Genomic DNA, 144,179 nt, shown 5'->3' with positions numbered 1-144,179 from the left:
AGTACAGTGTTGAATTAAATAATAATCTAGAGCACTAATCCTGAGTGATAAGAGAGGGCTGAACCCCATCTATGGCATAGATTCTATGCCAATTGTGCCACCCTACTACCTTTCAAAGTAGCTACTATGCTGCACTGTGTTATATTGTCTGACTATGTTTGTTAAATTTCTATCCCACTTTTCCTCCTAAAGGAACCCAGGGTAGCAAACATCATAAAATTAAAATGATACAACTTTGAATAAAATGAAAGCATATTTAAATCATTTTTTTAAAACTAAAAATCACCTAAAACATCTACCACATCTGAAAACATTTAAAAGCAATCACATACCCTCATGGACTGGGTGGATGCAGAAGAGCGGTGGGAGACACTGGCTGCGCAACCCCCTAGGGAACCCCCTAGAAGCATCTCACTTCATCTCAGCAACATCTAGTACCCAACCTGGTCAAGAGTGCTAGGCAGCACATGTGTGCTTACAACATTAATGTATCAACCACCCAACACATCCAAACACCTAGGGTACAAAGGGATACATGCAAGAAATATGGTACTCTGTGTTCCTGTTGCATGGCTGGCCTGTTATTGGACAGTATGAGGTGGTCCACTTCACCCAACAGATTTTGGCGGTCCATGAATGAGCAACATATTTATTAGTACATTTTATCACCACAGACATAAAGCACGATTTGGGTTTTTTTCCCCTTATGTCCAAAATGCCTTGGGACATTTCTGTCCCATTGTGTACATGGATATCTGCTTCAACAGGGGAATGTTTGAAAAGCTGATCTAATACTTGAAAGTGTGAAGTGCATAAGGTTGTACAGGGCAAGCTACAGCCAAGAGGAATGCTCACCACCAACAAGTAAATCATCAGCAGGCACCATTTCCTTCATATTTTACTATAAGGATCAATGGTCTTTTGAAATGAGCCCTCTCTGTTATTGATGTGAATGAAAGCTGTTGTCCTAGTGCACATTTTCCTCATGAGTAGTCTTTTAACAGCCAAAGTTTTCCTCAGTGTGACCTTGACAGAGCATAGTATTCATGCTCAGTCCGTCTACAACTCTGCACAAATTGCCCACAAAAATTGCCAATTAGCAATAGCTGTTGCAGTCATTTTAATGCATGCTTTTGTGCACCAGCTACTGAAATGAGCCTCCCCAAATGCATTTCGTGTTGACCACAAACAACAACCATTGCATACTAACACCCCTTAAATATGCAGAGCTGGGGGGATTGAAGAGGAGGGCAACAGATAACTCTGTTGCATTAGCCATGGAAAATCTACCAGACATTCTAGTCTGAAGCAAAACAACAAACAAATAAACAACACATGGAGTCCTTATACCTAGATTAACAACTGTGTTTCATATGACTATGCAACACATTTCATATTAAACTAGCGTCAAACAAAAAGTATCTTTTTCCATTGAAGAAATGTTGGCGTGAGGGGTGGGAATGGAATCAGCTGAGTCAGTATGCCATACTTTGGGTGTTCGTGCAGAGGCAGATTTAGGAGAGCACAACCAGTACAGTTGCTCTGGGTGTGGAGCCTCAGGGTGTCACAGGAGATGCTGCAACAATGCCCATGAGAGGTGGGGGATGTGTTGGCATAGGGCAGGTATGCTTGCTTGCCCTTACAATTGAGGCATCAAGTGCTGTGTGGCATGCTCATATCACATGTGTGACATGTCACTCACATGCCACACAATGTGCTGACTTGTCGTGTGCACGCTGTGCTGCTTGCGCACATGACATGAGCAAGTCTTATTATGTGCCCGAATCACATGAGCATGTTGTGCAGCATTCTTGCACAGTGTGCACACATTGCCATGGGACATTGAGGGGGCCCGGCCTCCTCCTTGAAAATTTCAGAGGGGTCTAAGGACCATTGAACCTCCCCCCCCCCCTGCACCAGATAGTGCCCCTAGCATGTGGCATAGAGGCAGAAGGACTTGAACATCCAGCATTTTCCAAGCAAGCACCACAAGTAGAATTAGCAAAGAGCACAGAACAGACAAGAACAAGGAGATACATTACTTCAACATCCCTCTCCCAAAGCCCTGTGGCTGGAGAACTTGGGTAAAGGCATCCCAACTGATTAGAAGCTAGTTCTGTTAGTCACAAACAAGCTGTCCTTCACCCCTTTCTTCATCTTGGCATTTTCCTTATATGATAAACTTGGGGCAAAATGTTTCCACAAAAAAAAATTCAGACACTCTGTCTGCAGTATTATTATTTGTTTGCCTAGTATCCAAATCTCCATAGCATCTTGAATTGCTTCAGAGGCTTTAGTTCTGGGCCGTTTGGAAAGATCCCACTTTGGCTCAGAGATGCTCCAAAATGTTCCACTTCAATTCAGGCTTCATCTGAATCTATTGTACACCCCTAGTATATTAATATGATATTGTAACTCAATCAAACACATGCTTTTTAATTTTCTGGTTTGTCAACCCTCTGTTGATTGCATATTATACAGTTGTGCATTTCAAGTTTCACAGAATAGCAACAGCATGTATCCATCACGATCGCAGTGTCAGGCATGGCAAAGCACCTGGCGCTAAAGCAAAGCAGTTGCAAATCTAGTTAATCCTTTGGATGGAATACCACAAAAAGTAACATGCAAGATGCAGATGGGTTTATTTTTCAAAAGGGATGGGGGGCATTGAATGCCAAATACTTCTTACTGGAGAGAGCCAAGGACTATGCAGTACCTAAGGACAACAACGGAGAGTGCAACTGTACAAACTTAAAATTGTGGAAGTCTCATGGACTTACTCAGTGTGACTCATAAGGAAATGGTAGGGGTGTCTGTCTCACTGAAATCAACAATCCCAATTGTCCATTGGATTATGGTTATTGTTGTGAAGTAACAAGGAATGTACATGAAGAGTAAGCAATTATGTGTCTCTGCCGACCAGCCACCATGCACGTAAGCCTGCCAACCATACACCATTGGCTGTCTTCAAAAATCTCACACAACTAGGGCTTTTTTCAGCTGAAATTCACGGCATCATTACCGTGATAAGAGAGCAAGGGAGGTGTTCATGGTGAGTTCCAGCACCTCTTTTTCTAGAAAAATAGCACTGCACACAACCCCCTTTTAAAGTAGAGTACAAAACTATAGTCACTACCATATTAAACCCTTCTTGGCCATAAATACTATTACATATTGTTCCAAATCAACTAGATTGGCTAGACATTTTTATTACACCTGAAGGACAGAGTAAGTGGTCTTTGGTACCAGAAAAGACCCCCGGAACACATCTGTAACTATTTTAAAGTTTGGTGGGAGTAGAAACAGTACCAACTGCTACTTGTTTGTGACTAACAGAACTAGCTCCTAGGTGCCATTAGATTAGAATTTGACCCCAGCGTCTGATGAGTTGCATTACTTCATTAATACCATAATCAGGTAACTGCTTTGTCTTATTTTCAATCTGGTTCGTGTTTCAGTGCTATAACTGGTGAAGGCTATAACGTGATGCTGATATTTTGTAAGATAGATTTCTTTGAACAGAGAGATAAAAAAAAGAAGCAGGTTAACACAAAATACACTTCTAAATTCTGCTTGGATCAAAGTACATAAAGGTCATTCACCAAATGTGCCTGAGTTCTACGGCAGTCTTACCCCCACTGCTTAGGTGTCTGCAAGCTGAAGAGAACAATCTTTGAATAGGGCAAGCACAACATCATCTCATGCAGTACTTCTTCGTAGTGTCACAAGAGGCAGCCAGGCAGGCAGCTTGAGAGAACAAACACTCAAGAAGATCTCATATTTGGCAAGAAGACAATAACTGGAAAACAGTTGCAGTAACGTGTGTAGGAAGTGAGCCAAGGAGAAAGCTTGCAAATAAGAAGAGAAGGTTCCCAGGACAGTAAATACACACACACACACACACACACACACACACACACACACACACTGTGAATTTGGAGGTGAGGAGACTGCTTTAGAAATCTTTCTTCTTGAGCTGGTGCAAAGCTGTTTTCTTTTGTGTGGTTAAACTATGAAATTTGCTACCATAAGATGCAATGATGCCACCACTTGCATGGTTTTAAAAGGGATTAGACTAATATTGTCACGGTCTGGGCTGTTAGTGAACAAAGTCCCAGCAAGGCATGTCAGGACCAGGGGCAAGATGGCAGGAACAAGAGTCCGAAGAGCAGGGGTCCGAGGGTCGAGAAGCCAGCGGTATGAAGTTACAGTCTGTGGGTCAAAGAACAAGAAGCACAAAGTCGCAGCCCGAGGGTCAAGAAACAAGTAACATGAAGTCGCAGTCCGAGGGTCGAGACACAAGAAGCACGAGGTCACAGTCAAGAAGCAAGGCAGGGAATGCATTGCTGTGGCAAAGAGCCGAGGGGGGAAGCTGGCCTTATATCCCCTGCCGGCTCTTGCCACCAGGTGCAGTGAGTTATCAAGCAGCCTCACCTGTGTGGCTGTGCCCTGCCTCTCCAGAACAAGCCAAAGAGGGCCCCAGCCCTGCGAAGCCCTGATGTTCCCAGGGTCTGGCTTCTGCATGCACTCCTGACAAATATGTGGAGGATAAAGCTGCCAATGGCTACTAGTCATGATGGCTATGTAAAAGGCAGTATATTTCAGAATATCAGTTGCTAGGAGTCAGAAGTGGAAGAAGTACCACTGCACCCAGGTCTTGCTTGTGGGCCTCTCATTGCTTTTTTTTTTTTTATAAGAATTTATTGACATTTTTACTTATAACAACATACAACCTTAACCACACCTACATTTATACACATACAAAACAAATACAATTACACATCTAATACAAAAATTGCCATGATTTTTCTTCTTAATTAGACATCTCAAAAAAAAAAAAATTTCTTTTTCCAATCTTGACAGTTGACTTCCCCTGCCTTTTCACCTTCGAGTTTATATCCACAATCTACTTTTTAACCTCTTCATTTAAAAAATTAATCTTAATTATATATATAAAGTAAAACATTCATCTTAATCTTCATCTTAATCTTAATCGTCTTAATCTATAAACTTTAACCACTTAAATTGACTTTATTTATACTACATCCTCATAAATCCTCACAAATCATCCTCATCAAATCTATCTCTTCTATCCTTTAAACTGCTGCTTATAACATAAAAACTTGAAATATCTCCTTTCATGTTCAAACAAATAATAAAACAAACTATTGTTGACAGTGTTCACCCTCCGATTTCAAAATACCATAACAGATTGCTTTAGATTTTACTTAATGCTTCACCCCACACCCCCTCTGTCCATTATTCTTCTCCTGATGGCATCAGCACTGAACTTCCTTGCAGCTTCCCTCTCCAAACGTCCACAGATCCGGGCACAGTCCAAAACTCTCCTTGCCACGAGCTCCGAGGTATCCATCTCTTCCTCTCTCAGCTTCTCCGGTTCTTTGTAACATTCCTTTTCTTCTTGTAAATACCTTAATTCTCTGTCCCTGGCCCCCGAGCTCACACCTCGGGGACTGGATATAACAAATCTTGACATCGCCTTGGGGCTGCCACCCCCAAAGAGCGAATTTCTTCTCCGAAGTAGCTCACTCATTTCTTTCCATCTTTCCATCCACCCTCTCAGCTCTTTGGCAAGACTTTCTTCCAAAGTGTCAAAAGTTTTGTAAGCCTCCTCTGTGGGCAGTTGGTTCCATTTCAGACCCCAAACAAGACTTTGACTTTTCTATAAAGTAATTCCACATTCAGGGCAGTGAGCCTTTGTTCATCTGTTAGTCCAGAGTTCAATACCAGTTCAAGGACGAAACCCAACATACTGGCAGAGGAGGAGGAAATGGGTATCATATTTCTTCCCCTGTCTCTTTGTTCGTCGCCATTTTCCTAAGCTGGAGCGCAAACACTGCAACTTTATATGGAGATATTTTCCGCTAGTTAGCTTCCCAAGAAAAAAGTTTGCCAGTCTCATGTATCGATTTTAAATACTTTGTAACCAGTTCTGTGGCAGCAATCCCTCAAATTGGTTAATTTCTTAGGCTCGAAGGGAGGGAGGCAGGCTGCCTTTCTCCTTCCCCCCGGATCGTTCCAAAAACACGATTTCTGCCAAGATTATTTACTCACGACCACCGGGTTCCTTTAGCTCCATTCTTCACAGGTAGAACTTAGACGCTCACCGCGGGCTTTGCCGCCGCATTTACATCCCGGTTGGGGCATGTCCCCGTAAGCCCGGCTCCGTTGTCCCTTCACCCCCACTCCCCCTTTACAGGGGGGGCAAGGGAAGGGTTCGGAGCCTCCGCGGGCGCAGCCGGGGAGCCCAGGGTGCGGGACGCTCTTCCCGCACCCCAACCGGAGCCGCGCGCTGCGGTAGCGCGGCTCCTAACCCCCGGGATGGACCGGGCGCTTCGGACCCGAAGCAGCCCTCGACCACCCGGCGATTGCGTCGCCGCCGGAAGTCGTGGGCCTCTCATTGCTATCTGGTTGGTCACTGTAAGAACAGAGTCTTGGACTAGACAGACCTTTGCTCTGATCCAGCACGTGTAGAGTAGGTAAAGATGTAGCTGGGATAAAAGAGGGTTTACAGGCACACCACTATTCAGTGATTAATGTCACTTGCAAAGTCCTGTGCTAGGCAAGCATAGAAGACAATATGATCAATAATTCACACATTATAATTGCAGCTGGTGCATCAACAGCACCATACCCTGGACAGGGATAATTTGACCACTTTGATTTATATGTTGGTAACCTGTGTGGAACCCATGGTCTACCGGCAGCAAGTCAGTATGTCAAGTCCCCAGTCCAGGGTCAAGCCACAAGGCCAAAGTCCAAACCGAAGCACAGGCCTGCTGAGATCCTGGAGAATCCAAGCTAAGATCCATCAACATGGACTGTTGAGCAGTCACGACACAGCAGCTATGCTTCCCTTTTGTACTTTGCATACTGATTGCAGCATCTGGATTGCAGCATGTAACCCTCACCTGTCACTCCAGCTGAGGAATCACACCCCTCCTCCCAGAGCTACCAAGCCCCAGCTGGCCAGCTAAGGAGCTGGAGTGTGGGCCATTGCCAGCCTCAGTCTCCTGGAGTACCCTGCTTGCTGTTCCCTATGTTTTGAAGCTGACCGTGTTTGTGGAGACAGCGTCCCTCTGGCTCTGGTGATGGGCTCTGCCACTCTGGTTCCTGTGCACCAACCCTCATCCCCTTGTCAAACTGTGAGTACTTCCTATACCAACCTCTCCTTACCCATCCCCATCTTGCCCTGGTGTGTCACCTCACTGGCATCCTCTTTCTCCTTCCCATTGTCCTGCCAGTTCATGACATAACCTGACGTCTGGACTATTGTAATGTGCTCTGTGTGGGGCCTCCCTTGCAGCTGGTACAGCTTGTTACAGCCCAAGTGGTGTTCCTTATCAAGCACATATCACACCAGTGCTGAGGGATCTGTACTAGCCACTGTGCCAGTTTTAAGGTGTTGCTAAGTTCTAAGTAACTCTGGACCAAACTACTTGAAAGGCTGTCTTCCCCTCCAGTGCCCAGAAGGGGATTATGATCAGCAGGTGAAACCCATTCACTTTGCCACAGCCCAATCAGCTTCTGGTGACATAGATGTGGCCTTTTCACTGGTGGCACCAGTGTTGTGGAACAACCTCCCTGCTAATATATGAGAGGCCCATTAGTACTGGCATACCGCTGGCTCCTGAAAGAACACTTGTCAAGTTTCCTTGAACAACTTCTGATCTTATTGTTTTAAATGTTTCCCAATTGTTTTAATTGCCATGCTTTTTAACTGGCTTGTTTTAGTGTATATTTTAATTAAGGATGTTTTCTACTCTGGTGGAATTTTTTATTGTGTATTTTAATTATGTGTCAATTTTATGATGGATTTTATAGTTGTAAACTGCTTAGAAGCCACTTTGGCATGTAAGCATTACATGAATTAAATAATAACACTTTAAGCCCATCCCCAGCAAAAGGTGGAGCAATGGTCCCTGTCTGAGCATAATCCAGTACAAATGAATTATTTCTAAACTAGTCTCTAGAAGTCAGGCTTCCCCATATGCATCTGGTTGGTCTCTGTGAGAATAGGATACTGGATTACATGGACCCCTGGCTGATCCAGCAGACTCTTCTTAAGGGGATTCATCCAGTCTTTCTTTCTCTTCCCTGAAATACTCTGCTAATCAGGGCTAATCTCTCACCCAGGAGTGACAGTGCCTGGGTTAGACTTTCAGGCCAGCACATTACTGGGGCTGTCAGAGATGTTTGCAACATCTTTCCTAAACTGCAAAGAGAAGGGTGGTAAATAGGATTTAAAACAGATGTAGCATAAACAAAAAGGTAAGAACAATTGTATCTGGCATTTTCCTATGGAGATGCAAAATTCACAATCCCTAAGCCATCAGTGTTTAGACACAAAGGTGTTTACATCAAAATAGCCACCAGGCAGATTCTCACTACAACTACATAAGCCACACTTAGTTTATTTTAAAGAGCTGCTCAATGAGATAACATCATAAGAGATAAACATCTACAGGAGTTTTTTTTTGTGAAGATCCCAGGAGGGACAGCAGTCATACAATGTTAATGTAGTACTCTTTATTACAAAACATGCAGTGCAGAACAGGACATACCTTCTTAAGTGGCAGACACTGAAAAAAATCTTTCCAACTTTCACTTGTTTATTTGCTTGGTATATAAATGGCACCTTTAAATTCTGCAAAATGTTAAATGATGGTGTAACATGTGGCAGGGAAAGAGTCTGAGGAGGCGTATAAATGCTGTTCACGCTGTTTTTCTCCCTACAAAGTTTGTTCTAAGGGATGAAATGAAGTACAGTTGAAATGCAGTGCCATTTAGATATGTATGGTAAAGCCAAGTACTTTGGTGGAGGGGAGGAAATAACAAAAAAAAAATGTAGACAAAGAAATGTGGATGGTTATAGCAGCTTCAGACCACATGATATATAACAACCTTAAAGTCCAGGAGGGGATATTTGAATTTAACATTGGAAGAAGCTTCTTGATGGTAAGAACAGTTCAAGAATGGAACCAATTATCTGAAGGTGTGCTAACAGTCTTTGTTGGCTATCTCCATCAGTGGTGGAACTTGGGGCCTCCAATTTCAGCGGCATCCTGCGCAATGCCAAAATTCAGCACCCATCCCTGCCTCTCATGCTCCATTCTAAATCACAGTTGTGCTGTTCCGTGCAGCACCAGCGAGGCTCCACACCCAGTGCAATCAAAACAGCCATGCACTCCAAAATCTGCCTCTACCTTCATGCAGAAGTAGATCGGCCGTCTCTTGGAGATGCTGTAGCTCTGGATTGCCTCTACCAAGTGGACACTAGGATTCGATGAGCTGCAAGTCCCTGTCCACTTCCATGTTTCTATGATGCTACGATTTCTTTGCAGCTGAGTTAGCAGAGAGAGGGTTCTCGTCCCCAAGGCAGCATCTTTGATTAGCTGGATCATGCTATTCTGGTGTGAACAATGTCTACATAATGAGCTATTGTTTCATCCTAATCAGTGCTGGCACTAAATTTTGGCGTGCTTTGGAAAAAGATGTCCTCAATTGGCTCCTCCTTGAGCCAGATGAGCAGCCCTAAGGGAAAGGACAATGTGCTGCCACTCGCTGTCTTTCATCCTGACACTACTCACTTGCTTACAGAGAATAGGTAGGCAGATAACAATAGCAAATGTGAAGCTCAGCAAGGCCAGGGAGGTCAGTAGTGAGCCCCTTGTTGGTGGCTAGGCCTAGGCTGATGTCCAAGGAAACTGAGTCTTCTATACCCGTTACTTGACTTACTTGGCTAGAGAACTGCTGTGTGAGATTCAAGTGAGAATTTCAAAGGATACCAAGAACAAACTTAGTTGGTCTCTAAGGTGCTACTGGAAGGAATTTTTTTTATTTTTTTATTTTGTTTAAAGGATGGCTATGTTTCAGTTCCCAGATTGTTTCAGAAGGTACAAACTTGGGAAGTTCACTTTTTTTTTTTTTTTTAACAGAATTTATTGGCATTTTCACAAAACAACATAAACCCAACCCCCACACCTACAAATATCAAAACAAATACAAATACACATACACATAATGTCAGGATTCTTCTTCTTATCTGTATATCTTGCTATAGAAAAAAAAAAAATTCTAGTTCCGAATCTTGACACTTGACTTCCCCCGCCTATGCACCTTCGGTTTTAATACAATACACTTTCTCCTTAACATCTTTTCTCTATAAAAGTTTAACTTAACTTGATATAGAAAGAAAAAACACCTTTGTCTTATCTTTTGCATTATAGCCTAAAACTTAACCAAATATTCTTAGAGCTAAACTTATTTCTTCTATCATTTAGCATGCTGCTTTTAACTTAAATTCAATATCTCCTTACTTATTTAAAATAAACTTATTTAACAAACTTCACACTCCGATTTCGGATACCATGGCAGACCATCTATGTTATACAATGATTAATTCAACCCACTCCCCTTTTGTCCATTGTCTTCTCCTGTCTTTCACCAGAACCGAATCCCCTATTGTATGCTTCTGAATGTCCACAGATCCAGGTTACAACCCCAACAAACCCTGCATCGAGCTCCAAGATGTTCATCCTCTGCATTCTGAGCTTCTCCGTAGCTTTGTACCAAAATTCTTCTTCTTGTAGAAATCTTAATTCTCTGTCCCTCGACCCCGAGCTGCCACCTCGGAATCTAGATATTAAAAAACTTTCCGTTTCAGGGTTTCTGCCACCCCCTGAAAACAGTCCCTGTTCCAATCGGATTTGCTCTGCCATCTCAGACCATCCTTCCAGCACATCTTCCAGCTCTTTGCAAAAGTCTGTTTCCATTGAGTAGATTTTTTGGAAAGCCTCCTCTGTGGAATGCAGATTATTTCCATTTATAATCCCACACAAGACTCTTAATTTTCGATTAGTCAGCTCCAATTGAAAGACAGTGAGCTTTTCCTCTACCTCCCAGTCCTTCTGTGCCAGCATAAGCGCAAAGTCCAACATCTTCGGGGAAGGGAGGTGGGTATCAAATTACATTTCCTGTCTTTTTCCTCCTTTGTCTCAATTTTTTCCTGCGCAATTCCAAATCGCCGCCATTTCTTCCGAAGCCAGAGTATAAAGACCAAAACTTCAAATGGAGATATTTTTCCTCAATTAACCCCTGAGAGGGAATCTCTACAGAGTCAGTTTTCAAATTCCAAGTACTTTCAAATGATTAGTGTAGCAGCAGTCACTTAAAGAGTTAAGTCCTTCCACCACCCGAAGGGAGAGAGGCGGGCTGCCTTTTCTTTTGATCCCAGAGCTTTTCCCGAAGTACAAAGAGTCAGTCAATTACTCACAGCTTCTGGTTTCTTAGCAACTCCTTAATGACAGGTAGAACAGAGACGCTCCTCACGGACTTTGCCGCCGCATGTAAACATCCCGGTTGGGGCATGTCCCCCTAGAGCCCGACTCCGTGGTCCCTTCACCCCCACTCCCCCCTTACAGGGGGCGCGGGGGAAGGGTTCGGAGCACAGCGGGCATAGCCGGGGAGCCCAGGGCGCGGGACGCTCTTCCCGCGCCCCAACCAGAGCCCTGCATGCGGCTGCAGGGCTCCTAACCCCCGGGATGAACTGGGTGCCTCGCCACCGAAGCAGCCCAGGACCATCCGTGATGGCGCCAGCCGCCGGAAGTCGGGGAAGTTCACTTTTTAATGAAAACGGAATTTAATTTCTCTCCCGCTCCCCACCCCACCCCGCCCCCAGCAACACCCGCTAACTTCACAAGCCACTAAACTAAGGAAGTATCCATTCTACATGAAATTATCTGCTAAAATCCCTGTAACTGCTTATTTGTCTAGAAGGTAGAAGACCTTATGATGTATTATAAGGTCTTTTACCACATTTGAGATGGAAACACATTTTATAGGGTGAATCCTTCACACCTTCTGACTCCATTAGACCCTGCATTTGTTGGTCAAATGCAAGCAGATTTGTTCGTTTCCTACTGTGTGTTTGTGCATGGATTTGCTATTAACTCCTTCCTTTTAGTCAGTGCTATTTTTCTAGAAAAAGGGGTGCTGGAACTCACTATGAATGCATCCCTTGTTCTCTTTTAATGGCAACATCATTTACCTGAGAGGTCCTGGAACTCAGTTCCGGCTGGAAAAAAAGCCCTGCCTTTAGTGAATATCATGCCACATTTCCAGCACATGACACAAAATTCACAGCGCTAGGGGGTTGTTCCATTTTTGACATGAGAGTCCACACACAAAGAATTTACTTCATTTCTATCTGGAAATCTGCTGGAGTGAAACAGCGTCCGCCTGAAAAAGATTCTACAGCAGAAGGAGCACTTGAAATCATGTGTTAAAAGGAGAAAATAAGTTATCTTCCACCAAACATAAACAGGCTGTTTGACCCTGTGGGAGAGCCGTGGAGATAGGAAATGCTATCTGAAAGAGGCCCATTTCAAGCCTACTTCCCACGACATGAATCTCCCTCCCACTCAGGATGTCCAGTGTCAGAAGTGACTTGTGCTGTCCTGCTCTGTGGGAAATATGTGGGAAGAGAATTTGCTTCCATGTACCTATATTTAGTATCAAGCTATAGATTCCATTCATGTCGGTTGGGCATAGGGATGCTTAACTTTCTGTTGATTAAATTCCAAGAAAATAATCTGCTGGAATGAAATAGTATGGGTTTAATAGCTGCAGTGGCAAAAAGAAAACAAAGGAGGCAAAATCATCTCATGCTATTTCTGATAACTTGCTTTGTTGCTGCTGCAACTGGTGGGGCACACTGTGTGCTTAGGTGCCACAAGAAGGGCAGAAATTGAGGCACCATTTGAATGCATTCACTATGCTCCTTTGAATGTAGATGCTGCAAACAACATTCATCCCACCTGCCTCTTCCAGTTGTGACATCACTGCAAGGAAAGAAGGGGTTTGCTTACATAGTCTGTGCTACAGTTGACAGACATTGTTGAATCCCATAGATAGAAACATAGATAGATAGATGATAGATGGATAGATAACAATTTCTCAAAAACACTGTATAAAGAATAGGGTCAAACTTAGAAGGTAAGTCATCAAGCAATATTTAAAACAATTTTAATCCAGAAAAGAAACAAGTATCAAATGCCAGGAAAATCATTGGGTTATGAACTTTGTCTGTCCAGTTTGGGTCAATGACAAACATTCCCAGCACCTGAAATAGAACCTGCCTTTACACTATATAGTGTTGGGTGAGGCAGGTCAGTCCACAAAATGTTAGCAACAAAATAACTAGTTTCACCGGGGGGGGGGGGGGAGCAGGAATATTTTTTAAGCCGAGAACATCCAGCAGTTAATTGCTCATATAAGAAGAATAAACTGGTGGTGCTGTAATTGAATTTTTATGGAAATAAACAGGTGGCAGATTTACTGTGGTTGTGGGACAGCAGGGAGTGAAATGCTGCAGTCATATTAACCTGTTTAATTTAATAGTTTTTTATACTCCTCTCTCTCTCTCTCTCTCTCTCTCTCTCACACACACACACACACACACACACACACACACATACTGTGTCACTAGCTTGGTGAACTGTGTGCCAAATCTAAATCACTACAATTGTATGCCAATGTGCTGGATGGGAATAAGGCCTTGTGCCAGGTCCTATCTAGTTGCCATGTTTATTAATTAAGCAGCAGGAAGTTTGAGAAACAAAGTTTCTCTCCAGCAAGAGAGGCACAGAGCATCATGTTAGATGCAGGAGGGAACTGGCATCCTTCCTTGCAAAGGCAGATTCTGTTCATGGAGCAGGACTCAAAATCTCACAGCCCTGCTACTTATCAAGTAGTTTTGCATTATGCTCCCCCATAGTGGAGAAGCATTGCCACTGCAGTGAAAATAGTTTGGATTGCTCTCTTCAATAGCCTGTCAGAGGTTTTAAAAGGTAGGTGGCCTTCTAGCCATCAGACAATAAGAATTTTACCTTATGTATGTGGTTCATTTGCCTCCAGCCACTGGGGGGGGAGTATAATGTGAGATAGGGTGGCCAATTTAGCTGTTTTCATGCATTATTAGAGTGAAGTAGAAGGGGCTGCAGGCTCATGCTTCTGGCCTCAGTGCCTATTTTGCTTTTCTCCTCCCATCTCCTCCTTCAACTACTGAATGAATCCCGCCCAGGACAAACTTCTTAAAACACAAACTTAGGGTTCATAGGATACAACAATAGTCTCCAACAGTTGCCAATATTTCAGGGACTACATTGCAAGGCATTGCTTGTCTTTAATGCCAGCATAATGTCACTGTGTACAGCTGTGAGTTGGCGCAGCAGTTCATTCTACATCATTACTTGTGGCCCATTCTATTCTAGCCATTTCTATGCTAGAACTTCTGAGCCATTTCCTTCTGAGCTATGCATTTCAACCAAAAGCAAAAACCAGAAAGTCAGGCCTCCTCAGAGACACCATTGCCAGCTGTGCCCCACTCGTTTCCTCTAGCAACACAATTGCTGGTCATTTATCTAAAACGGCGTGCAATGGTTTTGCTGCTTCCTTCTTCCAACTCTGTGGCCCTTCTCTCTTAATGACCCATTTTTCACATTTGTCTTTTGGTATGTTTAGGACCTTGGATCCTAAGTCAAACAGGAAGGAGTGATGAAAATCTGAAGGCAGCACTAGTTTGCGACTCTCCTTTCGATTTTAAGAAAGGACTTTCCTGTAAAAATGAGGCTGCAGTTTAGATTTAATTTTAAATTGTATTTTAATCTGTATTTTAATGAATTGTTTTATGTTTTTGTTGTGATTTTATTGGTGTTAGCCGCCCTGAGTCCGGTTTGGCGGGGAAGGGTGGGGTATAAATAAAATTATTATTATTATTATTATTATTATTATTATTATTATTATTATTATTAGTTCTTGTTCACCTGTGTCATATTGAGGAATATATATAATCTTTGTAATTTCAGTATGGTCTTCACATTTGTTATTTGTTGTATACAGCAGTGCCACTCAACTGATGTTAAGGCTTCTGAAAGCAGAACAGAGAGGAAAGAATTTTTTGGCGCACACATGAATCTCATCCCCACACCCTGAATCTGCTCCAGAAGGTTGAGAGACACCTCATAGCTGATTTAAGGGGAGTGGAGACTGCAGAGGAAGGGAAAACTTCTGTAAATGGCTTCCCTTACCATTCTACTGATAGAAGCAGGATACAAACCTTAATTTCTGCTGTTTTCTTCTCAATGTCAACTCTCATTAACTGGAATCCCCATAATATATGTCATCCTATCAAGAATGAGTAGAGATGTGGTGTCTTGGTGCAATGTTGGCATTACAACAGGAATGAATTATTTAATCTCATTAGAACAAGCGTGCACAGACTTTATTATACAAAACCTAGAAAGTCCACCATCCATTTATTGCATTCCAACGAGGCAGGAAAACAGAAGGCTAACTGAGCCTCTCATGTCAACGCAGAAATAACTGGTTGGGTGCATTTGGTTTGGTCATGACTGCATGTGTGTATGCAAGTATTTAAAGAATTTATAAACCCACACACATTAGCCAAAAAGATTTCCAGATTGGCTTACACAGGATGTATATTAAGATAGTCCTTGCCCTTGGGATATCTCATATGAAATAACTATCTCGTGCAATAGCTTTTTAAGCAGGAGAGGTACTTTGTAAAGTCTATTAAGGTCGATGCCCTCTCAACTTTCTTGGCAAAGAACCTCGGGTGAGATTGTAGAAATATTTAAGGTTACAGCTGTACCAATGATGCCACCTTGTGGTCAACAGTATCATAAAAAAGTGGAACAGAGGAGACCAAAATGTCAGTATCTTTCATTTTAGAGAGAGAGAAAAAATATGTGCAGATTTTGAACCAGACTTTAACAGAAGAAAAAGAAACATACAAAAATAAAAGGCAAACCATAAATATGTGGAAAACTTTAATATATTTGAGATGGTCTTTCCGGAAACACATTCTAACTGGCAATACTTTTCTTCTGAGAGTATGCAAAAATGTCAATTTTAAATGAGCTTGTGATTAGTCAAGATGCCGTATTTATACTACTGATTGAAATAAAATTATCGTTCCTCTCATTACAACAATAAAGTATTAAATATTTTTTAAAGTTTTGTCTAAATAAATTGTCCACAGTCAGTGTGGGACACAATCTCCTGGTGGACTTCAATTCCAGAAATAAATAAACAAATGGAAATGCTTAGAAAAACTATTTGGGAAGGGGGAACACAAAAAGGTGCTGCTGCGACCAACTGTGTGTGTGAACAAAAATAAAAACCCTGTAATACTCAACCTGATACTAAATATGCTTACTTTGGAATTAAACCCAACTAAGTTCAGTGGGGCAGATGCCTGTGTTGCTGTGTATAAGGGGGCAGTTTCCATCTAACAAAATAATAAGCCAACTGCAAATACAAACACACCCTTAAGTAACACATTACAATGAGGCAAATTTGTATAAATCAACATTCAAATTATATTTGCTCTTTGTAAAATCACTGGGCCTAGCTGTCTGATAGTCCCATCCTTTTTTTCTCTTTTTCTTTCTTTTACACCATCACAGCTGGGCACTGTTTATTTTTGGCTATTCAATGACCTGTGCTTTTATGCCAAAGGCAACTTTTCCATAACCAAAACAAGATTAATCCAAACTATCTCAGGGTGTTGCTTCATTTTCAGTGCCTCCTCCAAATCCTAACTGACACTATACATACTAACAGGGAAAACCGGTGCTATTTTTCTAGAAAAGGAGATGCTGGAACTCACCATGAACACCTCCCTTGTTCTCTTATAATGGCAATGGCATCCACCTGAGAGGTTCCGGAACTGAGTTCTGGTGAGTTCTGCCGGGGGGGGGAGCCATGGGGGAAACAATTGTACAGATGACCTCACTCCATCCCTCCCCCAATTGTACAAATTACCTCCCCCTCCACCCCCAAAAAAAATGTAATTCAAGAACAAATCCACCAAATATGGAGCAGTCAGCTTTGGGTTGTGAATATTTCTAATATTTATCGCAAACATTGTCACACAATTAAAAAAAAAAACCAATCAGGAGTCACATGTAAACAAAGCAGCATTTTAGAGTTGTTTTCTATTTTCTTTTTCTTTTTTCTTTTTTTTCCAGAAAGACAGTCTGGGACTTTTGCAGATACTTGCAAGTTTCCTATAGAGGTCTGCTTGATAACTCTGGGGGAAAAGATGTTGGACCAGCAAGGCCTTGGGTCTGATCCAGCAGTGCTCTTATATATTTTTGTTCTTACGATTTGGAACTTTTAAGAGAGAGAGAGAACGTTTAGACTTCTTCGTTCTCTTTTCTTTATTACATTTATATACCACCTTTTCTCCAAGGAGCTGAGTTTAGGCATTACGGGTGAGGTGGCCCCAGTAATCACTTGCGCCACTGCCATATTCCCATGACATTGGCAAAGCCTGTCTGAAGTTTAACAGCACAACACCAATTCCAAGTTGAAAGTGCATCTCATTCATTCACGAGGCAGTCATTCATCTTGTCCTTCGCCTATCCCTCTTCTGATCTTGTGTTGTTCTAGACATAACCCGGTGGAAGTAGATTGGACTATATTTCATGCACATATATGACTGGCACTAAGGGACATTCCATCTGTTTTTTGCTCTCTCCTTTGCTTACTGATAAAAGAGGAAGGACAGATTGTTGATGAGCTCTTTGAAGCAAAGGCCTCTTTCCTACAATTAAAGTCTATAAATTATTTCTTTGGACAATATGCATGTATCTCTTGCATCAGTTCACAAGTATTTCTAGTAAGCTAGAATTAGTGATATACTATGCAACGTTAAAACATGGTTTAAAACACAAGAGTTATAGCTGGATGCCTTTAAGAAAACAAAAACAACCTAAATGCATTGAATGAGAGCCTCTCAACGATTATATGCCCTTCCATTATATGGGTTTTATATCTGTGTATACATCCCTTGTTGTGTCATTCAGATATATTTACCATATAAACTGTGTATGAGGAATGCTAAAGGTTAAATTGTTGCTGACAGAGCGATAAAGGAATAATGGAATGTGATCGATGTGCACAAGTCATAATGCTATAATGGAGGCCAGGGGCACAAGACGAGCACTGATACATCCACAGACACATAGATCACAAATATGTTTCTACTTATTTCCTGTAGTGCTTAATACCAGTGGCATTCTGCTAGTCTTAGGCAAATGGCACAGAAGAGGACACATTTCTGGGGCATTGCCTGTAAATCTGAAATGAATGCAAAACTAGGATAACGCTCAAAGTTGGCATTATGTATTTCTAGGTCATTGTGAAGGGGAGGTTCAGCACATGAACTTCAGATCCATCATTGTGACCCTTAGCATTGCTTGCTGCATCATAAAACATTTAAATTGTACTTTCCCACTCCAATTCTTGTGTTGGTGTAGCTGTCAGCAGAGGCAAAAACACAGAGGCAGCAGTCCTGAGAAAGAGTCCACAATGAAAGATAAGTCTCCAAATTCCTAGCACCTTGAATTTAAATATATTTTAGCAGCCTTCATGCGTGAATCTTATAAAAGAGGGATTATTATATTATATTATATTATATTATATTATATTATATTATATTAATTGAATTTATAAATTGCCCTATACCTGGAGGTCTCAGGGCAGTTCACAAAAAAGATCACAATATATAAAATTAAAATAAAAGCAATAACCGAATAGTATCCTCCAAAAAAGAGCCACATTTTAAAAGGGTATAGTATGTTGATCAGATCAACCAAAGGCCTGGTTAAAAAGGAACGTTTTAGCCTGGTGCCTAAAGGTGTATAATGAAGGCACCAGGCGAACTTCCCTGGGGAGAACATTCCACAGATGGGGAGCCACTGCAGAGAAGGCCCTTTCTCATGTTGCCACCCTCTGAACCTCTCAAGGAGGGAGCACATGAAGGAGGGCCTCAGAAGATGATCTCAGGGTCTGAGATATTGTGGTTCTGAGCCATTTAAGGCTTTATAGGTCAAAACCAGCACTTTGAATTGGGCCTGGAAACTAATTGGTAGCCAGTGCAGTTGGATCAAGATTAATGTAATATGCTCAAACCGCCTTGCTCTGGTGAGCAACCTGGCCGCTGAATTCTGAACCACCTCAAGTTTCCCAACTGTCCTCAGAGGCAGCGCTACTTATAATGCATTGCAGTAACCTAACCTTGAGGTTACCAGTGCATAGACAATATTACTAGGAGTGGGGGCAACAGGCATCCATGCATTGGCATGAACCAGGAACCACATAGACGTCTATGAGCAGAGTCAGAAGTGTGCCTAAAACCTGACGGAAGGATAGCAGTGTCTCCCTCGGCCCAGTAAAGTCTCTTTCACACTGATAATGAGATTCACATAATTGTGTTTGTCAATCACTGTTCCATTTTTGCTCTTGGTGCTGCTTTGCTTTTTTTCCTCTTTGGTATTCTGTGCCCATCTTCCTCGCTACCTTTAGGACATGCAGTACGGTGCTGGAATCAATAGGGACTACTTAGCAAGTAGTAGCACTGCAAGCCAGCTTTTGTGCTGTAGCTCTACATATGCCGCATTCCTTCTTTCTTCTCATTTAAGCTGCTACAGAACAAACAGCACACATCTCTAGTCAATCTACCACTGGGGAATTATGAGACAGTCTGATCAGCCTTCTGTTATTTCCCTTTTGCAGAGAGACATTTTATCATATGTTTCTCTTCTTTAAGAAACAGCCACATTCAAAAGGCGAAGGGATATAGCATAATGGCTTGTGGTGTGTGAGCTGGCAGGTACTTTGTTCAAACTCCATGTAAGCTACACTTCATTTGGTCACTTCTAGATGACCTGTTTATTGACCATGGTAATGGAAATTGCTGCATCCCAGAGGACTCCTGAATGAATACCTGTAAACAATCAGGGGAAGGGGGGTTAATAGAGGAGTGTTCAGTCCTGATGCCCTCCCTAGACTTGTTCAATAGGGGATGCTTTTAAAAAAAAATGGTCCTCCATCCCCTAGAAACCAAGGTGGAACCTACTTAACACACAGTGGTTTGCATGTGGATGTTTGCAGCTGGTGGGAAATAGGAGACAGATACTGAGACTGGATCCCAGAGAGATTGAGTGAGTGATCTGATTATTTGGGCTGGGGGATAGAGAGCAGGGGCTCTGGTCCTGCAGGGGGTTGTGGGAGAGTACAGTCCCATTTGCTCAAGATGAAAAGACATCCATGCCTTTGAGTCAGTATATGCAATATTGCATTTCATGTTTTTGCTGCAACAGATCAATTAACATATGTAGCTAAAATTTAGATCACTACCTAATCTTATGGATGCCTACTACTGCAATATGTAGACCAGGGTAGCCAACATGGCACCCTTCAGATGCAGTGGTGGCCAATGCCGCTTGGGAATGGTAAGGTAGAAAGTTGGGAGGACAACAGTAGGTGGAGTCAGAGGTGATGTCAGGCAGAGCCAGCAAATTCTAGCTTTGTCCCCATCCTCCACCCAGCTGAGTTCTACAAAGGCAAAGAAGAGACTAAGGAGGAAGAAACAGATGGCTAAGGCCAACCTCTGAACTAGTTGTAATTAAGGAGAAAGGTGGAAGCGGGGTTGGCTGAGCACAGACTGAGGTTAGTTGGATAGTTCTCCATTTGCCTGACTAGAGCAGCCTCCATTGTCATCAATAATTCTGAATGACAACTCCTATCATTCTGGCTGAGGCAGATGAGAGTTCTAGTCCCAAATGCCTGGAGGGCATTATGTTGGAGATGGATAGAAATAACCACACTGACCTATTTTATAGGTCCATTATAAATATTTCTAAAATTATTATATTATATTTTATACACATACACACACCCCTGGAACTTTTGAAGTGTTCTATACAAACAATGGTCATTATTAGTGTGGCTTTCAGGAACCTGGTAAAGTAGTCTTTACTCATTGAGGGAGCACCTAATTAATTAAAGACCTTCAAAAGGCTGTGCTCTCAGTGTGTCATCTTCTGAACTGTACGGCCTGGTGGCAGTAACTCATTCTTGCTACCAGTATCCCGGTGATGTTAGATTGCCAGCCAGCCCTCAATGAGCAATGAATCATCCTTTCCTGTGAGCCCTCTGTCTCAAGTCATGTACCCCATGACAGACAGGTTGCCTGCAGGGGTGAGAAACATGAAACCAAGTTTGTAAGCCATCACTTTTGCAACCTTTGCAGGTGTACAGGAAAAAGGCATGAAGGCATGAAGAATCTAGATAAGGCTAGTCTTGTACTTTAGGAGCATCTGACAGGTAGAAAGTTAAATCTTTTAAGTTTCTGTTTACTGCACCTGTCGTTGAGACAACAGAAAGGTAAACGGCTAAGAGGATGTTTAAGGTCAGGTTATTAAGGCAGCTTGTGTGTTATCACCAAAGCTTTACTAGCATTTCCAAAGTGAAACAAGGGGCTAATTTTTGTTGCAGTTGATAATGTACAAAGCAACAGTTATGCTAATATTTGCCTTTAAAAAACAAAAGCTTTATTGGGACTCTTTATTGAGAAAGCATTGATTATAGTGTGATGCTGATAACACCAAGGTTAATGGTTCGATCCCAGTATGGGACAGCTGCACATTCCTGCATTGCAGGGGGATGAGCTAGACGATCCTCAGGATCCCTTCCAACTCTACAATTCTATGATTCTGTCTGGGAGGTGCACTTATGGTGTTCTCAGGAACCATCGACTGACAACATATCCAGGGTGGAGGAATGTGCACGATCAGTTGAATGTCTCTGTAGAGAATCAGAAAACCTTGAGGTAAAAGTTTGACAGAATATTATGTAAATATATAAATGTGCTTTCTGTCATTTAATTATAATTAAAATATGGAGGCAGTTTGTATCTATACTTGAGGATAGTTACATTGCGTGTTGTGGTATTCAGTTGGCGGTGTGTCGAGAAATGGCAGAACTGAGAGATATAGTTGCTCTCACCTGAGAGGGTTGCAATTGTGTTCTGCTGACTAGAAGGCCTCTGTTTTGTATTAGATCTGGGCATCAACAAGGGGCCAAAGGATTGGAAGGTCCCACTGAATTTTCCATTATCATTCACTGGTTGTTGGGAGCTCCGTCCCATTATGCATCAGACAGGCACCATCTTGGTTGTCCTTTTAGTGCCTATTGAAAACCTTTTTCAACAAGCCTTTTAAGATGAGATCTTTATCCCAGCCTGTATCAGTGCTGAGTGTGAACTTGTTTTTATGTATGAACTTGTTTTTATTTGTTTTTATTGATGCTTTCACTCTGAAAGCTATTATTATAAATTTCATTTCTATACCGCTTTATATTTTTTAGGGGGGGGGGGCTCAAAGCAGTTTACATTATATTAAATATCAAATAAAACAACACAGAATAAAACATTTCTGGGGACAGTCAAATATTAAGTATACACTCAAGGCAACATAATTAACAGGAGCCTAAAATATTATCTTAAAGATTTCAAAACAAAACATTACAAAAGGAGGTCAACTAAAAAATGCACACTTGACACAGCATATATCACTTGAGAGAGAAAATTACTAGAAGAAATCATATATAAAATGCACATTTAAAACAGCAAAATTAACAAGGGAATAAAATATTATCCTAAGCATAGAACATTGCTGTTGTTGCTGCCAGTCCTGCCAATGGTGGTTGATGGCAGGCAGCAGTTGTGGAAGCTCAGGTTCGATGATCTGAATCTGTGCTAAGAGACAGCCAAAATGATTGCTGCTCTCTTCAGCAGCCTCAGCTTTTGTAGTTGGAGTCAATCAGGACAATGCCCTGCCAGGCCAAGTGGGGAAAAGCCTGCAAGGCAGGGAGCAGGTCTTCTGGGACTCACAGCCAATATTTTTGGGTAAGTGATTCTCATAAATGAAATAAGCACAATAAAATAAGTATACACCAATGAGTTAACCGTCTGTCAGAGTTTAACTTTAAAATTGTTGCAGGGGTCTAGCTGGAGGAAACAAAAGGCTAGGCATAACACTGTCTGAGTCAGTTATTGGTTGGGGTCAAGGAGCCTTGGGAAGAGAGTGTGGAGGAAGACCCAGGGGAGAAGACATACATAAGGAAGAAGAGAAGAGTCAGAGGAGGCAACAGACAGGCAGGAAGCAGTGGCTATCCAGAGGGAAAGAAGGCGGCAGAAGAAACACAGGAGAGCTGAAATTACCATGGCAGAATCTGAGAATGCAAGTTCCAGGGAGAGAGAAAATTCTGAAGCAAGCATCCAGCAAAGCAAAAGCTGTGCCCATCAGCCTTGAGCAGCTGAGCTCAAGAAGCGCTGGTGTCTCCAGGGATCTGCAACTGATGAAGCCTCTTCTGTGCTGCATCTTCACCAGTGTGACCCTGACCAGAAGGAAAGCTTCAGGCTTAAACATCTGAACAAGTTAGGATAAGGGAAACTGGCTAATAGTATAGGTTACAAAATTGACATATATCAGGGTAACAGACATTTCCTTAAGGTTTCAGCAACATCTCGGGCATATAGGAAGCAAGCACTGAACAAAACCTACTTTTAATATACAACCTGCTAAGTAATATGAATCTTATGTTGTACATAAATTTCAAATGATTAAATAATATTAGATTTGGTTCACTTTAAATAAATCTTCTGCTCTTTCTCGTGCCTGAAACCTCACAAGGGTACCTGTATTTAAAAAATAAATAAAACCAGAAATGGTAGCAGTGGAAGTTAAGGAATAATCTAAGCCAGTGCATTCATCACATAGGTAAAAAAGAGTAAAGGGACCCCTAGATGGTTAAGTCCAGTCAAAGGCAAAAGGAATCCTACACAAAAGGGTGATGGGAGAAGTAGGAATCTTCCACAGTCCTAGGGTTGGCCCTCAACTGTCTGTGTGCAGCCTTTGCATATAAAAATGTAGACATTCATGGTTCTCTTCCCATCATTGGGAGCCTTGCTTTTCCCACATTCTCCATTGTGTACAATGCACAGACAGCCCTATGTGTATAGTTATACACAGGCACCACACACACATTCAGCCTGCTCCCATTTCCATGCACATGTATTAAACGTGGACATGTCATGAGTGGAGCACTGGGCTAAGAGTGACCAAACAGGGCATCCTAAACTGAACTGGACAGAACAGAATGTGTTGCTTTATTGACCAGGCAAAGGTAGAAAAACAGATTGCTAGTATTTATACAAGGTCTACACAATCCAGAGGCTTTTTAACTTCCTGTCAAGTCATATGGGTGGCTGCTGAATACTCTCATTGCATTCTGCTCACCAAGTGTGCTCTGAGGTCTTAGCACACATAGCCCAGAGTAGATCATTAAGCCAGGTATATGGTTGATACTCCAGACCCCTTTTGTCATGGAGCAATCTTACATCGAAATGAATGAGATTGGTAGTATTATTCCTCACAAATGGTGTGCGCCATTTTACATTATAGTATTTGAAGTCACAATTCTGATTTTCAGTGCATAATTTTCTGGCTGAAAAAACAGCAGAACAACTAAATAGGACATCTGTGTTACAGACAGAATTTTAAACCTTTGGGATACTTTACTGTCCTCAAAGTACAGGTTTGAAGAACACATCAGAGAGAACATGCCGTTATAAAACTAGACAGAGAGATAAGCCACATGTAGTGACAGTAGGAGAGGTGATCTCTTACTGGAACGTCTAATAAAAAGGGAAAAATCAATTGAAACAGGTGTACCAGACACATATTCCCAACATAGGAAGAAATTATAGATTTAAAGTGATTATCTCCATCAGCCTGTGCTCTGTGAGAGAGGTACAATTTTAAGGCACGGGGGCCTTCATGCTTCACTCTTCTCATTATTCCTTGAAGCAATGCATTTGGTGGAGCAAGGCAATATACCTTCATCATAGCTTTTAACCCCGAGAGCTCACCCTCAGCCTATGACAAAGTAGCAGACAGGTTAGCTTTTGCACTGTGACAAGTTTCCTCAGAAATGTAGCACATATAATTGTTGGAGGTGGAGAGAAATACACTATGCCAAAGGCCGACATAGCACTGGAAGACCAAACTAGAGTCGAGGCAGGAGATAATCATTGCTCAGGGTTTACTTGACTTCTTACTCCAAAGGAGCCAGCTGGGCCTGCTAATTTTTTATGCCATTCCCACGTACACCCACACCCATACCCACACAAACACACATTGAAGCTGATATTTGGGTATCATACCCTTGTTCCAATATGCCAACCTATAAGATTCTATATGGAGCTTGTGTCTCTTCCCCCACCCCACCCCCGACAAATAGGAACTATTCAGATATGGGAAATTATGCTGTTGGAAATTATGCAGTTGGAAAGTTTATTCGTCTCCAGGCACTGTTTCTCCAGTCCCATAACCAACCCTACATGCTGCTTTGAAGTAGGAAAAAACAAGTATGGGTGAGGGTGTTCACATTATCTCCCAGATCATGTTTAATTGAGCCTTAAGAATATGAGGCAGAAGATCCTCTGCCTCAAATCTAACTTCAGCTCTGAACAGTGGCAGGCAAGCCTCTATTCTTAGCCTCAGGGTGTTAATTGCAAGATTTGTTTTAACCCACATAATGGCAGCTGTTATTGCAGTTCCAGGCATGGAGAGCTATCTTCCAATACAAACAGCAGTTTCAGGGGTGGGGAGAAATTGCACCATCTGCAGTGCAGGATTATTGTGAGGACTGTTTGGATAATGTGTGTGAAACTCTTTGAACGCACACAATTCTGCTTTTGAGCAAAACAGCAGCTTCACAGGAAGTAGGGTATTTTCATTAGAAATATGGTGGGGATTAGCATTCCCCCCCATTAATTCCCCCCCATTCAACCAATAAATTAAACAACCATCACTACTGCTCAGCACAATCACCAACTCATCCTCCTCCCCAAGTTCAGCAGCGGTAACACTGGTAGGGGGGAATAGGGACATTCTGGGATCAAATCAGAAGCTGGGATGGCTTTCATAATTCTGGGACTATCCCTGGAAAATTGGGACAATTTGAAGCTGTGTCACTTTGGGCAGGAATCAGCTGGGCTATGGAGTTCATGACTGGGCACTCCATAGCACAACCAATCCTAGTGAGGCTTGCTATCACCACTGATCAGCTGATTGGCACTGACAGCAAGCCTTATTTGTTAAGGAACAATCAGGAGTTCCATTTAGAGCTCCCCATTGTTCTTTTATAGCTGCAAGTCTACCTGCTCCACACCTGATCTCACATATGATGTGTGGAGTAGGTGGGCATAGTTTGGGAAGACAGCCTAATGTGCGGCCTGATTTGGTCCATGGGCCAGAACTTCCCACCACTGTTTTAAAGCATCTTCCACACTTCTAGGTTGAGGCGTTTTTTCCTAGCCTGTGCATTACTTTTAGTTTGCTAGAAAACTCGTCCTTAATTGAAATAGCATGATACATGAGCAATTAATGCTCTTAACCCCCAACATCCACCAAAAGGTCAATACAACATGACAACATAACTCCTGGTTTTAAAAACCAACATTAACCTTGACCCTGTGTGTGTTACTGCCTGCTGCTTAAAATTTATGGCAGCGAAATGAAGAGCCGTTCTTCTGCTGAATCAGCAAGATGTACTTGCAGTGTGGGCAGAAGAGTGCCTTGGCTATTTCTGAAGGAAGAGCGTGTCATCTAAATTAATATAGTCGAATTGCCTCATAAGTCATCTCTACAGCTTCGTTGTGCAGTACTAGAGGGAAGACCAGAGTTCAATACAGTGCTCATTTTGCAGATGTAGTACCTATTCATCTAGCTTGGAGCTTCATATCATTTCATGCAGTCGAGCTATAATGAGAGTCAGATTAAGAGCCCTGCTTGAAGAGCACCCGAGGTAGGCCATTAAACCAGCCATAAAACTTGTGCAAACCCTTCCAGGAGCCTGTTTAATGCAGGTAGCGCCTTAGGCTGTACAGAACCATGACAAACAAGCCCCAACCAGCCTTCCTAGGGAGGACGTCCAGAGTCCTGAACCTTTTACTAAAAGAAACATATTGGGCAATAAAATGAGTCATCTCCTCAATAAACATCATTGAGCTCCTAATTGGCATGGAAATCATTGTTCCAACCTTTGTGCTTCAACTCTACCCAAAAAAAAAAGAGAAAGAAAAAAGGCAGCATTGGCCCCCAAAAAGATGCTATCCAAGTCCACATTCTTGTCTGCAACAAAAGAAACTAATCCCATACTTTTGGACCAGATGGTCCCCGGGACATCTCTTTTCATCCTGTCTCCACAGTGACATCCATCTCACAGCAAATGCTAGCAACTTTGCCTTCGAAGTACGTTCTAAAACTAACACAGCCAGTCTTGGAAAGCTCAGCTGAACCTGAGTTGGACTGGACCACAGCAGCCCCTTCTCTATCTTTAAAGGCTCAGCAAGACAACTAGACTAATGGAAAAAATATGAGAGAGAGAGACATTGCACATACTTTTGTAAATCAAGAAAATCTTTAATAAAAAACAATAAAAACTTGACTATAATGGCCTAGAAATCACTCTGGGGACAAGAAGCAAAGAATATTTTGGCTCTATGCTCATTTCAATTGAGAAACAATGGCTTGGATCCGAAAATGTTAACTTAAGGAAGTTCACAGAAGGGAAGTTTCCTCTCCCCTCCTCTCCCTCTGCAGCTACGTGTGCCTCACCTCCTACAGTAAATCCTATTTAAGGTCTACAGTTGTCCTGAACAGTGGCATACAGGGGATGGATGAATGCATCACATTTGGTTTCTCCCTGTTTCTCATTTTTTCAGTCTTAGATTCATTTCTCCACATTTCTGCTTCATTGTAGTTTAAAGGCTGAAAAATTGTCAGCCTTTTGGTGCAAATTTCTCTTGATACAGCATAAACATTTTTCTATGCAATTTAGTTTGGTGTACACACATTTTTGCAAGCAATTTCCCCCAATAAGGTTCACTTTCAATAATATATGTATTTTAATCCACCCTTTCCCATAACATGTCGGTAAAAATTATTTGGCTGGAAAACCATGTCACAAAAATCTGGAGACAAACGGATTTTGAAGATTAGCTTTTTCTGGTTTTCATATTGTATTGCAAAGTGCAAATCAGGTCATTAAAATTAGACTTGAACAGAATTCCTCCCCTATCCCTTTTTTTTTATTTATTTATTTTTTATTTTTTTTTAAATAATCTCTTTATTGTTTAAAATCATAACTGATAACGCATCATCAAACATTAACACACACAGTTACATACCTTACAATCGTACATAAACACATACCCATATACAAACCTTACATTCATATCTTCAGACATCCTATAGAAACCCACCCATTCTAACTTGTCTTGCATACTTATGTCTTACACTACTTCATTCGATCTCTATACTTCCAATTATCCTTCTTGTATTTCTTGTCTACTTTATTACCTTACGTACAGTTTTTATTCTTTTTCTTTCCTCTTGCTATTTACACATATTCTCCATTTAGTTTTGAGGTTCAATCTTGGTCTGCCTTTAGGATTTCGGTTAAACCACTCTCTACTAAATACTCTTTGAATATCCTCCATTCCCTCCAGACTACCTGTTTCGACTGTCCTCTTAATTTACCCGTTATTTTGGCTAGTTGTAAATATTCAATCATTAGGTTTTGCCAATCGGCTATGGATGGTATTTCCTTACTTTTCCAATTTCTAGCTACCAATATTCTCGCGGCTGTGGTGCCATACATACACAATGTTCTCTTCTCTTTTTTAATCTCCTCTGGCAAAATACTTATCAGGAATATTTCTGGTCTTTTTTTGAAATTAATTTTTATCAATTTTTTCAATTCTTCATAAATCAGATTCCAGTAATTGTTTATTTTTGGACATGCCCACCAGATGTGTTTATAAGACCCGATTTCATTTTCGCACCTCCAGCACAATGGGGATCCATTCTTATACATTTTCGATATTTTTTCTGGGGTGAGATGCCACCTGTACATCATTTTCAGTGTATGCTCTTTTAAATTATAGCAGGCTGTAAACTTTAGGTCCTCCCTCCACAGTCTTTCCCATTGTTCCATCATTATATTATAACCAAAGTCTTGCGCCCACCTCACCATTACAGATTTTACCTCCTCTTCTTTCAAATCCCATTCTAACAGTATATTATAAATCAACGCAATATGCTTCCCCTTGCTTTGGAGCACTTCTTTCTCAAATCTAGATTTTTCTTTTGCCAAACCAGTTCTTTTATCTATTGTGAGTCTTTGGTAAATTTGAAAATATTGCAGCCAATCATTTAGATGTTCCTTTATTTCTTCATATTTTTTCAGATGGAACTCATTCTCTTTTTCTTCTAATAACATCCGATAGGTGGCCCTTCCTCCCTCCATATTTGTTTTTTTGATTGTTATTACCTCTAAAGGTGATGTCCAGAGCGGGATTTTTGGCTCTAGAATCCCTTTATACTTTGTCCAGACTAAATATAATGATTTCCGGATCAAATGGTTCAGGAAACCTTTGTGGACCTTCACCTTTTCGTATAGAAGGTAGGAGTGCCAACCATATCTGTTTTCAACACCTTCCAAGTCCAATAACTCATAATCTTTTAATAATATCCATTCTCTAATCCAATTTAGAGCTGCTGCCGCATGGTATAGTTCTAAATTGGGCATGGAGAATCCTCCCCTCTCTTTCCTGTCAGTCAATAGCTCAAATTTTATTCTTGGTCTTTTTCCGTTCCAGACAAATTTCGCTAAATCTTTCTTCCATTCCTTAAAGATTTTCATACCCCCCAATACCGGTATTGCCTGAAATAAAAATAACATTTTGGGGAGGATATTCATCTTTACCGCCGATATTCTTCCCCATAGTGAAAGATTTAGTTTATTCCAGACCTCCATATTTGACTTTATTTCTCTCCATGCCTTTTTGTAATTATCGTCCACGAGATTGATACTTTTAGGTGTTATATTTATTCCTAGGTATTTGGCTTTATTTTTAATTTCCAGTCCCGTTAATTGATGTAGTTCTTCTCTCTCATATTTATCCAGATTTTTGGTCATCAGGGTGGTTTTTTGGTAATTTATTTTTAGCCCCGCCACTTTACCATATTCCTTAATTAAATCTAATGCTATCGGTATATTCTCCTTTGGGTCTTGCGTCGTAATTATTAAATCATCGGCGAAAGCCCTTACTTTATATGTGTTCTTTCCCACTACTATTCCTTTTAGTTTTCTTTCTTTCCTGATGTTGTTCAAAAGGACCTCTAGTACTATTACAAAAAGCAAGGGTGAAAGGGGACACCCTTGCCTAGTTCCTTTTGTTATTTTGAAGCTATCCGTTACATTCCCATTTATTATTAACCTCGCTCTCTGTTGGTTGTAGATTGCCTCTATAGCCCTCCTCATATTTTCCTTTAGTCCAATTTTTTCTATTTGTCTTATCATAAATTCCCAGGAGACATTGTCAAATGCCTTTTCGGCATCCAGTAGCAGCAATGCTGCTTTTTTATCTATTTTAAACTCTAAATATTCCAATATGTCTATTATATTCCTTGTATTATTTGAAATTTGTCTACCTGGTATAAATCCTGATTGGTCGGGATGTATTATCTCCTTAATCACCTTGCTTAATCTGTTTGCGATCACCCCTGCAAACAGTTTATAATCACTATTTAGGAGGGAAATTGGCCTATAGTTTTTCATTAAGTCGAGGTCAGCATCCTGCTTGGGAAGAAGCGTAACGTATGCTTCTTTCCAGGAATCCGGTATGCTTCCTTTAATTAGTATTTGATTCATTAGGTCCTTTAATGGTTCAATTACGATTTCCTCCATTTTTCTATAATATTCTGTCGGCAGTCCGTCAGGTCCTGGTGATTTCCCGGGTTTACTTTTTCTCATTACATTTCTGATCTCCTGTGCTGTAATTGGGGTATCTATTTCTTTTGCTTTTTCCTCTATGTTAATCTCTAATTTATATTTCTCTAAATATTTGTTTATTTCATTACTATCTTCCTCTTTTTTTCTGTATAATTCCTCATAGTACTTCAAAAAGTTTTCTGCTATCGTCTGTGGTTTATTTATATATTTGTCCCCAATCTTTATTCTATTTATCATTTTTTCATTTTTCCTTCTCTTCAATTGCCAAGCAAGAAATTTGCTTGGCTTATTTGCAAATTCGAATTTATTTTGTTTCCAAGTTTTTAAGTTCCAATCCATCTCCTGTTCTATCTTTGTTTTATATTCTGTTTTTAACATCTTAATCTCTTTTATTAACTTTTCGTTATTTGGGTTCTTATACAGCTCTTTTTCTTTTTTATTCAATTCTTCTATTATTCTCTTTTTTTCTTTTTCTTTTTCTTTTTTCTTCCTAATATTCTGTTTTATGAAGTAACCTCTGATGTATGCTTTCCCTGTATCCCAAATTATTCCTTGCTCTATTTGTTTATCCTTATTCATTTTAAAGAATTCCACTAATTCTTTTTTTGCACCTTCCAAAATTTTTTCATCGTATAGTAAGTCATTGTTTAACCTCCATCTTCTTATACCTGTTACCCATTCTGATCTTATTTGGAGTAGGATTGCATTGTGGTCCGAGATTGTTCTTGGTTCTATTTTTATTTCCTTTATTCTATTCAATAACTCTATTGATAACCAGATTGCATTGAATTCCTCCCCTATCCCTAATTGGGAGAGTAATCACCCAAAATCAAGTGGAGGAATACCATCCACAACACAGATCCAGACAATGTCTCTGCACATCCAGAGTATCAAGGGAGAGCAGTCCATTAGGGTAAAAGGGGTGCTACCCCAGCCATCTCGGTCTCCTCTCAGCCAGCCCCCACCTGCTTGCCTTCTTACTTATAACTAGTCCAGAAAGTGACATTGGCTGTCAGCTTCCTTCTCCTTAGTCTCAGTGTGGCCCTTGCAGAACTCGGCAGGGAGGACAGTGGGGACAAAATTAGAATTAGTTGGCTCTGCCTGTCATTGGCTGTGGTTGCACAAGTCATTAGATCTGGCTCCGCCTACTTTGGTCTCTCTGCCTTATACCCCGCTAGCCTTTACTGCAGAGCAGAAAGCTGCCTTACACTGATCCATCTAGCTCAGTACTGTCTACACTGACTGGCAGTGGCAGCTCTCGAGAGCTCTCTCCAACCCTTCCTGGAGGTGCCAGGGATTGAATCTGGCACCTTCTGTGTCCAAAGCAGATGCTCTAACCACTGAGCTGTGGACCTTCCCCAGCAAAACTTATTTATTTGGTGGCACCCAGAATGGACTAATAATTTCATAATGTGTGACTTACTATTTATTCGGAAGAAAAATGGTTAAGTTTCATTAGTCTGTCTATACGAAATCTAGAAATAAGGAGCCTAAGGTGCTATTCTTTGTGAATGAATATTTCTGCCACTAAGCTAAAAGTCTGTCTTAAAAAAAAAAAGACTTATGGCAGAGAACAGGAAAAGAAGCTATTTAACAAGCAAATTAAAATGATACTGAGATTATCTGACATTAAAGGACGAAAACAACAACAACAAACAAACCCTGGAACCCATTCTCAGGATTTTTAAACATTATCAGCTAGTAAACATGGGTATTTTGAAGCCTAAGAGGGAAATGAAGAAATATTACTAGGTTTCCTGACCCATATCAGGTGAACATGAATTGTTTGGAAAACATATTAAATGTGGCACATAGTTATTTATAGCAAAACCAGCTCAAACAGAGTTGCAGTAATCAATTCTTACAATAACAGACTCATAAATCAAAAGAGCAGCAATGCCATGAAACAAATCAGGGCTGTGTTTTGTTAATGAAGAGAATGGGGTTTCTACAAAATAGGATGTTAATGCAAAATCCATAATCGGGCTTTCCTCACACACCAATGCTACTGGGATGGGATCTGTATGTCTCCTTAAAATGCAGCTCCCAAATGTGAAGCAATTAAAATCGTCTCCACACACAGATTTATTATTTTGAAAGCATTGTCCATTGTTGCAGTGTGTTAGTCCTTGCATTCCCAAAGAGATTGTGTGGGGTGTGGACACAACCATCACTGCATGGATTCTGGTAAAATAAGCAAACATGGAATCTATCCTGGTTGCTTTTATAACCTGGGTAATTAGGTTTGCATTAGTGATCAGGATCAGCAAGTTACACAAATGAGCCAGCTCTGTCCCCAGATAAGAAAATCAAAAAATCCATCCAGTAGCACCTTAGAGACCAACTAAGTTTGTTCTTGGTATGAGCTTTCATGTGCATGCACACTTCTTCAGATACATGCACATGAAAGTTCATACCAAGAACAAACTTAGTTGGTCTCTAAGGTGCTACTGGATGGATTTTTTGATTTTATATTTTGTTTTGACTATGTCAGACCAACACGGCTACCTACCTGTACCCAGGTAAGAAATCAGACAAATCTATGCATGATGAATTGTGTGGATAATAAAGGATGGTAACCTTTTTGGTCTCCTTAACAATTGCAATTAACAGTCATAATTAACAATTTCTGGGGAAGATTTTGCTCAGGAATCAGAAAGCCTCTGCCAGCTATCTTTTAAAATCAATAATCTAGCAAGAGAAACTTTTTTAGGGCAGTTTTAGAATTAAGTGCATTTTAAATTCATTTGGGTTGAAACATTTTCCATCTCTGCGTGGCATTTTCATCCTACACCCTTCTCCATAGTGATAAATGGACAAGAAGCATGCAAAAAAAATGTTACATGTCAAGCCTACGTCATATGAGCATACAGATGACGTGACCAGTATACAAGAGATGTCATTGCAAGGTGCATAAAGGAATCCAAAATGGGCATTATTGTTGGCAGTGGATGAGAACACAGATAAAATTCAACCTCACTTACATAAGAAAATACAAGTACGCTCCATGGCAAATTTTACATGTGGAAAACAATGTAAACTTCCTTAGTCATTGGAAACAGTTAATGGTTTCTGTGTAGCATAAGCATGTGTAGTAAACTGGGATAATAAGTAGCGTGAAGGTCTACAAGATTTCACATAGCGATGCTGGCCCATTAGAAGTAGGATAACATTGACCAGAACCAACTAGGTCTGCATAAAACCTCCACCATTCTGTCTTAAAAGCATTTCAACCTGAAAAGCATTTCTCCATCTTGCTCAGAAACAGTTCCCCCCCCCCTCTCTTTCCCTTTCTTTTTATGTATATCATCTGCTCCGGTGAAGAGTTTTGATGAACTCAAAAGCTTGCTAACTTCTTTGTGACCTTTTCCTTGGTACTGCAGGTTTAGTTTCACCCCAAGAGTTCAGGAACTCAAGTTCTACTAATTTTACCATGGGGTAGAATATCAGGCTACAGTCGCGGCATCTCAGAAACCACAGAAGGCGCTTAGGAGCAAATTCATTGATATTGGAGCTTTCACGTGAAAGTTAGATGGTGCTGTTCACTGGCTGCCCTGCCATTATTCATTCCCTGCAGAGAGCAGCCTTCAGCCCAGAATTAGTGTACACAATGTTGTTTGCTGTACATTTACTTCACCAGAAAACCATTTTCTCTCTTCTACATAGTCTGCTCTCCTGGAGAAAGAAGGTTTATAGTACATTGGAGGATTTTGTTTTATTTTTGAACGTGGGCAGTCCTGTTTCCAAAATATCCATATAATCTAGGAAAAGAGACACTTTAATGCAAAAACATATTTCAGCTTCCCTAATAACATTTCTCCTTTCCCTGAAGAAATTGTTTTTATTGATTCTGAATCTTTGTGAGCTTAGCATTCATAAAAGAGGCCAAACAGGTAGTCGACAGGTACACAACTTAGGTACATAACATATTTAGTGCAGGTTGTACAAGGTAATAATAATTCCCAGGGTTGTCCCCCCACAGTGTGCCATAAGCCCTTTCTCATTCAATAGGTATATTGATCCAGTGATAGAGAATCTGAAATCATCCAAAGGCTGTTATGACAATGGCTCCCAGGCTGTCCTGAAGGTCCCTTCCCCCTTCCCCAATTGAAATAATGGCAGGGGGGAACCATTCATAATTAAAAGGGCCTCTATTTTGTTTTATTAATTTTTTATTCTTCCCTTCCTCACAAAGGAGCCCAGGGCAGCAAACACATCAGTAATAAAGCAATAATTAAAAATAATCATATCCAGAACAAAATAAAAAACATACTGAAACCCTTTAAAACAATTAAAAGCAGCTAAATTTTAAAACATCTCCATCAAAGCACTGTGTGTGATATGATATGTAAGCCCCATTCAGATCTTCAGATGCAATTCACATACATAGGCAGAAAACCATACATTCACATACATAGCAGAGTCCATCTGGAGCCTTATTTGCCCCTACAGGTTCCCACGGTTGCGCCCGGTGAGAAAACATGGAAGCAGAAAAGACACCTGAGGCTGCTGGCTTCAGAGAGAGAAAGATTTATTTCTGCATGCAGAGGCACTTGCGGTGTTCAGACACCCAATCAAGTACAAAAAAGTCAATTTTCAGACAGTTCTTATAGACAGTTCCCTGGCTCATCTTCCCACCCCAGGAATCTTCCTCTTGTCCATATAAGGAACATTTCCTGTTGTACATTTCCTGTTGTACATATAAGGCAAAAGGACATTTAGCCCTGAGTTGGTTCATGCACACTTCAGCAAGGCCATCCTATCTCTGACCTAGAAAGTTCCTCTCTCTTCTACTGTTATCTCCAGACTCTTAGTCATAGCTTGCCAGAAAGAAGTGCAATGCAGATCAAAGTTCACAGCTTAACAGAGAGGTTTCATAAAGAAAAGCTTAAAGAGTTCTTTTATACTTCTGGACTAACAATACATTCAGGTAAATATATACAGGTTAGCTAATTAACCCCTTCACATCCTTCACACTACTTGTATTGGTTGAACATCTGAACAGAGCCACCACACATACAGTTACATGCATGTAGGATTCTGCCCATTAAACATGTGAGATATTTTGAGCATGGCTCTGTCCAACACATCAACATTTCTATCAGCGACTGAGATGGGTAAGAGAAGCTTGACAATGAAACTAACTACCTAAAGGGGTGATGAGCTCCCCCTCCTTAGACAGCCATCTGTTGGTGATGCTCTAGCTCTGGTTTTTCTGCAACAAGCAGGGGAGGGGACTAGGCAGCCTGTCCAAATTTACGATTCTATGGCAGAGTGATAATCACCAAAAAGGTGGTGCCAGAATGCACACAGTGCTGTCCTGAGAACCAGGTAAAGGTAGCACTGAGCACAATTTTGCCCTGTGAAAAAGGAAAGGATTTCCCCTATTTCATATGTAGGGTGGGCGAAATTTTGCTAACCTCCTTCTCCAGGCAAACAGCAGCTCTGAAGGATTTCCAACAGGACTCCTGCAGTGGAGGAAAGCGTGACACTCCTACTCCAGCAGTCTCCATAATTGTTGGCCTTCCCCAGCAGCTATCATCTGCATTTTTAAAACTGTAGATGTGGAATACAAATATGCATTTAACGTCACATCTACTTGGGCTCACAGACGACAGGAAAGAGGGTGACTTTTTGCTCTTGGGCAACTACCCTTACAAGGGGTTAGACCTGCCAAATTTTCAACAGAAGGTTCCTGTTTTGTAGGCAACTTAGAAAGCCATACAGCTAGACTCACAAAGAAATGGTGGCTCTATTGGACAAGTCATGGTGTTGTCGAATGAAGTAGTTCCATTAGCACAGTGACTGCCATTTGCACAATAGAACTTCCTTTGCTCCTCTCTCTGTGCACCCCTGCACCTTCCCCACATCTTCTCCAGAAGGTTGGAGAAACCCTCAGGACAGGAAAAGTTCCAGCCAGAGGTCCTTGCAGAATGTTGGATATTTTTGCTAAAATATATTTGAGTTGAAGGTTGCGCAGTTTGTAGTATCACTCCCCCTTTCCCTCCTCCATTCATGGAACCACCATCTGAACTCTGAATGAGTATGAATGAGCAACAAATGGATACATGACATTCAGAATGCAGGGCTCCACCAGGTGCCCTATTTACTAACCATTCATCCTGTTTTGCTTGCACGATGTTTATGGGGAGGTTAGATGATATCCAGTCTTCATTGAATAGCCTGTCATATTTGTTTGGTGAGGAGCTACACCACAATGAGTGCTCATCCTTATTTTCTTCCGAGTCAAGGCCCCGAGCCCTCCCCCATTTTTATGAATAATGAAACACATGGACACTAGTATTTTAGGTTAATGAGTTAAAAAGGCCACAACTTTATTGGTTGCAGTATGTGAGTGGTATTGGCTTAGGCACTGGAATTGAACCGACTATATCTGACTCCTTCTGCGCCATGCAGGTAGTCTAGTAAGGGTCAACCACCAGTAGGGGGAGCCCTGTTGATGTACATCAGGGGTCAGCAACCTGCGGGCCATGGGCTGCAAGCAGCCCACAGGGGCAGTTTAACCGGCCCACGAGCCACCCCCTAACCAAGCCACCCCCTTGGCGAGTCCCTGCACGCTGCGCTAAACCGGTGCGGTGCAGGGACTCGCTTCTGCGGCGCTGGAAATCATGCATGTGCAGACACTGGAAATCATGTGCACGCGATCTGGCCTACGGAGAAATCTGTGCAGGACTTGACTGGCCCAGGCAGGTAAAACCTTGCCGACCCCTGATGTACATCAACTGAGAGCTCCTCCAGGTTCCCCAATGGGGCCGTGGCATGGCCCTAGCCCATACCCGGGCTTTGGACGAGATACCCTTAAAGAGGAGGGGCAGGTCATGGCCACAACCTCCCATCACTTTCCCAACTGCAAAAAGTCTGCTTTTTAAAAGTGGATTCATTATACTTGGGAAACAGAATACTTTGATTGCAAAAACTTAAATATCCCAATATGCATTAGAAACCCTTCTGCAAAATATTGGCAAAGTCACTTATTAAATATGGCATTCATTTCTGTACAAGAAAAGGAAGAGAAGAGTCTGTGTTGTGCTTATGGGGACAGTGCACATTAATTCACTATGCCTAAATACCACATAACAGTTCCTGGTGGCAACTGAATTTTAAAATATGAAGACTTTTTAATGGGCATTTTTATTTTTAGCAAAAATGCATTTCTGTATAACTTGTTTTAACTGTATACACATATAAACATATTTAACACATCAACAGTACAAGAGGAGCTCAATTAAAAGCTTTACAATTCTCTTCTGTACAATTAGAAGTAACAGCATCACCTTCAGCACTATCTCCAAATTCATACAAAAATCAAACAAACCACCCAAAAAAGACCGATTTCTGCTCCCATAACTCTTATTCCAGCCACTTTGTCAGGTGTGTGGGCGTTTGAATAGCTGCTGAATGTTTTGAGCAGGCATCACTGCTAGCCATCAAACAGCAATACGGTAAAACTTAATTGCATATTTATTGCAGTTATATGTCCAGGAAATGGGTCTAATAAGGGTCAAAAAGAGTGCTTCATCCATCTGTTGATTGAAGGAATGATGCTATTCCACCCTTAGTTCAGGACAATTCCATGGCTATTTCATTACACTATTTATATATTTACTTTAGAGTGAAATTCATTTTGTTCCTGGTTTCCTATACCACATCAGAGCTGTCCCTGAGGGTTCCAGTCTTGCTTACCTTTTAAAAGAGATCCCTGTACATGGTCCTGCTTAAATTAAGATTCAAAGTGGGGGAAGGAATGGGCTGGCATGGATTTCTCCAACACTACAGGTATACATCACCCATTTTCAACAGCAAACAGATCCAGGAGCACATTAAAGAAACTACAGAGCTGTCGGAATACGTTTCACGGATCCGCCATGGATTCATATTTATTTGGTTATTTTATAAGTTTTTCGAGGTCTACTTTTGGTATAATTGCGCGTAAAAGCGAAAGTGAAAGCATGAATGAATAGTGTGGTTCACTTATGAGATTAATCCGCCTTTATTTTGTAGATCCGGTCATGTTCAAAGTTGTTAATGAGCGTTAAACTTGCTTCCCGCCTTTTTGGAGGGCAGCAACAGTGATTTTATTGGTTAAAGTACTAATGATGATGTCACGTTTGTTCCCTAATAAAAGGCAGAGGCACCCCGCTTAGGCAGGAGAAGTTCGTTTATGTTCTTTTAGTTGGGTTTTAGTTGAAGTCAAGTTTAGTTTAAGGGACTAGGAGCGGGCTGGACGGGTTGGATGGGTTTTCTTTAGTTAGAGTTAGATCGCGGAAGATTATTCGGTTTTAGTTTTAGTTAGGTTCTCTTTTAGGTTAGCCTAGGGTTAGGCCCGCGGAAGATATTTCGGTTTTAGTTTATTTAGTTAGCCTCGCGGAAGATTGGGCGCGCAGGGTCTTTAAGCTTAGGAGAACTTAGCTTAGGGGACGAGCCTACGCGGGTTCTGCCGAAGCCACTAAAGATACAACCGGTGTCTGTCTTCCTTTGGGGTTAACGGGGGGAGTAAAGTAAAATTTTAATTTTCTGTAAATTGGTCCATCTATTCAGAGTCAGGGTATATATTTTATTTCACGAGGCAACTTTTCTTTAAAGAAGGCAATTAGGAACTCACACACCACTAGAGTCTTCAATTGGCTTACTCATCATCCTTCAGACTGTGAGGCTTGGCAGGCGACCGTGCCCAAAAGCACGCGGAACGCTGGCCGCTTTCCCCGCAACTGGTACCTCGTGCATAACCAGTCCAAGGCCGTGCACGAGGAGCTCCAGCACCCATACCCCGACACAGAGCATCATGCTTGTAGGCCCTGTATGTGTCGCACACATTAGCCATGCACTCCTCTTTGACAATGATTGCAGACCAACATGTTTCTGCTCGTAATGCAAAGTCCTTAATACCAAGACTACAACAGTTTAAAGATCTCCAAGTCACTCTTATTTAGCAGAGACCACTCAAAAGCAGCCTTCATGTGACAATTTAACCCATTGCTGTTATCATACAGCATCAGCCTCCACTTTCCAGTTCCTCTCGACATGCATCTTCTCCAATCCAGAACTGCTACACCAGCAATGTAGCTAATCTGCTTGGAGATTCTCTGCATGATGAGGAAATGGGAACAGGAACCCCACAGGATTTATCCAGTAATGAAAAGGCTTGTCAAGATTTCAAAGGAGAAATTGAAAAAGCGCAAACAAGGACAAGTCATCCGAACAGAAGCTCTCCATTGTTAGAAAATATCTCTAGTGCTTGAAGTACTATAGTGCCATTTTAAATTAGTGGATTAATCCTAGTTTGCTTTATTTCTCATAGGCACCAGCCCTATTCATATTTACTCCAGAGGGAGCTCATGCTTTGAAGCAAGAACTAGAATATGTCTCCACACTGAGTGTGGTTCACTCCAAAGTTTGTCTGTGTGTTGAGTATGGCTGCATAAGTCTTTTGTTCATGTGAAGCTTCTGTGCATTAACAGCTGCTTTTCATTACAAATGTGATGTGTGGATATCAAAGGATGGTTAATGCAGGAACCTTACATTGTGGGTAGCAGCACCACTCCTGCTGTAAATGCTATGAGTAACATGTGAATAGGGGCAATATGTCTGCAAAACTTACATTCTCCTTACAGCATGTTTTCCAGCTACTGGACCAACCAGGAAATTTAGTCACTGCACTTCATTTTAGAAACACCATATTTCATTGCGTTCAGTTTGCAACATTTATAAGCAGTTCTATTTTCACTACAGACTTTTTAGATTTGTTTGCTTGGTGTATTGAAAAGAGAATGTTGAGTACTTTTCACTTATCTGCCTTTGCCTGAGAAGTTACCAATCAATAAGCATCCACTGTTTTTATTTGAAATCATAATTAAGCTAAGCAAAATGTGCTGTTGCCAATAATCTACAGTGTATTTTGGATCTCATTATATAATATAAATGAATGACAGAAGATAGTTTATTACCTGCTAAAATTTCATGTCTTTCCCCACTCCCGTCCAACATCTCTCACTGGCTGAGGCAGTGACAGTGGGAAATTAAGTTTTTTTAAAAACAACAACCTAAACTTCCCACTCCCAATGTAATAATTTTTAACTCAGAAATGAAAAGATGAAACTCATGCAAACATTTAATAGAGAACATTAACAGACTGTCAAGGAAATTCTTGACCACTGCCCAACTACTTCTTTAAAATTGAGGAGCCTATCTCAAATTCTCAATATTAAACAAAATGCAGTCTCCAGCAACATGTCTGTTTTTCTTCAGATGCATTGGATATAAATCTAAATGGCAAGATATTGATTAATTAAGATATTTAAGTTCCTCTCTAGAGATCAAGCATAATTTCTTCAAAGAAAATTAGTTCCAAACTGGCTATTGTTTACAAAACTGGTCAGTTTTCCCCATCAGACAGTGAATAAGTCTTGTTGAATTCAGTAGGATTTGCTTTTGAGTGCATGTGCCTAGAGTTGCACTACAAATGTCTATTAATAATGGAATGCATATGTAGTCATTAATAATTCTGGCCAAAGTTTATCATTTCCTTCTTACGTTTATGTAATCTTAATCAGCCTTTTTATATTAGCAGCAATGCTTTGCACAGCTTTTCGTAAATAAATAAAAAAAGATTCAGTTGCTGAATTCTTACCAATTCTCATTGGATTACACCTGTATAAACAAAGTCAGCGTATGTTCTATTACTCACTGTTAGTGAAACACAAATGGAGTAATAGCAGATATTTCTAGCTTTGCTCCTGACCAACACCTGCTCACTGTATAAAGCAGCATAAAATCGATAGGCAGATGGTAAATGGAGATGGATAGAAATTTACAGCATTCGTCGTTCCCGCACTTATTCATGTAAGCAGGTCTAGCAGATTGAGCTCTAAGGTATTGTTATGAATCCCTCTTGCTGTAGTGCTGCATGCAGGCATTTAATTAGGTCCATACACATACTTGGGCTTTAACTAGATGTGGCTCTCCCACAGGAGTGATGTAAAGCAGATGAATGTCAAGTGGGTGAGGGGTACCGAATCCTTGCCCTGCCTGCCACTTTAATCCCTACAACCCTACCAACTAGCCACATTTCTCCAGGCAAGGCCCTTGAGGCTGATAATAAGCTCAGCTGAAAGAAGCTAGGCAGAGGCAACAGGAGTTAAATCTAGCAGTGGGTGGAGGAACTTCTCTGACCCACAGTGCTTCCCCTTTAGATTACCTCTTCCACACCCTGTGTTATGGCTGTGGCACATCCCATATTGTAAGGTAGCCTTTGCAAGCCCTCCAGGTGTTTCAGACTGCCAAATCCCATCAGCCCCATCCTTCATGGCTGTGCCAGACAGTGCTGATGGGAACTGCAGTAAGCCATCTGAATGGCACTGGGTGGTTGTTGTGTGTGATGCCAATCTCCAGGACCCCAAATGTGAGGATTTGTTTTATGTGCAACGTTGTTTACTCTCTGGGCTTTGTACAACTATACATTTCTTTGCAACATACTCCTCTTGTTTTATCACACAGAGGGTACCTCATTAATATAGCTCCGTATTATTATGATTGTAAATATTCATGCAATGGAATTATTAATTAGAATAATAAGTCTCCTGTGTGCCTTTCTAAAAGTCACACTATTACTTTACAAATTATTCACTCTGTACAGAATGTGCAATTGCACAATTAATGAAGAAGGCAATTTCTCTAAGGACACAGAGCTTGTGAGGGTGCCACTAATCCTATTAAAAAGTGATGTCTATAACAGTTTTTCTTAATGTTATGCTTCCAAATGCAAAAAAAACCCCAAGAAACTTTGGAATAGAAGAACTCAACTGAATACTGACAGCATAAGTAACATCAGTTTGTATAAATATGGCTTTCAAGTTAACCCTTGAGATTACTTATATGTGAAATAAATTGGACAGGGAGGTTGTTTTCTCCTAAACTAATGGCAAAGAAAGCATATTCTGTACTAGCTGGTCATTATAGGAACAACTGCTTAGAAATTGGTGCCTGTTTTTCTATTTTGATTTTCCTATTCCCTTCCTTTCATTTTCCTTGTATGTCATAATTTTTGCCCAGACAGGAGCATTATGTGACCCATGAGAGCAGCAAAATAAAATGGTGATGGGAAAAAATCAGACCAAATCTTTATTGACAGCAGCAGGCAGGGCAAGGGTTGGCATGGCACTGGACACCAGGATCAGTTCAGCATTGCCCATTGAAGGCTCTAACCTGAGGGTGGGCAGCTCTCAAAGCAAACTGTCCCTGAGCTCCAGGGGAAGCAGCCTTATATCAACTTTCCCCTCCCCTCTTCGGCAAGGGCTCATGAGACAGCTTTTTTCCCTTGAGCCCATCACACATAGAGGATACTGGGCAAAACCTTCCCCAGTAAGCACACAGACATTCTAAATAAATAATATTTAAATAGGAAAAACTACTATGACACAAATAAACTGGAATGATTTCCTAACTACCTGTATAGGGGCTTGAGGAGCAGCAGGAGTTTGAGAAATGGTGTCCTTTAAATATACACACAAGCCAACTATTTAACTATAGTTCAAGTTAGGAATTATGTTAACATAAGCAAGATTGTTTTTAATATCAGCACAGTGGCTAATCAGATGCCAGTGGGAAGCCTACAAGCAGTGCATGATTACAACAGCACTCTCAATTTGTGTTTCACAGCAACTGGCATTAAGAAATATATTGTCTGCAATACTGCAATATACAGACATATTGACTAGCAGTTATTGACAGCCTGATATTCCATGACTTTGTATAATCCTATTTTAAAGCCCTCCATGTTAGTCACCCTCACATCACTACAACTTTGGATTCCATATATGCTGTGTGAATAACTACTTCCTTCTTTCTCCTGTTGCCAGAAACCTATGACTATAAACAAGATTACCAATGCAGAATAGCAGCTTACTTTGCAACAGAGGTTTTAGTGCGACATTAACCTCTACTTCAAACCAAAGGCAAACAACATATGATGTTCAATATGAGTATTTACATATTAATACTTTTGCAATAGGAAGTTAGGCAATGTTTGAGTTTGGAGGAAGAATTTCCTTTGATTTCAGTTGATAACTTGGGACTAAAGTTTACAAGATATGGGGTGGGACCAAAGCTACACAAGAAAACACTAAGACTTGTGTGTCCACAGTGAGTGGTGGGTTTGTGTGTGTGCTTCTTGTTCAAAGAAAAGTAAAACCATACAGCATGTCACCAGCTACTCCTTAATTCTGTGCTGAGTTTCAAAAACAGTTGGCCATTAGGCTTTTGTCCATAGCAAACAAAATTCCAAAGCTGTCTGAGGCGTACACCATTCATTTCTTAAGCTTCTGGGCATAATTCCCAAATTTCCAGACTGAAAATAACCAAAGTTTTGGTAGCTGTCATTTTTAAAAGAAACTGTTAAGACGGGGAAATAATCCATATGCCTACTAAAAGCATTTGTTCTTAAGATGCTTTATCACAAACACAGGAAAGATGCTAACCTCCCTTATGGTCCAACCCTATAAGCTTCTGCGCTTTTATGTATTAGGCAGAAGGACAGCTCCATTGAAGCAACACAGGTTTTGCTGCTGGGCTAGTGGCATGAGATAGGGCATGGTAGGACTGAGGCTAGGATTGGAGGCAATAAGCTCCATCTTCTTAAAGGCTTTCCAGTCATCAATAAAATGTTGCCAATAATTCAGCTGAATCAGCACAATCCAGTGTATCCAATATAATGTGTTTGTGCTAATTTGCAGCTGATAAACAGTACAGCACCCTGCCCAAGTGACCTCACGCAGGATGCTGCTGTGGCTGTGTCGGCACCGTTCATTCAGAGAGTGCTTTTCTGTAAATACATTCCTAGGTTCATCTAAAGTAGGAGTAAGGAAAGTGGTGCCCTTCCAACATGGTTGAACTCCAATTCCCAACCCACCAAACCAAACATGTTCAAGAGTCAGGGATTATGAGAGATGTAGTTCAACAACATATGGGAGGCAACACATTAGCTACCCCTGATGTAAAAGAACAGGATGCCCATCCATATCACCAAGAACTAAAAAGGTAAATAGAGTGTACATAGTTTTGAACTTGGTAGTGTTCTCAATGAAACAAAAACAGATATTAAAAAGGTTTATTCTTTTCTAAATAGTAATCCATCTCTTCTTCCTTCTCTTGTTCTTTCTGATAAAGCTTTTTGTAAAATTCCTGAAATATATTTTTAATTTCTTTTGGGTTCTCAATTATTTCCTCATTCCTTTTGATTTTATTTATTATACTCTGTTCTTGTCTTTTTTTCAATTGCCACGCCAATACTTTCCCCGTTTTGTTGGCATGCTCAAAATTCTTTTGTCTTAACCATTTTAATTTCCACTCAATTTCCTGATTGATTAATATTTCAAATTGGTTTTTCAGCCCCTTAATATTTTGCTTCAGATCTTGATTTCCTGGTTTTAGAATTAATTGCCTTTCTTTATCTTCCAATTCTTTTAAGATTTCTTCTTTCTTCTTCTCTCTTTCTTTCCTTTTACCAATGTCTTGGGAGATCATGAAGCCTCTTATCACCGCCTTGCTGGCATCCCACACCATGTTCAGGTCTGTTCCTTTATTCATATTCAATTCAAAATAATCATTTAATACCTTCTTTGCTTTTGGTTTGAATAAACCAAAAAAAATATCAAAAGAGGATCAAGAACAATTAAATGCATTGATAACAGAAGAAGAACTCAAATGCGCAATACAAAAATTGAAAGGAGGGAAAGCCCCAGGCCCCGATGGCTTATCGACGAGATATTATAAGGAATTGGCATTTCAGTTAGTACCAAGGTTGTTGGAGGTGATGAATGGGATCTTGACCAATGGGAAAGTCCCAAACTCATGGAAAGAGGCCTTTATTTCGTTAATCCCTAAACAAGGCACAGACCCATTAAATGTCAAAAATTATCGGCCGATTTCATTATTGAATTTAGATTATAAATTGTTTACAAATATATTGGCGGACAGATTGAAAAAAGTTTTAAATAAAATAATTCATAAAGACCAAGCAGGGTTCCTTCCAGGTAGGCAGATGAAAAACAATATCAGAACAATTGTAGATCTAATTGAGTATTTGGATTTGAAAATACAGAAAAAAGCAGCCTTAATCTTTATAGATGCCGAAAAGGCTTTCGACAATGTATCGTGGCAATTCATGATGAAGGTTCTAGAAAAGTTGGAGGTGGGAACAAAATTCTTAAATGGGATTATGGCTATTTACAAGGAACAAGTGGCAAAACTAGTGGTCAATACTACATTAACAGATGAATTTACAATTACAAAAGGAACAAGGCAGGGATGCCCAATATCGCCGCTTCTTTTTATTGTTGTGCTAGAAGTCTTAGCAAATAAACTAAGAGACACAAAAGACATTAAAGGAATTAAGATTGGCAAAAAAGAATTCAAAATAAAGGCCTTCGCGGATGATTTAGTTATGACGTTGGAGGAACCGATGCAGAGTCTGGGAGAAATGTTGAAAGTAATAGAGGAGTTTGGGAAACTAGCAGGTTTTAGGCTAAATAAAGAAAAAACAAAAATACTGGTCAAAAATTTAAATAAGAACGAAATTGAGGAATTACAGGAAAAGTATGGCATTATGGTGGTAAAAAAGGTTAAATATTTAGGAATTTGGCTGTCACCTAAAAATATTAATCTGTTTAGTGATAATTATGATCCGACATGGAAAGAAATCAAAAAAGATTTAGAAATTTGGAATAAACTAAATTTATCTCTGTGGGGAAGGATTGCAAGTGTGAAAATGAGTGTCCTGCCGAAAGTCCTATTTCTTTTTCAAATGTTACCTGTGATAAAAGGTACAAGTCAGCTAAAGGAATGGCAGAGAAATCTGTCAAAATTCATCTGGCAAGGCAAACGTCCAAGAATCAAACATAAATTATTAATAGACAAAAAAGAGAGAGGAGGATTTGGATTGCCAGATTTAAAAATTTATTACGAAGCAGCATGTATGACCTGGTTGAAAGAGTGGATAACTTTAAAGGATAGAGAGATATTGGACTTGGAAGGCTTTAACAACAGGTACGGATGGCATGCATACCTTTGGCAGGACAAGGTGAAAGTACATAGGGAATTTTTGACACATGTATTTAGAAAGCCCCTGTACGAGGTGTGGCAAAGACATAAAGAACTGGTAGAAAGAAGGACACCTAGGTGGTTATCACCCACGGAGATATTAACAATAAAGAAAATTAATACAGAGGAAGAAAATTGGCTAACATATGAGGATTTGTTGATTGAATCAGAGAAAGATTGGAAAATTAAAACTTATGATCAGGTGGCAGATAAATTGACTGGGTGGATCCAATATCACCAGGTGTGTGGTCTATTTAATGAAGACAAAAGAAAACGTAATTTTGATAATAAGAAATCGAAATTTCAAGTGGAAATTTTAGAAAGTGATGAGAAAATATTATCCAAGATGTATAATTATTTATTAGAATGGCATACGAAAGACGAAGAGATTAAAGATGTTATGATAAAATGGGCGATAGATGTCGGGCACAATATCCAAATCGAAATGTGGGAAAAACTATGGAAAGATCATATGAAATTTACTGCCTGTATAATCTTAAAGGAAAACATTATGAAAATGATGTACCGATGGTACTTAACCCCAGTAAAATTAGCAAAAATATATAAGAAATATGATAAGAAATGTTGGAGATGCGAAGTGAAAGATGGTGAGTTTTTCCATATGTGGTGGACATGTGAAAAAATAAAACCTTATTGGGAAGCAATTTATAATGAATTAAAAAAAATTTTTAAATATACGTTTACGAAAAAACCAGAAGCCTTCCTGATTGGTTTAGTTGGAGAAGAAATCGAAAAAAAAGATCAAAGATTCTTCTTATATGCCACCACAGCAGCGAGGATATTAATAGCGCAAAATTGGAAATTAAAAGAGGTACCAACGGTAAATGAATGGAAAAGGAAATTAATGGAATATTCTGAATTGGCAAAATTGACGGGGAAAATAAGAGAGCAAAGTGACCAAAGGTTTCAATGGGAATGGGGTAAATTTCTGGATTATGTAAAAGATTGTAAAGATATGTAAACACTTACAGGATTGACGAACTTCTTGTAACAGGACAGAAATGTATAACAAAAAATGACAACAATATGACAACAAAACATGTGGGAATGAAGAGAAAGCGAGGGAATAGCTATAACAATAAAAAAACCAGAGAAGAGAAGGAGGGAAGTCAGGAAAGCTCGGCGGAGTTTGTGTAACAATTGTGAAACTTTATTTGATGAATGTATATGTATTTTGTTGGCTGATGGAAAATAAAAAAAATACTTGCAAAAAAAAAAAAAAAAACAGATATTAAAAAGGGTTGGGGTAATTTTGCACTCACATTTTTTACTCCTTTCTTTCTTTAGGCCCAATACACATAATACAGACATTATCTCTCTTGGTTTTTTTTAGCTGTCTCTTGAACATTTTTAAACAAATGTTCATTTACGCTACAGTACAAATCATCAATGTTAAAAACTGATCCCTTCCCTTGTATGATAAAGGGAATTTCAGATTACATTGACTCTATTCTCATAGAAGGAGAGCATACACTTTGTTCCACAAAGGTTCCATAGCTTCTCCTTTCAAGAATGTGGCCTGAGTCCACAGTACCAGATAACCACACATAAAAATATTGACACTATAAAACCATTCCCTCCACAGTTCATTATTTCTCCATGTTGCCTAGGAAGGTGAACACACACACATTTCCTTGACTGATGAAGAAGCTGGTTGCTTGGCCTCTCTGCTACTTTCAGCTGCAGAAGATCACGATGTAGCACTCCGCTCTGATGGAACAACTTCCAAGATGATTTGCAATGTTAACGTTGTCTTATCTATAGACGACAAAAATAGAGGAGACTTTTTGAAAGGTTCTATGAAATGCCATTTGTAAGATTAATCTTGAATGCAACAGAGGGTTGGATATCTGGACTAACAGTGCAATCTTAACCATGTCTACTCAGAAATTGAATCCTACTGAATTCAATGGGGTTTATTTGCAAAGAAATTGAGGTTAGGATTGCAGCCTAAATTAGATGAACTTAGGCTCCCATTGATTTCAATGGCACATTAGGATTTACTTGCTCCGTTGATTTCAATGGGACCTAAAGTAAACTAACTTAAGTCCAGTTCTCACAGAATGCTAAGCCAAACCTTAGCTTAGCATGAACATAAAAATTTGTAAGCTCCTGGAGAGCAGACTTAGGCCACTTTATTCATCCTCCAGTAATACTGCAGCTGCACTAGTAAAGGTAAAGGGTAAAGGGACCCCTGACCGTTAGGTCCAGTCGCGGACAACTCTGGGGTTGCAGTGCTCATCTTGCTTTACTGGCCATGGGAGCCAGCGTACAGCTTCCGGGTCATGTGGCCAGCATGACTAAGCCACTTCTGGTGAACCAGAGCAGCACACGGAAATGCCGTTTACCTTCCTGCTGGAGCGGTACCTATTTATCTACTTGCACTTTTATGTGCTTTTGAACTGCTAGGTTGGCAGGAGCAACGGGAGCTCACCCCATCGAAGGGATTCGAACCGCAAGTCTGATTCTGATCAGCAAGTCCAAGAGGCTCAGTGGTTTAACCCACAGCACCACTACTATGAGCTAAACTATAGCTCACATGTCATCCAAACCCAGGTTCACCCAGGTCTTTGGATGCAACTCAGCGTAACATTATATTAGCTTGCTAGAACACTGTTAAAGTGCAGTCAATCCTCCAGTCACTGAGATAGAAAAGCATACAATTCATGTACAGTAGCTTAGACCCTCAAGGACACGAAGTCTAGAGACACAAACTGAGCATCCAACCTGACATCCTTTGATAGTCTCATCCAGTACCAAACTACATTTAACAAAGCATTGCATATTTAAGTAAACAATAACCACTATATTTCAATTAAAAATGATTACATAGTTCAACAAACTACAGTTCTCCAGGCATTAATCATATACGGTGAAATACACTAATATCTGTAAATATTATCTTAGCCAGGTTTGCAATGCATGTCTGTATCATTTACAGGTATTTGTATTTTCTTGTGCCAGAGAAAACAACAGAATCAGCTGCACTGCCACAGCAAGCAGAAATCAAGTCTCTCCAGTAACTGCCTTGAAGGGAATGTTTTCTTTTTGCTCGCATAAAATGGTTCAATACTGGCATCCTGTGGCCACACTGATTCATAAAAACATGATCCAAAAGCTTTGGAAATGTTGACTATCGAGTGAAAGATATTGCTTCCATTGCCTTATTCTCAGACAGAGAAAAATAAACTGCTATAGACATCAGTTTTAATAGCAGGAAAGATTCCTACAGAATGTCACATGCATTTTTATTTTATATTCCTTTTATTCATGGCACTGTTTTTAAGAAAGCAAGTGATCTAATTTTATCATGGTTAAGGAGACAGATCATTATTCTCAAATCTGCTCTGTAGAGTCAAATTATTTCACAAATTCTAATGCTGATTTCACTGATAACTATTTTGCTGTGTTCTGCTGCTAAGCTACAAGTGGAAGTATCTACCTTATAAGATTCTTGTTCTGTTTTTATGTAACTAGATAACTGAAAAAGATCCAGTACACCTTGAAGTAGTGCAGTCAATTGAGAAGTAGAAAAGTTCATTTTTCAAGTCAAGTCATGAGAAGGCTGCCAACTTCAGAAGAAACTCTGTTATACTAGCACGTACACTTTTTTTTTTTTTAAAGCAAACTTTGTGTTTTCAGTACAGGGGTGGCTAATTTGATTCTGGGTGAGAAAGAAAAACAGGCTAAGTGTGGATTTTTATGGGTGAAAAGTGCCTTTGAGAAATTGTGGCTGACACTTGCCTTTTGCCTTGCTGGGAATCACAAGCAGGGAAAGTGCTACTGCATTCAGCTCCTTCTTGTGGGTTTCCCACAGGCATCAGGTTGGCCACTGTGAGAACAGGATGCTCCACTATGGGCCATTGGACTAATTCAGCAGGCTCTTCTTATGCTTAAGTAAAATTAATACTTATTTTTTGTGGTGCTATCTTTAGCACCTAGGTTTGGGTCATAAATCAGCCCTGAATTTGCACAAATTACTTGTGGTATTTAGTACTAATCATGGAAATATTGGCTGCTGTTGACATCTCCTAGTAGTTGATCAATACTGATCAGAGATTAATTGCATTTGCTTTACAACTGAACAGCACTCTTTAACATTGATCAAACACAACAAAAATTCAGTTGTCAATACATGGGACAATGACAGAAACAAACTGGGTCAAAATAGGCTATTGGGTGGGACTGGGACACCCAATAGCCTATATACTGGTTCTCTCAGTATATGTTCTTTTCCAAGCAGATAGAAATGGTCCGTGATAAGTGCCAGTAAGGTAAAATAAAAGTTCAGTATTATTTACTGCTTGACCAGAGAGCACGGCCCCATGGCTTTTGTTAAGATATATCCTTACTTGGGGAATTTGAGGGGAGATTCAGTAATTTGAAACAGGTTTTGTTCCAAGATTGTAACTTCAAGTATTGAGTTCTACTGGTACAGTATAACTGCTTAATAAATTGGCATTTACATTAAAAATAATGAGGTAGATGCCTTACTGTGGCAATGAAACTAGTGGATACAAAGCCTCCCTAAAAAAAATTAAAACTTGCAGTTTTCAGAGTTAATGTATGGTCTAAAGTTGAATGCACAACAAAGGGAATGATTTCCTATTGGCGTTTACTCACCTAACAGCCGTCTAAACCACGTTGGCTTCTTGTCCCATATGATAAAGAGGTAGTAGGCAGGGACGCCAGTCAGTGTAATTGCAAAGCCAATGCCAGTATTGACAGGGTCAGCATAAAGTGATAGTGCAACCATGAAGAGGCAGGTGAAAGAAAACAGAGCAGGAATAAAGAGCGGCACCTGGAACACACACCAAAAGACGTTATTGCAATACCCTGACCTTGGCTATTGAATGACGCTGGTATTTAATGTTCCATGAAATATAAATCGGATAAAACACAGGGGCACACTGCAAGTCTCACAGAAATACAGGTGTTCAGGACAGGCACTGCAAATACAAGTAGCTAAAGAGAGCTAATTAAATGCACTTTTATGTAATAGGCATCCCAACAGCTGCTTAATTACACACTCAGACAAACACTACATTGCTATGCACAGCCTTTAAATTGGAAGTCTTGTAAATGCGTTTTCTAGTACCGAGTCCCTTTCTCAAGCCTCTCTTGGAGTAGAAGGCAGGAGCAACTGCAGCAAAGATGGCGCCTTTTGTAATTGCTCATTAGAATCAATTTTACAATGAAGGAAGGTGCCTAGGTTACGGGCCGCCTTTTAAAACCATTAAGTACATATTGATTTTCTTTCCCAAGTACAATAAATAACCTGGCAAGAGACTGCCAAATTAAATATCATTTTGGACATGGGCATTGATGGCTGATAGCATTATGCAGCCATCATAGACTTGGGAAAATCTGTGCTTCTGTCATTGCAACTGATAACATAATCTGAGATGATTTTAAAATCAAGAAAATGCTACAATATGAATAACAGCTTTGGCTTCCAACAGCGATGCCTTGTTTACACCTGTCACAACCACGAAAACCAATTAACAATAAAATCCAAGTAAACTGTCAAAAAATAGCAACAGTGAGGTACAACATAAAACTATCATCCATCAAATGCTCAGGACAGTAAGGCAGTTTTAAGGACTATAGGAGCTACCATTTGGCAAACTGAGGCAATTGCCTCAGGCAACGGATGTGGAAAAAATTACCAAAAAAATGTGATTCAGTACAGTGGAACCTGGGTTCTCGAATGCCTTGGTACTCAAACATTTCAGCTCCTGAACACTGAAACCCCGGAAGTAAGTGTGGAGGAGCGGCAGACTGCAACTCCCACTGGCTCGTTGTTTGCCTCTGCTGGCCTGGCTGACCCAGCAACTGCCCAGCAAGACTCTCTGACTCCACCTCCTTCCTCTCTGACTCTCATAGGAAGGACCAAGGGGATCTTTCCATAGCTGTCAAGTTTCGGATTTGAAAATAAGGGATCAGCAGCCTCACCTATCCCGGGGACAGTCACATGGCAGTGGTGGGCGGAGCCAGAAGCAAACGTGGGCGGCACTGGTGTGAACGCGCGCAGTAGGCTTACTGTATTTTGGGAACGCTGCCCGTGGGCTACGACGCCTGTAAGCGCAGGAAATGGCTCCTGCTTTCTTTGAGGCTGAAAGAAGGCAAGGTCTTCCCAGTCCCTGGCCAGCAGGGAGAGGGAGAGGAGCTGCTTCCTTTGAAAAAACGGGAAATTAAAGGGATATAAAAAAATAAGGGATAGCAGTGGGGAAACTGCTTGAAATAATGGAGATTCCCAGGGAAAACGGGATACTTGACAGCACTGGATCTTTCCACAAAGCAAAGCATTCTGGGTAGGGTGGCTGTGATGTTGCTAGTGCTGCCCCTGCAGTTTGCTGCAGCAGGGACAAATGATGTCTAGAATTAGAGGGGCAGTGGCAAAGCCAGTCTCACAGCCACTCTTCCCAGAATGCTCCACTTTGAGGAAGCACCCCTTTGGACCTTCCTAGCGCAAGGCTGGGAGAGAGGAGGTGGGGTGCCTCGCTAGTGCTAGCAGTGCTGCTAGAGCAACAGGGAAATTAACACTGCTGAGGAAATAAGTGAGAGTGGGAGCAGCGCTGCTATTGCCATGAAAAGGGGGGGAGCGAGGAACACAGCAGCAGTGATGGCTAAGGTGTTGCAATCTCTTGCACCCGCCCTGGTTAGTGCCAAATAAATATTTTTGTGAAGGCGTTGCTCAACAGTGGTAACCACAGCTGCCCTGGCCTTATTCCTGGTCGCCAGCCACTGAACCTCTGAAAAGACCCAAGAAGTCGATCTCATAGAATGGGGAAGGTTGTATGCAAGTAAGTGCGTGACTACAAAATATATTTTCCATTAAAATGCCCATGGGGGAGCGGAGGCACACATGGTATAAACATGGCATTTATGTAAAACAGTCGTATTTCTGAGGTTACCTTGAAAGGACGAGGCATCTCAGGGCGCTTATATCGGAGGTAAATCATCCCAGCAACTGCCAAGCCTATAAAAAGCCACCTGGCAAAACTGAGGAAGTTCAAGAGGCTGTAGAGATCACTGGAGAAGAGCATGATCATTGTCAGGGGGTGCTGCAAAATAGATTAAAAGGAGAAGTGTGATTTATTGCCCAAACAGCTTTTGTCCTATTTCCTTATATTAATGCTGTGTCCTCATAGCTCTTAGCACACTACACCAGGGGTGGAGAACTTTCAGCCTGGACCTTTCTTGGCCTACTAGTGGTCCAATTTGACCCACAAAGCCTTTATTCCCAAATCATGCCCACCTGCCCATCAGCAAACACAACTCATTATGCCAGCTGATGGGTGGGAGGACAGAGTTAAATCCTGTGTTGGGAAGGTTACCAAAAAATGTGATTCAGTACAGTGGAACCTGGGTTCTCGAATGCCTTGGTACTCAAACATTTCAGCTCCTGAACACTGAAACCCCGGAAGTAAGTGCTGAGGTTTTCAAACGTTTTTCGGAAGCCAAACGTCCAATGTGGCTGTCAGCTATTGTTTCCGGGGCGCCTGCACCAATCAGAAGCTGCGCCTTGGTTTTTGAATGTTTCGGAAGTCGAGAAACAAGGTACCACTGTATTTAAAAACTGTTAAAACAATTTACCTTAACAGGAATTGGGCAGGTCATGAAAAAAAATATATCTCATGTGTCAATGGCTAAGGTAAATAAGTGTGTCTTTAGTATTCGCTGAAAGCTATATAGTGATTTGTGGGGAGGGAATTCAACAACCTTGGGGCTGCCCCCAAGAATGCCCTCTCCTAGGCTACAAATTATGTGATTTAGAAAGCAGCTTTGTTTCTATTGTTCCAATTGTGAGGATGTTTCTGTGATAAAGGTGACACAGATAATGGAAAATTCAGAATCACAACCATATGAATTGCACATGAATTGCATTGTAAAAATCCACATGTCATCTTACTTCAACAGGACCAGAGGAGATTAACATGTTTATTTGGGAATCTGTGTTATTGCTTCTAAAGAACTTGTATCCAAGTCAGTACACTAAGGAGTATAGCTTTGGATTCTCCAAAACAAAAATATGAAAAAGCGTAGAAATCAGAAAACAAACATTATTTTATAACCTGGAACCAGTGCCCTGAAGGCAGGTGGCAAAATCAATCTATCTATTACTGTTGTCTGCATTTTCTCTGCAAGATACCTGTAATGTGACTTCAGGGTCTTGCCAGACAGTACACTAGTGTGTAGTTTTTATGTAGAATTTTATTACTCTGCATCCCTATCTAGAAAGATTCATTCCATTGAGAGGAGCTTAGCTAATCACTCTCTTTCAACCTTTCAAATAAAACATAATGAGGTGTGATTTAGGCACCAGCCAGAGAGAGTTAAGTGCAACTAACAGAGAGTCAAAAGGAGGAGCCTCTAGAAGAAATCACCTCTGCAATTACTTTCCACCCCTCACATACATCTAATGTATGAGATAGAAATAAATAACTGAGATTCAAGAAGTATTTAAATAGCATTTGAATCCCCCAGTGCAAATTCATGCCATGCAGCCTTGTACAGGAACATTTGTTTATAGGAATTACCAAAACAATGACAGCTGGTAAAGGAGTGTGCTTGCGAACATGAATCATGGACAGAATCTCAGGAAGGTGACCCTCGCGGGATGCGACGTAGAACATCCTGGTGGGAAAATAAATTTGGACAGCTTTTAAAGACACTCATTACCAAGATGAATGGAAGCAACTCACTAGAGGTGCAGAACACATTCAAAGTTATCCTCAGCAGTGCTGTTTTTTTTTTCTTACTATGCAAGACAAGCATCAGAAATTCTGATGTAAAAGAATTTCAGAAAAGAAATTTAGAAGCCCGGGAAATCAGCATGAACATTTCTACCTTCAGCCACTCTTAGTAAGTCTTCAAAAACAAGTGCCAGTAAGCATTGCTTCAGTTTTCTTTTCTCTCCTTTGAGCTAAACCACCATCACTGCAATATTACAGAAAATGGGGGGGGGGGGGGGGAACTCAACATAAATTGCTGTTTAAGTTCCATTGAAATGAATGGGAAGTGTGCAAGATTATAGCTGTATTCTTGCCCTGCCTCTATTCATTTCACTGAAGTGTTTTCAGTGGTATTGAAGTAAAGGAGAGGAAAATTCGCTGCAAACTAATGCCATTGTTTAATGTTGATTTCCCCCCTTTGAAGTAATATTCCCAGTTTGCATGCTCAATCCAAATTTTATGGCTTTACCCTCACCCCACATTTGACTCACCTGGAGACAGCAAAGATCCCACCATTCATAGATCCGAAGCAAGAGAGTGCAACAAAAATTGGAACAGCCAAGGAAAAACTTCCCAGTAAACGTTCAGCAAAAGTCTGCCAAAAGAGAAGGAAAGATGGATCAACTTAATTGGTAGAATTCCTCAACACCTTCTCCCATTCTTCAGTTTTAAGGAGTTCATCCATCATGATCAAGAAACTTATTCTGAAAACTTTACTCATTTGCATGATACATTCTACTATGACTTACCACTGCCACTGCTTGGGAAGCTAGCAGATCTTCGGGACTAATAGTTGTAAAATAGGCCACGTTGGTTAACACATAGCCAACTGTGACAATAACCATTGATGTGCAAATGGCAAGCGGTACATTTCTGAAAGACATAAAGAAATTTATTGTTATCCATCTGCAGTCCAAAACTGAAGCAATCTGGTTATATATTTGATGTATGCCACTGCACTTCCATTGTGACTGATGCTTTTATATACTGGAAAAATACTGGCTGCAAATATTAAATACTGCAGGTCAAGCGAACATATTTCCAACACTGTCATATGAATAATCAGGACTGCATAAATTGCAAACAGGACACAAATTCTGCCTTGGCTTTATTCGTAAATACTATTATCTGCCTGCTGTTGCTTACTCTGTAGAAAGGACCATACTGTAAGGAATTCTAACTGGCCTATTTAGCCATGTCATTTTGTTAATATGCAAAGATATGGAAGCCAAAGTTTTTCCTCAATACTTTTTTCTCTACAGGTAGCATAAGATTTGTTTCTGAGTCAGTGGGACACAGACACTCGAAAGAATAATCCTCAAGCTGTAGCTTCACGTTTATTTATGAGATCAAAGGGGCTGGACCTGGGAAGCCAGGATTCATATCTGAGCTCAGCTATGGGCCATTGGGTTGCCTTAGGCAAATCATTAGCAGCTTCAGTTCACCTTCTGAAAAATGTTAATACTTATCTCAAAGTTACCTCGATGATGAATGAGAGGATGGCTCTAAAGCACTTGACACATTTAAAGTGCTTTATATAGATTATTAATAACACTGCTCTCTTCTGGCAACTCAGTTGTGAATATTACTGGTTGGATGTAAAGTACAGCTCCAGTAAATTTCCAGCAAAAGATATGATTGGAAAAATCAGACCCATGAGAAGTGTGTGTATAGTGAGTAAATGACATCAATGTATTCTAGAAATTCCAAAAGTGACAGTCACCACAGAATTAAATATAAATTATATAAGGGGAAAATCAAAGATTTGTTTGTAGCATTCAGCACAATCTCACAGGTAGATCTCATAAGATACCATGGCTAGCACTGAACAGAAGTAGGAAGACACACAAAAAAGATGGCTATGATATTTCACACCCGACAAGCAGGATGATCCTGAATGAACACAATATAAGCTGCTTCTTTTTTTTAGAAGGCACAACAGTTCACTAGAACTCCAAAAGACAGAATTCAAAATGCCCTTTGTTAATGGCTTTGTAAAGTCACTTTGCCATTTTGAGGACAGCACAAAGGCATTACAATACAAAAATCATGCAATAAAAGCTAATGATCTGTGCCCTCAAGAACCAGTCTGCAACATCTACTTGATCCATCCAGACTGGTGCTTCTCCCTGTCAAAAATGTGGTCGGGGCAACGCCAAACTGCCCCAGACTCCAAGCACTTCTCTGTGGCCACTCCTTGGCTGCCGATGCCCAAATACTGTAGTCCAGACGCCAGTAATATGCGAATGCTCTCCGATGAGAAAAGCACGCACAATCCCTGCATTTCGCAGTATGAAAGAATAAGCCAAAAGTAGATTTAAATCTACTTTATTAAAGGCTATTTACAAAGTCCATTCTCTGTTTCCCTGCTCCCAAAACTCCAACAGAACAGAGCTAGGCATCTTGCTTCTTACTCCATTGAGAACCAGAAGTGAAAGAAAAAGAATACAATAACATCACATCCTTTCTCACGCTGAACTCAGACAGTAAGTGAAATACAATAGTCATGTTAGGCTGCTTGCTGAAGCAGCAGAGGTTATGCTAAAATCATAACACTCCCATCACCTCTTGAACCCATAAAACAAAGTTGCACCAGGTGTATGAGTGCTGTTGCTGCTCATCATTCACCCCTGCATCCTGCCTCAACTGAGTTGAGGCCTAGACATTGTGGGGAGTGGAAGATGGCATCCACAGCAGCCTCCTGGCAGGGCACTACTTCCCTCAGTCTGTGCTTATGCCATGATGAACCCATCTGCACAGACTAGAATTGTCAGATAACACCCTAAAAATTCTTCCTATCCTTCCAGGAGCCACATACCAGGGCTGGTCAACATTCCAGGGGCCACATACCAGTGCTGGTCAGGGCCACATGTATGCCATCTTGGGTTCCAAGATGGTGGGCCCTTGAGCAGCCTCCAAAGCAGTCCTTCAAATAACCTGGTCCCAAAGACATTTAAGGCAGGCATTATCACCCTGTTGGCAATCTCAAGCTCAGCCAGGCCACCTTTTCAGCTCCATATCTTGGACTCTCTGCTCACATTTACAGCACTTATCAACCTTTAGAGAAAAAGCTTGGCGAGACACCTCTAGTACACATCTTAACGCCATCTTCTCTAAAAGTAAAAGTGGATTTACAAAACAACTGGGGAGAAAGCACTCTCAGACCTGCATGTATTTGGCAGGCAGAGTCCAGGCTCATTATGCTGAGTAGCACTAACCCCTGCTGACAGACGGGTGGGGTGGAAATATAAGGAGTCAGCAAGTGCCATTCATTACTCTCTGCTAAAAGACTGAGACTCTCCCTGTCCCCAGAAGCCTTGAGCAGAATAAGAGGTTTCGTGACCTCTGAGGTATGAATGCTTTAATGTAAAAGTGGTACCTCGCCTGCCTTCTTTCACTCTCTCAATACGACCAAGTCCCTAAGGGGATGCAATCCATTAGCATGTAACACCAGCCAGTGTTACTTGTTAGATGGTGGCGTACAGCAAAAAGAAAAAACTTTGACGAAACTAATACTAATATGAAAGACCTGGTTTCCTGATTTCAGCAATGAGACGTTTTTATTTTCACCTTAAAAGTTATAGTTCCCTTTCAATCACTGGGCAGTGCATTAGCCAATATCACAGCTCTGGTGCTAAAATACCATCTAGCACATTTAAAAGACACCCTTTCTCTCACAAAGGTATTAAATTGGCGAGAGTATGCTTTGTGTACTGACAGAGTCATTTTAAACTGAAATTCCCAGCACCAATTACTGATTCATCAGTTAATTAATTATTTGCTGTTAAATTCCTTCCCGTGCCTCCAAAAGCATTCATTGCAAGCAAGTAGCAAGTAGACGTGTCTGTTATCTTCCACACACCCTGAACAGGTACATAGGCATACAACAGAACATTTTCTGGGGTACAAACTAAAGTCCCCAAAAAAGAAACACTGAAATAGAAAGCATTTAAAAGAAAAATTACAAATGTAAAATGTCTGGAGATGATGATGGAGGGGTGTGTGTGTGTGTGTGTGTGTGTGTATGCCTATATATATAAGATTAATAGGAATTCAGTCAATCTCACCATAGTGGGGGAAACAGAATTGTAGAGTAGGAAGGAACCATGAGGATCATCTAGTCCAACCCACTGAAATTCAGGAATCTTTCACCCAACATAGGGCTTGAACCCATGACCCTGAATTTAGGAGTCTCATGCACTACCAACTGAGATCCCACTTAGGAAGACTGCAACCAGGTGCATGGACTGTCTGCTCAGTTTGACAGTTAGGTAGTTCTGGTGGGGAATTAATGCTTCTAATGGGCCTTCAAACAGGACTCTAGAGCCGTCTTTCCCATAGGGCTTAGTAGTGTGTTGCACCAGGACACCAGCCTCAGGGGTGCCCCAGCGAGTGGGGGAGCTGCGCGGCTTTGCTGGTGGCCTCCCCTTTCCCTGCATGCCCTCCAGCTGGTGCCCTGCCAACTATATGGCTGGCGGGCATGCAGCTTCCTTCCCAAGCCTCCGTGGGAGGAAAGCGATTCCCACAAAGGCTTGGGAAAAGGTCGACAACTCTGGGAAACTGGAGGGGGGAGCGGCGCTTGAGGGATCTTTGCACCACGGCGCCGGATATGCTTAAGATGGCCCTGCAGAACACTGTCTGCTGCAAAGCAGGACGTGTGGCCACCCTATTGCTACTTTTCCGACAGCATTTAGCGTACCCCAATGGAAAGTCTTGCCTTTCCTTGTTAACATAAAAGCAATGCCCCATAGCCGTTAAGCAATGGGATTGTAGATCCTGTTTTTTAAATTAAGCATGTTTGGGGTGATTACCCAGTAAAAATTACTGAATCAATCTACCATGTGAAAATAAAACAAATCCAAAATAAATTGGGACAGTATCAACTGAGCTTTGCAGTAATGGCCAGAAGTTAACGTCACAGCTGAGTAAACCTTAATCAGCAAGCGTCTTATGCTCTTTCACATAGCTACAATGACAGCAAATGAAGCCAGAGCCATTATTCTGTACTTCCAGACCATTTACAACTTTAGTATGTCAAAAGAATTACCACCAGAGACATTTCAAGATGTTTCTGTATAATATTTTCCTACAGGAACTTACATAAAGGATCTCAAGCATCTTTATTTTAAAGAATGAGGCAAGCATTCCTATGCACTGTGTATGTATATGTATGGAAAAAGCAAACAAAGCCTTCCTCTCGCCCCCCCCCTTACTCCCCATCATTCTAGCCAGCACAATGTGGTTTATGAAAGGAAAACTGTGCCACTCCTTTCTTGGTAAAAGAAAGAAAGAAAAGCTATCCCAGATTATGGGTAAAGGAGGTGGGGTCTGTAGAGTTGCAAGCAGAATTTTGGGAAGAGCTGGTGGCAAAAAAAAAGTTCTTTGCCAGGCCAATATGTATGATATAATCCCTTTCAATTTACCAGTACCTTGCAGAGATTTCAGGAAGCTTCATGTGTGACACGCAGGACACTGGCACCTACCAATGTCATGTGTCCATACAAAAATAAATTACGATGGATAGACATAAATTATTATGGATAGTTGGTCACATTCTTTATATTCTTTTGGGCACTTCTGGGTAGTATTCAAAACCTTCCTCAATCCGGTTTATACATGGCCTGTATGTATAAACTCGGAGCAGGGCCTTCTGTGTAGCTGCCCCTTTTCTGGGGAACAGCATGCCAGTTGCAGCGTGGCAGGTGCCCACTAACTGCATTTCCAGAACCAATTGAGAACGTATGGAGATCTGGATGAAAAACAGCATACGCTGGCTCATTTCAAAGCCTGTTGCTCTGTCCGCACACATAATTTCAATCCATCATTCTACACTGCTTATTTACAGGAAAAGCGAGATTGCTCTCTGTTAACCTAAACTCTCTCCTCCTGCATTCTTCAACTCAGAGCATGCATTATTATAAAAAAAGCTATTACAGTAGCTTCCCACCCTTCCTCTTAAGTAGTGTCCTCCCCCCTCACCTTTTGCAACAGTGAATTAAATGAAATGTGATAACAAAGGACACAAGTGCCACCCTCCAGAACAATCTCGCACAAACAAGCTAGTTGGGAAGGCAAGGACTGTGCTTTTTTATTTTAAAGATATGTATTTACCAGTACTCCTGACCCTTATTGATGCATATTTGAAATGCTAATGCATGTATTTCCTGTAATTTTTATTACAGTGGCCTTAGGCTATAAGTGATGGTTACGCTGGTTATTATGAAAGTGTGAAAAGAAAAACACTTTGCTTTCCCTTCAGTGACTGTCAATACATTTCATTCCTAGCGTCAATGGGTTTTGAACGACAATGGATGTTTATGGCCTTGCAGCAGCTCATCCACTCTAAATTCAGGAGGCTGTGGAAAAAGACTCTTCTCACCCAACATGAACAATACAGGGGAGAGGGAACAGGATTGCAGATTCTGTGTCAACTTCCACATTTGAATGTGTCAAGCTCAGGGGCAGGAAATGTACTCCTGCTCTCCATATGCTCACTGAATGTGAACATGTCATATGAACAGATAGCAACATTCACAAGAGCCAACTCCTAGGGGCTGTGGGGGCTTTGACCCCCGATAAAATATTTGAGGGGGCTGGGGGGGGCAAAGCTGATGGGCATTGCCATTCAAATGGTGTGCATGCAACGCGTCATGTGCTTTGCTTTTCCCCCTTTGCAAAAAAAGCTGCAAAATGTTTAGCTGATCCTGAAGAAACCAGGGCTTTTCCCTTTGAAAAAAAAGCTGCAAAACTTTTTAGCTGATCCTCAAAAAAAAAACCAGGGCTTTTAGAGGAGGAAAACCAGAAGAATATTTTTTTTTCTTGTTTCCTCCTCTAATAACGAGGTGCGCCCTATGATCCGGTGCGCCCTATGGAGCGAAAAATACGGTATGTGGGACGGGACTTACCTGCCCCCCCCCAAAAAAATATTTTATTCAAGTTGGCACCCCTGGCAACACTAGGACAGAAGAGGTGCAAATACTGTAAAACTTTGATCCCAAACCTCTATGGCAGGGATGGGGGAACCAGTACCCCTTCAGATATAGCTGGACTACATCTCTCATCACCCCTCACTGTTGGGCCAAACTGGTTGGGGTTGGTGGAGAGTTAAGAGTCCAATAACATCTGGGAGGCCACAGGTTTCCCATCTCTGTGGAGCAGTGGAGTAAGAAGTACATCACAGCAATCATAGTAATTTGCATCTTGATGGTAAGATAGATCTTATTCTCCATTATGTTCCTGGTTATACCTGGTCAGATCTAAGGAGGAGGCATTCCTGATCATATTGCAGACAGGCAGGATGCCTTCTTATTGCATCTTGAATGTGGCCTTCTCTGTAGTGGTACCCACTATCTGGAATAGCCTTCCATGTGCTGTTTGTGAGGCATAAACAGTCTCAGGTTTCAAATGCCTCTTTGTTCAGGCTTTGCCTGGCTCATAAGGTTCATTTCCCTGTTCCATTCTGATTTGTTTTAATGTTTTGCTTATGGTTTTATTAAGAGATGTTCTGTTTTTGTTGATCTATTTCTTCATAATTTTGGTCATAATATTGCAATACCAGCTTTTTAAAAAAACAAAACATGACTTTATTGTGTTTTATGTAAACCTCTTAGGGATTTTGCATATTGAATAGTATATAAATATTATTAGTTAGACAAAGCAATGGAAGAATAAAAGGTGGAAATGGGACTAGAAATGCAATATTTTGTCTTTTCAACATACCAGAGGGCATTCCCATTGAAACACCATGACTACTAGGGACATGATATTTTGGCTTCAGTGCTTATGGTATGCACTGTGATGGAAAGCTGAAATAAATTCATATACAAAGGGGGGCAATCTATATATAAAGGAGTAAGGGAATTTATTGTGGCAACTTTCCAAAATATTTTATTAAGGATGCATTAGAAATCCATAACATTTAGATCATTAATCCAAACAGGATCAAGTGGTTCTATCTTTTCTACACTGAACAGCCCCAAGACACATCTTCGAGCACAGATTTCCCAAGTCTTAAAAACAAATAAAAGTATGGTGGCACAATTACAAAAAAGGATGAAGGAAAGAGTGAGAAATATTTTATTGCACTAGATTCTCATGTGAATTTGGAATGATTAAATCTCTGAGCACCTGATTTATGAGCAAGAATTACAGCGCCCCCAGCCAAAATCATTTTAGTAGGGAGAGTGTTGGGGGGCGAGAGAGAAATAGAAGCTTACTGAAGTTTAATATCAAACTTACCGGCAGCATTTTTTGAACAGCACTAGGCAATGAACTGGCTTTCACTCTTGTGGACCTTAGAGGTAGAAACAAGGGCATTTGAACCAGGGAAAGAACAGATTGGGTCTCACAGTACTGGGAAGCTGAGCCAAGAGAGACTGTATGCCACATATCAATAACATCACAGCCAGGGGAAAGGGATGGGAAGCATAGCAAAGGGAGGGTGATCATATTTAGAAATAAACTAGCCTGTCAGATTTCAATTTCCTGCCGCTGTAATTATTGCAGCCCTTTGCCTGCAGATGAGCTTGCGACATAGACTGCTTTGCAGGTTGGGTTTATCATGAAAATCTGCTTCAAATGTTTGTAGAAGACAAAACCCCAAACCTTCTCATTGCAATAGAAGAGGCTGGCTAGGCTGCTCAGCCTGACAATTACTCTGATGGAGCTTTTGAGACTAGTAATGGGGATACAAAACATGTTGTTCAGATGTAGTACAGTGAAGGAAAGGTTTCTAACAGTTCTTTCTCTCTCTCTCTCTCTCTCTCTCTCTCTCTCTCTTTAAAGCAGCCCCGTATTTTAACAATAGATTTTGATGGCTCCCAAATACAATTGCTTGAGTTCATATAGGCAAAAACATAATAGAATCACCATTTTCTAGTTTGTTGCATTACACTCCATCATCGCTAACAGAGCTGCCAACAAAGATCACAAGTTGATTTTCTGCTGTATCCTGCCATGTGCATTGCAACCCTATACATGTCTACTCAATGAAACTCACAGTCAAGTGTACACAGGATTGCAACATATTAGTCCAGCATGCACTGAAATAGCATCATTCGAGAATTCATGGAACATAACACAGGGATGCAAAACCCGTGAGCTTCCCCATGTTGCTAGAATACAACTCCTACTACTTGCTAGCCAAGGCTAATGGGAGATGAAGCACAGCAGCATCTGCAGACTCACAGGTTTGCCATTATTAGCCAATCAGGCTCATGGCCAAACTACATGTTGCATTTAGCATGCTTTTTAAAAGAGTGCGCGTAAGCTAATCCTTTTTATTTTGAAGAAAAGGCAGCAGTCAGGGGACCAGCACATTTTGCCCACCAAAACCCTGCCAGTGGCTGCAATTTCCCACAAAGATACTGTTCACCATAAACAGCACCTTTAGGGTCACACAGCAGCTGGTGGAGAGGACAGTCATCACTGGATAATCCAGCATGGAACCCCACTCCAGTTCAGGAACACTGGGACCTCTTTGAGAGATTTTCCTTCAAATTAAAAGTGGAAAGCTTAATCACATTTAGCCCGATCAGTAGTCCTATGCTGGCATGAGGAAATTTCCTCTGCACTGTTTTCCTTTCAATGGATGCACGCAGGCTGAGACCCTACCTGCCCACAGACTGTCTCGCTCTGCGTGGGGCTACCTTGGAAGGTGACCTGGAAACTGCAGTTACCGGTAATCCAGACTGCGGCAGCTAGACTGGTGACTGCGAGTGGCCGCCAGGACCATATAACACCAGTCCTAAGAGAGCTGCATTGGCTCCCAGTATGTTTCCAAGCACAATTTAAAGTATTGGTGCTAACCTTTAAACCCCTAAACAGCCTCGGTCCTGTATACCTGAAGGAGCGTCTCCACCCCCCTTCATTCAGCCCAGACATTGAGATCCAGCGCCGAGGGCCTTCTGGCGGTTCCCTCATTGTGAGAAGTGAGGTTACAGGGACCCAGGCAGAGGGCCTTCTTGGAACGTTCTCCCATCAGATGTCAAGAAACATAAGCAGCTATGCTATTTTAAAAAGACATCTGAAGGCAGCCCTGTTTAGGGAAGTTTTTAATATTTAATGCTGTATTGTTTTTAACACTCGCTTGGGAGCCACCCATGGTGGTTGGGAGGCTCAGCCAGATGGGTGGGGTATAAATAATAAATATTATTATTATTATTATTATTATTATTTTATTATTAACCGCAAGGAGTGTCTCCACTCCCCACATTCAGCCCGGACACTGAGGTCCAGCTCCGAGGGCCTTCTGGTGGTTCTTTCACTGCGAAAAGTGCGGTTACAGGGCACGAGACAGAGGGCCTTCTCAGTAGTGGTTCCTGCCCTGTGGGTGTGAAGGAATTAACAACTATCTGCCTTTTAAAAGGCATCTGAAGACAACCCTGTATAGGGAAATTTTAATGTTTGATGTTTTTAGATCAGATGGAAGCCGCCTAGAGTGGCTGGGGCACCCCAGTCAGATAGGTGGGGTATTATTATTATTATTATTATTATTATTATTATTATTATTAGCCTATTTTCCCCCAATCCAACACCCCAACCTGTGGTAGAGTGGCCTAAAACAGGTATGAAAAAATAAGAATAAAGATAATAATTGCAACTTTTGCACCAGAACTGGGACCATACTAAAAAAATTCCTGCTTTCTGAAGACTCAGTGGAAACAGAACTATCATTTACCAAGAAAGGAAGTTTTTAGTGAAGGCATTTCAGATGAGAAAAAATGGCATCCACAGGTACCTGAAGGGGCATTTATTAGTTAGCGTTTAAAATAAGTCTCCAATGAAATGAGATGAAATGAAATGAAATGAAAGCCAGATTTCTTAACAGTATTGGGCTGCAGTGAAGGTGCCCGTCCAGCAAACAAATGAATCACTTTGAGAGTGAGAGTGAGAAAAGATACGCTTTGGACATTTCTCAGCAAATATGATACAGAAGCACATTAAAGATTTTTTTCAAGAAACACTCCACTTCTTTCATAATGCACAACAGCAAAGAAATTCCAAGGTAGCCTTGTATATGTAGCATGACCCTTGGACAGCCCTGAAATATGCTTTCATTTTAAGCAGTTGCCATCTTTGAGTACCGTATGTTTGTTACTCATGTTAGAACAAGGGTCATGAGCCACAGGAAATTGCTCTGAGGGCTCCATCAATTACTTTATCAGATTTGGAGAACAGACAAAGATAAGCATGTAGGCTGCCTTTCTTCACTAGGATAACACCATTGCTCTAGATCAGTAGTTTCAACTGATGGGCCACTGTGGTCCCAAAGTGGATTGCAACCCAACTACAGGTGGGTTGCAGTCAGCATTGCAGCAACCATTTTCTTCTTTTTTGCTGTGTGAAAGATGGAAGAGGGAGAGAAAAAAGTGGGGAATAAAGACAGATTGAAGAAATAAATATATATGGGAAGAGACGAAAGATTGGGGGGGTGAAAAAGTCAGTCCCTGTGTTGAAGGTTGGATTTAAAGGTGAGTCACAGGTTAAAGGTTACTGCTCTATTTGGCCAACAACACGGCTTTAGTGATCCTTATGTTATATGTGTGATGTACAGTGTTATGGATTATCTGAATATTGCAGATGGGACCACTATTACGGTTTTCATTAAGGCAATGCCTGTCCAAGACTGGGACTTGACAAAAGGAATGCTTATGTCCCCAAACAGTTCTCAATGGCAGAGATACAGAGGTCTCCAGAAGGTTGTGAATGGGGAAAGCCATCAGAAGTCTGAGTAAGGGAAACACCTTCACTGCCCTCCCCCACCTAAAGATGATCTAGCTTATCTGTGTGAGAGAACAATGGAAGAGTTTTAAGAAGCAAGATGGAGAGCAAGATGGGGGGCAGAGTCTGTGAACTGAAAATATAGGGGGCACAGAACTGGTGTGGAACAGTGAGTTTACAGATGAGCAGGATGGGGAAGAGGAAGCAACAATGGAGAGATTGGGAGACAGTAATTTTTATTCGTAACATGTATATAGGGAACAGGAAGACAGGGCTCCTATACCTTTAACAGGTGCATAGGAAAGGGCAATTTGATTCAGCAGGTGCAGACTTTCTCACTTGTGTGCTAAGCTACATCTGCCAAATGGTTAATTTTCTATGCATCTGTACAGTACTTTAAAGTTAAAAGCACAAGTGCTTAAATAAATAGGAAGGTCATCCTTTGCCCCTGAGCAGCCTACACTGGGACATCTGTTTCAAGATCTACCAAATTAACACATTCATGAGAGCTATCAAATATGCCCACGACCAGTGCTTTTTTTTCCTTTAAAAAATGCTTAGGGGTACTCTCATTTTGACAATAAGAAAATCACCGTTTCATGGGAAAAATAAATACAGTAAATGGGCAAAAGTACAAAGTTTCACAAAATGTTTAGGGGTATGCGTACCCTGCATACCCCCAGAAAAAAGCACCGTCCATATTTATGAAATATAAAGGATAGACTTTTACCACTGAATTCAATTCTTTTTAAAAGCAATTTTTAAAAGGCTACAAAATGTCAATAGTATTTATTCCATGTATCTGGAGGGATGCATAATCTCTGCAGAAAGCAACATAATAATAAAAAAACAGTCTTTATCTATCACTCCATTCCAAAGTAGGATTCTTCAGTGATCAGTTCTCCTTCTCCTCCCCTGGAATTCTTAATTCATATTCCTACCCAATATAACTGTCCCAATGACCGTTCCCCACATCAAATGGGGTGCGCATTTTGCGTGGTCGCGCGTAGCCTCCTGGGATCACGAGGCAGCTCCTGGCAGTTGAGGTCTGGCACCACCTTCCCGGGCTGGATACCTTTGACTCCACCTACTCCATCAGCTGCCCAATCACGCCTGGGGAGGTGTTGCCGGGGGGATTGGCCAGGTAGAAGGAAGGAATACACAGTGACACAATAGAAGTTGAGTCATACCTGGGAAGCGGCCGTTGGCTTCAGAGCTTCCCCACCCTCCACTCCTCAAGTAACCTTTTCTTCTCCACAGCCACGCAGACACTCAGACGCTGCTATGTCAGGTTGCTGTTGAAGGGCTGGAAAGGACTTTCCCTGCATTGGCAGGTTTCGCCTTTCCTGTAGCAATACGTCACAACTTGGTGGTGCAGGCCTTGGGCAGAATCCTTTAGTCATCTACCTAAAATGGGGGGGGTGAGGGGCGGTGACCCCCGCCCCCATTGCGGCGATGATACCAGGGTTCCCGTTAAAGAGGTCTTAGGGGGAGGCATTGGCCATACGCCCAGAGGTCATCATTGCCCTCCCCCTCCAGCGGCGGCGAACGGGGGGCGGGCTACCTGCTTGACATATGTTCTCCAGAGCTAGCCCAATCCCCACACATGCTGGATAACCCTGAAATTACCCAGAACCCCAGCTGGGGGGCTGGGAAGGATAAACGTCCAATGCCTGCGCCAAGGTCTCCCTACATCTGAATTTTAATAAAGTTGTGGCCAATTTTAATCCCATAGAACGTCGTCCCGTGTCATTATTTCCCTCAGGGGCTGCCCGGGGTTTGGGGGGACTCCGCCTGGCTATGCAAAAGACCTAACATGATCATAAGCTTCATCTAAAAGTGCTCTTAATTCAATTTAACCATTTATTCCAGAATTTCTGAACTTCATCTTTCTACCAGGGAATTCCGTGTACTAAGTCTAGATTGATTCCCAACAAGATTCACAAAGGATTGCACAGCTGCGTTCTCAGAATTACTAGGATTTAAAAAAAAAAAAATTCTTCCAGGAGAGTTTCATAACAGCCAAGGTAAGAGCAATTTGTCTGCAATCGGCTCAGTATAGCTGACAGAGGGAATTTAGCCTTCGCTGTTTCTGTGAGAGAGATCAGCATGCCATGGGCTCTCAAGAGATGAAATATGAAGCCACCTGTCCTGCAATAGTTCGTGCTGCTGTATGAAACTAAACAAGCAACAAGTTCCCTTTTTTAAAATGGGTATTCTAAAAATCCATACTATTTTTTGCCCCCCCCCCCTTCAGTGCAAAATTTATAGCAGCAAGTCATCAGGCATTTTTGCTAGGGAAAATGAGGGATATGAAACACAAGAGGTTGTGATGCATTTTACTGTCAGCTTGAGCATTTGACTGGTTCTTTGTGCAGTAATCATGCACTGGGGGGCCAAGGAAGCAACCCAATTAGCTTAGGGGATGTTACTGGACTTCAGCAGACTTAGCCATATGGCCAACAGTCAAAGATGGTGGGAACTGTAGTTGGCAACATCGTAAAGCCACAGGTTCCTGGCCCCAGGTTGCTGGCCACCTCATAACAATGGAAAGGAGGTAAAACAAATCCCTGACCTTGGATAATTTCCAGTGTAATCCATTGATTGCAACAAGTTCTCCATGATATCTTCTGGGCAGCAATACTGCAGAACAGGATTTGCCGCAAATCAGAAAATTTGGCTATGAGAAAGTTCTGTTAGTTAAACGTTGAACAAAGCTCTATTTTTAGGAGTCCTGTGTTGAATTTGAAGATTATCAAAGGGAAAAGAAGCTATTCATTGTTAGTTTTATAAATTTGTAATGATGCTAATTTAAAATTAGTAATGAAAAACACACACTGCTCTCTTGGGCATTTCACAACAGCAGGCAATATCAACTCCACACCCACTGAAATACTTGGGGCAACAATACAGTAACTCCACACCTGCTGATATTTTTCAGTTGGGTCCGAAACGCAGAAAACCTCTTTTGCAGGGGACTCAAATGCTCAAGAAACTGGAGAGCATTCAAGGACATTTCACACATTTAAAGCAGAAGCACGGCTAGCTCCAAAGTTTGCAATCACCAGGGAGGTGCAGCCAATCACAACTCGAGGAATTGGTATGCATTGGGGCGGGTCCAAAAATTTGCTTGCTAGTACAAATTCAGTCCAACATGGTACAACACCACTGCTGCAAAACAGGAATTCAGAATCTGGACCAATAAGTGAATACAACGAGCCACTGGCTTCAGTGAGTGGTCCTGTCAGCGTTCTGGGATCTCATGATTCAATTCTTTCCTGAGTTGCTGAAAGTCACAAGTATTGGTCAGACTCACCAAAAGACATGAGGAGGGGTGTTTGCTTGCAAACAATAATTTGCCAATCAGGGGCAGAGGAAGGGGGATGAGGTAGGTGCTGTCCGCACCGGGTGTAACCACGGGGGTGACAAAATGCCAGGCGACACTCACCGCGGGGCCTGCAGCGCAGCCGAGCCATGCGTCTCTCCTGGGAGAGATGCTGTGGCTTGAGTGAGCACAGGCTCCATGCTGTCCAAAGAGTCCGCCCGCTGCCTCCTCCCCAGCTGTAGGGCAGCTTAGTGGGAGGAGGCATGCAGACTCTGGAGCAGCCAGCTCCCAAGCGGCTTCTTCTGCCGCTGTTGCCCATCCAGAAAGGGGCTGTTTTTCAATGTAAAGCTTTGTGGGTGTCCATGTGTTTGACTGTAACTTAGATTAATGATCTTGTGGTTTTTGACTGGCCCTACTGTATACTATTAGCCTTTTTCCAAACATTTTAATCTTGTACGTACTTGTTATGACCAAAACAATAGATCTTGACTGAAATGAATATTCATGCAGCCCAGAATTTCACTGATCACAGACCGAAGATTGGCATGGTGACATCTGGAGCCTTGGCAGGCATATCAACACACGCTTTGTCACAGATAAAGTGTACAAGGCAAACTATCTGCTAAAGAGAACCTGCACACCTGTAATTTTGCATTAAATACAGAGACAATTGCTGTTGAAGCTGGAAACAGGAGGTTAGAAAGTCATCTGATCTTAAAGTGCTTTGGGCTCTTTTCTCAGAAAAGCAATTCAAAAAAAAATCAGATAGGTTTTTCAGAAGTACCCTCCAGTGACTGAGATTACTAAAGCCTTAAAGCTGCGGCTGGAGATAATCTCCATTTCCTATGATATGATATTACAGCAATGACTCTCTTCACAGACAACAAAATCCAGAAATGGAAAGCTGAAATCAGGACAAGAGAACAGGAAAACAACAGAAAGTGAGGAAAAAAACCTCTCTCTATCCCAAATATTATAGTCACAACTACAATTATTGGTCTTCTCAAATTGTGACCCAATTTGAAACAGCCTGCCAGACCATGCTGCATCAACCACCCAGGTGACCACAAAATGCCTTCTTTTGCAGTCTCAGTCAGGTAGCAACTACTGATGGTTTCTCAAGCTTTTCTGGACTACCCTGTATGGTGAGGGGGCCATGCTCAACTCAGTGTGGCACAAGTTGTACAGGGCTCTTATAAACCATTTCTATAGCGCGCTTCACAAACATATTGCCAAGACCCAGGGCATACGCAACAGGAGACAAGGTCACTAGTTCATGCAGACTGCAAGGATGTGACTGCTTTGGACGCATATCTAATCCCCCTTCGGAACTGCCAAACAGATGTACCCTAAAGATACACATTCTGGTCAAGCAGGCAAAGCAAAAACATTTGACACCCCCTTCCACTATGCACACATACACACTACTACACCCCCACCCTAATTTTCATTTCCTTCTTTTGTCATGCTAATTGCCCCCATCTAGCTTGCCCATCTGGTTTACGCAATCTGCTGTAATTACTGTTACTGCCATTGGCAGGAAGTTGTTGCCACTTCCATCTGTGCTTTATGTAGCATTAACTACCACTGGCTCCTTCTACTGCTGTTGCCCAAGTAGGACCCAAGGAATAAACAAACAACAAGTTCTTGATTATTATTATTATTATTTAGTCAATAGTACAGTGGTCTTCTTCCTGTACATTTTGGTTAAAGCAACAGGGCTACATAGCAAAATGAAACACCTTCCTCACATTTTCTCCATATTGGTAAATAGAATGAACATAAATACACAAATATTAAATACTATACCAGCCTCCACAGCTCATGCCACGCTAAGACTGTATTTTTATTTACTGGGGTAAGCCCCACTAAATTTACTTCTGAATAAACATCTCTAGGACTGTGCTGCAAATGAAACTGTTTTGTAAGTTAAATTCAACAGTCCCATCACATGCTTGTCTCTGTTTGTTTCATGCAGCCCCACCAAAACAACAATACTTCTGATAAGTGCCAGCTTGAGAACATGCATAGTATCTATGTATAATATTTGACAATGGGAATGGTATATAATCATGCAGGCAGAAATAATGGGTTAAAAATAAAAGACACTGCACTTTTGTTCAACCATCTAAAAATCTTTATGGAGTGTTTAGTCCAAAAGTTGCCTTATTTTGGATCAGATGTGTACATTAAATTGCATTAACGAATGTGAAATTCTGAAAAGTACGGTATTTTAAATTAACATTACCATAGTCACTTTTCAAACAAATTATCTCATCTCCTGTGGCCTTTTCAAAGGCCAGTTAAAGCTCAAATGCCAACTTGCAAAAAGAGTTTATTGGTAAATTATAAAGTTCTAAAGATAAAGGGCCGTAATGGAAATGCAAACAGATCATTAATATGCTAGTGGTGGGCCACCCGCCAGATTTGCTGGGCAAAACATTCACAATGCTCCTTTTGGAAAGAAATATATTTTTTCATTTCAGGAAATTAGTTTTATAAGACACACACTTGCTGAATTTCTATTTGCACAACTATACGTGACTGTACTATGATTAATAATGACTAGGTTATACAGGCAGAAAATGTACTTGCCAAGTTAATCTGCTTTTTTATCATACTGGGCATGTTCTCTTTCTGGTTAATATATTACAAGTGCATGAAGAGCTGGCTGCTTCTGAAACTTCAGTCAAAGCCTCAATTTCTTATGGCTTGAAGAATATTAATCTCTAATAAAACGCAGAATTGTATTAAACTATAGTCCTGTTTAGGCATTAGGAAGAGGGCAATATAAACACAGGAGAGGGGCAGCAGGGGCAGGCACACTAGCCCCAATTATGCAGGGTTCAAAAATGCACAAGGAGCCTCCATGGATATAAAAGGTTTCCCATTCAGATGGTGAAGCGAACAAGAACAGTGACAGGGTAAAGCTCATATTCACTGTGTTTAAGAGTTTGATTTGCCCTCTTCCCAATGCTTCAGGAGGATGTATGTATGTGGCATTGAATCCAGACTAAGTTAATCATATCTATGAACATTAAAATGAATGTGAAAATTTAGTTATACTGACTTAAGTCTCATCAATTTCAATCAGTGGAAATTAAGTGCTACTAGCTTAGTAACCTAGGCATATCCAGTCCTATGCATTTTACCAGAGGTTGGATTAGTCATCATGCTTGGTCTGATGTAGGGAAGATCCTCAGTTAAACAGAATGCTCATTCCAACCTACTCTTGGAAGACTACCACAACTTATCCTGAACATGCAATGGACCCCACACTCCAAATAGATGGACTGGGAGAAGAAAAGCTAAGATTTCATGCATCATGACTGCAACAGAGGCAAAACGGATGAATATTTTATCCCTACAGGATGCCATGTGACTACAGGCTAGGTTTGTGTGTGTATTCCAGCTTCCATTTGTTATGGGATGATCCAGGATAAAGAGATGTATTTTTCACCCCAAATTCTAGCAATTAAATTTTAGCCGGGCCATAGGGGAGATGCCCTAACCGGGGGGACAATGCGGCGGCAAAGCCCGCTACGAGCGTTGAAGTTCTACCTATGATGTTTAGCGCTGAAGAACCCGGTGGTCGTAAGTACGAGACGGGATTAATTAATATGCTGTTTGGAGACGATACGGGGGGGAAAAGAAAGGCAGCCTGCCTCCCTCCCTCTGGTCCGGAAAAGCTAACCAGTTTGAGAGACTGTTGCTACTAAATTGATACAAAGTATGGATTTTCAAGAGTGAGACTGTCAAAATTTCCCAAGGGGAGTAAAGGAGTGAAAGATATCTCCGTTTAAAAGTTTGGTCTTTGCATCCTGATTTCGGGAAAATGGCGATGAGAAGCTTTGAGCGAGGTGGAAAACAATCTGCGCAAGAGGAAGGACATAGAGACAGGAAATGTAACTCGACACTCATTCCTACCCCCTCGCTACTATGTTGAGCTTTGCTTGCAAACTGCTTTGAACACCACTTTGACAGAAGAACAAAGGCTCTTGAACTGAGGCTGGAGCTGCTTTATCGGAGGGTGGGAAGCCTTGTTGTGGGGGACTGAAGGAGGCGAATTTCCCACAGAGGAGGCTCTTAAATTTTTTGATACATTGGAAGAAAGCTTCTACAACGAACTGAGAGGGCTGATGGGAAGATGGAGAGAGACGACAGGGCGACTCCGGGGAAAAAGTCAGGTCTTTGGGGGTGGCAGCCCCAAGACTGGGATAAGTCGTGTTATATCCAGCCCCCGAGGTGTGAGCTCGAGGGCATGGGACGAAGAATTAAGATATATTCAAGAAGATTTGGACTGTTTGGAGAGACGGAGCAGCCGGGAGAACGTGAGATGGAGGCCCTGAGGTTCGTTGGTGGGGAGTGTTCTGGACTGTGCCTGGATCTGTGGCTATTTGAGAAAAGAAGAGGGACTGTAAACCAGCTCTGGTATCAACAGGAGAAAGACATTGATAGAAGGGGTGTGGGATGAAGTATTATACAGTATTTAAAATGGCTTGATATGGTGACCCGAGATAGGTCGAGTGTGAAGACCGGCGAGGAACATAGTTTTTTATGTCTTTAAAGGAGGAGGGAGATATCTGAAGTTTTATGTTACTAGCAGCAGACGTTTGGATAGTAGATTTAGTAAGGAATTGGATAAGAATAAGATATGAGGATCCAAGATGATGTGTGAATATTAATAAATTAGTATATGATGAATTATTGATTAAGATGAGAAAGAAGAGTATATTTTAAATATTAAATGATGTTAAATGTTTATAAGAAGCGGTTAAAGAATAGACTAGAATATAAAACCACAGGTGAGAAGGCAGGGGAAGTCATGGTCAAGATTAGGCAATAGATTTTTTTTTTTTTTTTTTTTCCAAAGAGAAGGTTTAAAACAGAAGAAGAAACTTGACAATGTCTGTATTTGTTCTATGTTTATATTTGCTGTGTATGTGTATTAATGTTGGTGTGGGTAAAGGTTTTTTGTTGTATTAAGAAAAATGCCAATAAATCTTATAAACAAAAAAAAATAAATTTTACTTATAATTCTAGCAATTAAATTTTACTTATAGGACAGCTTCCTCCACTACACCTGAGGGTAGCAGTCTAGCTTTGGAGGCACATGGGCAGTCTACAAGTGACACACAGCTCTCTTGTTCAACATCTCACTGCCATTACTCCCCAGAATTTGACAACCCGAGGCAGCTACCTCACTCTGCCTGGTGGTATAGCCATCCTACAAAGGAAGATTCAAGTGGACCTTCTAGAGTCCTTTAGATGAATAGCTAAGATATATTTGTTCCATCATTATTTTATGGCCTTGTTAACTGTTTTATATTGGTTTCAATGTTCTTCAGTATTTTATCAATGTTTATTGTTCTAAGTTGTTTGGGGGGCTCTTTTTTGGAGCAAAGGGGTACTATAGAAATGTTTATAAAATAAATGCAATCAAATCTACACACATACAACAATATAGCACTTTCCAGTACAGTGCAAAAGAAAGGGTGGTCTGGTTTGCACATAACACTAATCTATGGTTATTAAGTCAAGGCATGGTGTTATGAGTGAACCCAGCCCAGAGGTTTAGCTATGGCATGCTTACTGCTAAAAAAAAATCACAATCTGGAAAACAGGGAGTTGTATCTATGTAGTGCTAAGTTAAAGTAACTTAGCAGTATACTTGTTGTAGTGGTGGAACATTGTTGTGCAAGCGAAACACAAGTACCAGTGCACCAGATTCTGCAGCGTAAGAGTGTACACAAGCACACGGCCAAAGATGGTGGCACAGCAGATTTCACAATCTGTTGTTGTACAACAAGCTTCCCACTAGCACAACTGTTGCACTGGATTCCTTTTAAACTGCACCATCTGCTAGCACAATGTGTCTTGCACTGGATACGGCTCGATGTTTGTTGTTTGAATACAAACCTTTGATACAACCTTATTTTATTTTATTTATCTTTGGCTTGGTTGTTAACATGTGAACCCAGTCACACCCCACCAAATTACAATGGCACAAACCAAGAGCAGCTGGAAAACATAACCATATATTAGGACAAATTGTGGTTTGTTGATCAAGCCATAGCTTAATGGGAACCAGGCTATTTTTTGTACAGTCTAGACCTCTGGCCTAAGGATTTCGAATAGTTCTATGTGTGCTGCACAGGTAATAGTCAACATCTATTTAAGATTTATGTGTGAAAGAGTTACTTTAAAAAAACAACCCAGCTAGTTACATTGACCCTGATATAAAAGCCTAAAAGTATTTCTAGACCATAAACCATATTGAATAAAAGTGAAAGGAAATACTGTCAGCCTTGCCCTTCAATTTTATTTTAAGGTACCTGGACACCTTTTAAATTTACATGAGCAAATGAGCTATAGAATAGCATTGAGGGATTAATGTATGTCACTTTTGATTACCTCAAGATAACATATACAATATAATCCTACCATTCTTACACCATTTACTTGGCATTGTGGCCTTAGAGGAATGACAAATTGACTTTGAGCCAAATGTATTTTTTATGCATATGTGAAGCCGAACAACACACACACACACACACACACACACACACACACAATTAAGCACAGGGTACTCAAACTATTCCTTAAAACAGGGCACTTAGTCTCAATAAGAAGTTTAAAAGACAAAAAAAAATATTTTGATGATAGCTCATGGGCAGCATGAATATTTAACACATAGTGTCTTTAATGTAAGGGGCATTTCCATGCACAAAGAGAAAAATATAGCTTGTTCCTTTCATCAAACATTTACATATGTGATTTGAAAAGAAAAAATAATTTTGCTTATTAAGGAACAGCTTATAATTCATGTTAATCCAGCTAAAGTTTGCTTCATATGCTCAATAGATAAGAGCAATATTTCCTTTTTGAAAAATGCTATGCCAAATGTTTGAATATAAGGTTTCATCTCTACCTGCTTAACTCCCTACTCAATAATCAGGGCTCACACTGTAATCCTATACATGTCTACTAAGAATTAAGTACCCTCAGGTTCAATGGAATTTTGATAGAGTTTGCCTCTATAGAGAGGTACTTAACTTTGATGAAAATCTGAAAGGGGGATCCTGGTGCCCTCCAGATGCTGCTGAACTTCCAACACCCACAAGCCCCAGCCAACATGGCTAAAGGTCAAGGATGCTGGGACTTGCAGTCCAGCAACAACCTGGGATTCCACACTCCTAGACTAGATCATTATGTCACTTCTTAGTGTGTGCATTCAGTGAAAAACAAAGAAAGTGAAAGGGTAGTATGGAAATGCACTCCTTGAAAGACTCAATGAATGAGTTTTACTCATGTGCAAAGTCTGATCAATCAATGTTATCTGGCGCTGATAAGGAATTTTCCTCAAGTTAATCTGGTTGGTGATTGAGACTTTCCAGAAGTAATATTTTGTTTTGTCTTGTCTCATCTGGTCTCTTTAGCATGTGACTTGCATCACTTGTTTGAGCCATCTAGGCTGATTTGTGCTGCAGGCACTTGTATGTAGTGCATTTGCTTTCTTCTTGTGCCTTCCTGTGATCTTGCCTGTGGTGAGGGAAATGTTTAGTATTTAAAGTTATGTGGTTTTACTGCCAGCACTACTTCCCACTATAGGTGAGTTGCCATCTCACTTGTGGCATCTCACTCATCAGCTATAACTAAGTGAGGATACATACAGACCTTCATGTAGGAACAATTCCTGAAGATGTAGTGAAACTACCTAACAAATTCTTCAGAAGCAGTCTCAGGAAATTGCAGAGAGGTGTAAACTTCAAGACAAGGAAAACTCACTTCAAGTTTGACCTGCCTGCCATTAATTATGGCCTCCCTAACGTTCACATGTATCTATAAATATCCCCAAACTACCAACAGCAGATAAACAGCTCTAAGCTGGATCCAACCAGAAGATCCATTCTGCATTACAAGGTTATCATTATACAATATGCATTCCTACAGGAGGAGGGCTAGCGATGTGTCATATCCTCTGAAGAGGTTACCTGCTGAAGAAGCTCATGTCCACATTACTTTTAAAGCATGTTTATAACACCCCACTTTAACAATCATGACCTTCCCCACAAATAATTCTGCAAGATGTAGTTTACCCCCTCACAGAGTACAATTTGCACCCTTAACAAACCACAGTTTCCAGGATTATTTGGGGGAACCCATGACTTTAAATGGGAGAAAAGGCAACATGTTAAATAATTGAAGCATATTCTACTGCATTGTGAGTAATACTGTATGAGCAAGCAAGGGATCAACTGACAAACCCTTACTGGCAAATTTTGCCGGAAAAATCTGAAGCCTCCCATATTAAATATCTTTGGGAAGACAGATCAAGGAGATTACACTGGTCGTGGCCAAAGTTTCTTTCGGAGGTTATAAGAAACAAGATCATTATGCCCTAGATAAAACAAAATGATTGCCTTAGTTTCTTCCATCTGTCTGTCTGGTAATTTAACTATCTTGTTTTGAAATTGTTTTGTGGGTCTTTGGACCACAATAAAGTATTATTATAAATAAAGGAGTGCACAAAGGCAGCATATTGCTTCTCTCTTCAAGACCAGCCAGTCATGCATCACCCAAAAGAGGATATGAATTTGCATTTAAAATCCCATATGGTCATCTATAAATATAGACACAAATTTTAAGGGAAATACATACACTTCACCATAGTGTGGCAGACACTGGGTGATTTGTGTATCTGCTTGGACCGCAGGCCACAAGCTGCTAGCTGTTGATGGGCTCCTCTTGTTATGGTTCTTCATCTTTAAACTAGGCTTGGACTGAACAGCCCTCAAAATAGAGAGTGCAGTCCTCCGCAATGCATGGCCACCCTACTGTCTTCTGGCAACCCCATTCTACCCCTTGGTACTTGGGAGTGTCCCATAGCTGAGTGTGCATGTATGTCTAGAAATTAGGCACTATGGCAGAGTGCAGTAGATTCAAGGCTCTAGATTTTGGCAAGTCAAAACACCCTGGGATGCTCTGCCCCCACCCCCCACTCAATGAAATGATAACAAAGAGATCTCAATATGAAATCATGTGAGATCATACCACCCAAAATGGTTGCCATGCTCTTGTGAGAGAAAACAGGACGGCCTTTTTTTTTTTCTTGGGACACTTATGGGGTTACGCTATCAGCCCTATATTCAAAAGAAGACACAATCAAGCTTCAAGACTTCCAAAGGTGAACTGTTACCAGTTAGGCTCCAAAGTAAATTATGTTTCTAAAACATTGAGCATCCAACAGTTCCTATTCTGTCACTGTCCACCTTTCAAAAGAGCTCAAGGCATGTGAGCGAAGTTAGACCTATCAGGCTTGATATTTAAAGTATCGTGTGAGTATTGATTTAACTAAGAATGATAGTACATCAGATTGCAGCATGCCAAAAATTTTAAAGGGCTGGAATTCACCAACATGTTGGAAGCACTGTGACATTTGGGAAGCTGCTCATCTCTTCATTTATCTATGTCAACATCACCTTCCTCAAGTCTGGAAATATCTTCAGTATTATGCTTCGTCTTTTCATTTCTCATTGACTCAAGATGTGTGACTTTTCAGCCATTAATTAATATAAATAGGAAGCAGACAGTGCATAATTAAATATGACACTCAGATTATTTAAATCTGATATTAAAAACCCACAAAGATCATTCAGGCCATTCTGATACTCTGCTTTCCCAAAATGAGTGATTATATCAAGCCCTGGCAACTTGCTCCAAGTCTGCTGCATCTTGGCTCCAAAGAACAGAAGGAATAAATGAAGTGAGAAGAACACTGGAAAAGCCTAATAGACAAACTGACTAATCTCACACCCCAAGGTCATAGCAAAGCAATTCATTCTCTGTATTCCAACAGGCACTAGACATGATTTATCAATCTGAGAGTAGGCTTACAAACACTATACATCTCAATAATACATTCTTTGCACAGTGTAACTTTTTAAACAATGATTGATTACCTGGATGGCCTCAAACTTATTTAACAAATGGAAACAGAACATTTGCAAACTTTCATGTTAAACAAGGAATTGCTCTACGTACATTTTGCCACAAATTCTAGCAAGGGTTTATGACAAGGGAATTTTTGAGAAACTGTTTTCAGCTTTAGCTTTTATAGATATTGAGAATTTTTGCCCTTGGGTCTCTCCATTTTATTTATTTTTAGGCCCTTACTCTTTTATAGTGACAACACTGGATTTTCACCTTAACGCTAAATAATTGCAGCACTTTTCCTGAAATTCATTTTAAGGTTTCATTCTCCCCTTAATGTTACCTATTTTTTTAATTTTAAAATGCCCTAAATGTGTAGAAATAGATGTTTTTAAGCGGGTAGTTCATGTACTTCATTATGTGAATCAACAGTTTGCACCATTCATACTGGATCATTGTTCTTCATTCACTTCATTAAATTATTCATTATTGTATTCTTCATTAATTTAATTGAAAGGCTGTAACTCAATGCAGAGCACATGCTTTGCATGAAAAAAAAGTCCCAGGTTCAGGCATCTCCAGGTAGGCTGAGAACAACGCCTATCAAAAAATCCAGCAGAGCCACACTGTCAGTCAGTGTTGACAATACTGAGCTAGATGAACCGATAGTCTCACTCTGTATGTTCTGTATGCAGCATCCTATGTTCCTATCCTGTGTACGGTAATTACGGTACTTGAGAAACCAGGAAATAACAAACACCAATACACCAAAGTGGTATATTCCGTATGCAGCTTTCACAAATACGCTAAATCAAACTGTAGTAATGTATTAAACCTCAAATACACCTGGATTTAAATTGTGAATTCCAAACTAGCCAATGTTTTCTACTCTTGTGCAGCAAAATGTTTTGAAGAAACTAATGCCTAAAGTTTACATTCCAGGTTTATCCCATGCTTACTTTGGAGAGTTGCCTGTAACAGACAAAATGACACAACAATCTACTACAAAGGTCAAAACAACGTCAAATGTGATGAGTTATGCTGTACTTTTCCCCCATTAATGTCCCAGGAAATATATTTGCACCAATGTTTCCAGTTATGAACAATGACTTCTAAGCTACAACACTGAGATCAGTCCTAGAAATGGCATTTCCCTTAATAAGCAAAAAAATGGTATATGGTGCAACAGAGAAATCTCATTATGGTTTCCACTTCCCTATACTCCACAGAACAAACTCAAAGGAGCTGGTCCTTCCAATATGCAGCATAGGTAGGATGAAGGTCTAAAAAAAAAAAAAATGAGGGAGGGGATACAATATAATGCCATTGTCAATTAGGACAGTCTTGACAAGGGTCAAGGTTCCCAAAACACTAGTATTCTGATAAATGCAATACTGGTTATGGATGCAAACAGCTGCCCAGTCATGGATTCAAAAGATGGCCTTTTGAAACTCAGTATCTGCCACCCTAATCTCTCCATTGGAAAAACAGAAAACACAACCTGTTTGTATGGGATTGTTTCAAGTGAAGTAAGCAAGGAAAAATTGAATATGGCAGGCTAAAGCAGCCACAGATATAATTCTTCAAATGATTCCACATATCCCTGTACCAAATTACTGATTCAACATCTCCCTATGCCATGGAGATTTACTATTTTGAGGTGTAAATATCATGTGTTTGCCACATAGTTCTTTTCAGGCACTCTGTCACCCTAAATGTTGCAGAAGGTTAATTATCACTGTTTGAGCATGAACTGATTATAGGATACCAGCTGCCAGTTATTCTACATGGTGAAGTGCACCTGGAAACATACAACTGTGACTGATTTTGAGGCAAACATTTACTTTGGCACAGCACGAGACAGAAGGATCATTATACACTTCCTTGTTCCAGGCAGTAATTTGCATCTACAGCTCTTCACAAAATATTACAAATTACACATCTGGAAGAATTATATTCCTTTTTATGGCAATAGCAACAGTTCCACAATGATGTTCTACAGAGAAGTCCTGTACAGTGTGAACTCTGTGGGAGATTTAAATAAAACACCTACAGCAAAGCAAACAAGATAGTGATACAAAACTGTGCCTGTGGCTATGAGCCTCAAACCTGCCTGTTCAAATAATTAAGCTCTGCATCTCCAGTTGTTCCGCATTAGAGGCCTCATCCAAAGAGGAATGAAGCCAATAAAAAGACTAGCTCTGATTTTTTATTGGGTGTTGGTACTGAGCTGTTGAATCATCAAGAGCCTTTCCTCCACTTGAGTCAGAGAAGCACTTCATTCTTCTGTGTTGCTGGAAAAATTTCTCAACTATTTGGGATGCAGATGTGCTGATAGAATCTTATGCTGCATCTTCCCATTAGTGCATATAGAAACTAAATTTAAAGTAATAACCGCTGCTTGATTTAATTGGTTCTGTGTCAGGACTCTGTAACGAAGCCAACACTTCTGATTTACTGCTGCTACAAAGGCTTCTGTTTGTATCACAAGCAGTAACTGGAGGGAGTCTGCTTATGGTTACTTCAATATTCCTGAATTTTCCCCCCCCAACATTCTAACTTCATATGGAGAATACTTCCTCAAATGCAGAATTAAACACATTGTCTTCCACTTTATTTTCCATAATAGCATTCAGCTGAATATTTTACAGTACCCCAATGGCTTTCGAACAAGAGAGAAGCAACAATGGCATATGTGCAGCAACACTCTGTCAAATTCTAGCTAGTCTACATTTTTTTTCTAGGTATATCCATTTTGGCTGAAATAGCCAGATAAGACTAGGTGGGCCCAATTGACCCAATTAAATGTGATAACATGGGGCTCACATAGCAATGCACCTAATGTGGGATGACCACACTGACAACACACTGATATAGCCCACCTACACAGACTGAAGGGCCACAGCATCACCCTTGCATCAAAGGGCTGCCAGCATATCAGGACAGCAAGGCCATGTAGGAGGGATATAGGCAACCCTACACATCAGAGTTGGAGAACTTTTATTATCCTGAGACCCACATTTCCTCAAGGGTAACCTGGGGCTTCAGGCAAGTGGTGGGGCCAGAGTCACATTCACATAATATCCACACAAATCCATTTAGTTAAGGTAAAGGTAAGGACCCCTGGACACTAAAGTCCAGTCAAGATGACTATACATCCATTCAGTATTAACCTCCATCCACAACAGCAGCTACATGGAACACTTCCATGGATGTATTCCACGTGACAAATTTAAATCGGGTCTAGTGTAGCTGAGATCACATTATGACTGAGCAACCTTATGCACACCGAATCAACATTTAATATGCTGTGAAATCTGCATTCAAAGCCTTATCCTTTCCCAGTGACATGTCAGAGGCATCTATTCAAGTTTCCCATAGAAAATTGCTGACATGCTGTAAATGGGGAGAACTGCTTTCCTTTTGTCTTCAGTACACAAGAAAAGATACACACCTACGCAGGTCAGGTCAATTAATAATTAGCAAAATTTCAAATAAAGCACATTCAAACTGATACCATCATTGCCAGGAGAAAGCAACCTGACCGGCATGCAAGATTATCTGAAAGAGCATAGGTTTATTAATTTATTTTCTAGAGCAGTGGGACTTTTAAGATCAGGGTTTTTTAAAAATAAAAAATATAAAAAATAAAAATAAAAAGGAAGTGAGGGTAAGAACATACCTTTCTGGGTTCTCTACTTCTTCAATAACAAAATTGAGGTAAAACCTATAAAAGCAAAGTTTAAATCAATTTATTACCAATGTAGAATTTTTTCACATGCAATATAATTGTTACTTAATACTCATAGTAACTCTGTACAGCAGATTAGGCTTTTCGGTACACCTCAGAGTGCCTAAAAATCTCCCAGGAAATTGTAAGTGGGCCCCACCCCAGGAAAAGTTAGGCTACCATCCTATATTTCACTCATCCTGAAATAAGTCACATTGAATTTAATAGGTGCCTATGTCAGGAAACACACACACAAGAGTGCACTGTCAAGCAATACAAAGTGCAACCCACTGGTCATTTAGATAGCCATTGTCTTCTGCATTGAGCTGCAGTATCTCTCCAGGGTTTCAGACAGGAGTCTCTTGCAGTCCTACCTCGAGATGCCAGGGATGAATTTGGGGACCTTCTGCATACAAAACATAAGCTAGAGCACTTATGTCTATCTCATAAGCTTAACATCTATACCATAGACTCCTGCCATGCTCCAGGTTTAAAAGAGGCATCAGTTTGACTGAGATTACTAATAGCATATTGAGCATACAGTGGTCAGGCATTCAATGTAATCCAACCTGTCATACCACTTACCAGCCTGAGTAGGCATACATTCCTGAATAAAAAGCAAGAGGCAATCCCTTGACACTGGCTGCATTCCCCACAAATGCATCTTTAAAGTGCTGAGTTTCTCCTGAAAAGCAGATTGAAATATATATCAGCAATTTACAAAGAGTGCAAATCACCAGCATAATCACCCATGAGATAAATCCATTTATTGTTTTTCTTTTTTAAAAAAATCATTCTAATTCCATCTTAGTACCAGTAATCAGCCCCTCATATTTTAGACCAGGGTCGTCACCTGGTCCCTACCGCCTACTACTGGGCGCTTCAGGATTCTAGGTGGGCAGTAGGGGGTTCTACGGCACAAGCTGAATCCTCCTTCCATCGAGCACTGGTGGGCAGTAAGGAAATTTTACCATCAAGGAAGATGCATTAGTGGGTGGTAGGTATAAAAAGGTTGACTACTCCTGCTTTAAGTTTAGACCAATGGGACATCAAAGCATGTGAAGAGAGGCATCCTTCTGTTGGCTGGCTACAAATGAACACCATCCATTGACTTCAACAAAGCTCTTGCAAGTTTGCAATAAATGTCACAGATCAGGTAACAGATAATATACAAGAAGTAACAACTACTGAAACACTGGATACAAAAGTAGTGCCTTCAGTAAACAAGGGCCATAATCATTCAAGCTAATGGCTATATTCTTGCAGGTGTTTCACATACTACATGCCACATAATAATTAGCAAAAGCCACATTATATTTAAACAAACATCAGTACTATCAGAACCAAACCTAAGGTTAAACATATTAGAAATAGGACCCAGGAGGTGGCTACAAACATTTAACAGGTTGTATGTCCCACAGCTGTTTGGAATATTTACCCTCTCACCCCAATTCCCAGTGAAGACTGTTTTGAAAGCAGTTCTGCTAATTTTTAAGAACAGCTAACAAGGAAAACGTACTGACAAAACAATTCCTTCCTGGTGAGCACATGCACAGTTATACTTCCGGAATGCAGTTCCCCAACTTTCTACTTCAGAAGGGAGGGGGAGTGGCCAGAATTCCAAAAATAAGCTTATGTTTGCTTAAAGCTATATCCATCACAACTTATAACTGAAAATGTCCAAAAAATGCTATGGGCGTCATTTGGACACTGCAAAAAGATCCTGTAATATTAAGAAATGTTCTTCCAGCACAGTTAATTTTTTCTCCCTATTATTAATCTACAGTAGAATTGAGGGAGGCCTATTGCTCAATCAAGGCTCAGCTAGAAAAGGAATATATTGACAGTCCCTTCAGTCTAGAAAGATCCAGTGGTGAGCCTGGGTCGGTAGGGTCAGTTTGGCAGGCTCTTCACTACAAAGGCTGTCACATGAAGTTCAGTGGTTCACCACAGAGAGTAGCCATGCACCAATTTCAGCAGCTCCTGGGGCTTTTCAGCTTCCCTTTTCCTCCTCCATATGCAAAGTAGGCAAATATGAAACTTCCATTTACATTTTGGAACAAACTGCAGTTTTCAATTACTGTATATCCGAATATGGAAAATTGTGAAAAGTTTGTCATAATATAGTTTCAAATCATGGTTTGTTAATTTACTGCAGCCTATACAAACCATGGTTCTCGTATTTGGATGTACCGGTAACAGGAAACTGCAGTTTGTTCCAATACAATAACAGTTATTCACATTATATCCATAAACATATGGTATTAAAAACAGCTGGCACATGGATTATCTTATTATATTCAAAGTAAACCTTAATTAAAAGAATTAGCCATCTGTTTAAACAGCACAGAGAAATAAGCTGAGAAAAGTTTTGAAAGTGAAAGTCAATCAGTGGGAGTATAAACCTGTAGGAAGAAGGAAGAAGCTGGAAAATTATAAATCAAGAGTTTGGCTGTGTTTGGATGTAACTCATAACCACAGTTTAGCATTATGAAATAACTCTCCATGTGCCTTGGTTCACAGAATCCTCCTCCTTTCCTCTTTTCTCATGGCCAAATGAAGGAACCTGGAAACTTCTACCCTCCTTTTAGATTAACCACAGTTTATCCTTTTAGATCAAGTGCAGTTACTTGAAACAAATCAGATTTAAAAGCTATTGTTTGAACTTGGCTTGTTTCATCTATCCATAGGCTACTAATCACCATTTGTCTGGGTTTGGATTGCACAAGAAGATGTATTTAAAGTCAGAGGTTTACACAGACACATCTCTCTATTCAGGCAAACAGGAATGATCACAGTTCAAGAAACACAGTCCAGAGAGGCAGAAGCATTTCAGGAAGGCCTCAAGGGCTGAATTTGTCCCATGGGTTTGAAGTCCCCTTCAGCCCTGTTCTAAATTATATAGCAATGAGCATTCAATGGTGCATGCAAACATAAAAGCACACATTTTGCAATGGAATTTGATGAATGAAAAGCATTGTGGAAGAGTTTTGCTCACAGATTATGTATTGTCTTGTTTGTGTGCACGCGTGCGCACACAAACATACACACACACACACACACACACACATGCACAAGCACAAAGAGAGAGAGCTAAATAGAATGCCGTACAAAATAGTTGTTTGAATGTCCTATCGTCACAAGTGACTTAAAGTTCCATTCCAATGTACAGTATTTACCCTTCTAATACATTTTTTGCTGAGAGGAGCAACTCATCGGTCCTTCATTTAAAACATTATGGATCCAGCCTCAATATGCTCTCATCAGCATGCTGCTGTAAATATAAGTTCTTCTCAGCATAGTTCCACTTCCAGTTATTTACATGACAGTATGGAGCTTAAGTTGAACAAGCAGAGACTAATTAAGAGATTTTGCTGGCCTCAGCACTATATGGGTAGGGACAAGGGTGGGAAGGGGGAGATAAAAAGCACTTAAAATAGCATTTACTTTTCACTTCATACCTTTAATTAGCTGCATAACTCCAGGGACTATAATTATCAAAATTGCTACGAGCTTGCAAAAGGTTAGGAAAATCTGGATGCGGGCACTCCAGCTGACACTCATGCTATTCAGGACCATTACAATTGCTGGAAGGGGGAAAGAAGAGAGAATAGTTAAAAGAAAGTGCTACTCATCCCTCCAAAAGCACCGTAAGCTTCATCAAGGGAAAGCTTTCCCCAGCATGCATTCTAGGCATTTGCAAAAGAAGTGGAGTTACCCTTATAAACGTCTCCTTCATTAGTCTTCTTGCCACGCACTTTTTTTTCATCATCCCACTCTCCTCAACATGCCTTTGCTAAAGCACTCCTTTCCCCCCACCACCACTGCCATTGTACCAGCCATAAATCTCTTTGCAAGCTTTCAACAGCAGATATTAAAGTTTCTTCCTTCCTGGCAGAACCACTCAGTGTTGATAATTGATGAACTGGTATAACTCAGCCTTTAAACTGAAAATAATGTCACTTTCCCATTTCAGTTGTAATCTTTAGTTTGATTTAACTGCAGATTTGTATGGCATTGAAAACATTAAACAACGGAATAAAACAATCAGAGCGCCAAATCCTCACAATTATGGGCCCTGCAAAACATTGCCCCTCGGGCTCAATGCTCACATTAATTTCTTCTCCTAAAGGTTCTGTGTGGTTTCCTCTAGAGAGATGCCTTGGGGAACGTGCATTCAGCAAGGTAGTTATAAGGAACCTTTCAGCTCTCTTAGGGAGCCTGAATTACTTCTATATTCTTAAGTACGAATGAGTACATGAGCAAAAGACTATTATCTACTAAATTTTATCAGTTTTGTATCAGTTCAACTGAAATGACATTTTCCAAAGAAATCTGGGAAATCAGGAAAGAATTCCCCAGAGTTTCTTTGGCAGAGGAATGACTTAAAAAAAAAAGTTTCCATCTGAGATGAAAATAAAACTTCAAATATGAATTAATGTACTGACCAGGGACCCAGGTGGCGCTGTGGGTTAAACCCACAGAGTCTAGGGCTTGCTGATCAGAAGGTCGGCGGTTCGAATCCCTGCCACGGGGTGAGCTCCCGTTGCTCAGTCCCAGCTCCTGCCCACCTAGCAGTTCGAAAGCACATCAAAAGTGCAAGTAGATAAATAGGGACCGCTCCAGCGGGAAGGTAAACGGCGTTTCCGTGCGCTGCTCTGGTTCGCCAGAAGCGGCTTTGTCATGCTGGCCACATGACCCGGAAGCTGTCTGCAGACCAAACGCCGGCTCCCTTGGCCTATAAGCGAGATGAGCGCCGCAACCCCAGAGTCGGACACGACTGGACCTGATGGTCAGGGGTCCCTTACCCTTTACCTTTACAGGTCCAGACATGCTTAGCTTTAGCAAGCAGGTGACCTCAAGTGCCTTCACATGTCTGAGACACACACACTTCTCCCTACCCTATTTGCATGGTGATGCAAACATGTAAGTAGTTGTTATTATTATTATTATTATTATTATTATTATTATTATTATTATTATTATTAACCACCTTCACAGACCAGGACTCAAGGCATCTAAAACAATTTTAAAAAACATATAATTTTTTTAACCTAAAACACACTGATTTCACCCACCAGGACTTTTTGTAAAGCAACCTGCCCTCCACCTGATGTTATTATATATGATATCAGGGATGTCCTATATGATGACTGAGCTGAAAGGTTGTTTGCAAATACTGCTGAATAGCCTGCAAAGGCATTTACAAGGTGCTTTAAAGCCCTGGTGGTCAACTGATTATCAGTGCTCCAAAGTGAAGCACATGGCTCTCTGCATGAAGGGACAATCAGCTGACTGAAGAGAGCCCTGCACTGCTGAAGCCCCCATAACCAGCTGGGATCAGCTGCACTAGGGAGTTCTCCTTTGGAAACTGCCCAAAGCTCTCATAAAGGACAAACCCTCTGGCCTGAAGACAAGCATCCCTCCTACACTACATGGTCACCTGCCTAGTGAACTCCTTGTACTGGTTAAGTAATGTAGGAGGCATTTGGCTCCTTAGGCTCAGTGGAAGGCACCAATGAATGTCATGGCTCTTGGTACAGGTGGTAAAGAAGGCTGTTCTGTGGTCTCCTCATCTCTGGAGCTCTAGACCTGGTCCAGCTTTTTAGCTGGAGACTCTGCAGCCTCTGATGACTTCTAGACTCTGGAGTCGTGACTAATGATAGATATTTGCAGCTTTGAAATTTGGTCTCAACAATTGCCACCTGCACTTGCAGGAAGTAAATCCAGTCCTGACAATGAGCAAATATGCAAACAGTGGCAATTTCTGCCCCCATTTCTGCTTCAGTCAGAATTCTCTAACTTCCCTAGTTATTATATTCCTCCTCTGCCATAGTGAGGATACCTGGTTGCACAGTAGCTACATTTTTACTTTCTCACAGTCTTCCAAAGCAATGCTAGGCTGAGGGTATTTGGGGAAATTAAAGGGGCAGCTAGATGCCTAGAGTGACCAACCTGGGGGGGGGGGGTAGAATTCAGGGAGGCAGGGTAGATACCAGCATGGTCACTGCTAGGATGCTGGGGCCCTGGGAGCTGCCCAAGGGTTCCAGGTGCAGATGTGGGGCAAGCAGGAATGAGCAGTGGCATTTGGCTAGCCACAAGAGAGCAAGAAAACACATTGAGCATAGGGAAAGTCTATGCAAGCAGCCTGTCCATGCTCAGTGCATGAATGGCAGGGCTGAGGAAACCATGCAATGTAGGAACAGGGCAAGTGGTGCAGTCCACCTTGTATTCAACTAGCCAAACTTGGCCCTCCAGCTGTTTTTGGACTACAACTCCCATCATCCCTAGCTAACAGGACCAGTGGTCAGGGATGATGGGAAGTGTAGTCCCAAAACAGCTGGAGGGCCAGGTTTGCCGATCACTGAACTAAAGTAATGTGTGAAGGGGACTAGGGGAATCTGTCCTTCATGTATAAATATAAATATATTATATACATTGCAATGCTGCCATGACCAGCTATAAATATAAAGCAGGCAGTCAGAATAAGGAGTTTAAACCAAAGAAACAACAACAACAAAAGCTTAAAAAGACACCGGCCAATCTCCAATTTTTCCAAAACAGAGAAAGGATCATAGCGGGGAGAATAAAATGTTTAGAAGTTTGCACTGGGGCCAGAGAAGTGATTGTTTGGTTGTTACAAATGTGCATATGATTAAATGACTTAATCGTTATGTTTAAAGAAAAGGGCAATTAATGGTCAATCAGTAGCCAAAGAAAGAAAATATTGTTTGTTTTCTTCCATCCAGCTACTCATTCACGATTAACTGGAAGGCTGGGTTAACTGGAAAACCACCATCACATTTACTGAGCAGACAGATTCATGCAGAGTCATGGAGATTAGCAGACACAACAGAAGCCTTGTGAATCTGCCCTGGTTAGACCTATCAAATCCAGACTACCCAAGAAAGAGGCTGTGAACTTGCGTACTAAAAATACTGAACTAGTGTAATGCTTCATATTGCCAGAATATTGATTCACAATTATAGTCACACGTATAGGAACTTTTTATAGGTGTACAGCATGTGGTGTTCCTTTACACAACTTGGCCTGCAGCTTCCTCAACATGAAACAACAGAGTTCACAACCTCAGGATTAATTTAACCTCGTGTTTGTTATGTTGAACTATTCTTTAGATTCACAACTGAATACATCCTTGGTTACAATGCCACCAGTTAAGGACCCGTCCACACTTGTCCTGAGTCAAGAAACCTTAAGTCCAAGTGGTTTTTAGCTTGTCCAATGGCTTTCCCATATAAAAACTTCTCTTTAGCATGAAATTTGAGCAAACATCAATCTGGAGAAAACCCAATGAATGTTTGCTCCGATTCAATGGTGAGCAGTGGGTTTTCCTGGTGGAAAGCGGGGGGTGGACAGAAATATAGATAAGCCCTGAAAGAGGTGTGGGAATCCAATGCTGATTCGGTGAGAGAGAAGCAGTGACTCAGTAATATGCTGAGGGGGAAAGACATTAAACTGTAATATCTGTTAGCAACACTGTTCTTTCAGGCTAATTGCACAATGATATATAGGCTGACAAGAAGCCATGGTGAAGTATATGAAAGGACTTTAAACACTAACTTGGTCTTTTAAAGGAAAGATCAGAATAAAAAGAGTTCAGCTCCTCTGCCTTGAACACAGTTATACAACTCAAGGATGAATGAGTAATCCAAGCATCTTTGCTCCTATGAGAACTTAGTAGCAACATTTCAATACAGCGACCTGCCTTGCAGAAATATGTGCTTGATTTTCCGTTAGTTAATAGCCAGCAAGAACCTGAGTTATGTGGATGACAAAAGTTCACACAGCATCTTGTGGCCTCCTTTCTGAGCAATCCAAGGAATGAATCATAAATCAGTCTTCTTAAGTGAGTCATGCTTATTGCAATGAAAAAGCCAGCATCTGTTTGAGAACAGTTTATCAGTATTTATAGCAAGGCTTTATTGTAAGTTCTGCCATGTTCAAACTGGTCGTGAGGCTGCCAGCCTGTTTTGTGGCTGCTCTGTTGTGGCTTTGTAGTTAGTCATAAAAAGAGGGTAAAGGTGTTATTTAATATTACAGCACATGGAGTTTGCTTTTATAACTACATCTGTGTGTTCATCCACCTGCTAAGTTTGCACAATCTTCCTAAGTTTAATGTGGAGTGTGGGTGTGTATGTTAAAATAAAAAAACAAAGGTAGGGGTGCAAAGAATTACGTATAGAATATATTTATGGAAGTATGAAAAGTATGGAATGGATATGGAATCCCATGTGTCTGTTTTGCATTTAAAGATATGTATGGGGCACTGCCAAAAAAAATAGAGCTACTTAACATTTATAAATATAGTCATTTTAATCTATTATAATAACATTTTCTATCACAAATATACAAATTTTTAAAAAATTAAACACATTTTGATATTTTTATGTGCCAAAAACTGTATTGCATGATTCACAGAACTGCGAAATTGGGAAAAAATAATAATTATGCTCTGATCTGCACATGAGTCAAGGAAGTCAGGACAGAACAGTACAAATTGGAAATGAGTCAGGACAGAACAGTACAAATTGGAATTTACAAAAATTGAATTCATCCGGCATCCAAACAGAAATACTGCTTGTGGAAGTTTGTCTGACTATGGAGGTGGTATTCAGACTAGACAGAATCTGACATCCTAAAGGATCAGGAATGCTGTCTTGCTGTGGGGGAAGGGCAGTGTCTGAGTGATCCACCCCAAGCTGCTTCTGTGGCACATAGCACCATTCACCAACGGAAGATCGTGCACCAATTGCAACTGCCTCTGGATAAGGCAGATAATTCGTGTGCTGACAATCTGAACTACAACTCCCATTAACCTTGACTATTGGCCACAAGAGCTGAGGCTTATGGGAATTGTAATCCAACAACATCTGGAGAGCACCAGGTTGGAAATCACTGGTTTACCTTAATGGGTCTCCTGTTTATTCTAATTCTCAAACCATTATCTTGGCTCAGCAAGTGATCCCCTCCCCAGTTCATTAGAGGTAAGGGTGCTGTTACCTCAAGGGACCCAGATAGTGCTTCTTCTTGCCTGTGTGCTCAAAGCAGGGCTGACATTCTACTGTATTTGCTGATCAGTATTTTATTGTCCAAGGGCAAATAGGCTTGCCCTGCAGGGTTTAGCATGCCTCATCCTGGAGTCATCCCACTTCACCTTACTATAACCGCTTCTTCATGCACATCTTTCACTGTCTTTCCTGACAGCGGCCTGCCTTGTTCTCAAAGGGCTTCCTAAAAGAGACTCCATTCTGAAGCAGCAACTCCTCCAACTCACTCCCAGCCTCTCATTTGGTCTCCATGCCAACCACTTGCTGTTAACTCCTATCTCCGTCCTCAGGTGACATTATTTTAGGAGGACTCCACCCTTCTGCCATACTGATTCTTTCTTTTTAATTAAGGCACATAATCCTGGTTTATCTCAAAGATTGCCCCATTAAATTAATCGTGATGAAATCCCATTCCCAATTATACACTCATTGTGGTCAAATTAAAGACACTAGGAAAATGTTTACAATGGAATCCTTTCCTGCATCCAGCCACCAACGCTGTCCCGGGGGCAAATGCAGGATCAAACATCTGTTTTACTGTTATCTTTCCATGAAATATTTTGCACATTAACCTCTAAAGCTCATAACTTTAATTCAATTACTTAGATAGAGCCTTTGGGTTTTAACACAATTAAGACAGAAATAAAGGTGGTCAGGTATTGATTCTCTCTCCACGTTTTGGTTTGGTGGAAAAGCACACTCACAATTAACTTTGGGACCTGGAAGTTCAAGGACAATCCAACTGAAGAAAATGCAAAATGAGTGCATTTCCTTGTGTAACTAGAATTGTCTTGCATGACTTCACTCCTTCTTGATGCCTTTAATTTCCTTTCTAATGTGGGGTCTGGTTGCCTGTTTGTAATATCTGTTAATATAAGGGCCCAGCTTACTATTTCGGCATATTCTTAGTACAAAGAGTTCTGTAATAGATAGATACACTATATGTGCAGCAGCTGGAAAACAGAAATTGAAGATTTGCCCTTTTGCTCACTTGTTAGGCAATGTCACTTGCACAGGACGTAATTAAATAATTTCCAAAAGATGTAATCTAGGGATCCAGATTTATTCACACTTAGTGTAGGTCAACTGACATCAATTGAACATATATCAAGCCCTAACTTAAGTTCCATTGATTTTAATGGATCTGCTCAAAGTATACCTAGTTTAGCTTCCAGTTCTTTTCATTTCTCCTACAGAAGTTGTTAATAAAATGTTGCCCCAGTTCAATCCAATCTTGGGTCCAGTTACCATGATATTAAGTCAATGCAATATTGCAGTCTTGTGGCAAAGGGATATGTGGAACAAGGAAATTTCTGAGATATATCCAGACTCAAGGTATGACTTTCTATGTGAAACCCAAGATGATTTAATTGTGCTCAACAGAGGATGGCCAGAGGTTGACTTTAGAGTAGTGTTGGCCAACCTTAGGTATTCAGCTGTTTTTGGACAACTACTTCTATCATCCCTAGCTAGAAGGACCAGTGATGATGAGAATTGTAGTCCAAAAACAGCTGGAGACCCAAGGTTGGGAAACACTGCTTTAGAGCACATGTGGAATCTATGCTGTGTAGTGGCCTCCATAAAAAGACCAAAATCATATTTATGGCAAGTGGTGATGCTCTCTTCATGACCTGAATACATTAATATTTCAGTCCTTACTGGATTCAGTTACAGTTACCTTTTTCATATTCAGTCTCACCCCTATATCAAGTCTCTGCATAATTGCTGGGGCTTGGGAAGAAGATAAGTGTTAGAAAACTGGAGCAAATACTGAAGCACCTGTCAGCTGCCACATTGGTCAACAAACAACTGATATTCAATGATATCAAAGGTCACAGAAAGGACTTAGTATCCATAGCCCATAATTTGCACTGCTGACCTCCAAATACTGAACACTGACTAGGCTCATAATCAGAAGTTTAATACTCTACTGACAAAGGAAACTTCACCACCATGGGCCCTGGAATACTGTGTCCCCAGGTGTACCTGTGACTACAAGGTACCCACTCATTTCACTTTACACTAAACTGGAAGTTTAAGTGTGAGAGTGAAAAATATTGCAGGTATCACTGGCCCTTGAAAGTGCGTAATCAAGTACTGCCCAGCATAGGCCTAGCTTTCTCAATTAGTCTTCATCAGTCTGGACACACCAATCCATCTCAACTAGTTAAATAGCTGGTTCCTCCCAGTCTACAATAAAGGTAAAGGTAAAGGGACCCCTGACCATTAGGTCCAGTCGCAGATGACTCTGGGGTTGCGGCACTCATCTTGCTTTATTAGCCGAGGAGGCCGGCATACAGCTTCCGGGTCATGTGGCCAGCATGATTAAGCCGCTTCTGGCGAACCAGAGCAGTGCATGCAAACGCCGTTTACCTTCCCGTCGGAGCAGTACCTATTTATCTACTTGCACTGTGACATGCTTTTGAACTGCTAGGTTGGCAGGAGCAGGGACCGAGCAACGGGAGCTCACCCCATCTCTGGGATTCGAACTGCCAACCTTCTGATTGGCAAGCCCTAGGCTCTGTGGTTTAACCCACAGCACCACCTGACCATAAACTCTGCAGTGCTAAACAAGCCACAAAATTTCAGACTCTGCAGCTGAGCTAATATTTGCCAACCACTAACATGCGTTGTTTTTTTTTCAGGCAATCTAAAACAATCAAGGTGTCATGTGCCAAGTGTCCCATATCTTGGATAATAAAGAGTAGACATCATTTCCCTGTTGCCTGCACCATCATGACAGTGAGCCAGAAAGACAGAGCTATTTTATTTCAGCAAGAAGCTGTTTTAGGAGATTTAGGGATGAAAGCTCTGAGTCTGACAGATTCAGTAATTCCACTTACATATTTCACAATAATAAGTATCATTGCCATAACTGGTCAGTTCTCTAGTCTGAACAAAAGGTATCAGCCAGCTGCTGCTTTCTGCATTTGTACCTTACCTTGCCTACCCTGCTTGGTTATTATTCACCCCTTACCATACCTCACAAGAAAAGTCTTACCCAGCCACTGCAACTCAAACTCCTAGCAAGAGTGTTTGATTTCATATTGTCTCTTTCCCACTCTCAAATATAGCCCCGTTGTTGATATTTTCCTCCATTTAGCCCAACAAAATCAGAAATTCACTCATATATCCCATCATTTAAGGGATTCAGTATGGTCATCATGAAATATCTCTGAGAACAGTCTATTTTAAAACTATTAAAACAATTCAGTTACAAATTCACATTTTTAATTTGCCTCATATGAGTTGTATTTATTGAGTGCAGAATTTATTCTTGTTTTCTTCTGCCTATCACCTGCTTCAGCCCATTTCTCCTAAAAACTGATACTTACTTATTCCCATAGCTGTAATCAGTTTAATAGCAAGGTCTGGGATTTCACACTGGATAAAAAATGGTTCCAACATGTAACGTCCAAATGCCAGGGAAATCACTGCTGTGGCAGCAGGGCTGCAATAGAGAAAGAAAGGGGGGAGGCTGGTCAGTTTACAGGTGGATATGGAGATTATTTACCGTATAAATGCCTACATGACATGTCAGGCTGTGTCAAATATATTACACATCCCAAATTGCTGATGAATTTTCATGAATGCAAACTGATGTGGAAATGTACAGAACTGAATATAACATTTAAAATATGTAAAACTGAGAGAAACAGAAATTAATAGATTTGCCCATCTCTAATTGCAGAGTTTTAGGGCATTGTCGTTAAGGTATTCATTCTATGAAGGCTGGATAGCATTTGCAATTATGAATTTTTTGTGTGAACAGTCTGGTCACGTGAACACTAACATCAGAAAATATAACTCACACAACTATTGCGACTATCCTTCTGCCAAGCAGAAATACTTTTTTGCACTATTTTTAAAAATGATTTTTTTTCATTTATGAAATTCATTTAAACAGGAACAAGTTCTTTTGTTCTCCCTTTTGTGCTCTCAGTTGCTGCGATTCCTCTGCTTTTGGTACTATTTCTTGGCTCATAATCTTGAGGTCTTCATAAGCGTCATTTCTACATTTTGTGAAGGTCACAGTCACCTTATTGAAATGAGGAACTATCCCTAAAGAAACTTACTTTGCACAAAAATCTACAAGCAGAGGAAACAGATTGCTATAAACAATTGAAGGAATTCAAATACATAGAATTCAAATACATAGAATATATGCCAACGCTATAGGGCGTGGTGTTTCATAACCATGGCTTGGTGTGATGTTAGAATTGGTTCCAGTTCTGGTTTAGACTCTTCTCTAAAACAAAGCAAGAACAGATGTTGTGGAATCCAGCTCCCAGATGTTGTGGAATCCCTAGTCAACATGGCCAATGATCAAGACAGCAGTTGTAGTCCAACATCTGTGGGGCAACATATTGGCTAACCCAGCTACATTCGGTGGAGGAAATGTGTCGAGTATCTTGAGAAACTAGAAACCATAGCTAGAAGTGGCTTTGCAAACTGATTTGTGCTAACTGTGGTTTGAAAGAATTGTCTGACTTGTCAAGTAATAATTATATCCACATCTAGACACCACTGTACCTAATAACAGCAGTGCCAAAGAGGTGGAAGAACGTGGGGTGCTTGAATGTTTGGAAGCTCAAGCAATGGTTTAGGTTTTAAATTGTGATTCATCATAAGTTGTGGTGTGGCATGATGTCCTTTGAGTGAAAACCAGATGATGAACTATCTAGCACCAGTCAGTCACATGATTCTTCCTATTCACACATCGTACTTTGGGAAGACATGCTCGTTTTAATTTTTTTAATATATTAATTATAATTCTCATTACTTCCTTTAATGATTTGTCCTTACAAAGATTAATAAATGACAGGCAGAATGCCTTGAGAAGGTGGGAGGCTGGAATTCGAAGCAGTGGGTGGCTTTCAACTAATTTTTACTAAGAGTAGGCTCATTGAAATTAATGGACCGAGGGCACCCATTGTTATTTTTATTCATTATCAAGGTTCAGTCTTTTTAAAGAATAAGAAGAACCACTAATGTGCATATTTTTAAAATCTTATTTATGTATATTGGCTCAAGTAATTTTCATTATGTAATTATAACTGCCAAAAGTAGTAAACATAATCAATGATTATGCATGCTCTATTTGGCAGGTCTGCAGCACAATGACAGTGACTGCTATAAGGCGGACTATTTAGCTGTGATTCCTGCATTTCAGGGGGTTCAGCTAGATGACCTTTGGGGTTCCTTCCAACTCTGCAATTCTACAGTTTTATGTTGCACATGCTTACTAGGAAGTGTGTACGACTGTGTTCAAGGTGCTTATTCCAAAATAAGTTGTATAGAACTGTGGCCTTGATAATGGCATATGCTTTTACTGGAAAAAAAGAAGTGTAAAAAATAAGAATGTAACATTAGATCATTGTGACACTGTGGAACTTGCTGCTGATTCAAACCTCTCCTTTCTGGGTGCACTGCACTACCTTCGTTCTCCCCATTCAAACTGTTCGTTTCAGTCATTTTTTATCAGTCCAGACTGGTGTATACAAAGCATCTTGGAATGCTGTCACGATTGGCTATGCGTATACTTTTGGATGAGACGATACATACATGTGCATGATAGTCATTGTGCACTGCTAGGTGGAAGCTGAGACAGGCAAGTGAGAGGTAATATTACAGTTCAAGGACAAATTCCAGCCAGGCAAAGTTACTGAAGAACAGGAGAATCAAGTCAATGGCCCATCTAGTCCAGCATTGTGTTGTCACAGTGGACACTCAGATGCTCATGGGAAACCTTCAGGCAGGATTCATGCACAAGAGTGCTGTGTGTCCCCCCCCCCATGTTTGACTCCCTGGATCTTAGAACATAGGCATCATGGCTAGTAGCCACTGATGGCCTTATCATCCAATAAGGGAAGTGGGCAGGGTGCTCAGAGTCAAAATGACACATGGAGAGTTGCGTTCAGGCTGAAAATGACTCCCCACAATTGCTTAAAGGCAATTTTGAATGTAGAAGCTGAGAAAGAGTTAAGCACCTCAGTCCCTGCCCACTTCTTTGCTCCAAATTCCAGGCTCACAAAACTGCTTCTCTTTAAGAAAACAAAGCCAGGATTGGGGCTCTCATATACATTGCATACTATGCTAAAGTATTTGACTCATCCTTAATTAAAGAAAAAAACCACATAGGTGCCAAATTTATTGACACAACGCCAATCAATTTATAGCAGAAACTTAAAGCGTTATTTTGGCAGGGGGAGGCACTCTTGATAACTGCAGATCTGGACAAGCATGTATCCCAGAATGCATGCCATATCGTGGCTTGAAAGGATCTTGCCTTTATTTGTTTTGTGTTGGGTGTGGATCAACACTTGCTAATCAATTCAGTGTGTTCCCAGGAGAGTGACGCACCTCAAATATACATCCCATTCAGAGTGACTGAGCACAATTGTTGTTGTTGTTAACCAAATCCTTTATTGCTACAGCTTGTTACGTAGGCGTATGAAGCAATAAGAACAACTAAAATAAGCTGCGTAGATACATGGGACATGGAGAGGGAGAGGGAGAGGAAATGAGAATGCATGTTTGTTTCACTTGTATGAATTACCTTTAGTAACACAAGCTCCTCAGATGCAGAACTGGAGTAACTACATCCACAAGCTAAACTGCCTGCAGATAAACCTGTTAGCTCCCACAGGTGCTCAAACTGTATTTGTTGTGATATGAGAGCTATTTTAAACAGCATAGTAAACACTGAGCAATTCACATAACATAATAAGGCATTGTGCTTATTTACTAAACCAACCAGCAGTGCAAATTGTAGGTTAACAGTGTTGTAAATGGGCCACTAAGATTATAAAAATGGAATCTCTTGGGCTAGGGGGCGGGAGAACTTGTAGGTTGAAACCAGTTTAGCCAGCTCTACTTCTTTTTCACGCAGGGAATAAAGTGTTACAGAAAGTGCAATGTTCTCAGATCACCCTGGGGCAACAGAACACAATTTCAGTCTAACATAGATTTTCACATTTTACTAAAAGACACCTACAAGTGAAGCTTTAAATTTGTTCAGGGCCACTCCAGATAAGCAAGTCTTGCTCCTGCACATCCATCAGTCACCCTCTTCCTTGTCATCATTTGGTGTATATTGTGGTCTAAAACACTGTGCCCACCCACAGAGTTCCCACAGCCTGCCATGCCCAACCCACTGGAAATTCTAGTGGGGCTCCCTTTTATAAGAGAAAGCAGGGCATTGATTTACAGCTTCTTTTCTACCAAAGACTCCAAGGCAGGGTTTAGAAATATTACTACATAGTCAATACTATATTTAAGTAGAATGGAGGCATGAAGCATACTGAAATGTTAGCCCTAGCCATATTTGCCACAATGCCAGACTCTGCATGCACAAAATTCAATGTGCAATAGACACATGGGACGGTTCTTTCATATTGTGTAGCCCCATCTGACCAAATTTGAATCAAGCGCAGGTGTGCATGTCTCATGGATGCATCAGGGGAGTTGCTGGAAAATGATGATTACTACCTGCAAGTAAGTTTCATAAAAGCCAGCAGACACTGTGATTTATTTGGGGGAAATTACAAGGCTTGGATAGTTTTAAACCAAAATTATGATGCAACATGAGGTCCGGATATTATTAATGTTCTGCTTCAGCTTTTTAGAGCAAACAAAATTAAGCATTTTTTATTTTTAAAAATATTGCTTCTTAGGGTTTCTTAATTTTTACAAATTAACAATTAGTGGTCCAACTATGTCACAAAGGAAAATCTTGGGAAGCAAGAACAGGAAGCACAAACTAAGGGACAGAACACAGCTGGACTATGTCCACGCACACCATATTTTTAATTGATTTTTGACTTTCAAAAGCATACTGGGAGTACAAAACAACAAAACAGAAGATGCAGACAGAGTTGACTTACCGTATAATGAGCAGTTCCACCCACACTCTTACAAAAGCAGGTAGAGGGCCAAAGGCTTCCAGAATGTATGTATAATGCCCACCAGATTTCTTTATACTTGTGCCCAGTTCAGCATAACAGAGCGCACCTACAAAATTATAATTAATATTAAGTCATCATTTCTGAAAGATAGCCATGCTTATCTAAAAACTATAATGAATAGTCAGCTGCATACATGTAGCCCAATGGCATTTGCTTACATTCATGCTCCACTCCCCATTAAAACTAAGGTAAAGGTAAAGGGACCCCTGACCATTAGGTCCAGTTGTGTCCGACTCTGGGGTTGTGGCTCTCATCTCGCATTACTGGCCAAGGGAGCCGGTGTACAGCTTCCAGGTCATGTGGCCAGCATGACTAAGCGGCTTCTGGTGAACCAGAGCAGCGCACGGAAACGCCGTTTACCTTCCCGCCGGAGCGGTACCTATTTATCTACTTGCACTTTGACGTGCTTTCGAACTGCTAGGTGGGCAGGAGCTGGGACCGAGCAATGGGAGCTCACCCCGTCACGGGGATTCGAACCGCCGACCTTCTGACTGGCAAGCCCTAGGCTCGGTGGTTTAACCCACAGCGCCACCCACGTCCCATGAAAACTACACAAGGCCAATTCATGCAAATGCTTCAGGAGATTGTTTTTTTAAAAAAAACATTATTATTGTCTTATCTTCTGACAGTGGATGGCATCCAACTAAGGCACACGCAGAGTAGATCCACTGAGATTCATGGACTTAAGTCCATTGGTTGGACTAGATGATCCACAGATCCCCTTCCAATTCTATGATTTTTTATTATTATTTCAATGGGACTTCTCCGGGTATGACTAAACAGCACAAGCCTAACAAAGTCTACTCTGAAGTAAGTCCTGTTGATTTCAACAGGGCTTACTTCCAGATAAGTGGAGTTAGGATTGCCCAGTTTATTTTGAATCACAATCCAGCAACTGTCTGTGTGCAAACATCCCTTTCCAACCAGGACTAGAAGTCCTGCAATTGGTTGTGCTACTTCATGCAATTAATTGTGGGTGCCCTGAGCCTCTGCAGACAATTGGCCATTATTCAAATTGTCTTGAAAAGGGGAAGAATTGTGATTAGGAGACAAAATGCAGCCAACAACATTATTAAAAAATAATAACATCCAAATTAATATAGAGTTCCATTCATAACCCATGCAATACATAATCAATATAAATCAGTAGTAAAACTGTCACAGGGCATCATCTTTCCTTTTACTGGAGATTTTGATCAATGGTTTGCATTAACATTATTTCATAATTTCACTGAATATTCTGATGGCTACTTTTGAGCATTTCCATCTCTCTCTCTTTACATTTAAATGTATTTATTAGGCATGATAAAGTCACTTGCATCTCAAATTTTCTTTCTTTTCACTTCAATCTACATAAGTTAGCAGACCAATTTTGTACATACAGTACAGATAGTGGAATTATTTAACATATGCCAATCAACATAAGCTCCTTTTCTGAGGAAAAAGTCAGTGCTATCTGAAACTTCTCCTCTAAAATTAACTTCAAAGAATTGCATTTAAGGGTTACACAACTACCTGTGCTTTGTTTTTTTTATTTAAGAATTCTGTAACTGGATCTCTTATTGCATAATCCATGAGGAAGAAGAGTGGAAGATGAAACAGTGTGAAGGCAGCGTCTATCAAATTGTTGGCAAAGCTGTGCAGAGAACACTAGGAGGACCTTACTGGCCAAATATAAATGTAAATTTACGTGTTACAAACGCAAGAAGAATGCATTTTATTTCTGCTGTTCCAATCACATCACTTCCGGATGTTGATGCTCAATTAGAACGTAGCATAAACTGAAACAAAATCCATCTCCTGTACTAATTAAAATGAAATTATTTTGAGGCTGAACCTTACAATGGCCCTGTATATTATTGTTGGCCCAACAGCTACACATTCTGATTCTGATCAAAATGTCTTGCAAGAGCGGATAAAGCCTTGTCTCTGGTCTTTTAAGTGCACAGTAAGTTGACACAGGGCAACATTCACATATTCCACTTCTTGAGCAGAGATTTTTTACTCCCCTCTCATTTGCCCACTGTTCCTAATACCAGAAAATAAGTCGTCTAGCTAATAGTAATACCTAAGGTCATGCGGGACTTCAGCTTCTTTGAGATTAACTTATTAAGGCAATCAAGGGACCCATTCTTCGATAGATTTAGAGGTTTGGGATATGCCCAGGCTATTTCTTCAGCTATATAGATAATAAATATTATAAAGTCTTTTTTAAAAATTGGAATATCATATTTTTAAAAAGTTTTAAAAACCTGGTGTAAACATTGGCCCGTTAGTCTTAAATGGAGCGTTCCAGAATCTATTTTCACACTGCAATTCTATATATGTCTACTTCAAAGTAAGCTCCAGCAAGATCCCTGGTAAATAAGTATATGATTTTAATTTTAATATCCATGCTCAAACTACAGATGCCATTATCAAGATAATAGCTTTTCTAAACATTAGCAGAGTGTCTGGCTTTAAGATTAAGGGTTAGAAGTGAGGGGTTCCAAGTCATCATTTTGATTTAATATTTTTTAAAGAACAAATCAAATTAGTTAGAGTAGTGGTTCCCAATTGGTAGTCTGCATAACTGACCCAAGGGGGTCCATGGCATTTTCACATAACAAAAAACCACCATAGAGATATCAAAAATTTCAAAAGTAGGGGCTCCATGGCTTGGCTTTTGAAAAACAGGAGGTCCACAGTACTTAGCTAACTAGGAATCACTGAGTTAGAGTGCTCCTGTTTTACAGTGGTACCTTGGGTTACATATGCTTCAGGTTACATACTCCGCTAACCCAGAAATAATGCTTCAGGATAAGAACAGAAATTGTGCTCTGGCAGCGCAGCAGCAGCAGCGGGAGGTCCCATTAGCTAAAGTGGTGCTTCAGATTAAGAACATTTTCAGGTTAAGAACGGACCTCCGGAATGAATTAAGTACGTAACCAGAGGTACCACTGTATTCCCTTCTTCTTGTCACCAAGAGTTCAACAGAAGTTTAGTTCATGCAAAAGTAGAATCTAACCAATGGGGAACTAGGTCAATCTAGGTGTACATTTCGCAGGTGTTCTTCCAACCAAGTGGTTCATCTCCCCCAGCTGCCAGCCCCTCTGTGAGTGTGCTGCTACCTGTTCTTTGGAGCTTAAACTAAAAACCAACACAAACAGCAAACTTTATGATGTGATAAAGGAGACTTCTCTCTGCAACTCCTTCAGGGAGTCGTAAGAAATACAATTTTGGTCTTAAAGTCCTGCTGTACCGAGTTTCGCATGGCAATCTTTGCAACTTACAGTGGTTGCCAAGCGGCAGAATAACCCCCAAAATACCGAAGCAGTGTTAGTTCTGGGTCTCAAATCAGGCTTTTGATCTCCAGTATCAAACTTTTGTCTTTTTCGTGATTTTTTAAATCCACCTGCCACCCCCCAAGGATCAATTATAAACTTTCACAAACTTACCAAAGAGTGAAAGGATGCCACAGAAAGTCCAGACAGTCAAGGACATTCCCACGCTGCCTGTGTTCTGGAGGATTCCTTTGGGAGAGATGAAGATTCCTGCTCCAATGATAGTGCCAATTATAATAGAAATTCCTCTCAGTAAAGTTACTTTCTTCTTCAAAACCACTTTGTCTCCCTCGGCTGCCTTGGTGTTGCACTTGGAGGGCAACTTGCCATTAGACTGCTCCTGCAGGTAGCTGCCATTACAGACTACCGGTCCGGGAGGCTTCCTAAACATGCTTCAGTGCTACCAGCACTCTCCAAGAATGAATGTTTTATAAAACTCTCCAGCAGGCACTTTCGTTCCTCTCTCTGCCTTTGTCTAGCTAATTGCTTCTACACACACACACAGAGAGAGAGAGAGAGAGAGAGACATTCACTGCCTGTAGCCTTTCAACCCACCTGTGCCAACAGGTATAAAATTCTTCAGGTGTCTTTTACTTTTCACTGCTATCTCAGTGCTACAGGAACACCTGCCCTTTCACACAGCTACTACCTTGGTGCTGTTCTTTCACTGGAAGCCAGCTCAGCTTCCGCATGGTCTTGTATATAAGCTCCTGTCATACCAAGTTACTCTTGCTGAATGATGATGATGCAAATTCTCCAGGTTTGCATCAGCCATAGGAAAGGGCTCTGGTTCTGGCATTACTCAGCACTTTTCCCCGTCACGGTAGCAGGATGTTGCACAACTCACACGAGTCCCATTCAACAAAGGCAGGAGTCCTAAGCGATTTCTAGTAAGCAACTTACGGTACCATATCAGCACACGCCCAAATATTTAAAGAGACTCCTAATGAGAAGCAAATGCCTGTTTTCAAAATACAGAGCAGGGAGGAAACAGAGCAAAGATAATGTGGCAGTTTTTGTTTGTTTCCAAATACTTTCCCCACCCCAGCTATCATATGGCAACATAGATTGTATGCATTCTTTACTATTTTTTGGTTTGGACCTAATTCAATTGTATTTTTGTTTGGACCCAATTCAACATTTTACATAAAGAGCACGTACATTCACATTCAAGAGCACATGCTGGCCTCTTTTGTTGCCCCATGTTGCCTAGCAACGCAGTCAGTTTCAGCAAGTGGTGTCTATGCTCCTATGATTCCATGATTTTAACATTAATTTTCTTCCTGGGATTTATTCCCCCCCTCCCCAGATCCTTCAGTAATGAAAAGACTAAGTTGTTGTTGTTCTCACACCAGCGGCTGTTGGCAATTATAGGCTCTTCTTGTAAGTATTGTCAGAGTGGAGACAGCATTCCTGAATGCAGTGGAAGCAGGATCCTTGTGCTCTCTCAAGCATATTTGTCCCAAGCATAATAACAATCCTGTGGTCTGAGCTGCTAGAAAGGCAGAACTGAAGAGGGCCTATGGAGCCTATGCGAATCAACAGCACACAAAAGAAAATGAACACAGCCATGCTACACACGGTACTATGGCTTGAGGGCAGGGTGATTCAGCACCCAGGCATCACATTTGATAACAGGAACCTGAACTGTGCATTTCGCAACAGAGGGCAATGACATTTGGTTGCTGAACATTTGGAATGGCCTTAAGGATTGGTTGCAGATGTGAGTGGTTTGGCGCCAGTAGGCATGGAGTTGGGCTGGATCCTTAGTCTAAGTGGATGGGGGTTGGGAGGCCCACTCCAAAGAATCAGGGTATCTTATTTAAGGGGTCCAGGGGTTGCATCTGTCCAGACACCCCAGAAGGGCCATGGCACCCCCCAAAATGATGATATTGGGGCAGTCACCCCAATTTGCAAGGCAGCTGCCCCCCATCAATAAAAAACAATACTAATCAATACAAATCTGAGGTTCTGCCCCCCCCAACAAAAATCCTGGCTATGCCCATGCTTCATAGGGTGATCCCTAACCTTGGTTATCCTTGCCAATATAATCAACCAGCAGATGGGACAGTTGATTCAGGATACACACCCAATGTCTTCGCCAAAGTTCACAGACATCTGTCATCAATAAAGTTGTGGCATGCTTAAAATCCCAGTTGGTTGTCCTGTGGTTATTGCAACCATATCACACCTTGACCCCATCATCCACAGCTGCACTGCACCTGGACCCAGAAGAGTCATAAATCAGCCTAGCTTCTATTATGACTAGGGTTTGACAATAGGATTTTAGCCAACTGGTAGAAATGGGATGGCAATGGTTAAACAGTTTCTATAGTTTGCTTCAAAACTTTCTACATCTGATTTTATAGAAGTGCTTCCAATTGTTACAGTCACAGAGCATCTACTGTTCCTAAAACTGGAAAGAAGCAGTTTTTAAAATTGCATGTCTTAACTGTGGAGAAAGTAAAAGTGTGTGTGTTTGTATAGAGAGAGTACTTGGGCATGTTCACATTACTGCCTTAGAATGCAGTGAAGTTGTTACTTATACCTAGCCTAGAAGTACGAGGTGAGGCTAAATTTGCTTTTTTAGTATCTAGAAATTAGCTGAAGCCCAAACATGAATTACAATCACTTGATTTCCTGTGTCTTGTGTTGCATCATTTACAAAAAGTTTTATCTTTGGTGCAATCACAAATAAGTCATTGTTTGTGAACTCTGTGAGTCATATATCCTCAAAGGCAGGGATGACTATTGCCCTGGTTTAAAGTGTTCCTTTAACATTTGCATTGATGTAATATGTAATTCTGTGTTCCAGTCTGCTTCTGAATCAAAGAAATCATGGTTGCTAGCTGAAAGGTCAGCAGGAACAATTCCTAAAGCAGCTAATCCATAAAGAAGAACAAACAGTTCCCTGAAAAATATTGATCCCTGGCATACAAAAGTGTAACAGTCTAGCAAATTTAGCGAGCTTTACTCATATGTGCGCAGGCATGCAATGGAGTGTTTCAAGGGAGACAGAGAAATGATGAGCTTTCCTTAGTGCTCTAATCCTAAATGGGAAATGTGGTGGAAAGGATTCATTACCATATGAAAGAGGTACAAACTTGTGGTCCTAGGACTGCTGGTACTAATCATTCAAGAAAAGGCAGATATTGTGCCTACATAATAATCAAGCACAGTACAGTGGTACCTCTGCTTACATAATTCGTTCCAGAGGTCCGTTCTTAACCTGAAACTGTTCTTAACTTGAAGCACCACTTTAGCTAATGGGACCTCCCGCTGCCGCTGCGCAGCCAGAGATTTCTGTTCTTATCCTGAAGCAAAGTTCTTAACCTGAAGCGTTATTTCTGGGTTAGCGGAGTATGTAACCTGAAGCGTATGTAACCCGAGGTACCACTGTACTAAGCAGATATGCAGCTGCTTTGGAAGGGTCAGAGAGCTCTAACAATGCAATAGAAAACAGAGTGAGGAACTATGCATGCCGGATTGTGATGGGAGTGAAAGGGTTGTGAGCAAATGCATCGCACTAATTCCTTACAGAGTTTGACCCTCCAATTGTATCAATTTTTCTTCCTCTGCTACCATTCTTACTGGAAGAAGTCTCATTGAACCTCAGCTTTCACACTTCTTGATCTTTGTGATTAATATAATGGACAAGCTGAGCTTCACGGGAGCCACTGTCTTAAAAGTACCAGTGTCAGTACTGTACCATTTGCATGCAGCCACACATAAGGGGACCCATGAGCACCATCACTTTGCATGTGGCCATGCATTTGTAGTAAAATGCAAAAGGTATGAAGCTTTAGGTGACAAAAATGGCCAACCCTAAAACAAATTTGATCATATGCTTTGGTGCTATTTCTGGTGTTGGAATAAGTGCACAAGTGGAAAAGTTTAAGGGACTCTTTACCAAAAGGATGAAGCATTGAGGAAGAACATGAATGACATGGAAATCGTGACTTGGATTTTTTTCCAATCTCTTCCAAACATATGTGGGAAGTGATGGGAATGCTCTGAGCAAAAAAAAAAAAACTTTATCCATGTACAATCTAATGGAACAGAATGTACAATTAAATTGATTGTTAAGCTGTGGTGTTATGTTAGCTATGATGCAACTCTACAGCTAAATTGCAACCAACAACCCACAATAGGAAGTGCGAAGCCACCCTTTCTCTAAGATATTCCATGTCTGCTAGGACATTTCCAAATCAGCCTCAGCTACCAGAAACTGGTAATCCTACCTTTGATTTGCACAAGTGGAAAAGTTTTGCCATTTCTTCTTTAAGGTGGTGTTAACTTTTTACAAAAAGAGAATCTAGGACTTAAGTCCTCTCTTTCTTGTCTCCCTAGTTTCCTTTATTTTTTAACCAATTATATAAACTTGAAATGTAGTAAAAAAAATAAAAATAAAATTCATAATCTGAGGCCCTTAACTGCAGTTTCCTTAGCTTCTGCATAAATGAATCACTGGAGACAGGGAATAATTTCAATATAATAGCAGCATCACATGCTTACACACAGATACACATGGGACATGGGAAGATGCAACTGGTAATCTTCTGCTATCCAATTTTAACACATTTGGATGAAAAGATATATTTAATTTTTTAGGGTGTTGACCTCTTTTAAAAAAAAAAAAAACCTTCCTGAGAAATCTTCTAATTGGAAAACCATAATATACAAATAGTAATAATTACTGGGCATGTGGAACTTGTTAGCTAGTTAGGCTAGGCTAGACAAGCAAGATAGATGTGGTACTCCAAACGCTTATGTATAATTGCGTGCCTATACAAGATTTTACATCTGGGTTCCCAATTAGTGTGGCAAGAGACTTTGGTAAGATGCAAAGCAGCTCAAATGAGGATGCTATATGTTTTAGATAGAAACCTCTGAAACTGTTCTCAGAGCGGGACCAAAACCTAGGGAAACTTGCCTTTTTGTACTTCAAAGTGTTTCTTTCTATTGCCAATGTTATCTAAACAGTGGGTCCAAATGCGCATGTGCATACTGCACATAGAAGAAATGGCTGTCAAATGTGTATCACATTGGTGCCACCTTTATGGAATCCATTTTATGTATATACACATTAACACAGAAGACTGGTGAAAATTGGGATGGACATCTTTGGGTGCCACGCTCTTGTGGGAGTCAGCTGATCCTCCTCCCTGAGCTCAGTGGCGGAGGGGCTGGAGGGGGGAAATGGGACATTCTGGGACCAAATCAGAAGCTAGGATGGCTTCTGTAATTCTTGGGTGTCCTGAGTAAATTGGGGCACTTGAAGGGTATGATACAACCTTGTGAGGTAGGTGAGGCTGGGAAATCATGCCTGGATCAAGGTCAGCCAGTGAATTTTCAACCTGCTTTGACATCCTAACCACTGCACTGCTGATCCTCACAGTGGGCTTGTTGGGCACCCATGTTTGCTTCAGTGGTTCTTGTTTTGTGCATTTCATAGCCACCAAAAGTATCCCACCCAGAAAAACTCCACACATTTACCAAGTAAACCCATGCAATGCTAGTTCAAATAACTGATAATAGGCACGAAAAATGTTTTGCTTCACATTTGCAAAATTTAAATAGATTCCCTTTCCAAAAAGGGGAGAAAACCTCAGGTAAAGTTTTTCATCATTTTTCTAGTACATGATAAATTTGGGGAACAAGGTAGATAGTGAATTCAGATTTAAATTTTCATGAGGGGGGAAAAAGAACTGAGTTGTCTATCTTTTATTTCTGCTGTTGTCTCAAATATAGCACAAAGCATATTTTCTCAAGGATAGAGAAAAATAGCATTTGCATTCACTTTCTAGGCTACTTGGTTCACCTCAGAAAGACCTCTCTTATGAGTTGTCAGTAAGAGAAGCACCATTTCAAGGCCTAGTGTCACCATGAGACGGTCTCAAGCGGCCATCGCATCAAGTATCACAATTACTTTTTAGGAGTCGATTCACAGAACCAATATTTTTCTCATGATTTATTTAGGAGCTCTGTCCATGACAGGTGAAGGAGAGGGAGAGAGAAGAGCCCCAGGGAAACAAATCTACAGAAGTAGCTCTATATATCAACCACTGAATATAGAACAGAAATTCTCATTGCTTAGACATTTAATATTAGAGGAGAAATGCCTTGGAAAATATTGTATAGAAATCAATTCCACATTGGTTGGGTCCTACTTTTCTTTTTGTGAATGGAACAGGAATGTCAATGGAACAGAGTTTTCCCACCTCATCCTTTCTGCTGCAGCCTCCCACAAAAATATCCTCCTGGGGCCTTGTGACTGAATTTCCACGTCCAGAAATAATGTGGGTGACTGAAGATGGAGTGGGGAGTCAGCAGATGTTGCCCCATCCCAAATATGAATGGAATAGTAATGTAAGATCCAAACCAATATGTGAATATAAGAACTATTATTTCAATGTGGCTTATGTTCACCTAAAATATACGATTTTAAAAATCCTCTTATTCACTTTTGCAAGAGGAAAATGATGAGCATGAACAAATAGTTTTCCATTGCAGCACAAAGCATTTCCATTCTCACAACAGTGAATGAAAAGTTTGTGCATGCGGTAATCTTTGTGTGTGCAATCAAAGTCACAGACTCAACCAACCTGTTTAAGATCTTGATGTCAATGGCATTCTGTATCATTGTCTTTTATACCAAGCCTAAGGGATGATAAGACTGGAGGTAAAATGGAACCACTGAATAATCAGTAAGCTCAGGAGTACCTAAGAGTTTTGCAGAATAACCTAAAAGAGGAGTGGGAGGAAATCCCTTCTCCCAAAACAGGTGAATGAGAACTGAGCATGCTCAATAACCATGGGATACTGATTACAGGTAGGTAGCCGTGTTGGTCTGCCATAGTCGAAACAAAATAAAAAATAAAAAAATCCTTCCAGTAGCACCTTAGAGACCAACTAAGTTTGTTATTGGTATGAGCTTTCGTGTGCATATTCTTCAGGGATATTGAGTTTCATGAGTGGGGGTGGAATTGAATCTTGGAGGAGGGCACAGCTGGTTTTACCAATAAGCCATTTTTAAGGAAATCAGCCCTGAGTGCTCACTGGATGGACAGATCCTGAAGCTGAGGCTCCAATACTTTGGCCACCTCATGAGAAGAGAAGACTCCCTGGAAAAGACCCTGATGTTGGGAAAGATTGAGGGCACAAGGAGAAGGGGATGACAGAGGACAAGATGGTTGGACAGTGTTCTTGAAGCTACCAACATGAGTTTAACCAAACTCGGGAGGCAGTGGAAGACAGGAGTGCCTGGCATGCTCTGGTCCATGGGGTCACGAAGAGTTGGACACAACAAAACAAAGCAGCTTCTGGCAATGCATTCAAATAATGAATGAAGCATTGAAAACTCTGTGGGAGAAAGTAACATCAGTCACTTGACTATAAGATCCCTGAGCTGAGTCATATAATTCAAAACCTGAATCTCAGAAATGTCAAGATGTTTTTAAGAGGTTCTGATGACCAAGCTCATTTTGCTCTTCAGATGAAAATGTGAGCATCTTTATTGATGCTGGTATCTATGTGATTAGAAGATTATTATTAACAGCCTGTTAGCCAAAAAGGGGGGGGGGGGTTACTTTCTTGTCTTGGTTCCTGTTTTATGTGACTCCAGGTAATTGAAATTCCTTCTGATATGAGTGGTAAGTAAATAAGTCTAACTTGTTTTAAGATCTGGGAATGTGTGCTGTATGATTTAGAGACTCTGAAAAAAGCAATATTGCAATATCTTAAAATCGTTCATAGCTAATCATTAACCCTACTCAGTTTAGGGGTGGAAGAAATGAAGTTCTCTTCTCATTTGAATTCAAACCTACCTAATTGGCAGTTCCTGAATCAGTAAGTGAACCAAAAGACAGCTGTACTTCAAAATTTGCAATTCTCTGAATTTGGGGGTGCAGTTTTGTTTTCAGGAATAATAGATTAGGGGAATGTGTTCATAAAATGTTAATATGCACTAGTAAAAATAGCACACAAAATGAATCATATCGAGTGAAGCTGCACACAAAAGGTATGTGCACTAGGAGAAATGTGCACTAAGATGCTGACGAATTTTTGTGAGGACTTTCCAGAGTGCAAACTGATGCAGGAATGTGGTAAACTAAAGTGAAGCAGAGGTTGGATAGCCATCTGCCATGTATGATCTAGTTGAGATTCCTGCATTGCAGGGAGTTGGACTAGATGGTCTTCAGGGTCCCTTCCAACATTACAATTCTATTATTCTATGACAAACTGAGAGAAACTGACATTGGAAGGTGCACCTATCCCTACCATTGTACACTAAAGCTTCCATTTCTACTTTCCCCAGCTTAAAAAAAAAATCAATTTCAGCTTCATATTCTTTCAAAACAGCATCCTACCACTGAACATTTTTAAATATGTCTTTTCAAATTTAAATTTAGTGTCATTACTTAAATGCAGGTCAGCGTGAGCTGTTGAAGACGCAAAAGATGAAAGACTTAAACAGGACCTAAGAGAGAATATGAATGGTCCATTATAATTACTACATAATAATTGTTCTCAGACTGAAGATATAGCCCAGGGTAAATGAGACCCAAGGGTCTACAAGGCTATTCCAGGAGAGTGGTGTAATATTTATGTGTGCTAAATCTCCTTCTGCAGTGCCATTTGAAAACAAGCTTTAACTTACCTCATTAATTAAAGCCTGCAAAAGGCACTCAATTATCAGAAGCAGGAGTGTTCAGCTAGGCTAGTAACATATTCAGCACATGCAGATAAAGTCCCTCACAACAGCCCCACAGACACCCAAATGGTGTTTCATTTCAGCCATAATATGAACATATGAAGCGGCCTTATACTGAGTCACACAATTGGGCCATCGAGTTCAGTATTGTCTATACTGCTTTGCGGTGGCTCTCCAGGATTTCAGACAAAGTTTTCCCCTGCCTGGAGATCCTGGGAATTGAACCTAGGACCTTCTGCATGAAAGGCATGTGCTTTGTGCCTGAAGTATGGCCCTTCCCCTTCTGTCAAGTATTTCCATGACTATAGTCTGCAGAGATCATCTGCCATACTGCACCTCGCCTCAATTTTCTTTCTTTCTTCAGCTTCTTCTCTGTGAAAAAAAACTTCCCAAGCAGCTGTTACAACATCACACCTATTTCTTCATACTGGCCATCTGAGGTGAAACAGAATCATGTGTTTAATGCAGGACATGGCTTGTGTTTCTTTAATAATCACACAGAATGCGCAATTGCAGCTGTTGCAGCTTCCTCCTTTATAGTCCTGTGGTGGTGGAAGAAACCACACGACTCCTGAAACTATCCATTTTATTTAAGTGTTAAAGGCAAAGAAGAATCATCTTTAACTTGGCAATTCAAACAGAGAGCAATGGGAAAAGTCAACTGCAGCAGTACTTGTGGAACATGAATGCCCAGGCCACTTCCAGCTTTTAAGGCCCATAGCTACAATAAAATGAAAATGATGACACAAAAGAGTGAGCAGTTTGTTTATACAATGAGCTGATCTAAGAGGACATGCTCATCACTATCTTGTACCATCAGAACCAATATATTTTATGGATATTTATGAACATTTAATGCTCTTTAATATGACAAATCTTTATCAGTTTACAAAAACGCAATGAGAGGAATTCAACGTAGTGCTATGGCTATCGTTCCATCAGTGCAAACTTTTCAACTTGCCGAATGGAACAAGCCTCACCCCTGTCCCCTCACATGCTTCTCTGGGGGTTCTCCTGCACCCTCTTCAGAACCAATTTGCGGTGGGCATGAGGGAGGAGGGGGACCCAGTTGTGTTGGTAAGACTCAATTAGCCCAAACCGACCTGACATCTCTCCAAATCACGTCTCCTTTTTGCTTAAATCTGCAGCTCTGAGCTAAGAGGGGGGTGTCACATTTTGCTGCAATGAGCATAAAAACAGTGTGCAAAACTTCCCAAATGCTAAGAAATTAACAAGCATCTAAATCTGAGGCCTCTTTGAGGGTGAGGTCCAGGTCCTCCTGGATGCTGCTCTGATTGGCACTGGTCAGGGGCAGAGCAAGCAGGGGCTGGCACAGGGACTGGAATATTACAGGTGGGGCAACAGCATGAGCACCCTCTGTGCCTCCTGTTCATGTTGGCACTCCTTATACAGGCACAAGGCCTGGACAGGGCATTAGTGGAAGAGTGGTTTTTAATATATCTACACTCTCTTCATTTTTTGAAAAGTAATTTTGCCCAGGATAAAGCAACAACACATTGGCTACTGCATAACAATGGCATGGCTTTGCTACACAACTAGCAAAATGAGCTACAGGCTTTCCTGTTCAAGAGCTAAAGTCTTTTGTTTCAGGAAATGGGACTCTCCTACGTCAGCCTCCCTGAACTGGAAGTTGAGCTGGAACTAATATATCCCCCCATCATTTAGCACAGAATGACTCCCTTGCTAAGGAGCATTAACATAACCAGATTTCTCCCTTAACAACAGTCATTTTAAGAGCAAGTTGCTACAAAGCCCAGCAATAAAACTGATTAGCAAATTGACCAATACATATATCCTGCCTCCATATGCATTTACACCATCAAATAAGACTGGCTGGTCATGAGGTGTATGTGCCTTCATCTAGACACAATCTTGTTAGTCTAGCCAGTCAGAATTTAATTATAGGACAAAAGCTTGTAAAACTCCCTTGTGGTCATTCAGTCAGTCATATGTTTCAGATATTAATGTGCAATCCAGATGGAATTCCAATCTCAGAGCAAATGTAAGCCTTTGTTTGAAATTAACATCTGCCAGGCAATTGGGAAAGCACAAGATCAGCAAATTAGCAGCACTGAAGCTTTCAAATGGGACTCTCTGACAAATAACTTAAAAGCATAGGCAGACACATTTCATATGTCAGAACACTTCAAAATGGAGCTCATGATAGGACTTTGTTTTATGAATGGTTACAATTTGCAAAGAGAAAGCTAAGCTGCACATCTTAAATAGTGGGGGTTCAGAAAAGGGAGACATAATAGAATCAGACAAAATGTTTCACACAGAGATAGATGATATCAATTCACAACAAGGTTGGCATCCAACTTTGACATGAAGAAAATGTATATTAATAAACTTTTGCTACATATTGGAAATCAAAAACAGAAGGCGCCACTTACCACAGAAGCACTCAGCAATGAGCAGAACAACATAAATCTTCAAGACAGGCTGCCATAGAAGTTTTCCCTGTCTGCTGGGGGTTGGCAGGGAACCACGAAGGCACCCTTTACTCTGGAAATCTGAGGGATAAGTTACATATGATGTGTACTTAGGTGTAACTTTGCCTCAACATTTTAAAAATAAAAAGCCAACAGCCCTTTGAGCATGACAAGAAGCCAACAAGACTTGGTCACCTTCCCATTACTGGGGGCATCAAGAACCATATGAGCAGGAGACAAAATGAGTGAGGCAAACTGTCACCACCATCTCTATGTGGTAGAACATCTTCTTGACAAACAGAAGTTTTCAGATTTGATTCCTGGCATCTCCAGGTAGTTCTAAGAAAGACCATCGGAAACCCTGGAAAGACACTGCTACTGTAGACAATACTAAGCCATATGGACTGTTGGTCTTTCTCAGCATAAAGCAGCTTCCTGAGTTCCTGTGGTGCTGTTTCACTTGCTGGGACTTGGCCCTTTCCTCTCATAGTTATGTATTTATTTTATCAAGAAAACCAGGGGTAAATGTCTAAATAAATAAACGTAAAGACCTTTCTAAAAAGTGTGGTTTTACGCAATGACAAAAAAAAGGTAAGTAGGGGAGAGAGAGGCAACAGCAGCAGGGTGAAGCAGGAAAGAAAGAAGTGGAGGAGACTCAGGCATGGCAATCTCTTGCACCAGCCCTGGTGGTCTGAAAATTGGAAGCAGAGGTGAACAAAGTGTTACATTGTCAGATACCTCTATTTGGGGATAAGGGAAGTAATAGCAAGAGGAAAATGTTGGTGAGATGAAAGAAGGTGGTGCATTTAGTTTCCCCTTCTTTCTTTCTCCTCAATCCATTCAAACTTTCCATGGATTGCTGTTTGCTCCAATTCAGCTTTAAAGAACGGGTTTTTCTGGAGCAGAAAAAGGGTATACTGTACAGACATGGAGCTTTAAAGTGCAGACCATGCCTGGAAAATACAGAGGACAGGTAAGTGTGGATAAGGCCTTAGACTGTGAACAGTTTGGGAAAAGAAAAAGAGGCTGCTGAAATTGCTGAAAGCTGCCCTGACGCCATGGAACAGAATGAGGTATAAATGCATACATCAATAAAATCTTGAACCACAGACCAGCAGGGAAAGCATTAAGCACCTCCTACCCACTGTCTGGTCTTCCTCTGAAGCGTAAAATAAAATGCCAGTGAATCATTACATGTAAATAAACATCACAGTACTACAAGGATATGCCAGGTCTGCAGCCTAAATTAAACAGGTTGGTCACAATGACCATTTTAGATCAGAGATCAAAGAAAATATGTTGACAAATGCTGCAGGTAGAAGGACATAACTCAGACGGAACTTTGGTGCAGCATGCATGTAGAAGACCCAGGCTATTAATCCCACCAGTGTGGATGCATTATTCCTGAGACATAGGCTTGCATCATGTGGAAATGATCTCCAAACTGCTAGTGGTACAGAGCCCTTTTTAGGGAAGTATGCACACTTAGATTTAGTTTTGTTTTTCTTCCCTTTGTCTTTATGATACATTTCACTGCACAATGCACAAAATGCCTCTGAAATGAAAATAGCCAATCTTTACTAATTTTGAGGTGCTAAACACAAAAGTGACAATAAAATTTGTCAATTGGCTCCTGTTTAGGAAATGCAAAGACGATCGTGTATAAATGACCCACTTCACTTTGAGGACATAATTTCATTTGGCAATTCTGTATTTCAAACTCCCATTACACACGTCACCCTCAGGACCAATGGCATGCAGCTGAGTAATGCAATTGAGTCATGACATCACAGCTTTATGATAGCTGTAAGCCTTACAGTGACCTTACAATGGGTGTCTGCTCTAGGCTGCCAAGCCAGATCAAAGACTTGGATGATACCTCCCCAGGGCAGATTATAAAACATTCAAAAGTAGTCATGGGAGACTTCAATCACCCCACTATCTGTTGGACCTCAAACTCTACCAAGAATGCAGTGATGGTATGCAAAGTAAACCCACCATAAGCCCTGCCCCTGAGATTGCTGTCACTTCACAGCATTAACCATCATGGTATGGAACAGGAGTAATCATGTTGCAATGACTCCCCAAACAGATTTCACTACGTGCTGGGCCTAAAAAGCCAGTCAAATAAGCAGAGTGGTGATGCAGAACAAACTTCCTTCATTTTCTTCCTCCACCCTGGTCTGAGTTCATATTAAATTACATGATTAATTGAGAAAAAAGTGGAAAGGATTGTGCCAGAGGCAGCTTGATTAAGATGCTTACAGCTTACATGTATTTGCACTGTAGTTCTACAGGGCAAAGCAGCTACACAGAATTTTAAAATGGCAATTACTACCTGCCTTAATGATCGCCCTGGCAACTTCATTCAGTATGTGTATTTGCATGGGCACCTATGCTTCCAAATGAAATGACTGAATCAAAATAAATGAATGAAACAAGCATGGATTGAAGACCAATTAGCAACACAATAATCCAGCAGACCATTAAACCACTGCTTGATGAAAACCTTCAGGACTATTTTAGGACAGTGGTAGAATAAAGAAAGAAGAAAACAAATTTTCAATGAATGATGCTTTTAAATAAGATCAAATAGGTATATCAAGCCCTTTCTCACAGTCAAATCCAGAATTTGTGGGTGGGGGAGAGATATGATAATATTACTGCTGAAGTGGGGGGGTATCCAAATTCTGTTGACAAAATGAAACAGAATCCCTACTCAGCTGTACATTTCCTCTCTTTGTTGTCCTTCTGACTTTTCTCTTCTTTTTTAAAAGACATCTCCACATATTCCTTCTGGGTCACAAAGATATCTTAGCAGCAGCAACAAAATATGGAGTTACTCTGCTTAAAAAGAATCACACAGCTAAACTTCAAACACAGCCAGACGGAGAGTCAAAAGGCTATTGTAGGATATTGATTATTTTTAAGCTCCATCTTTCTAGTGGGGGTCAAGTGCCACTATAGGTTCTGGCAGCCCTGGATCCTTAGGACTGATTTACTGATTTGATTGTTGTTGTTGTTCAGTCGTTCATACAACATCCCTATGGTGGCCAGCAGGGGAGGTATGGCTACCAGTTATAGGCTGGAGCAAGCGAGGCAGTAGTTTAAGAAGCCTTTCCCTTTGGTGGTGGTATAAACAGGAAGATCTTTGCAGATCCAACAAGCCCCTCCTAGGCAAGTGCTGTCTGCAAAACAGCCAGAGTGCCTGCCCACTTCCTTGATGTTACTGAGGTGCTCTGCCTTGTTGTCATTGTTGTTGTTCAGTCGTTCAGTCGTGTCCGACTCTTCGTGACCCCATGGACCAGAGCACGCCAGGCACCCCTATCCTCCACTGCCTTCCGCAGTTTGGCCTTGTTGTCATACTGAGCATATTTTAATTCCTTGTGCTTAAGCCCCACTCTAAAGTTAGACGTGCAAAGTGAAGGCTTATGGAAGCACATGGGCTACATTATCATCCATAGTCAAAGGCTCCGTTATCTTTTTGACACCCCCAAACCTTAATTCAATTCTAGCACCTATAAATCTATAACATTGTGATCCAGACCATATGGATTCCCAGTAGCATGCAGTAAAACATTTTCAGAATATATTAGAAGTTCCATTATCAAGAACACAACATATGTATGAGATCTGGAAAACTACCTCTCTCCTTGGTTGATTAAAAGGAATTGTTAATGATGGAGTATTCACTATGCCATTCTTAACAATAGTACCAGCAGGTAGTCGGAAGCTAGTAATAGCTGGTAATAGGTTCAGTCCCCAGCATCTCTAGTTACAGCTGGGAAAGAACCCTTGCTGGAAATTCTGGAGAGCCACTGCCAGTCATTGTACACTGGCTAGAAGGGCCATTGGTCTCACCTGCAGAAGGAGCATGCCCTGTGCGGGGGGTGGGGGGAGCCAGAGTCCAAGTTTACTCACCACAGAGTGAGCCACTTCTGCTGACTCGGTTTTGGGAAAAGATTCCCATGTCTAAGAGTGCTACTGCCTTCCACCATCTCCCAGCCTTAAATTAGCAAGTCCCAAGGGAGAATGAGCAGCAGTACATATGGTTAATTTACATTTTCAAGCCTTTATATAAACCACCTCACATCAGCCAGTTAAAGAGCCTTGGGAATCCAGAGGGAAAAGATGAAGTCCTATCATAGATTTTAAAACTGAAGAGGCCAATTTTAAGGAAAGACCATGCTAAGCAGTAATGTGCCCAAGGGAAATATAATAGAGGTGGTGTTGCTCACTCTCTTTATTAATGACTTAAGAAAAGGACACTCGTATTCAAATTCAATGAGCACAATTTGCTTATTATCAACTAGTGAGCTTTATAAGCAAATCCCCACGGACCCTATGAATCACAAAAAGGAGGTAAAAATATGACTAGTAAAAAGTCTATATAAGCAAAATTCAAGAGAAAATAAAAGTTATAAACTACTCTGGTAAGATGTTGAGACTCTTGCTCAGTGTGTACTATAAACTGTGATGAACAACAGAACATAACAATTCTACAAATGGTATCATTTAAACCTAGACACCCAGGATTTTCTCTTCTTCTTCCTTGAAAGGCAAACCAATGTTTCTGAAGATCCTGTTTGGGAGATTATTACCAATAGAGGTGTGGCATCTCTTAGGATCCTTTGCATTTGTATCAACTAGTCCACAGGTTTTCCCATTTTTTTCTCTATCACTGGTGCTGATGAAAGCTTGGCCAAATGGATAATAGATATCCTACATCCAAGGCCCCAGGGCAGAAGTCAAATGGCTGAATCTACAGTGCTGCAGATAATGGCAAGTGCACTATAGTATACAGCTGAGGTTCTGCGGGCAATAGGATTCCACTGAGTCTCAGGCTGATTCCCATATGTGTGCACTGCTGGTTTTTAATTTTACAAACTTAGGGAAGCCAATTAGCAACTTCTTACATTCTTACTCCTTTCTTTAACAGAGTACAGAAGCAAAGCAGTCTATGAAGGTTCACATGCCATATTTCCTACTGAGAAGTCTTTAACTCATTTCTTTAAGCACCCATTTTCTTGCTAGTGTGTGACCTCATGTCACCATGCCAGTAGTTTTCATAGCCCTAGGAAACTCCATTGTGCTCTAATATGGAATGTAGGTGTAATGCAGACAGCCGACGCCAGCAGCAATCTCAAAACTAAATAATTATGCCAAGCCTTCTGAATTCACTGAATGGTTTACACAGCCATACTCTCTGCTGCATTCAAGAGAAAGAGGTTGGAAGCCAGCACAAAAGTAGACACAGTTAAACCTATTAAAACCAGCGGCTTATGGCCATTGAATTTTATGTTGGATTATGGCCAGAATATCAAGCAACATGCATGGAGATAAAGAACCCAATCATAATATCAAAATTAGCAATACTGAAGGAACTTTTATTCTCCAAATGCCAAAGCACTCTTGTTTCACAAATAAGACTGGGTTGCTTCTGGATGACCTATTTATTGAGCATTTGTTGAGAATTTATTAGCATGAAGATAAAATGGTACCAGCTATCTATTTGAAGGCAGCTTAGATCATAGAATCACAGAACTGTAGAGTTGCTAGACCCCGGAATGTCTCAGAAGCGCCCACCTTCCCTATTCCCATCACATCACTTTTACTCCCGTGCACATAGATGCCATCTATGTGGGGCCATGGGTACCCACAGATTTTCAGTTAAGGGGACACCCCGCCCCCAGTTCTACTCGGTGGCATGACCTGCAATGTACACAAGTGACATCGGCACACCCTGGGCCCACACTGTCACATGATGCACAAATAAGGGGAGATTAACTTTAATTGAAATTTACAGGTAAAAACCAAGCTCAGCTTTTACAAGTGACTTGCACTTCTAATTAGTGGATTTTATGGAGGGGGGGAACTTAAGACATGCACTGTGAAGCTACTAACAGACATGCCTGCACTGAGTGATACGTTTTTGAATGATGAAAATTACATGTTGCTCGAAAGACTGTAAAAACCTATGTCTTCAGCAAAGAACAAAACATAATAATTAGGGGTTTGTTATTTTTAATTAAATCATGTTCATTCTACCGCTTCTACAGCCAAGGTGGCTTATAGGCAAATTCTAAAAAACTGACTAGATACTAAAACATTTACATTCACAGACTGCCATTCAAACACATGACTGTTCTGTGCTAAAGCAGGATGCATGACCACCCTCTCTTACGCACGAGAAATTGTATTACGTTCAATGGTCCTTATTCCCTGGCAAGTGTGTTTAGGACTGCAGTCCTAATAGGATTTATTATGGAATTTTAATAGTATTTCCACAAGGTCTTTCAATGAGGTTTCCTAAAAATCTTAATATATAAATGGGGAATCGTTTAAAGTTTAACTTTAGGGTAGATAAAAGTTTGGGGTCACTTTCCATTGTCGCTTACGATTCTAGATAGCATGAAATTGCTAACAACCCACAGCTATGCAGAGTGGAAAAAGAACTCCCATCCGCAGAGCGATGGCATCATGCGAGCCAGCAACCCTTAAAAGAAAATAAATTTGCTGTGAATGCCTGTCGGTGTTTTGCTCCCAGGAATTTACAGGATTTGGATTACAATATAATTGCCTCAACATGCTTTATTGACCTACTTTACAGCTGTCCTTAAGTGAGGCTAGAAGCATGGTGATCTCTTTTGTATGTTTTAACATTCACTCATCTTGGCAAGCTCACAACAAGAAAGAAAAGCATGAAAGTCACACAGTGAACATATTTTAAAAACCTTTTGATTTATTTCTCCAGGAGAGGAACACCGAAAAACTTATTACAGTAACAAGATGAAACTGGTGGGAAAGCTTTTATTTCTCCGCTTTGTAAAGTCTGCAAAATGCCAGTAGTTTAAAGTGCTCAAAATATTTGATTAGTAGAGTTTGGTTAAAGCTACAATGTAGTCATTACACTTTGCAAAAGCCTTTTTTTAAGTGTACATTTCCTGATGGAATATGTTTCAGCATTCTGGTCTCTAGATTAGAGTGTAACTTTGAAACCAAATCTCCCCACAACTCTTAACTTATATTTATGACCCATTTTGCACATCACAAAATATTGGCTCACGCTTTTGCAAAATGACAATAATATAAAACATAAACATATAAAAGATAGAAGAAGTGCCCAGACAAATCAGAACTGGTCCACACTTCTGCTTGCCCTGTGCCTAGAAAGCACAGGTCTGAGTGGTTTTAAATGAGATTCCTGCATTGCAGGGAGTTGGACTAGATGACCCACGGGGTCCCTCCCAACTCTACATTTCAATGATTCTCTGATTCCCTTTGCCCTTCTCTTTTCCCCAGGGAAAACCTGTTCTTTGGTGCTAAATTGGAGCAAACATCAACTTGGAGAAAACCTGAATTGCTGTTTGCTCCAATTGGGTGCTAAAGAGCAGTTTTCCATGGGGGGGGGCAGCAGTGGGACAAGAGGTGTGGGGTGTTAGCATCCCAAATGTCTGTGTAAAAGGTTAATTGCAAGAACTGTAGAACTCTGTGATGTCATATGCCAGTGGGAGTTATGGCTGTTTGTAGAGTTATGGCAGTTAGTAGAAGAGTCTTAACAGAAAAGCAGGTATGGTCTGTTGTGCTGTTGTCTGCCTCAGCGTCAGTATCAGTTAGTCTCTAATAGTTTAATCTATGTAACATGTTTTAGTATCACCTACCTGCATTGTATATTTAATCGACAACTGCAAGTACATTAAGTAAAAGTTATAATGTTATTTAAACTTTAAACTGAGAGTGTCTTGTGAGGTTTTTCTAGGTGGAGATAAGAGAACTAAGTAAAGGGTCAAACTAGTATGTCTCCCACATACTCTGCAAATGGGAACAAGAGTTTAATTCCCACAAGAGGAAGTGTGGTCAAGCCCTCAGATAGCTGCTCCTCCACACTTATTTGCCAACCAATGCCTGATGTATAGAAGTGGTCAAATCTTTCTGTGAATAACAGGAATACAACATGAACTATATGTTCACATTTAATGATTAATTATTCACCTCCCAGTGGATTAGATGACGAATTTCTGCAGTGATGTTATTTAAAAGCTTTCTTTCATAATGTGCAGATGGTGCATACCTGCCATACCTAGACTGGCTGCTGCTATCGCTAATGTTGAATACCACTCATGGGGTGCTGCTGTACTAGTACTGTACTAAGTACTAATGTACAACACTTTGGTGCAAACTCATGAAAGTTGTGTATGGTTTGCATCGCCTAACCTCAATAAAAAGATATTGTGGATTTGGAAAAGGTTCAGAAAAGGGCAACCCAAATTGAAAGATCTGTTTATGTGGTTGCCACCTAGTGGCCAAAGGTAAAAAGTGTTTCTTTTTTAAAAATAATTTTTATTACATATACAGTGGTGCCCCGCTAGACGAAAATAATTCGTTCTACGAATTTTTTCGTCTAGCGGTTTTTTCGTCTAGAGAAGTGGCAATGTAAACCGCGGTTTTCACTAGACAAAAAAAAAAAAGACGAAAAATTTTTGTCTTGCGAGGCGGCCCCATAGAGTTTTTCGTCTAGCGAGGCATTCGTCTAGCAGGGCACCACTGTATTTTTTTTCTAGAGGGGGAAAGTTGCAGCTGAGCATAACTGAGACATAATTGTGCTCAGATCACAGAATCATAGTGTTGGAAGGGATCATCTAGTCCAGAGATTTCCAAACTGTGTGTTGCAACATTTTAGTGTCTTGGCTGCAGTGTGTAGGTGTGCCGAGTTCCCAGCGCTCCTTCTGGGGCTGGAAATGGGTTAGTTTAACCTCTGGTTTGCTAGTAAAACTGAATTACTGTGTTGCGAAATGATGCACATCTTTAAAAAGTGTGTCACCAACATGAAAAGTTTGGAAAGCTCTGATCTACTCCAACCCCCTGCAATGTAGGGATATGCAGCTGTCCTATGCAAGGATCAAACCTGCAACCTTGGCATTATTAGCACCACGCTCTAACCAACCGAGCTATCCAGGATTAGGAGCGCTGCCAAGATGGATGGCAGACTAAAAACTGCATAACAGAAACTACGAAACCAGTTATTGCTCATTTTACGGGTGTAGCTTGCATACATTATAAAAAATAAGAGGGTGGAGAAACTACCCTGTGAGGGAAAGTTACAGCATTTGGGGCTTTTTAATAAAGAAGGGAAAGTGAAGAAGAAGCTACATGACAGAAGGGTATAAAAGTATGTGTGACCTGGAGAAAGTGGATCGGGAGAAGTTTGTCTCTGACTCTCATAAAGTTAGAACTCGTAGACATCCAATGAAGTTGAATGTTGGAAGATTCGGGACCGACAAAAGAAAGTGTTTCTTTACAGAGTGCATAGTGTGGCACTGATGACCACCATTCTGGGTGGCTTTGAAAGAGGCTTATACAAATTAATGGAGGATAAGGCTTTCAATGACTACTGGCCACAATGGCTATGGCCTGCCTCCACTGTAGGAAGCAGGATACTTCTGAATAACAGTTGCTAGAAACAGCAGGAGGGGATAGGAGAGTGTAGGAGGGTGGCACATCATGATATGGCCAAGCATTCTGAGTTATAGAAGAAGAAGAAGAAGAAGAAGAAGAAGAAGAAGAAGAAGAAGAAGAAGAACGCAACACAGTCATGTGTAACATGTCGTTCCATGCACAAAGCATGCCTCAAGTCTAGGAGCTTGTGGCATACTGTTGCTCTAACTCAAATCTTGCCATCTGATTAGATAAGCCAACCAGCTTACAGTGTATTTGTCTGTGAATATATGTGTAAGGAAGATTTAAAAATATATATATATGGATCCCAAGGCAACAAGAACAGAAAATGTGCATTTCTGTTAATAGCATGGATGCAATTATTATGTTTTTATCATTAAGCAAAGTGCTAAACCTCATACATATTCAGCTTCTCTCTTTATAAATAAAAATTCCATGTACATTGACTTCAAGCACTCTGCATAATGAATGAAAGTTTCAAGAAGTCAGAAACTATACTGTTAATTAGGTAAATGTTATAATGAAAGATAGGAAGGATCGAGGATGTAATTGTCTTCTTGGTCTTCTTATAATTCAGCTTACTACCATTTTGCATGTGTGTATCAAATAATATATTTTTTAAGGTTTTGGGGTGTCACTTTACAGCAATATTTATCTTCATGTAGATGTGATTTTTATATCATGTGAATGAGCATTGAAATGGTAGCTGTATGGATGCTCAAAGGACTCTTAACTCTCAGGACTCTTAACTAACTCCAGCTCCAAGGATTCTTTGGGGGAAGCCATGGCTGTTTAAGGTGTCATCATAGTGCTTTAAATATATAATGCAGATGAGGAGAGAATCAAAGAAAGAAGGAGCAAGACAAAAATTAAGATGGGAGAAGAAAGTGGGCAGGTAATGAAGACTTGGGGAAGTCTAGACTATTGGCCATGGAGCCAATGCAACACAGACTTGCTATGTCAGATACTGGAGATCTGCAAGATCTGCCTTCTACATAGCATGTCAACAAGGGCCCAAAGAGAGACGAGGACTTCTTGATTTTTACTAATCAGCCAGTTTCCCAATTGCATATTTCTAGCCCGCATTGTAATGCTGATTAATTTGGACTCCTTTCAGCCACAATACAAGGTCTAATACTGTGACTTCTGATAGCTGGATACAATCATACAGCAATGTATGAGAATCTTTGAGCCATAAAGGGATTGCTAAAACAGCCACACATGTTATCCGTCTCAAAAAAATTCCCTGCCTAAGAAAAACTGATGAAAGATCTTTAAAGCAGACTCCAGGGAAGTGTTATGGAAAGCAAAGCCATCAGAATCCTCAAATTATTATTCTGATCTTGATTCCAAGTGAACTAGCAGCAGCCTTAAAAGAAACACAGATAATCATTGGGTATTTAAACCTCTATTAGACAAGAACAAATTTAAACGTTCAGTGAAGCTTTCAGGGTGTTAGAAAAGCCACATACTACTCGTCACACATGAACCGATTTCTAAAGAAAAGTTCGATTATTTTGTTACGTTTCTTTAGAATACACACACACAAACCTCCTGTCTATGCCTTTTTGCTCCTTCTACTACTAGATTTTCCTCATTTGAAATTCTAGCTCAAGTCAGAGCTATGACCCTGCTCAGCATCTCAAGGATTTGCCTCTAGCCATAATTATACTCACCTTTGCGCTCTCTGCACTTTGCCAAGCGACAACAGCTATAAAATTATCAAGGGGAGGGGAGGAAATCAACAGCATTTTTAAGGGTCACCAAAACAGGTTACAAGTTTGTCCATTGACATTTCCCTCCTGGAAAAGTCAGGGCAGGAGGTCAAAAACATGGCTGACTAACAAGACAGAAGTCAGGGAAAAGGTTATGCGAATGGTAGCATCAGCTGTTAATAATGCAACAGGGGGGGAAACCCCACATTTTTTTGGACAAGCAATGGAAAGAAACCATACCAAGAAAAGTGGAAAGATGCAAGGGTCATCCAAGAAATTACTACGTAATGTTGCAAGAGAAATTACTGTACTATAAAAGAAATGGGTCTGTTGGTTAAATATCAGACCAATATTTGGTAGTTTCTCATACATATATACACATAGATATACATATAGATAGCATTCTATTGGATATGAAAAAAAAACTTGCCTTTTTAATGAATGTCCAAGATGTCAGTCTTACACTCAAAGAAGTCTGGCAGCTCATTGTAGTCAGGATTACCCTGGATCATGAGTAGATGCACAGAACATGTTCCATAGGACCAAGTTGTTACAGAGACATCTTAAGGAGGTGTTCGGGGTTAGGGTGCACATATAATCAGGGGCGTAGCAAGGGGGCATAAGGGACGGGCCGCCCCGGGTACCGCCCGGGGGGGGTGACACTCAGGGTGGGGCCCTGCCCCCACGATCGGCGCTTCCAAAACCTTGCTCGCCCGGCTTTGCTTTGCTTTTTTCCCCTTTCAGCGGCTTTTTTCGGCACTGGCTGGCCTGCGGAGCCGCGGCATGGAGGCGAGGGGCGGGCCAGCGACGAGGGGCATCACGCTTGTCGCTGGCGTGACGCCCCTCCTCGCTGGCCCGCCCCTCGCCTCCATGCCGCATCTGACGTGCGTCGTGACGTCATGACGCACGCGTTGTGACGTCATGCCCCGCCCCCAGGGGGTGCCTCCACGCCACCGCCCCAGGCAGTGAAGAGTCTTCCTCCGCCACTGCATATAATAGAGCGAAAACATATCAGGGAGACGGTCCCAAGAGAAAGGATAAAGGTCAAAGAGGTAAGTCCAGACTCCAGAGCAACTGGCTGGTTCTAGGTGAAGCACTGAACAAGGCAAAGGATAAAAAGTCAAACAGCTTCCAAGGTAACAAAGCCAGAATCAGGGCTGGTGGCAGGATCCACAGGGCCAGCAGATCCACTCTCCAAGGAATGCATCACCTGCTGCTGCTGCTGCTGCTGCCTAGTGGCCAGAATATCTAACAGACAGAGGACATATTTGCTCATTGCAACAAAAAAAATTGTGGGGGGGGGGGACTGCAAGTGGATCCTGCTGCTTCTTATAGCATTTCTACTGTATGCAAAGGAACTTGTGAGGTAGGATGTATCTCACCTGCACAACTTCTTTTCCATACTTTACAGTCAGGAGTGAAATAAGAAGCACAATCCATTTGTGGTTCCTTTCCTCCAGCCTGTTCCAATCAGAAACATACAAGGTCACAAGCCAGCTTGCCAGAAAGTGATAGGTTTTGTGTATGTGTGTTTGACCTACAATAGCTGGGATAACAGGGCTGGATAAAAATATAGCCCAGATGCAATGAAACATTACTGTTGGACCTTTGGGAATTATTGCTATTCTATGCGGATGGCGCTGTGGGTTAAACCACAGAGCCTAGGGCTTGCTGATCAGAAGGTTGGCGGTTCAAATCCCTGCGATGGGGTGAGCTCCCGTTGCTTGGTCCCAGCTCCTGCCCACCTAGCAGTGCGAAAGCACGTCAAAAGTGCAAGTAGATAAATAGGTACCGCTCCGGCAGGAAGGTAAACAGTGTTTCCGTGCACTGCTCTGGTCCGCCAGAAGTGGCTTTGTCATGCTGGCCACATGACCCAGAAGCTGTATGCCGGCTCCCTCGACCAGTAACGAGAGATGAGCACCACAACCCCAGAGTCGGACACGACTGGACCTAATGGTCAGGGGTCCCCTTACCTTTACCTTTACACTTAAGGATATCATTTGGTGCAGGATCATTGATTACATAAAGAGGCAGGAACATAGAGCAGAATGACCAAAAATAGAGGCAAGCCTGTCCTGGAACTTCTTTCTAAGGCGGTATATATAGGACTACATTGTTAGGGCTGGACTGCAAATCTCTTTAAACACAATGTAAGGTTTATGATGTACCTGTGAATTGTAGTTTCGTAAGGATAGGGACATGGGTGGTGCTGTGGATTAAACCGCAGAGCCTAGGGCTTGCCGATCAGAAGGTCAGCGGTTCGAATCCCTGCAATAGGGTGAGTTGCCATTGCTTGGTCCCTGCTCCTGCCAACCTAGCAGTTCGAAAGTATGCAGTGCAAGTAGAAAAATAGGTACCGTTGCAGCGGGAAGGTAAACGGCATTTCCGTGCGCCGCTCTGGTTCACCAGAAGTGGCTTAGTCATGCTGGCCACATGACCTGGAAGCTGTCTGTGGACAAACGCCGGCTCCCTTGGCCAGTAAAGCGAGATGAGTGCCGCGAGTGGACCTAAAAGTCCAGGGTCCCTTTACCTTTACCTGAGGATAGTAAAGTCAGAATTCTGTTTGTAAGCCCCAAAGCCTCATAAAACTGCAGTTTCCAATTTGGGGGGGGGTGGTGATAATTAATGCAATATGAAGACAAGATACATGTGGGTAAATAAGCTGCTTACCAAGGAGCTGCCATTGCCCATCGTTCACTGATGTGTTCTATATCCATAGGCACAAACATCACCTCCTTCACACTGTGTGGTGTTCACTTCAGCAGATCCCAGTACACAAGCAGCAAACGTTTTGGCTGCATAAAGTATAAATCTTCCTCCTCATCTTCCTGAATAACAAAGAGTTATCTAGTGATTCTTAAATGGCTAATTCCTTTTTGCTGTTCCGTTTTCTAAATTTAGTAGCTGTTCACCAAAGCAATGAAATATTGCCGATGCCAAACCTTAATATTCATGACTTGGGTATTTTGTTATGCTCTTCACCATTTTTATGCAGTATGATGAATATTTTAAAATGCTGGAAATCAAATATTTATCTCAACACAAACAAGAAACCAGCAACAAAAAGCACTAATTATGCCACGTTTCATTTATTCCTTCTGTGTTGTCTTTCATCCTAGTACAGTAGATGCCCATTTAAATAATAATAATAATAACTCTGTGAAACTGTAAACTTCAAGCTGCATGACCCAAATGTGGCAGAGCTCAAAGGGGCTTTTGCAAGCACACATCTGTGTAAACTAATTTGAGCCATTGTTCTATGGAAGGGATAAACGGAGCAGGGTGATGGATGAATGGGAAAGAAGTCTGGTTCACATGGCAAAAATCCATAGGGCTCCACAGGAAGGGGCAGGGCAGGTCATGAATAACCTTGGTTCCCATTCAAATCCTCCTCACTATTAGCATTAAGCTTCCATCTGGACTGCAGTAAAATGGAACCGGCACCAGCGATTGCTAAACTCCCAGCCTCATTAGGAGGGATTGAAGGCATATGGACAAGATAACCAATGGCTTTGCAGCTAGTGATGTTGCTCCATGCTCCTTTAGCCTGATCCCAAAACCATTCAAGTGAAAATTAACTTCCTCTCATCCGGCCACCAGGAGAAAAAGAAATAGGAAGAAGCAAGGGAAGAAGATGATTTCCTTGTGAGGTAATGGCTATATTGTTAATCAGAGCAATTTAGGTACAGGCTGAGGGGTTTATATGAAATAAATGTTTTCTAGAGGGGGAGATTCACCTTAGAGTACAAGATGTGCTGTGTGTCTTTAGCCAAATCTGTGAGGCAGAAAAGAGACAAAACACGAAAGATGCAACAGAAGGACAGAGTTCCCTGACAGCTCCTTTTCCCAGTCTAGAAACGCCAAAGGGTTGAAGTATCAAAGCATTTACCTAGTAATTGTGTGTATTCTCCATGGGTGGCAGGAGCCAGGCCCTGAGCAAGGTCTACATCAGACAACTGACAGATTGTCTCCACGAGAGAAGCAAATGATGGCTTTATCAGAGATGCTCAGGCACTGAACAAATTCAATCTCCCCTGCACTTCTCTTCAAGCTACACCTCCACCTACAGACATCCATCTTGAGTGTATGAGGGCTGGTTGCAGGGAACAAAAGAACTCACAACAAAGGAGCCAAAGAGATGATGGGCCTTTTCTCTCCCCTCAATATGTCAAAACACTTGAATTGTATCAGCAGCCAATCCTAAGACTCAAGGGGGGGGGATTCTTACTTGCAGAAGAAGCTGAGCATAAATTAGAGCAAATGCAGAAAAATATGTTAAATGTTACGGCAGAAAAAGTAGCTGCATGTGTGTCCATCCAAACGGCATGTGTCTAGTAAGGCAAGATATTTCCTACAAAAGTTCATGCTGCAGCAAATCAGTTACTTTGAGATGCCTAAGGGCTCCATTGCTTTATTTAGGCAGCCTTATTGTGTCTCTGTGTAAATATACACATTGTGTGTGTACCCGCACACTGCCTATTGAATTTTTTATTCTTTCAGAAACTAAATGGAGCTTTCGTTATCATAACGATTACCTGGTTTCATAACGTAAGAAATCTGGGCGATCAGAGAAAAGTTCTTCCTTTAGAAACAAAGGGATTTCTTTGTATCAGGAACAGGATATAACTAGCATTATTAGGATGGTGGATTGTGGAGTAACTGCTAATTACAGGGTGCATTTTTAGCCAAGCACTGCTATTTCCTTTTTTTGTGTGTAATTTTTAAAATTAGTTTTCCAATATACTCCCAATAATAGCCAAATTATAACAATGACCAATTAATTCCCAAATTATACAATTATCAAAATGCCAATCAACTTCCAATTAATACATCTTAGTTAAAGTGGCTCCCCGCATGGTGGTTTGGGTGCATTTCCGATCTTATATCACTGCGTTCCATAATCTTAATTAATATCAGTTACATTTCAGTTATAATAATAATCCCTTAGTCAACAGCTACATAATTAATGATTTCCATTTCTGATGTTATAATATAAAAATTTATAAAGCTTCAAGTGAGGAACTCAAACTATTATCTTTATTCTGCCTTGTGTGTGAAAACTGTTATATCCATGGAGATTCCTCCTGTCCATATATGGTGTTGTCTCTTTCACTTCCCTGCTATTGTTTTTTCCCCATAATAGCTTGGGGCGGAACTGAATCTCGAAGTTTCTCAGAAGTCTTATCTCTCCGTCCCTTGCTTCTATGTCTTGGAACAGGCAACCGTCTGCTAGAAACCATTCTGTCTCACTAGTAAAACATGTAGCAGACCTTCGTCATTTCCCCCTCAGCCTACGAAAATGTAGGCATTTTTCAAACGTGCTGATGATTTAACACTCCTTTCCAACTCCCAGAATCTCTGCAGCATTCTTATCACAGCCCCAAAACTCTTTTACCCTATTTTTCGCTCCATAGGGCGCACTTTTCCCTCCTAAAAAGGAAGGAAAATGTCTGTGCGTCCTATTGAGTGAAGGCCCACTCACAAGAACAAGGCTTGGTAGCCGCCGTTGGGGAGGTGCAGCACTGCGCCTCTCCCAATGGGGGCCACGAAGCCTGCGCCATTAAGAGCAGCAGCAGCGGGAGAGCAAGAGTGGCAGGAGAGCAAGAGCAAGCAATGGAGGAGGGCTCTGCTTCCTTCCCTCCTCCCTCCTTGCGGGGCCCTTACACCGCCCTCGCCTTCCTCCCCCTGGCCACTGCTGCTGCCGCCTCACTGAGAGCGGGAGAGCAAGAGCAAGCCACGGAGGAGGGCTCCGCTTCCTTCCCTCCTCCGCAGCTACTTTAAAGCAGCGAAGCTGGGCAGGAACGGGCGAGCCAGCAGACGGACGGCACCTCCTCGATCCTGCACACTTTCTCTCTCTTTCTCTCTCTCTCTCTCTCACTCCCGCCCCCCTCCTCCACTTTCCCCATGCTTCTTTCTTTCTGTGTCTTCTTCGGCCATGGACTATTGTTCTTTTCTCCCCCTCTCCGTGCACTGTGATTCTCTCCACCACCACCCTACTCCCCCCAATTTCCTTTTAGGATTTTCAGTTTTCTCCTCACTCCACCCCCCCCCCCACGGTGTTTCCCTCATCAAACTGGTCCTCCTTTTCTTCTCTCCCCCCCCCCATCCTCATTGCATCCTTTTTCTCTCTGCCCCGCTTTGCTACACACACACACACACACACAGAGAGAGAGAGAGAGAGAGAGAGAGAGAGAGAGAGAGAGGAGTTGACTTTGCTTGTCCTCCTCCTCCCCCCCCCTCCCCACATGTTGGAACTGGGGCTTGAATCAGTTCTTCTTTCTGCTCTGCTACAATATAAATCTACCCTTCACATTCTTGAGCATTGTTCTTTCATTCACACACACCCCTTTTTTTTTTTTTTTGCTTCTGTTCTGTAGCTGCAATATCAGCTGAAACGTTCCTGTCTCTTTTCTCTCACCCCCCCCCCCCTTGGGAGATAAGGGACACTAGCGATAAAAGAGGCTGTGGGGGGAGCAAATGAACCACAAAAAAATTATACATCCACTGTTTCGGTCAGAATTTTTTTTTCTTGTTTTCCTCCGCTAAAAACGAGGTGTGGCCTATGGTCCCGTGCGCCCTATGGAGTGAAAAGTATGGTAATTCCAGCCAGAGATTTATGGCCCAATTAAACTTTATCTTAGATTACATTCCGTCAGTAGCACAAACAAATCTCAGTCTCTTTTTTCTTGTCTGTTGTTTTTAAACAGAGGTGAGGGGAATTACTCTGTCTTTCCAACATAGTCATATAGTCATACTTAAGCTTCCCCTCCCCCCTCCTTTCTTCATTTCAAATCACAAGCAGTTTCCATTTTTGCTTGTTAATATTACTCCAAAACCCCTTCTTCACTTGTAAATATATTTTTGTCTTGCATTCCGGAGAGGGGTTGCTGAACCATAAATATATAAATGAAACTTAAAATAAACAAACCATGGCCTTCCCTCTCCCCCAACTGACTCTGATGCTGAAGAAAATCTTATCTCAATTCAAACCTTTGATCCATGTAGCCGATATGTTCCGCAGTATATTGTTGCAACCCTTTTCCATCATGTGCCTGGTATCCTAAAGCCAATTAAAGATCCAATTAAACGGAGAACCTTTGCTTCTTAATGGTGGCGTAGGAGGGTCTTTGCCAGGCAAGTGCTTTTCCACTCAGTGCCTACCTGCCTCCCACATTCCATGCTGGAGCGAGAGCCAGGTACCAAGACAAACTGCAAGTGAAGCCCATTCCCTCCGATCCCTGGGGGGAATTTGCAAGGATGATTTACCCTCTGTCATCCTTGTTTTTCATTCGCCGGCAATCCTCCGCTATCATGGGGGCTGCCTCCATTAAGGCAGGTGGGACCAGAAGCCAAGCATTGATATCTCCTGGTGGCCTTCACTTCTTTGGTGGAAGTGATCAAACAAAGTTGTTCGTGTAACTATAAGTTCTGGCCAAAAAGCTTCCAAGCATGCCCATAGTAAGCAATGGTATTTCAGAAATAACCCCAAGAAAGAGGATGCCCCTAAATCCTGCCTTAGTGCCAAATTCTTATGCCTTACTTCACAAACGCCACGTTAATTCAAGTTAATAAAATAAGAAGAGCTAATCAGATCAGACTAAAGGTCCATCTGTTTCAGCAACCTGTTCTTCCCATAGATGCCCATAGGAAGCCTGCTATGAAGGAAGCAATTCCCAACCAAGCTTTATGAAGAACAGTTGAGGGAATTGGGTATGTTTAGCCTGGTAAAGAGGAGACTGAGAAGAGAGAGGACAGACACCTTCGGGTATCTGAAGGGCTGTCACATACAGGATGGATCAAGCTGTTTTCCCCTGCTTTGGAGACTAGGACCCGAACCAATGGCTTCAAGTTATAAGAAAGGAGATTCCAACAAAATGTCAGGAAGAACTTTCTGACAGTGAGAGCTATTTGACAGTGAAATGGACTCCCACAAGAGCTGGTGGACTCTCCTTCCTTGCTGGTTTTTAAGCAGAGGTTGGATGGCCATAATAATAATTTTTTTTTATTTGTACTCCGCCCATCTGACTGGGTTGCCCAACCACTCAGGGTAGCTTCCACATATATAAAAACATGATAAAATATCAAATATTAAAAACTTCCCTAAGCAGTGCTGCTTTCAGATGTCTTGTGAAAGTCAGATAGTTGTTTATTTCCTTGACATCTGTTGGGAGGGCGTTCCACCGGGCGGGTGCCACTACTGAGAAGGCCCTCTGCCTGGTTCCCTGTAGGTTCACTTTTCGCAGTGAGGGAACCACCAGAAGGCCCTCGGTGCTGGATCTTAGTGTCCAGGCTGAACAATGGGGGTGGAGACACTCCTTCAGGTATGTATGCTCTATTTGAAATTCCTGCATTGCAGGGGTTGGGTTAGATAACCCTCAACGTCCCTTCCAACTCTACTGTGTGTTTTGTTTGTTTTGTTTTGTTTGTTTTTACATTGCAAACTGATGAGAAATGTGGATAACTGAACTTTAGATGGGAAAAATGAGAAACTGAAAGAAACCAAAATTCACCCATCTCTCTAATCAACAGCTTTATGAAACTCCAAGTAAACAATTGCTTCAAGATCACCCTTATCAACATTGTTAATTGGCACTCACACTTCCTCTAAAAGGAGCCAGATATGACTTCACTTTACAGAAAAGCACCTCCCACAACCGTGCTCTACTTCATGATAAAGTCCTGGGGGGTAATATTTACAGGAAGTTGACAAGCTTCATAAAGCGATCAGGCATGTAGGAGGACCCACAGCATGCCAAGTTATTGCCACAAAACTAAACAGTCTTTGTTGGTTTCCGATAAATGAGCTTAGGTGAAGATTTCTTTAACTTGCCATATAATGTTTGAATAGGGCCAAGCACAGCCAGTTTTATTTATTTACTTAGCGCCAAGAAAAGCTCCCAGGGTGGCTTTATAAACATTCACTTAAAACAAGGCAGTCCCTACCCTCTCAGGGCTTGCAATCTAAAAACATAACAATATCCTTTATCATTTCCTGCCTTCAGTTAAGGATATCTCCTTCACTCAAACAATGTGCAAACATATTTGCATTTCAAACATTTTAGCTCTGTTTGGTTTAAAATATTTGATTATATGTGACAGTAAATCAAGGATCAACATGTTGTATTACTTTGTATTTTAACGTTTGTACTGACTTTTTCATATTGTTTTCTGTACATTACAGCGGGGATGGGGAACCTGAGGCCCTCCAGATGTTGAACCACATTGCCCAACCTTCCTGAGTGACCATTGACTATGCTGGATGGAGTTGATGGAACCTGGAGGACCACAGGTTTCTCATCACATCATTACAGGTTATACATTTTTCCTCAGCACAAGGATTCCCAGGTGTGTTGGAAAACAATGTCCAGTTTAAAGATGTCAGAATCCTCCCCACTCAAATTCCCAATGTGAATGACCAGACTGTCCCTATTCTGTACAAGGAATTCAGGTGCATGCCAGAACTTAAGGTTTGCACAATTAGAGTGGATTGAAGTGCTCTGTTGCCCTAGTGCAACAAATCCAGTTTTTTAAAAAATGACTTTTTGCAGTTAGGAAAGTGATGGGGAAATGCACTGAAAAAAAGCATGGGATGAATGAAGAATTAATGGTAAAAAATGTAGATATCCCGCTAGCAAATCAGGATGGATGCAGGATAAATGCTCCTTGTTGTATAACCTCCCTGTAAACAAATCAGAATGAATGCTCAATAAAGACTAGGCATAGTCTAATCCCTGCAAAAATGTTGTGCAAGGAAATCAGGCTGTATTCTGAATTAACATGTTTGCAGAAGCCCCTACAAATATTGGATGCCCCTCTTCTTGCCATATGAAATTCTCCCCACACCACTGGAAATGAGCAATTGTTCTCCTGATCTGGTGCCCTTGGTTGTAAGAAGAAATAAACGTTCTGTGCGGGTTTTTCCCTAGAACAGCAGTTACCGGAAAAGGAAAGAGGCAATAATCCCTTCCCTTAAAACCCTCCCTGCAACAACACTTTCTCACTTCCTGCTGCTGACACTGCTGTTTATTTACTGAAACTACTTGCATGCAGATGGGCAATATGAACAATAAGATCTAGTCCTGGAAAGATGCTCTAGAGGTGGCTTTCCATTTGACTGGGTGGTGAAAATGGGAAGATCAGATGCAAAATTAGTTCACATGGCATTAATCATTTGGCACCGATGCACGAGCAGTCTCAAAGTGAAATAATGATTGACTTTCCGATCATTTGTTTGAAATGATACTCTGACTACAACTTCTTTGTATGGCATCAGAGGCTGTTCCTGAAGCTTCCCCTTAATTTGGGGTAGTAGTTAGTGAGACCTTCAGGTATAGGGCGCTATAGAAATAAAATGAAAAATAAAATAAAATAGTTAGGTGGCAACATAGCACCTTTAGGTATGGGCACCAAAACAGCTTTTGCCACCCTAATGGCCACTATCAGGAGAGAGACAGGGAAATGAGACCCTGTTGGTTCTCCTTGACCTCTCAGTAGCTTTTGACACTATTGACCATGGTGTTCTTTTGGAGTAAGGCAAGAAGGTGGGAGTTGGATATACCACATTACAGTTTCCACTCCTACCTGCAAGGTCGCTGCCAGAAAGAAGTGCTAGGAAATTGTTGATTGACTCCATGGCTTTGGGGCTGGGGCATCCCATAAAGGTCTATTCTGCCTCCTACACTACTTAACATCCACATGAATCTGTTGGGAACTGTCACTCAAGGATCAGTATGCTGAAGACACCAAGCTCTCTATCTCCATTGAATAGGAATCAGGGAACCTGTGGTGTTGTTGGATAGATGTCTGGAGGTAGTGATGGACTGGATAGGGGCCAATAAACTGAGGCTGAATCCTGATAAGATGGAAGTGGTGTAGTTGGGTGGCTTCTGTGTCCAGAAATTAGGTGTGCAGCCCGTTCTGGGAGGAGTGGCACTTCCCCTGAAGTAACAGGATTAGGATTACTCCTGCATTCCAACTTGTCACTGGAGTCTCAAGTGGCTTCTGTGGGTAAGCTGGTCAAAAGGGAATCCCCCAAAGCCATACTGAACACAAACAACCCATTCAGTGTTTTGGATCCTGGAATGTATGCAGGTTTCTAGCAAATTCACATTAGGGAGATGTGAAATTAATTGCAATACCTTTCAATGGTTTAAAAACATCAGAAAAAAATTAACCTCAGATCTAGCTACTTACCGTATATACTTGAGTATAAGCCTAGTTTTTCAGCACACTTTTTGTGCTTTAAAAGCTGCCCTCGGCTTATACTCAAGTCAACCATTCCTTAAGAAGTGTACAAGAACGGTGGTTCTTTACTCTCCCCAGGCAGCTGGTTCCATTCCTGAACTGTTCACATAAATGCAAACTTTAGACCCCAGAAGGCAGAAAGCCTATCAGTTAAGGAAGTATTAAAGCACCACAGGTGCTCACTTTCCCTGGCTCCTGCTTAAACAGGACAGGATCCCAGCCTTCTTTGTATAACACAAGGGAACATTGCGCTGTGGGTTAAACCACAGAGCCCTAGGGTTTGCTGATCAGAAGAATGGCGGTTCGAAACCCTGCGACAGGGTGAGCTCCACAGCAGCAAAGGAGGAAGAGGAAGGAGCAGCCCAAAGGGCTGCTTTGGGCTGCTTGTTCCTCCTCTACCACAGTGGCAAAGGTGAACCGGCTTATACTTGAGTCAATAAGCTTTCCCACATTTTTGTGGGGAAATTAGGTGCCTCGGCTTATATTTGGGTCGACTTATACTCGAGTATATACGGTATATGGTTCACTGGTTTTATTAGAGCCAGCCAGGCTGTTCTGGCATCTGGCTCTTAATCAAGGTCATGCCCCACACATGCATAGAGACTACCTTCTTTCAAAGCTAATATGACATTGTAGGCAACACATGAAAACACAGCACTGTGCCACTATCTGCTTTATGCAGCCTTTTGTTGTCACCAACCCACAATGCACACCTCGGCAAAACCTCTTTTGGCAAATGCAACAGTAGTATAAGTAGCTATAGAAAGTGATGGAAGAGGGGGCATTAGCTTTTAATTTAAAGTTTATGACACAGAAAATTTTAATTGCAGTTAAATGGACTATTAACATTTATCACCATAATTGTTCTGCAACCCATGACCCAAGACAGTCTCATGATATTAAGAGACTTGGACAAAAATTACCTGCTAAATGAGAGAGGAGACAATCATATATTTTATTTTATTTTTATTTTTTATTGAAGTCAGTTCACCGGCTTTTGTGTATTAGTCATGCCAGCATCTGGCAGGATGCACCTTTCAGTTCTTAAGTGGTACTTGTATAAATTAGGTCCAGCAAAATCAAAAAGTTTTGGGGCAGGAAAGGTATCATTGTGGTGAAATGTTGAAATCACAGAATAACATGGAGCTGCTACCAGTACATTTCTTCCCGAGTGCATGAAGAAAAGGAGGACTACTTTGCTAGATGTTTGAGGGGGGGGGGGGTCCAGTAGGCTCCATATCATATTTGAACCAGATTTTCTCATTAGATTCATACCAGAGTTAGCAAAACCTGCTCAATGCCTTCAAAGTTTTCTTTCTGTCATGTGACAGCATACCAAGCCTCACTAAGTACAGTCCCAAGGCATGGATTGATGACAATATGTAACTGAGTTAGACCACTAGCACCTGGCCTCAGCTCTGGCTAACAAGAGAAGGGAGGGGGTTCAGGCAGCTTCCTGCAGAAAGGCAACCACCTCCCAGCCAGCTTGCAACAGCAGACAAAAAGATATTTCTGAACAGCACTGGAACTATAAGACTGTCCATTCTGGACAACAATGCCTATCTAGGCTTAATAGTCAAAACAAAATCAAAAATTCTTTCCAGTAGCACCTTAGAGACCAACTGAGTTTGTTCCTGGTAGTGTGCATGCACACGAAAGCTCATACCAGGAACAAACTCAGTTGGTCTCTAAGGTGCTACTGGAAAGAATTTTTGATTTTGTTTTGACTATGGCAGACCAACACGGCTACCCACCTGTAACTAGGCTTAATAGTGGTGACCAATATGGTGACTATACCTTATATACCCTATATCTTATATCTATATCTAAATATATCTTAGCATATATTAGTCCTTAAGCACTTTACATTCCCAATATTTTATGAATACCAAAAGCATGTGCTTCATGTCCTTGCAGCTATCAATCATTGAAGAAGTTCTAATACATTCAAACATCACATTACTGTAACTGGAAAAAAAGAAAAATTACTACCTGTTCAACAAACACCATCCCCAGAGGATAAATATAGCTTTGTGAAGAGCCAGGGTAAAGAGGCTTGAATATCCCCTTTATCTGATTATTAGGTAGCACTGTAACTCCGCAAACCTTTCAAGTGATCCTAGATAGTTGTTACAGGTTAGCTGTCAAACATCATGCCATACATTTTTCATTGCTGGCTAGGAAACAGAGACATCTGGTTTCAAGGAAATACTTTTGACATGTAATCTAGAGGTTCACTTAAAACCAGTTAAGAATAACACTTTCACAATCTATAGCATGCAAGCTGATCATTATTCCTCCTCTTTTGTTTGATGTGATGATTAGGAAATTAATTATGAGTCAAGAGCTGCCTCATCAACAGTTAGCACTTGAGCAACTGGGGCCAAAGGCCTGGTGCTACCTGACATTAGATGCTCAAGTACTTACATAAGCAAAAAAACAAAACACTTTCCTGTTATGAGGTTGCTGGCCTACTCTTTAAACCAGATTCTCATGTGCCAAATCCTGTCAAAGCCATGTCATGAAATGTGACTGTGACATTCTCTTCAGGTAGTTTCTTCCTAATTTATTTTGTTTTTTACCTTTTGGTGGTCAATAGGGCACAGGCATGCTTTGCCAAAGATTCTGAAAAGATATGATTGCTTGTTTATTACCTTAGCCCATTGGGCTAAGGTACCGTATTTAGGGATATCTTGCGGAGTGGGTTCTAACTTATAAAGACAAGCAGGACTTGACACTGTTTCTCTACACCTTCAGCCTTGTATTTTGTTCATCCCGTTTTCCAATTCAACTACAATGTCATAAACCAGAATATCAAAGTTATCAGCACACATTAAGAACAAACTGATGATAAAAATTACTAGATCTATACAATTCTTTTGTCAGAACAAAAATTAAGACAATTCAGAGCCTGCTTGGCAGAGAAGGCTGTTGTGTCAGTAATGCCCCCTGCCTTGAAATCGATACCTACTTCTTCCAGTCAGCCATGTTGTTCTATTAAAATCAACTTTAAAATTCAAAGTATAGAAAGTTCCTAAAGGAAAATTTCCCCATGAAATATTGATATAAGCAATGAAAACAAAACTCTTTAACATTTTCATTATTAATATCCCTGCCATTTTTCTTTTTACAAATGGTGGGTAATTGCCATGTATTTCATGTCTCTTTTATCAATCACTTCTCAGCAATGACTTTCAAACAGTAAATGCAATAGGTCTGAAAACCAATAGAAGAACAAGCCAGGAACCAAAAAGATATAGATCAGCAATTGGCAATCTTCCTGCCAGATATATTGAGAGAGCAGTCTTTTGTCCTTCCACATTCCGAAGAAATTAAAGGAGTTGAAACAGATTCACAAATTCAAAACTATGGACAACAGAAGAGTATTACAATTTAGGCAACTTTTTTGTCTATCATGCCCTGGATCTGCACACCAGAGGCACAGATATTTCATGGGTCAATTCATCCAGTCAGCAGGAAGCTCCGTCCGTAGTCTGTACCCCTCAGTAGCAAGTCCCCAGCCACTACAACCATCTTTCTCCTCCTCCTGTAAGGGATTAATTGAGTCACCTGTGGTCTTTATGGGTCTTCCTTCCCATCTACCTTAGCCTGCTGCTGTCCTCTTGTGTGGAAATATATGGAAAGTAGCTTCTTAGTCCTAGTGGTTCAGAGCGCCTTCTGGCTCTCCTGCTCCTTTCATTCACACTCATGTAATAGTTCTCATCTCCCCCCTGATTTTGCCCTTGCTGTAGTTTCCCTTGTGTCCAAAAAATCCTCAACTTTTTTAACAAGGCTAAGTGTGTTGGCGCCTCTTAGCATTTATTTCAGCAGAGCAGCCAGGTGCCCTCAAGGCAGGACTTGCGAGTAAGGGGACCAGCAGAATGATCAGGGGTGGTTTACCATATTTTTGACCAATACAAATCCAAAGTGGGGGTGGGGGGGTGAGTCAGCCCATCTGAATAAGTGATGTAAGATACTCCCACTTTCTGGTTGCATATTAAGACCATTAACTCCAGAGCTGCAACACTTCTTATGCTTGCTGCAGTAATCTATGATGGTTTCAGAAAATAAGCAAAGCACACACACTGCTAGTCACCACCACAAAGCCCTTGCTCTGCATCTTCTTAGTTCTTGCCGATGTGCCAAACCAGGGGTTGCTAAGTTTGGATTTTTGAGCGAGTGCCTTGAGTGCCATTTGGTCATTTCTCCCCTGTCCCCAGAGACAGAAAGGGGAGAAGTGCATGCACACCTATTTCAAATCCTCACTCTGCCTTGAAGCTCCCTGTGTGACCTTGGAGCAGTCACTCTATCTCTCAGCTGAACCTACCTCACAGGGTTGCTGGGAGGATAAGTGTGGAGAGAGAACAGTGGGTAGAACCTTGAGTTGTTTAGATGAAAGGCAATCTATAAATATAATAATGAAATCAATAAATAGTGTCAAGAGTGAAAATTCAATGTGTGCAATTGGTTAGTGATGATCTACTGATGGGTCCTGCATCAATCCCTGAGTGGAAGAGTTTTCTGTGTAGGATTTGCAATGTGTAAAACGGCTCAGAGGTTCATCCAGATGTCAAGATATTTTAGCCAATGATTTTGGAAAACCAGAACTGAACCAACTTTTTTGAAAGGCATTAATCTGCTGAGAACAAAAATCCCTTACCTGTAATTTCAAACATACAGGGCCTATTGCATAAAACACACCCAACTTTAATGAGAGTATTATTAATGGGCTCTAGCTAGCTTAGATGGAAAGCGCATCACAAGCTCATACTTGATGTGGATTCTGAGATCTTGCCCAGACAGCACCAAGTATTACAAAATCAAGGCCAAGTACAACCACAAAATCATTCTAGCACCTTATATTAAAGCATCTTTAAGATTAAAGTATTCTCGAAAAAGACATAAACATAATGCAGATAATTTCCCTACCTTACAATCCTTTTCTTAAAAAAGAAAGAGAGAGCAGATAATAAACTAATTCTGGACTTTATTTTGGTTCAGGATTTTTCTCCCTTGTGGTTACGGGGAAACTGGAGAATTAACGTTTCTTAAATTTGAAGGGGTTAAAACAAAATGACCATATTTTGTGGGATATAAAAAGAAAACAACAATGCTGGTGCTGATGACAACTCCTACATTTATATCCTAACTTTGTCAACTTCCCCCTGTCAGTATCCTCACAACAACCCTGTGAGGTAAGTGAGGTTGAGAGACAGTGATTGGCCCAAGGTCACCCAATGAACTTCATGGCTGAATGGGGATTTGAACCCAGATCTCCACATCCCTAGTGCAATACCACACCACGTTGGCATTTCATATCATACATACACTACTAAATGTAACCGCAGAAAGAGTCCACATGGATAGCAATCCAAGGCAGTCATTGTTAAAATGAAACACTTCAGTCCCAATTGCATTGTTTTCATTCTCACAGCTGCACAAACTATCCAGTGTTTTAATCCTTTTCCAGTCCTGTTGTTCACTCCTTGGTCAGCACAGCAAGCCAACCCATTCCTACCTATCTGTAGTAACATTTGGGGGTGTTTGAGGGTGTCTCAAGCTGGGATGCATGCGTCCTAGCATTTTCCTTCTGAAGGGTCACCGCATTATCCCCTTCTGAGAGCTGGAGTGAAGAACTCTGCCTTAGATAAACATTTGGCTACATGAAAGGGTAGGAGCAAAACAGTACAGTAATAGGACTTGCTATTGACCCAGAGTGAACAAACAATCTTGCCATGTTATCAGAACACATGACGGGGGGGGGGGGATGTCGGTTCTCTCTTTAACATCTCTAAGCAGATTCTAGTCAGCATTTTTCATTTAACTGACAACAAATAATCTCTGTAGTCCACCACGTGACCCCCACTGGGGCCCTCTGGAGTGACTGTGGCAAAGGA

The 144,179-nt window shown here is 41.1% G+C and overlaps 1 protein-coding gene across 3 annotated transcripts; it reads right to left on the bottom strand.

Annotated features, from left to right (window-relative positions):
* Positions 1-48,141: 48,141 nt before the first annotated feature.
* Positions 48,142-105,529, bottom strand: SLC7A11 (solute carrier family 7 member 11). Of its 3 annotated transcripts, none has more exons than XM_033160635.1 (13): positions 105,348-105,529; positions 104,813-104,887; positions 101,295-101,421; positions 96,744-96,859; positions 87,802-87,927; positions 84,926-85,025; positions 84,293-84,337; positions 56,381-56,504; positions 56,123-56,226; positions 55,437-55,533; positions 53,811-53,960; positions 51,517-51,694; positions 48,142-48,651 (listed from the first exon to the last, which is right to left on the bottom strand). In XM_033160635.1, exons 1-13 carry the CDS (start codon positions 105,388-105,390, stop codon positions 48,584-48,586), a joined length of 1,353 nt encoding a protein of 450 aa, XP_033016526.1. In that variant the 5' UTR covers positions 105,391-105,529; the 3' UTR covers positions 48,142-48,583. The 3 variants fall into 3 exon arrangements, with proteins under 3 accessions (XP_033016526.1, XP_033016524.1, XP_033016527.1); XM_033160633.1 differs by having other exon boundaries at positions 104,813-105,187; positions 105,348-105,365; XM_033160636.1 differs by lacking the exon at positions 105,348-105,529 and adding an exon at positions 105,254-105,330.
* Between the last annotated feature and the right edge of the window lie 38,650 nt (positions 105,530-144,179).

The sequence above is a fragment of the Lacerta agilis genome, chromosome 9, assembly GCF_009819535.1.
Source record: "Lacerta agilis isolate rLacAgi1 chromosome 9, rLacAgi1.pri, whole genome shotgun sequence".
NCBI lineage: Eukaryota > Metazoa > Chordata > Lepidosauria > Squamata > Lacertidae > Lacerta > Lacerta agilis.
This window is presented reverse-complemented; position numbering and strand designations above follow the sequence as displayed.

Bases quoted from the DNA above. Each gene is read 5' to 3' on its own strand.
- SLC7A11 (XM_033160633.1), bottom strand. From the start codon at position 105,089: ATGTTTAGGAAGCCTCCCGGACCGGTAGTCTGTAATGGCAGCTACCTG. The intron at 55,534-56,122 runs GTGAGTCAAATG...TTTTCCCACCAG, and splicing joins GGGATCTTTGCTGTCTCCAG to GATGTTCTACGTCGCATCCC. The intron at 48,652-51,516 runs GTGAGTAAACGC...TGTCGTCTATAG, and splicing joins GTGGTTTAGACGGCTGTTAG to ATAAGACAACGTTAACATTG.